General features: G+C 47.3%; 1 protein-coding gene across 1 annotated transcript; it reads left to right on the forward strand.

The window, feature by feature from the left end:
- Nucleotides 1-15,656: 15,656 nt before the first annotated feature.
- LOC138762888 (atrial natriuretic peptide receptor 1-like) lies at nt 15,657-97,381 on the forward strand. Its single transcript, XM_069936406.1, has 22 exons — nt 15,657-16,366; nt 37,734-37,921; nt 41,788-41,901; nt 42,296-42,431; nt 51,999-52,093; nt 53,891-54,026; nt 58,080-58,167; nt 64,466-64,586; nt 66,947-67,021; nt 67,194-67,271; nt 69,523-69,627; nt 70,644-70,715; nt 75,373-75,532; nt 76,531-76,683; nt 85,249-85,411; nt 86,699-86,845; nt 87,371-87,494; nt 89,584-89,652; nt 90,199-90,373; nt 91,328-91,426; nt 92,179-92,270; nt 97,019-97,381. The coding sequence occupies exons 1-22, from the start codon at nt 15,661-15,663 to the stop codon at nt 97,079-97,081; spliced, it is 3,159 nt and encodes a 1,052-aa protein (XP_069792507.1). The 5' UTR covers nt 15,657-15,660; the 3' UTR covers nt 97,082-97,381.
- The last annotated feature ends 24,689 nt before the right edge of the window (nt 97,382-122,070 follow it).

Here is a 122,070-nt window from a genome sequence, read left to right on the forward strand (position 1 = left end):
TTCTGGTTCTGATTCAGAATTTGATTCTGGTTCTGATTCTGGCTCTGGTTCTGGTTCTGATTCAGAGTCAGATTCTGATTCTGATTCTGGTTCTGGTTTTGGTTCTGGTTCCAGGACTGATTCTGGTTCTGTTTCTAATCCTGATTCTGGTTCTTGTTCTGGTTCCAGTTCTGATTCTGATACTGATTCTTGTTCTGATTCTGATTTCAGTTCTGGTTCATGTTCTGATTCTGGTCATGATTCTGGTTCTGATTATGATTCTGTTTCTGGTTCTGCTTCTCGTTCTGCTTCTGGCTCAGATTCCGATTCTGATTCTGATTCTGTTTCTGATTCTGATTCTGGTTCTGGTTCTGATTCTGATTTTGGTCATGAGTCTGGATCTGTTTCTGATTCTGATTCTGGCTCCGATTCTGGTTCTGTTTCTTGTTCTGGTTCTGGTTCTGATCTGATTCTGGTTCTGATTCTGGCTCTGATTCTAGTTCTGGTTCTGATTCTGATTCTGATTCTGGTTCTGATTCTGGTTCTGGTTCTGATTCTGATCCTAATTCTGGTTCTGGTTCTGATTCCAGGCATGATTCTGTTTCTGGTTCTGATCCTGGTCCTGGTTCTGGTTTTTGTTCTGGTTTTGGTTCTGATTCTGATTCTGATTCTTATTCTTGTTTTGAATCTGATTCCGGTTCTGGTTCCTGTTCTGATCTGGTCATGATTCTGGTTCTAATTCTGATTGTGGTTTCTTATTCTGGTTCTGTTTCTTCTTCTGGTTCTGGTTCTGCCTCTGATTTTGATTCTGATTCTGTTTATGATTCTGATTGTTGTTTTGATTCTGATTCTGGTTCTGGTTCTGATTCTTGTGTTGAGTCTGATTCCGGTTCAGGTTCCTGTTCTGATCTGGTCATGATTCTGGTTTTGATTCTGATTGTGGTTTCTTATTTTGGTTATATTTCTGATTCTGATTCCGATTCTGATACTGATTGTGTTTCTGATTTTGATTCTGGTTCTGGTTCAGATTCTGATTCTGATTCTGATTGTTGTTTTGATTCTGATTCTGGTTCTGGTTCCTGTTCTGATTCTGGTCATGATGCTGCTTCTGCTTCTGATTCTGTTCCTGGTTCTGGTTCTGGTTCTGGTTCTGATTTGATTCTGGTTCTGGTTCTGATTCTGCTTCTGGTTCTGATTCTGGTTCTGGTTCTGATTCAGAATTTGATTCTGGTTCTGATTCTGGCTCTGGTTCTGGTTCTGATTCAGATTCAGATTCTGATTCTGATTCTGGTTCTGGTTTTGGTTCTGGTACCAGGACTGATTCTGGTTCTGTTTCTAATCCTGATTCTGGTTCTTGTTCTGGTTCCAGTTCTGATTCTGATACTGATTCTTGTTCTGATTCTGATTCTGGTTCTGGTTCTGATTCTGTTTATGATTCTGATTCTTGTTTTGATTCTGATTCCAGTTCTGGTTCCTGTTCTGATTCTGGTCATGATTCTGGTTCTGATTATGATTCTGTTTCTGGTTCTGCTTCTCGTTCTGGTTCTGGCTCAGATACCGATTCTGATTCTGTTTCTGATTCTGATTCTGGTTCTGATTCTGATTCTGATTTTGGTCATGAGTCTGGATCTGTTTCTGATTCTGATTCTGGCTCCGATTCTGGTTCTGATTCTGATTGTGATTCTGATTTTGATTCTGGTTATGTTTCTTGTTCTGGTTCTGATTCTGGTTCTGGTTCCTGTTCTGATTCTTCACATGATTCTGGTTCTGATTCTGATTCCGTTCCTGATTCTGGTTCTGATGTGATTCTGGTTCTGGTTCTGATCTGATTCTGGTTCTGATTCTGTCTCTGATTCTGGTTCTGATTCTGATTCCATTCCTGATTCTGGTTCTGATGTGATTCTGGTTCTGGTTCCAGTTCTGATTCTGGTCATGTTTCTCATTCTCATTCTGATTGTGGTTTCTTATTCTGTTTATATTTCTGGTTCTGATTCCGATTCTGATACTGATTGTGTTTCTGATTCTGATTCTGGTTCTGGTTCAGATTCTGATTCTGATTCTGATTGTTGTTTTGATTCTGATTCTGGTTCTGGTTCCTGTTCTGATTCTGGTCATGATTCTGCTTCTGCTTCTGATTCTGTTCCTGGTTCTGGTTCTAGTTCTGATTCTGATTCTGGTTCTAGTTCTGATTCAGAATCTGATTCTGGTTCTCATTCTGGCTCTGATTCTGGTTCTGGTTCTGGTTCTGGTTCCAGGTCTGATTCTGGTTCTGTTTCTAATCCTGATTCTGGTTCTTGTTCTGGTTCCAGTTCTGATTCTGATACTGATTCTTGTTCTCATTCTGATTCTGGTTCTGGTTCTGATTCTTTTTCTGATTCTGATTCTTGTTTTGATTCTGATTCCAGTTCTGGATCCTGTTCTGATTCTGGTCATGATTCTGGTTCTGATTCTGATTCTTGTTCTGATTTTGATTTTGATTCTGGTTCTGGTTCTGATTCTGATTCTTGTTCTTATTTTGTTTCCAGTTCTGGTTCCTGTTCTGATTCTGGTCATGAGTCTGGATCTGGTTCTGATTCTGATTCTGGTTCTTGTTCTATTGCTGGTTGTGGTTCTTGTTCTGGTTCTGTTTCTAATTCTGGTTCTGATTCTGGTTGTGGTTCTGATTCTTATTCTGGTTCTCCTTCTCGTTCTGGTTCTTGTTCTGGTTCTGTTTCATGTTCTGATTTTGTTTCTGGTTCTTATTCTGATTCTGGTTCTGGTTCTGATTCTGATTCTGATTCTGGTTCTGGTTCTGGTTCCAGATCTCATTCTGGTTCTGTTTCTAATCCTGATTCTGCTTCTGGTTCTGGTTCCAGTTCTGATTCTGATACTGATTCTTGTTCTGATTCTGATTCTGATTCTGGTTCTGTTTCTGATTCTGTTTATGATTCTGATTCTTGTTTTGATTCAGATTTCAGTTCTGGTTCCTGTTCTGATTCTGGTCATGATTCTGGTTCTGATTATGATTCTGTTTCTGGTTCTGCTTCTCGTTCTGGTTCTGGCTCAGATTCCGATTCTGATTCTGTTTCTGATTCTGATTCTGGTTCTGGTTCTGATTCTGATTTTGGTCATGAGTCTGGATCTGTTTCTGATTCTGATTCTGGCTCCGATTCTGGTTCTGATTCTGATTGTGATTCTGATTTTGATTCTGGTTATGTTTCTTGTTCTGGTTCTGATTCTGGTTCTGGTTCCTGTTCTGATTCTTCACATGATTCTGGTTCTGATTCTGATTCCGTTCCTGATTCTGGTTCTGATGTGATTCTGGTTCTAGTTCTGATCTGATTCTGGTTCTGATTCTGTCTCTGATTCTGGTTCTGATTCTGATTCCATTCCTGATTCTGGTTCTGATGTGATTCTGGTTCTGGTTCCAGTTCTGATTCTGGTCATGTTTCTCATTCTCATTCTGATTGTGCTTTCTTATTCTGGTTATATTTCTGGTTCTGATTCCGATTCTGATTCTGATTGTTGTTTTGATTCTGATTCTGGTTCTGGTTCCTGTTCTGATTCTGGTCATGATTCTGCTTCTCCTTCTGATTCTGTTCCTGGTTCTGGTTCTGGTTCTGGTTCTGATCTGATTCTGGTTCTAGTTCTGATTCTGATTCTGGTTCTAGTTCTGATTCAAAATCTGATTCTGGTTCTCATTCTGGCTCTGATTCTGGTTCTGGTTCTTGTTCTGGTTCTGGTTCTGGTTCTGATCTGATTCTGGTTCTGGTTCTGATTCTGATTCTGCTTCTGGTTCTGGTTCCAGTTCTGATTCTGATACTGATTCTTGTTCTGATTCTGATTCTTGTTCTGGTTCTGATTCTGTTTATGATTCTGATTCTTGTTTTGATTCTGATTCCGGTTCTGGTTCCTGTTCTGATTCTGGTCATGATTCTGGTTCTGATTCTGATTCTTGATCTGAATTTGATTTTGATTCTGATCCTGGTTCTGATTCTGATTCTTGTTCTTATTTTGATTCCAGTTCTGGTTCCTGTTCTGATTCTGGTCATGAGTCTGGATCTGGTTCTGATTCTGATTCTGATTCTGGTTCTTGTTCTGTTGCTGGTTGTGGTTCTTGTTCTGATTCTGATTCTGGTTCTGATTCTAATTCTGGTTCTGATTCTGGTTGTGGTTCTGATTCTTATTCTGGTTCTCCTTCTCGTTCTGGTTCTTGTTCTGGTTCTGTTTCATATTCTGATTTTGTTTCTGGTTCTTATTCTGATTCTGGTTCTGGTTCTGATTCTGATTCTGATTCTGGTTCTGATTCTGGCTCTGATTCTGGTTCTGGTTCTGGTTCCAGGTCTGATTCTGGTTCTGTTTCTAATCCTGATTCTGCTTCTGGTTCTGGTTCCAGTTCTGATTCTGATACTGATTCTTGTTCTGATTCTGATTCTGGTTCTGGTTCTGATTCTGTTTATGATTCTGATTCTTGTTTTGATTCAGATTCCAGTTCTGGTTCCTGTTCTGATTCTGGTCATGATTCTGGTTCTGATTATGATTCTGTTTCTGGTTCTGCTTCTCGTTCTGGTTCTGGCTCAGATTCTGATTCTGATTCTGTTTCTGTTTCTGATTCTGATTCTGGTTCTTGTTCTGATTCTGATTTTGGTCATTAGTCTGGATCTGTTTCTGATTCTGATTCTGGCTCTGATTCTGGTTCTGTTTCTTGTTCTGGTTCTGGTTCTGATCTGATTCTGGTTCTGATTCTGGCTCTGATTCTGGTTCTGGTTCTGATTCTGATTCTGATTCTGGTTCTGATTCTGGTTCTGGTTCTGGTTCTGGTTCTGGTTCTGATCCTGATCCTGGTTCTGGTTTTTGTTCTGGTTTTGTTTCTGATTCAGTTTCTGATTCTTATTCTTGTTTTGAATCTGATTCCGGTTCTGGTTCCTGTTCTGATCTGGTCATGATTCTGGTTTTGATTCTGATTGTGGTTTCTTATTCTGGTTCTGTTTCTTATTCTGGTTCTGGTTCTGCCTCTGATTTTGATTCTGATTCTGTTTATGATTCTGATTGTTGTTTTGATTCTGATTCTGGTTCTGGTTCTGATTCTTGTGTTGAATCTGATTCCGGTTCTGGTTCCTGTTCTGATCTGTTCATGATTCTGGTTCTCATTCTGATTGTGGTTTCTTATTCTGGTTATATTTCTGATTCTGATTCCGATTCTGATACTGATTGTGTTTCTGATTTTGATTCTGGTTCTAGTTCAGATTCTGATTCTGATTCTGATTGTTGTTTTGATTCTGATTCTGGTTCTGGTTCCTGTTCTGATTCTGGTCATGATGCTGCTTCTGCTTCTGATTCTGTTCCTGGTTCTGGTTCTGGTTCTGGTTCTGATTCAAAATTTGATTCTGGTTCTGATTCTGGCTCTGGTTCTGGTTCTGATTCAGATTCAGATTCTGATTCTGATTCTGGTTCTGGTTTTGGTTCTGGTTCCAGGACTGATTCTGGTTCTGTTTCTAATCCTGATTCTGGTTCTTGTTCTGGTTCCAGTTCTGATTCTGATACTGATTCTTGTTCTGATTCTGATTCTGGTTCTGGTTCTGATTCTTTTTCTGATTCTGATTCTTGATTTGATTCTGATTCTGGTTCTGGTTCCTGTTCTGATTCTGGTCATGATTCTGGTTCTGATTCTGATTCTTGATCTGATTTTGATTTTGATTCTGGTTCTGGTTCTGATTCTGATTCTTTTTCTTATTTTGATTGCAGTTCTGGTTCCTGTTCTGATTCTGGTCATGAGTCTGGATCTGATTCTGATTCTTGTTCTGATTTTGATTTTGATTCTGGTTCTGGTTCTGATTCTGATTCTTGTTCTTATTTTGATTCCAGTTCTGGTTCCTGTTCTGATTCTGGTCATGAGTCTGGATCTGGTTCTGATACTGATTCTGGTTCTTGTTCTGTTGCTGGTTGTGGTTCTTGTTCTGAGTCTGATTCTGGTTCTGATTCTAATTCTGGTTCTGATTCTGGTTGTGGTTCTGATTCTTATTCTGGTTCTCCTTCTCGTTCTGGTTCTTGTTCTGGTTCTGTTTCATGTTCTGATTTTGTTTCTGGTTCTTATTCTGATTCTGGTTCTGGTTCTGATTCTGATTCTGATTCTGGTTCTGATTCTTGCTCTGATTCTGGTTCTGGTTCTGGTTCCAGGTCTGATTCTGGTTCTGTTTCTAATCCTGATTCTACTTCTGGTTCTGGTTCCGGTTCTGATTCTGATACTGATTCTAGTTCTGATTCTGATTCAGCTTCTGCTTCTGATTCTGTTCCTGGTTCTGCTTCTCGTTCTGGTTCTGATCTGATTCTGGTTCTGGTTCTGATTCTGATTCTGGTTCTGATTCTTGTTCTGGTTCTGATTCAGAATCTGATTCTGGTTCTGATTCGTCTCTGGTTCTGGTTCTGATTCAGATTCAGATTCTGATTCTGATTCTGGTTCTGGTTTTGGTTCTGGTTCCAGGACTGATTCTGGTTCTGTTTCTAATCCTGATTCTGGTTCTTGTTCTGGTTCCAGTTCTGATTCTGATACTGATTCTTGTTCTGATTCTGATTCTGGTTCTGGTTCTGATTCTTTTTCTGATTCTGATTCTTGATTTGATTCTGATTCCGGTTCTGGTTCCTGTTCTGATTCTGGTCATGATTCTGGTTCTGATTCTGATTCTTGATCTGATTTTGATTTTGATTCTGGTTCTGGTTCTGATTCTGATTCTTTTTCTTATTTTGATTGCAGTTCTGGTTCCTGTTCTGATTCTGGTCATGAGTCTGGATCTGATTCTGATTCTTGTTCTGGTTTTGATTTTGATTCTGGTTCTGGTTCTGATTCTGATTCTTGTTCTTATTTTGATTCCAGTTCTGGTTCCTGTTCTGATTCTGGTCATGATGCTGCTTCTGATTCTGATTCTGGTTCTGATTCTGGTTCTGGTTCTGATTCAGAATTTGATTCTGGTTCTGATTCTGGCTCTGGTTCTGGTTCTGATTCAGAGTCAGATTCTGATTCTGATTCTGGTTCTGGTTTTGGTTCTGGTTCCAGGACTGATTCTGGTTCTGTTTCTAATCCTGATTCTGGTTCTTGTTCTGGTTCCAGTTCTGATTCTGATACTGATTCTTGTTCTGATTCTGATTCTGGTTCTGGTTCTGATTCTTTTCCTCATTCTGATTGTTGTTTTGATTCTGATTCTGGTTCTGGTTCCTTTTCTGATTCTGGTCATGATGCTGCTTCTGCTTCTGATTCTGTTCCTGGATCTGGTTCTGGTTCTGGTTCTGATCTGATTCTGGTTCTGGTTCTGATTCTGCTTCTGGTTCTGATTCTGGTTCTGGTTCAGATTCAGATTCTGATTCTGATTCTGGTTCTGGTTTTGGTTCTGGTTCTAGGACTGATTCTGGTTCTGTTTCTAATCCTGATTCTGTTTCTTGTTCTGGTTCCAGTTCTGATTCTGATACTGATTCTTGTTCTGATTCTTATTCTGGTTCTGTTTCTGATTCTTTTTCTGATTCTGATTCTTGATTTGATTCTGATTCCGGTTCTGGTTCCTGTTCTGATTCTGGTCATGATTCTTGTTCTGATTCTGATTCTTGATCTGATTTTGATTTTGATTCTGGTTCTGGTTCTGATTCTGATTCTTTTTCTTATTTTGATTGCAGTTCTGGTTCCTGTTCTGATTCTGGTCATGAATCTGGATCTGGTTCTGATTCTGATTCTGGTTCTAGTTCTGTTGCTGGTTGTGGTTCTTGTTCTGATTCTGATTCTGGTTCTGATTCTAATTCTGTTTCTGATTCTGGTTGTGGTTCTGATTCTTATTCTGGTTCTCCTTCTCGTTCTGGTTCTTGTTCTGGTTCTGTTTCATGTTCTGATTTTGTTTCTGGTTCTTATTCTGATTCTGGTTCTGGTTCTGATTCTGATTCTGATTCTGGTTCTGATTCTTGCTCTGATTCTGGTTCTGGTTCTGGTTCCAGGTCTGATTCTGGTTCTGTTTCTAATCCTGATTCTGCTTCTGGTTCTGGTTCCAGTTCTGATTCTGATACTGATTCTTGTTCTGATTCTGATTCTGGTTCTGGTTCTGATTCTGTTTATGATTCTGATTCTTGTTTTGATTCTGATTCCAGTTCTGGTTCCTGTTCTGATTCTGGACATGATTCTGCTTCTGCTTCTGATTCTGTTCCTGGTTCTGCTTCTCGTTCTGGTTCTGATCTGATTCTGGTTCTGGTTCTGATTCTGATTCTGGTTCTGATTCTGGTTCTGGTTCTGATTCAGAATGTGATTCTGGTTCTGATTCGTCTCTGGTTCTGGTTCTGATTCAGATTCAGATTCTGATTCTGATTCTGGTTCTGGTTTTGGTTCTGGTTCCAGGACTGATTCTGGTTCTGTTTCTAATCCTGATTCTGGTTCTGGTTCTGGTTCCAGGTCTGATTCTGGTTCTGTTTCTAATCCTGATTCTGCTTCTGGTTCTGGTTCCAGTTCTGATTCTGATACTGATTCTTGTTCTGATTCTGATTTTGGTTCTGGTTCTGATTCTGTTTATGATTCTGATTCTTGTTTTGACTCTGATTCCAGTTCTGGTTCCTGTTCTGATTCTGGTCATGATTCTGGTTCTGATTATGATTCTGTTTCTGGTTCTGCTTCTCGTTCTGGTTCTGGCTCAGATTCCGATTCTGATTCTGTTTCTGATTCTGATTCTGGTTCTGGTTCTGATTCTGATTTTGGTCATGATTCTGGATCTGTTTCTGATTCTGATTCTGGCTCCGATTCTGGTTCTGTTTCTTGTTCTGGTTCTGGTTCTGATCTGATTCTGGTTCTGATTCTGGCTCTGATTCTGGTTCTGGTTCTGATTCTGATTCTGATTCTGGTTCTGATTCTGGTTCTGGTTCTGATTCTGATCCTAATTCTGGTTCTGGTTCTGGTTCCAGGCATGATTCTGTTTCTGGTTCTGATCCTGATCCTGGTTCTGGTTTTTGTTCTGGTTTTGGTTCTGATTCTGTTTCTGATTCTGATTCTTGTTTTGAATCTGACTCCGGTTCTGGTTCCTGTTCTGATCTGGTCATGATTCTGGTTCTAATTCTGATTGTGGTTTCTTATTCTGGTTCTGTTTCTTATTCTGGTTCTGGTTCTTCCTCTGATTTTGATTCTGATTTTGTTTATGATTCTGATTGTTGTTTTGATTCTGATTCTGGTTCTGGTTCTGATTCTTGTGTTGAGTCTAATTCCGGTTCTGGTTCCTGTTCTGATCTGGTCATGATTCTGGTTCTCATTCTGATTGTGGTTTCTTATTCTGGTTATATTTCTGATTCTGATTCCGATTCTGATACTGATTGTGTTTCTGATTTTGATTCTGGTTCTGGTTCAGACTCTGATTCTGATTCTGATTGTTGTTTTGAACTGATTCTGGTTCTGGTTCCTGTTCTGATTCTGGTCATGATGCTGCTTCTGCTTCTGATTCTGTTCCTGGTTCTGGTTCTGGTTCTGGTTCTGATCTGATTCTGGTTCTGGTTCTGATTCTGATTCTGGTTCTGATTCTGGTTCTGGTTCTGATTCAGATTCAGATTCTGATTCTGATTCTGGTTCTGGTTTGGGTTCTGGTTCCAGGACTGATTCTGGTTCTGTTTCTAATCCTGATTCTGGTTCTTGTTCTGGTTCCAGTTCTGATTCTGATACTGATTCTTGTTCTGATTCTGATTCTGGTTCTGGTTCTGGTTCCAGGTCTGATTCTGATTCTTGATTTGATTCTGATTCCGGTTCTGGTTCCTGTTCTGATTCTGGTCATGATTCTGGTTCTGATTCTGATTCTTGATCTGATTTTGATTTTGATTCTTGTTCTGGTTCTGATTCTGATTCTTTTTCTTATTTTGATTCCAGTTCTGGTTCCTGTTCTGATTCTGGTCATGAGTCTGGATCTGGTTCTGATTCTGATTCTGGTTCTTGTTCTGTTTCTGGTTTGGTTCTTGTCCTGATTCTGATTCTGGTTCTGATTCTAATTCTGGTTCTGATTTTGGTTGTGGCTTTGATTCTGATTCTGATTCTCCTTCTCGTTCTGTTCTTGTTCTGGTTCTGTTTCATGTTCTGATTTTGTTTCTGGTTCTTATTCTGGTTCTGGTTCTTATTTTGGTTCTGGTTCTGATTCTGGTTCTGTTTCTCGTCCTGATTCTGATACTAATTCTGGTTCTGATTCTAATTCTGTTTCTGCTTTTGGTTCTGGTTTTGGTTCTGATTCTTATACTGATTGTGGTTCAGATTCTGATTCTGGTTCTGTTTTTTGTTCTGTTTCTGATTCTGGTTCTGGTTCTGGTTCTGTTTCTGAGCTGGTTCTGGTTCTGATTCTGGTTCTGGTTCTGGTTCTGGTTCTGTTTCTGATTCCGATTCTGATTCTGGTTCTGGATCCGATTCTGATTCTGAATTGCACGCAAATGGTGCCCAATCAGTTGATAACTTTACCAGTTTAGATGAGGAGACGTGCTGATGGGGCCAGTTTACCTGCTGTAAATCTTTATGATTCACACCCTGTCTCTCTTGGGCCCTTTGCATGAATTAATTAAATGTTTCCTCTGCTACAACAACAACTGCCCATGCCTGCCAATCTTTTTCTCATGTGTGTGTGTGTGTGTGTGTGTGTGTGTGTGTGTGTGTGTGTGCGCGCGTGTGTTTGTGTGTGTGTGTGTGTGGTTGTGTGTGTGTGCCCGTGTGTTTTTGTGTGTGTGTGCGCGCATGCGCGTGTGAGCATATGTGTACGTGTGCGTGTGTGTGTATGTGTGTATGTGCGTGTGAGCATGTGCGTGTGCCCCTGTAGCTCATAATGGTAGGGAAAGGAAGAGGAGGGCAATAGTGGTAGTGGTCTCCATAGTTAAGAGGACAGATAGGGGATTCTGTGGACGCAGCAAGGAGAACCGGATGGTGGTTTGCCTCCCTGGTGCCAGGGTCCGGGATGTTGCTGCTCGTGTCCCGGATATCCTAAAGTGGGAGGGACAGGAGCCAGAGGTCGTGGTACATGTAGGTACCAATGACATAGGGAGGAATAGAGAAGAGGTCCTAAAAAGTTAGTACAGGCAGTTAGGTAGGGAGTTAAAAAGAAGGACCGCAAAGGGGGTAATCTCTGGATTACTCCCTGTGCCACGTGACAGTGAGAATAGAAATAGAATGAGGTGGAGGATTAACACGTGGCTGAAGGGGTGGAGTAAGGGGCAGGGTTTCACGTTTCTGGATCACTGGGACCTTTATTGGGGGAAGATGTGACCTGTACAGTAAGGATGGGTTACACTTAAATCCCAGGGGGACCAGAATCCTGGCAGGGGTATTAGCTAGGGCTACTCAGGATCCTTTAAACTAGAATGGTTGGGGGGAGGGAGCAAAATAGTACAAAGCAGTAAGGAGAAGGTTAGAATGCAAACAAAGAAAGTTTGTAGTAAGTATTTGAATATGGATGGGCAGGTAATAGAGAAAGGAAATGCTCTGGAAGAAGATGAAGGACAATTGGCAGGAAAAATAAATAATATTGTTATTAAAGATGAGGGAAAACAGGGATTAAGAATTGGGAAATCTCTGAAATTCATATATTTTAATGCCAGGAGTATTGTAAAAAAGGTGGATGAGCTGAAGGTGTGGATTGATACTTGGAAGTATGATGTGGTAGCGATTAGTGAGACATGGTTGCAGGAGGGATGTGATTGGCAGCTGAATATCCCTGGGTTTCGTTGCTTTAGGTGTGATAGAGTCGGAGGGGCAAGAGGAGGTGGGGTTGCATTGCTTGTCAGGGAAAATATTACAGCGGTGCCTAGGAAGGATAGATTAGAGGGCTCATCCACGGAGGCTATTTGGGTGGAACTGAGGAGTGGGAAAGGAGACGTTACACTTGTAGGGGTGTATTATAGACCACCCGGAGGGGACCGAGACCTAGAGGAGCAAATCTGTAGGGAGATAGTGGATATTTGTGATAAGCACAGGGTTGTAATTATGGGAGATTTTAATTTTCCACATATAGATTGGGAAACACATTCTGTGAAAGGGCTGGATGGTTTAGAGTTTATGAAATGTGTGCAAAATAGTTTTTTACAACAATATGTAGAGGTGCCGACCAGTAAGGAGCAGTGTTAGATCTACTGTTGGCAAATGGGATGGGTCAAGTGACGGAGGTTAGTGTTGGCGAGCACTTCGGGTCCAGTGATCATAATGCCATCAGCTTCAATGTCATTATGGAAAGAGATAAGTCAGGGCCAAGGGTTGAGGTTTTTGATTGGGGAAAAGCTAGATTTGAGGAGATGCGAAAGGACTTACAGGGTGTGCATTGGGACAATTTGTTTTATAGGCAGGATGTAGTAGAGAGATGGAAGTCTTTTAAAGATCAGATTTTGAGAGTGCAAAAGCTTTATGTTCCTGTTAGGTTATAGGAGGGGCAAAAGGTTTGAGAGAGCCGTGGTTTTCAAGGAATATTGGAAACTTGGTTCAAAGAAAAAGGGAGGCGTACATTAGGTATAAGAAGCATGGAATTAAGGAGATGTTTGAAAAATACATTGAATGTAAGAGGAATCTTAAGAGAGGAAAGAAGGTACGAGAAGACTATAGCAAGCAGGGTGAAAATTAATCCAAAAGGGTTCTACAAATATGTTAATGGTAAATGGAAAGCAAGAGACAAAATTGGTCCCTTAGAGAATCAGAGCGGAAAACTGTGTGTGAAGCCTAGAGAAATGGGGGAGATATTGAACAGTTTTTTTTCTTCGGTATTCACCAAGGAGAAAGATATTGGGATATGTGAGATAAAAAAAAGCAAATTGGGTAAATATGGAGAATATTGTGATTACGAAAGATGTAGTGTTAGGGCTTTTGAGGAATATAAAGGTGGATAAGTCTCCAGGACCAGACGGAATCTTCCCCAGGACATTGAGAGAAGTAAAGGAGGAAATAGCAGAGGCTCTGACAGCAATTTTCCAAATGTCATTAGAGATGGGGATAGTGCCGGAGGATTGGCGTATTGTGCATGTGGTTCCGTTATTTAAAAAGGGTTCAAGGAGGAAGCCTGGCAACTATCGGCCTGTAAGTTTGATGTCTGTGGTAGGTAAATTAATGGAGAAAGTTCTTAGAGATAGTACTTATAAATATCTGGATAGACAAGGTCTGATCAGAAGCACTCAACACGGATTTGTGGGCGGAAGGTCCTGTTTGACCAATCTGATTGAATTTTTTGAAGAGGTGACTAGGAATGTGGATGAGGGTAGCGCGGTTGATGTTGTCTATATGGACTTCAGTAAGGCCTTCGATAAGGTACCACATGGAAGGTTAGTTAGGAAGGTACAGTCTTTAGGTATAAATTTTGAGATAGTCAAATGGATTGAACATTGGCTGAAAGGGAGAGGCCAGAGAGTGGTAGTGGAAAATTGTCTGTCAGGTTGGAGGCCGGTGACCAGTGGTGTGCCTCAGGGATCTGTATTGGGCCCATTGTTGTTCGTTATATACATTAATGATCTAGATGATGGGGTGGTGAATTGGATTAGTAAATATGCAGACGATACTAAGATAGGTGGAATAGTGGATAATGAAGAAGGTTTTCAAGGATTGCAGAGGGATTTGGGCTGCTTAGAAAAGTGGGCTGAAAAATGGCAGATGGAATTTAATGCTGATAAGTGTGAGGTGCTTCATTTTGGTAAGAAGAATCAGAACAGGACATACGTAGTAAATGGGAGAGCATTGATGAATACAGAAGAGCAGAAGGATTTAGGAGTAACGGTACATTGTTCCCTGAAGGTAGAAACTCATGTGAATAGGGTGGTGAAGAAGGCTTTTAGTATGCTGGCCTTTATCAATCATTGCATGGAATATAGGAGTTGGGAAGTGAGGTTGAGATTGTATAAGGCGTTGGTGCGGCCTAATTTGGAGTTCTGTGTGCAGTTCTGGTCGCCTAATTATAGGAAGGATATAAACAGAGTGGAGAGAGTGCAGAGAAGATTTACCAGAATGTTACCTGGGTTTAAGCATCTAGAGTACAGGGAGAGATTGGGCAAATTAGGTCTTTATTCTTTGGAGCGTAGAAGGTTGAGAGGGGATTTGATAGAGGTATTTAAGATTATGAAAGGGATAGACAGAGTGGATGTGGATAGACTATTTCCATTTAAGAGTAGGAGAGATTGAAACAAAAGGACACGAGTTAAGAGTTAAGGGGCAGAGGTTTAGAGGTAACATGAGGGGGAACTTCTTTACTCAGAGAGTGGTAGCGGTGTGGAATGAGCTTCCGGGAGAAATAGTGGCGGCAGAGTCAATTTTATTATTTAAGAAAAAGCTGGACAGGTATATGGATGAGAAGAAGGTGGAGGGTTATGGTCATTGTGCAGGTAGGTGGGACTAGAGAGGAGTGTTTGGTTCGGTGCAGACTAGAAGGGCCTAATGGCCTGTTTCCGTGCTGTAATTGTTATGTTATGTTATTATTATGTAATGTTATACGTGTGTGTGTGTGTGTGTGTGTGTGGAGAAAATTTCTTTGACCCAGGATTCACCCTCATTAACCAGCCTCCCACTCTGCGGCACGCCGTCAGCCCTCCCTGTATTGTGGATCCCAAGTCAATACGCAGTACCACGGGCTTCATCGCCTCCCACATTAAAAATAGTTTCCTCGTGTCTTTTCGGACTCCGTGATTTAACCACCTCTAACAGATTTCCTTGAACGGCCCAATCCCCAGCCAGGTGTTAGGGGCCTCGAAAGGTGAGGCGCAGCATGTAAAGCGTTAATTTCTGTGAAGGCTGTGTCTTTCAGGCTCTAAGAGGCAACGTTAATCCTCCTGCCACTTGCCTGTGTGTGCGTGGGATGAGGAGGGTCTACGTTCAGCACTGAAAGGGTTACAGAGCCTGGTTCCAAACAAGACTGTCACACAGACCTCCCCTCCTTCTCCGTTAGAGAACCGTCTACTCGTAAATGTCAAGCAATCACAGCCAGGCTATTCCGATCTGAACCTAGCATTCTTCAGGGAGCTTGAACCGGCACAGAGAGTCCTGTGCATTCAAATTCCACAGCCTTTTTCTGCATGAAGCCGTGGAAAGAGTCTTGCATAAGAGCACAGCTTCCTGTGAGCGAATGAAACCAAGGGCTCGACTGCAGAAATAAGCTTCTGGATCTGAAGGGAAAGCAAGCAGCATTACGAAGATAGACTGCTTGTCGACTTCAGCAGATCAGTTGTAGCTTGGAGAGGAGGGGAGGAGTGGGAGGTGGGTGATGGGGGGGGGAGAGAAAGACACAAGAGAGATTGGAGGGAGGGAGCGCGCATGAGAACAGATTGGGGGGTGTGTGAGAGGGGAAGAAGTGAGGGAGGCAGAGAGAGCGCGTGAGGAAAGAGCAGCAAGTGCAGGAGGGGAGAGAGGGAAGGGGGAGAGGGACAAGGAGTGGGGGAGAGAGGGGGGTGTGGGAGCTCAGCATCAGGGGAGCCGGGGAGAGAGGGGGAGCTGGGGAAGTGGGAGAGGAGGGGAATTGGGATAGAGGGGGGATAGGGGAGAGTTGAGAAGTGGGAGCGGAGAGCTAAGGAGTGGGAGAGGGAGGACTGGGGAGTGGGAGTGGAGAGGAACAGGAGTGGGAGGGGGGGAACAGGGGAGTGGAGAAGGGGGGAACTGGGCAGTGGGAGAAGAGGGGAACTGGGGATTGGAAGGGGGGGTGAACTGAGGAGTCAGGGGGGGTGGTGGGGTGATGATCTGACCTGGCCCTAGATTCCCCAGCTGGGATGGGGCAGTGGGCCACCACCGTCTTGCTCGTCTGTGCTGTCTGTGGCCTCTCCCAGCCAGGCAGCTCCCCAGGCCTGCAGACACTGACCATTGCTGTGGTCCTGCCCCAGAACAACACCGTCTACCCATGGACCTGGCAGAGGGTGGGCCCAGCTGTGCGGCTGGCCCGGGATGCCATCAACCGTGATGCCAGCCTGCTGCCAGAGCACCGGCTCCGCTACGTTTTCGGGAACTGTGAGGATAAGCAAGGTATCTGCTCCGAGGCCATTGCCCCACTGGTGGCCGTGGACCTCAAGTTCGCCCACGATCCCGACGTCTTCGTGGGGCCGGGCTGTGTCTATGCAGCGGCCCCTGTGGCGCGCTTCACCGGCCACTGGAAGGTCCCCATGGTGACTGCCGGGGCCCCAGCCTACGGCTTCACCCGGAGGTCGCCCGAGTACCCACTGCTGACCCGGAGTGGGCCGTCTCATGGCAAGCTGGGCGAATATGTGGCCCACCTCCACCAGCGCTTCAACTGGACCAGGCATGCCCTGATCATCTACAGTGACGAGAAGACTGATGACCGGCCCTGCTTCTTCGCTGTGGAGGGTCTGTACCAGGAGGTGGTGGCCTTCAAGAACCTAACCGTGGTCGATGTACCTTTCAAGGAGAGCGGGGCTGTGGACTACCCCTACCTCATCCAGGAGATCGCCCAGAAGGGACGCAGTGAGTACACCTAGGCCGTTTGGCCCATCAACTCTGCGCCAGCTGCTCGCCAATCCTTTACCACGGGCCACGATAATTGTCTTCATCCAATTGCAAGCCTTCTGTTTTCAGCACGCTTATGGCAGGGAGTTTCAGCCTATTCCCTCCCCTTCCCCCAACACCCCCCACCCCCAATAATCTTTGCCTCACCGAGATCCCACGTTTAAGGTCCTTTCCCATCTGCCTTCCTCCATCCCCCACCCCTCCCTCTGTCAGCGTTCATTTCCCATTCATATGGAGCCTCCCTCCATACCCCTTCCTCCACCTGCCTTTATCCCTCTCCACCCCTGCCCCTAACCCTTTATCCCCCTCTCCTCCCCTACCTCTATCCCCTCACCTCCCCTGCCTCTATCCCCTCTCCTTCCCCTTCCTCTATCCCCCCTCTCCTTCCCAGTCTCATCTCCCCTCTCCTCCTCTTCCTCTATCCCCTCTCTTTCCCTTGCCTCCATCCCCCTCTCCTTCCCCTGCCTCTGTCCCCTTCCATCTCCCCTCCCTTACCAGTCCCCCTTTAAACCTCAACCACTCCCCGTTGGACAATTTCACTTCACTCCAGGGAAGAGCGATATCCCCCCACCCCCAACCCGAACTCCCTATCTAATTTAACGGAAACCATTTCATGCTTCCCAGATGTTGCAGTCAATATCCATTTTAACAGGGGCTTGTGGGAGAGAGAGAGTGAGAGGCAGGGGAGAGAGAGGGGGAGGGAGGGAGGGAGAGAGAGAATTAAATCAGGTGAGACATCTCATTTCTTCCCTGTGCTGGGGTCCAGATTAGAGACCCCACACTCCATTTCTCCACCTCTTACCTGAATGTCTTTGATTCACTAAACAATTTCACAAGAAAATCGGGGCAGTAGGCCACTCTGCCCCCTTTAGCTTGCCCTGCTGACCGACATGATCGTGACTGATCTACGCTGGCCTCGGAACCTGTCCTGTCCCAGTTTCCCACAGCTCTCGGTTCCCCAATCTACCAAATGCCCATCTCCATGCCCTCTCTTCACCAGCGATCGGGACTGCGGCTTGAATCCCGCGCTGTGTGTAAGGAGTCTGTACGTTCTCCCCGTACGTGGGTTTTCTCCGGGGGACTCTGGCTTCCTCCAACAGCTTGAAAAGTACTGGGGGCTGTAGGTTAACGGGCTGTAAATTGGACGGTGTGGACACATGGGCCGAAATGGCCTGTTACCACGCTGTATACTTAAATTAAACGCTTCTAACGATCCAGCCTCCACAACCGTGTGGAGAAGAAAATTCCAGAGGTTCACTGCCTTCGGCAAAAAGAAATATCTGGGCACCTCTCGATTTAAATAACCAGCCCTTATCTTGATGGAGCTGCAGAACTAGGTTATTCAGCCCATCGAGTCTGCCCTATCATTCAACCATTTCCCCACTCAGCCCCGCTACCCGGCCTTCCCCCATTACCTTTGATGCCCTGGCCAATGAAAAACCTTTAGAGTAGTGTTCAGCACAGTGCCGTGACTTGGGTTTGAATTCCACACTGTCTGTGAGGAGTTTGCACGCTCTCCCCGTGTCTGCATGGACTTCCCCTGGATGCTCTGGTTTCCTCCCACTGTCCAAAATATACAGGGGTGGTGGGTGGGGTGGTTGTCAGTTGATTGAGATCTTTGGGCGGCAGAACCCCTGTTCTCTGGCACCTAGGGGGGGGATTGGTTGATGACTGATAAGCAAAGTTTTCCGGTTGCTTGAGACTGAATGGAGAAAACTAATGGCGAGACGCGCCAATTTTACACTTCCATATTTTTTTAACCCACTTATTTTCTGCCATTTTTTTTTTGCCAGTTGCTTGAGGTTATTGGTTGCTTGAATTCCAAATAACAGGGATTTTACTATAATTAACCTATGAATCACTGCCTCGAATACACCCTATCCCTCCACAGCTGCCTATGGCAACAAATTCCCTAGATTCACACCCTCTGTCCCTTCGTGTAGTGTTCTCCCTCAAGTGAAATATACGAGACATCTGACGCTGGTCAATTCCCTCACGATCTGTGCCCGTGGAGGCATTCTAGACATTCCAATTTTCCCCGGCTCCTGTTCCTACACGGCGGACACAGCTTCTTCCTCTCTGCCCCTGTGGGTTCCCCTTTCTATCCCACACATTGTAATCAGGTTGGCCCTCTCAGTCAGGAGTCGAGCCGAGTCTGTCCCTTGGTGTTTCGAGTTGCACTTCGGATAAACCTACCCTCTCTTCCCCACGAGCAGAGAGCAAACTGCTGGAGAAGTATATCACAAAGTTCTGTCGACTCCGCGGTTGAAGGGACACCAAAAGACTGCTGGGTCAAGCTGAATCGGAATTTATGGTCACGAAATCTGCTGTCTCGCGGCCGCACCACATTGCTGGAAACCGCATCTCAGAAATAAATAAATAAGAGGAAGTGGCTCAGTGTCCGTTCAGAATTCTGTTGGGGGAGGGGAAGATGCCATCCTTGTGCCACTGGTCGCTCATCTTCAGGCTCCTGCACCTCCTTGCTGATGGGTGGCGAGAGGTCCTCGAGGAGAGGGGCTGCTTTCTTTAGATGCCGCCTCTCGATGAAGTGGAGACTGGTGCCTGCGATGTCAGTGGCTGAGTTAATAACTCTGCGGTATTTTCATGTCCTGCGCATTGGCACCTGCATTCCAGACAGTGACACATCCCGTCAGAAAGCTCCTCATGGCCCACTGGGCGGAAATCTGCAAGAGATTTTGGAGACATCCCAAATTTCCTCAAACTCCGCACGAGCCTCCTTCATGGTCACATCGACATGGACGCTCCAGGGCAGACCCTCGGAGGTGCTGACACCCAGGAATTTGAAGTTCTCGACCCTCCTCACTGTTGACCCCTCGATGAGGGCTGGGTCGTCCTCCCCCCACCCCCTACCACCCCACCTGGCTTCCTCCTGAAGTCCACAACCAGCCCCTTTTGCTGACATTGAGCACAAGGTTGTTTTGTGTTTCACCACTCGACGAGCTGATCGGTCTCCCTCCTGCACCCTTCCTCATGGCCCCACCTGTGATTCTGCAAATTTGTAGGGGGCATTTGAGTCGTGCCTGGCCCCACAGTCGCGGGTGGGGAGGGAGTGGAGCGGTGGGCTAAGCGCACATGTCCATGAGGTGCGCTTGTGTTGATTGTCAGTGAGGAGGAGACATTTCTGATCTCCTCCATCTGTGGGCTTCCGATGAGGAGGTAAAGGATCCAGATGCAGGGGGGGAGGGAATGGGGGGGTGCAGAGGCCCTGGATTTGGAGCTTGTTGACCTGCGCTGAGGGCTGGGCTGTAGTCAGTGAAGAGCAGCAAGATGTGCCTGTTAACCAGGTGATCCAGAGCAGTAGGACAGACGTTGATAATTCCCCCTGCCCCGCTCGCCCTCCACCCAGCAGGGGCTGATCAAACCACTGAGTTCTTCCAGCAGTAAAACACAGGTCTGCAGACGCAGGGATTGAAGTTAGCAGGTCAAACCGTGTACTTCGTGTAGCAAAGATAAAGATACAGGACCAACGTGTCGGGCTTCAGCCCTTCACCAAGGTCTGAGTGGAATGCAGGCAGGCATTCGAACGAAATGGGACGGGGGAGGAGCAGGGACCTGCAGGCAGGAGGTGATAGGTAGATGAGGGAGGGAAGCTTCAGCAGCAAGTGGGGGGAGGGGGGAAGGGAAGGAGGTGGAGAGCTGGAGGAAAGGAGACAGAGGGTGCAGTAAAACCCCCCTGGTATCCGGCATCTATGGGGATTGGTTGATGCCGGATAAGTGTAACTTCTGGTTGCTTGAGACTCACTCCTAGAATCCCTTAATCAATACACCTGCATTAAGAATAAACAATTTAAAAGAAAACAAATACTACACTAAACAAACTTCACTCGCATGAATATATAAACCTTAAAGCTTTTTACTTTATTTTCAGTCACATTCTTTGAAAACATTTAACCGTCGCTGCATCTGCAGGTTCCTCCCCCTCCACAGAGGCGCCCGGAAGACAAACAATAACATTATAGCTAATTAACCCCAACCAACCCAAGTTTACAGATAAAGCCTCTGACCGGAATGACTCTTTCTGAGCAGGGATATAGTCGCCCCACCAGCGAGCGGCATCAACCAGCTCTTCATCATTTTACTCAAACACAATTTTATCCAAACAGCTGCTATGAGCAAAGCGCAACCAGGGCCCTCCCTCCGCTGGCTGAATATTCACTCCCATCTTCACCAAGGGTTTACGTGTTACTTCAGAGAACAGTTACTTTTACAATTTTAAACTTGCGCTTTTTTTTAAAGCAATTATTTTATTCTTAATTATTTTAATTTTAAAATTAACTTTCCTTGATTTTTTTTGCCGGTTGCCTTGTGTTCTGAACTCCTGTATTGAGTCCAGGAGTTGAGATGTTATGGTGAAGTTGTATCAGACATTGGTGAGGCCAAATCTGGAGTATTGTGTACAGTTTTGGTCACCGAACTACAGGAAAGATGTCAGTAAGATTGAAAGAGGGCAGAGTAGATTTACTGGGATGTTGCCCGGACTTCATAGAAAGGTTAAACAGGTTAGGACTTTATTCCCTGGACTGTCGATGAATGAGGGGAGATTTGATAGAGGCATTTAAAATGATGAGGGGGACAGACAGAGTAACTATAGGTCATTTTTTTCCACTGAGGGGAGGTGAGATACAAACCAGAGGACATGGGTTCAGGGTGCGCAACGAGCTGCCAGCTGAAGTTGGGGTCAGTTTAAGGAATATTTAAGAACCATTTGGACAGGTACATGGATGGGAAGAGTTACGGAGGGTGATGGATAGGGTGCAGGGCAGTGGGAAAGGGAAGAATAATAGTTGGGCATGGACTGGAAAGGCCTGTTTCTGAGCTGGAATGTTCTATAGTTCTAGCGCGGCCTCAGATTGCCTCTGTCGAACCCACTCAGGTCCACCTTCCATGGTGAGATAGAACGGACCTGGACGGGGCCCACAAATAGAGTTTCTCCAGCCTTGTGTTCTTTTCTTCCACACTGTTTTGAAAATACTGTTGTAATATGTGGAAGGAAGCATATTCCCATTCTATAAACTCGACCAGACGAATTAATTAATCTGTCCGTTTGGTGGTGTTGCTTCAATTCATCAATCTCTGAAATTCTTCTCAGGGTAACTCAATTTGAAATGTCTCTCTCCATTCTTCAATACCTTGATCTATTTTCCTGTCACCAAGGCTGTGGTGAATTTGGAGAAATGGAAATGAGCCAGTCGCTGAGAATTGCGGGTGGGAGTAAATTGGATCTGAGAAAGATTTTCATTATTGCAGTGCCATCCACAGGCTTCACTATCCAGCGCTTTTAAAATTGGCAGGTTTCCCTGGGTTCGTTTGGCCAGATTTCGACCATCTCATGAAGCCGGGACAGAATCTACTCAGAACTACAGAAACGTTGGCACCCCTAGTTCTGTCTCCGCATGACCTTCACCGCCCCTAGATCTGTCACCGACACAGCCTTCACTGCCCCTAGTTCTGTCATTGGCACGACCTTCACTGCCCCTAGTTCTGTCACCAGCTCGACCTTCACCGCTCCTAGTTCTGTCTCCGGCATGACCTTCACCGCCCCTAGTTCTGTCATCAGCTTGACCTTCACCACCCCTAGTTCTGTCATTAGCTTGACCTTCACCGCCCCTAGTTCTGTCACCAGATCGACCTTCACTGCCCCTAGTTCTGTCTCTGGGACGACCTTCACCACCCCTAGTTCTGTCTATGGCACGACCTTCACCACCCCTAGTTCTGTCACCGCCACAACCTTCACTGCCCCTAGTTCTGTCTGTGGCACGATCTTCACCGCCCTTAGTTCTGTCACCAGCTCGACCTTCACCGCCCCTAGTTCTGTCACCAGATCGACCTTCACCACCCCTAGTTCTGTCTCTGGGACGACCTTCACCACCCCTAGTTCTGTCTCTGCCACGACCTTCACTGCCCCTAGTTCTGTCTGTGGCACGACCTTCACCGCCCCTAGTTCTGTCACCGCCACGACCTTCACCGCCCCTAGTTCTGTCTGTGGCACGATCTTCACCGCCCCTAGTTCTGTCTCTGGGACGACCTTCACCACCCCTAGTTCTGTCTCTGCTATGACCTTCACCGCCCCTAGTTCTGTCTATGGCACAACCTTCACTGCCCCTAGTTCTGTCATCGCCAAGACCTTCACCGCCCCTAGTTCTGTCTGTGGCACGATCTTCACCGCCCCTAGTTCTGTCTCTGGTATGACCTTCCCTGCCCCTGGTTCTGTCTGTGGCCCAACCCCGCCATCGAGCAAACAGCAAGGCTAGGGATGGAGGGAAGGGGGAGGTGCGCAGGCCAACAGATGAAAGGACACCCTTGGACATGGATTAGAGGACAAATCGCATCCCTCATCTGATACCCGCTACCCTCTTCGGCCAGTCTCGAGCCTGGCGTGAGCTCCTCGACCACAGTCACCAGCAGCCTGCATGGGGTCCCCACCTCAAGTTTCCGCCTGCATGTTCACCAGCCGCAGAGCCCCTTGCAGGTCCGCCGCCGCAGTCTCCATTCCGTAGGGGATCGTCTCCTCTCCTTCTCAAATGAGGGGGTGGGAGGGGGGTCGGTCTCAAGTTTTCTAGTGCCCTATGCCAGTACTCCGCTTCCCCAGAGTCTGCAACCCCTCGAGGCCACTGCCATCTTGGGCCTAGCGGGATTTTAAAATAAAACCAGCATAATTTTTTTTAAATAACAGTTTAACTCTTGCATGGAACTGTCAGTAATTGGGTGGTAGGACCTTGTAGAGCAGCGCTCTGTCTCCCCAGATCCGCACCAGCAGAAGAGCTGCCATGTCAGCAGCGCCACCATTTTAAAAATATTCTACCTATACCTGGCGCCACCTGCAGCGATACTCTGTAGGGCCGATCAGTTATTTACTCATGATTGTTGCTCAACCTGCTGTGTGTTGACTTTACTGGATATCATGCAAAACAGAGCCTTTTACTGTGACAAGAACCAAGCCAGTTCAATTCCCTCACAACTAGGACTGGTGTTAATAAGAAGCAACACTCCAATCCAGGCTTTTACTCACTGACGCACAGTAAATAACTGAGATTGAGACTACAGGCTTTTAGTCACAACATCCGTGACCTGGGCTTTCTGGGGTAGGGTCAGGGTGAGGGAGGCTTTATACAGGGTCACGAGGGAGGGGCCTCAGGTACAGTCGCAGGTCAGGGGCCGAGTCATGTCATCAGGAATGCCACGCAGTTCGGCAGTTCGCCGCACCCACACTGAGTCAAAAAAGACCCTGTGATTGGATTGCAATCCACAAACGTGCCGAAGAAACTCAGCAGGTCATGGGGCATCTGTGGGAGGCAACGTTTCGGGCTGAGCCCTTCATCAAGGTAGGGGCCGGATTAAGGCTGACTGATGTCCCTAAACACAGCCCAATAATGGCTCCCCCCAACCCTTCCATGGTCAAACTGACGAGACTTTAAGACCCAGTGAGTGCTGAATGTGAAACAATAGATTTAAAATGATGTTTTCTTCCAGGCCGGACCCCACAACAATATTAAAAAACCTGTATTTATGTTTTTTTAAATTTATTGTGAGGATCCCCTTTTTGTGGGGCCCGAGTTCAGCTGCACCTTCGTAAATCCGGCACTGGACCAAACTCTGTGGGGCCCCCTTCTCTCGGAGCCTGAAGCCCATGATTATTTTGCTTTGTAGTTAATCCAGGCCTGCGTCAAGGTGTAAGCAAAGATTAGGCGGGTGCCTAAATGGAAAAGGATGTGGGGGGATGGGGGGGAACGAGAAAGGGGCAGAGGGAGGAGCAAAGGTGAAGAGGTGAGTGGGAGGGTGGAAGCGATTAAAAGTTGAGAAGCATTAGGGGCAAGAGAGTAGCCCTGAATGGAGAGGGAAGGGAAAGGGAAAGGGAGCTGAAGGAAGGAGGATAGGGGGTGGGGGGATGCGGGCTGCACTGGGTGGCAACATTAGAGGGGGTGACACCAAAATGATCATCTATAACGTGCTTGTGCAGGGTTTCAGCAGAAATTTATTATTTTTTATAAAAATATCCCTGTCGTTAGTTAGAACAACAAAAGCATTTTTCGTAAGCCCAGCTTTCATGTAGCTACGAGGCTAAAACTCGATGTTCATTTACTTTTTGACCCTCCTACTGTGCTCTGGTCAGACCCGTCATTATTACCCAATGACAACGATGCTTCGAGTCATGTAGTTCCATCTGCATCAGCAAGCGCTGTTGCTTTTGTTGCTGCCGTGTGTATGATGTTGTAATTTAAAGGTGTGACTTTAATTTTGCCCGTTGTTTATCTCACTGCCATCGTCATTACATTCAGGGATCTGGGGATTTACGTTTACAAGTAACTTTAGCACCAAAAAACATGACTCAGGATTCTGTCTGGTCTGGTATGGAAGGAGGTCCATGGATGGGGGGGAGGGGGGGAATGACAACATGAGTTACTGCACCAGAGTGACACTGACCCTTGTGATGCCACTGAGTGGAAGAATGGGGGGAGAGACTTGGGGAGAGTGGTTTAACCGAAACTGGGGAAGTCGACGTTAATGGTGGCTGGTTGAAGAGGGCTGTACAGAATATTACACTTTCTTTGCGGACGGTCTGGCAGTGCACAAGGCCTCGGAGAGGAACGTCAGTGTGGGAACAGCGTGTGGAATTAAAATGGTTGGCCACCAGGAGGCCCCCACTATGGCAGCGGGATAGAGTGAAGCTGCGCAAAGTACAATCTCCTGGTCTGTGTCCACACTCTGATGTAGAGGTGCACCAGATGCAGTAGACGACCCCTACAGATTCATTGCTTCATGTCGAAAGACTGTTTGGGGCCCGGAATATGGTGGTGAGGGAGGAGGTATGGGTGCACCTGCATAAATTCCTGCAGTCATGGGGGAGCGATTATTGTCACCCTGCCTCCTTGTTCTACCCATCTATCCTCTTTGGAAAGCAGGCAGGTCTGGGGTGGCTGGGACTTCTGCCCTCTTGAAAAACTTCAGGAGTGCTGAGGGGAAGGGATAGGACAGTGAGGGGCCCTTCTGGACCACCAGACCTGCCCCCTGCTCCCATTTACACCCTGCAGTCAGCTCACGCTGACTGGCATCCGACTCAGGTCCACTTATGTTCCTGGCCAGCCGGGATGTGAAATAAAAACTTGGGGAAAAATGTGGGCTATGTGGGGCGATAACTAGATTTCCAGCTGCCAAAATGATCCCTGTGGCCCCTGGGTTTGGGACTGGGAATCTAAGCTTCAGGACTAAAATTTGGAAACATTTCCTCATGCAGAGGGATTTGGCAATTTGGAACTTTGTTTTGCAATCAGAAGCTTACTCCAGGGCAGCTGTGGATTTTAAATCTGGGACTTAGAAATTCTTACTGCTTCAGGGAAGAGGAATTGAAATCTGTCCCCACTCACCTGGACAGATAGAAAGTGTCCCCACTCAGACAAGTAGAGCATGTTCCCACTCACCAAGACAGGTAGAGAGTGTCCCCACTCACCTAGACTGATAGAAAGTGTCTCACTCACTTGGACAAGTAGAGCATGTTCCCACTCAGACAAGTAGAGCGTGTTCCCACTCACTGAGACAGGTAGAGAGTGTCCTCACTCACCTAGACAGATAGAAGGTGTACCCACGCAGACAAGTAGAGCGTGTTCCCACTCACCTAGACAGGCAGAGAGTGTCCCCACCCTTCAACAAGGGTCGATGCCGCAGGGCCTTCAGCAAGGGTCCACGACCTGTTCTCGAGCATCATCAGAAGAGAGTGAAATTGATGACCCCGTCCCTTTACCATCCTCACTGTCCAGCAACTAATTTGAGTTGAATCCTCCAGGCCCAAGTGGGCTTTCGGCTGTGGATGTTGATGGGTTTTGCAGTGTGGGAGAAAGGTATTTAAAATGTAATTATAAATCATGGTAGGTGCGGTGTTCTCTTTCGGTTTTCTGGAACGTAACCCCATCATAAGTTGAGGAGCGCCTGTAAGACACAACATCCCTATCTTTACATCCCCTCTCATAAATAAGAACGTTCTGTTGCATCATTCCTAATGACTTACAGCAACCGCACGAGAGCGTTTGGTACAATCCAGCTCCCGCTGAACCTCCGAACACTGTAGTCTCTCTCCGTGTGATTAAAAAGCGTTTGCATTTTTCTCGGGGTGAGTGGACAGGTTCACATGTTCCGTATCATGTGCCTGGCCTTCGTCCTCATGGTCTTCATACATTACCAGCAAATTTTCCTCCTCCATATCCAGTGGCTTCACCCAAGTCATCTTGATGGAAACAGTAAATGGTTGAGGCTCCAACAGTGTTTGCTATGGGACACTACTCATTGTCTCTTGCCAACAAGAGAAAGCCCCGTTAAAGCTGTTCAAGTTTATTTAAATTTAGACATATAGCACGATGACAGGCCATTTTGGCCCACGAGTCCGTGCCACGAAATTTACACCTCATTAACGTACACCTCCGGTACGTTTTGAACGGTGGGAGGAAACCAGGGCCCCTGGGGAAAACCCACACAGACACGGGGAGAACATGCAAACTCCTTACAGACAGCGCAGGATTTGTACCCTGGCCGCAATCACTGACATTGTAAAGGTGTTGCGCTAACCACTATGCCCACCTTGCTGCCCTCGTCATCCGAATGTACAAGAACAACCTGATGAAACAGTGTTCTCTGGTCCTTGGTGTAAAACATGTAGACATAACTCACATATAGACACAATACACAGGCAGGACAAGTATTCGGAGATATTAATAAATAAATACTGTTTCATGAATATGAGGGTCTCGGAGGGTCAGTGCGAGCAGTTCCTCTAGTCTTTCAGCGTTCTCACTGCCTGTGGGAAGAAGCTGTTCCTCAGCCTGGTGGGCTGGCTCTGATCCTCCTGGATTTCTTCCCTGACGGGAGCAGATGCTGTGTGCGGGGTGGAAGGGGTCCTCGATGAATTTACATGCCCTCTCCAGACAATGATTCCAGTAGATCAGGTCGATGGGTGGGGGGTGGGGGGGTTTGCAGGGAAGGAGACTCCAGCAATCCGCTCTGCCGCTCTTCTGGTCCTGTCCTCCAATCCATTTCTCTGCAGAGACCGTCCCACTCTGTGATGCAGCCAGCCAGGACAGAGCTCCTGGAGAAGGTTGACGTGATACACTAGTGGTAGCAAAAAGTCCAACTCCCCTCTACTTATAGCAGAAATGAACAGCTGTGGGGGGAAAACATCACATATAACAAAGAATAAATGCGACACTATTGTAAAGGTCTGGCCGCCACACCTGGACCACATAGAGGCCCAGGGTAATAAAGTAACTATTATATATAAAAATATAGTTTCCTAACTATACTCGATACACTTCAAATATACGTAGGCTCTGATGGTGAACGGATCTGTATGTATGGAAGGGGTAAGAGGGTATACTTTGTTTTTGTTTGAATTCTTTGAGGAAGTGATGAAAGGAATTGATGAGGGTGGTGTGGTAGATGTGGTCTATGTGGATTGGAGTAAGGTGTTTGATAAGGTCCCCCATGAGAGACACATCCGGAAGGTCAAGAGGCAGGGGATCAGGGGGACCTTGGCTGTCTGGATAAAAAAAGACAGTTTGCAGAAAGAAGACAGAGTAGTGGTGGAAGGGAGGTTCTCTGCATGGAGGGGCAGTAACTCGTGGAGGGCCCTCGCTCTTTGAGATTTTTATAAATGATCTGGATGACGACACAGAAGGTTGGGCAAGTACGTTTGCAGGGTGACATAAAGATTGGAGTGATTGTAGGTTGAGCCGAAGGTGGTCAGAGATCGCAAGCGAACGTAGACAGGATGCAGAGTTGGGCAGAAAAGTGGCAAATGCAGTTTGATCCAGACAAGTGTGAGGTGATGCATTTTGGCCGGGACAAATCGAAAAGCTGGGTACAGGTTTAACAGTCGGTTAATTAAGACCACGGATGATTGGAGGGATCTTGGGGTTCATGTCCATACATCCCTCAAGGGAGTTGTTCAGGTTGATGGCATAAAGCCAATGGGATTCCGGACTTCAGTAATAGGGGGATTGTGTATAAGAGGAGAGAAGTCATGTTGCAGCTTTATGTCTATGGTGAGACCACATTTGGAGTATTGTGTCCAGTTCTAGTCACCTCATTATAGAAAGTTGTGGAGAGGGTGCAGAGGAGATTCACCAGAACATTGCCTGGATTGGAGAGCATGTCTTATGAGGCAAGGTTGGTGAAGCTGGTACTTTTTTCTTTGGAGCGTTGAAGGATGAGAGGGGACTTGATCGAGGTCTGCAAGATTCTGAGAGGCATAGATAGGTTGGACAGCCAGTACCTGTATCCTAGGGTGGGAATAACAGCCACTAGAGGACATGTGTACAAGATTAAGGGAGGGGAGTGTAGGGGAGACTTGGGGGGGGGTTTCACACAGAGAGTTGTTGAGGCCTGGAACGTCTGGCCAGGAGTGGTGGTGGAGGCTAAAACATTAGGGGCCTTTAAAAGACAATTAGACAGCCACATGGATGAAAGGAAAGTAGAGGGTTATAGGGTAGGGAGGGTTTAACACTTTAATACAGTTCAGCACAACATGGAGGGCCGATGGGCCTGTACAGAGCTGTCATATAACCATAAAACAATTCCAGTATGGAAACAGGCCATCTGGGCCCTTCTAGTCTGCACCAGTTTAAGTGAACTCCTCTAGTCCCACCTTCCAACTCCCTGGCCAGAACCCTCCAATCCCCTCACATCCATGAACTCATCCAACCTTCTCTTAAATGACAAAATTCACCCTGCCACAACTACTTCTTCCGGAAGGTCATTCCACTCAGCCACCCCTCTCTGAGTGATGAAGCCCCCTCTTATGTTACTTCTAAACCTTTGCCCCCTCGCCCTTAGCTCATGACCCCTCGTTCCAATCTCCCCTACCCTCAAGGGGAAGAACCTATTCACTCTATCTATGCCCCTCATAATTTTAAATACCTCTGTAAAATCCCCCCTCAACCTTCTACGCTCCGATGAATAAAGACCCAGTTTACTCAGTCTTTCTCTGTATTCTAATGTTTGTAAGAAAAAGTTTAATGCATGGTCTATTTAAGAAAAAAAATTGAAAATAAAATATTCAAAAAAAAGGTGGTCATGGCGGAGGCCAGTAATTGCACCCATCTCCGCCATCTCAGAAAGTGCAGTAGCTGTGGTCCCTTCCTGACTAGTGAGGAGACGCGGTGTGTCCAGGATACTCGTTGGCCAACCAATCTTCTCTCCACACCTGGAGAGGTTCAGGGCCTGAAACGTTGATTATATCGAGATCTCGAGATTCCTTTGTTGTCATGTAATAGTACAGAACATGTAATATTACACAAAATCACTTTCTGCCTGCCGTGAGACAGACATAAAGTCGCCATCTGTGTCGCCCGGTGGCCCCCTTCCAGTTAAGGGGAAAGAGGGACCAGAGAGAGGCCCATGGATTCGCATTTGCAGCCACTCCTGTTCGGGTCCATCGGCCGCTCAAGCCCCGGGTCCAAACCTCCGAGGCGATTGGTGCCTGACACCCCCTTCCCCCCTCAGCACCCTCCCGAATCCCAGCTCTGACGCCTGGTTCCAGCAGCCCGTGCAGGACCCCCTGACCACGAGTCACCCACAACCCGCGTGGGTACCCCCCCTGCCGCTGCTGAGCCCCTCTCTGGTCTGCTATTGGGGTCACCCTCCTGTTGGTATATTTGCTTCCCTTGAATGCTGTGTGACTGCTTAGTTTCTCCAGCACTTATGTGCATGAAGTGTCTCTCCATTCTCATATGCTACCCCGCACCGTGAATTTTCAGCCCAACATGTCTGTTTCATCCAACCCAATTGCATTTGCCAGCACCCCACCCATATCACTCCAAACCCTTCCCCATGCATGTCTCAATGACAATTGCCATTTCTGCCACCTCCTCCAGGATCCCACCATGAGACTCATACTCCCCTTTCCGCAGGAGACTCCCTTGGTCCCTCCTCCCTCCCCACCCATTGTCCCCCTGGGACATAGCCACATGACCGCAGGAGATGCTCCACCTGCGCCCTCACCTCCATTCAGGGCCCCAAACTGTCTTTCCAAGTGAAGTGACACTTCACTCGTGAATCCGCCGGGGTCGTCCACTGCATCCGGGAACTCCCGCTGTTACAAAAGAGAGACTGGATGCAGACCGGGAGGTCGCTCCGCTGAGCACCGCAACAGTGGGGATCTCCCAGTTTCCGCCTATTTTCCTGTCCCATTCCCTTGCCGACATGTCCATCCATGGTCTCAAGCACTGCTGGACTGAGACCACCCGCAAATTGGAGGAACCACACCTCATCTTCTGACTGGGTTCCCTCCAACCGGGTGTCAGTAACATCGACATTTCCGGCAGCTTCGATTAAACCCACCCCCCACCCCTTTCTTCCCCCGCCCTCTCTCCTTTCCCTGTCTCCTTTCATGCAGACACGATAAATTCTACCTCATCCCTGATTCCATTGACATCTTTTGTTGGTCTGGATTCCTCCCCCATTGTTAGAATTTGGAGACTTTCTGATATATCCTGCTTCTGCCTTTTCTGATCTCACCTTGAAGACGGGCTCAGGCCCGAAACGTCAGTCTTGTATCTTTGTCTCCTATAGATTTTGAAAATACCAGCTGAGTTCCTCCAGCATTTGGGCGTGTTTACCACAATCAACAGCATCTGCAGCCTGTCGTGATTCACCAAATGATAATTGCTGCCATTGATACCACTTCCTCTGGCAACTTGTTACACAGACCCATCCCCATCCCTCCACCCCCCCCCACCCCCTGTTGGCAGGGAAAGAGAGAAACTAACTGCATTCTGTACTTCTGCTTACAATTCAACAAGGCTAGGACTGACAGGGAACTCCTTACTTGGCAAAGGTCGTGAAAGACGATTTACAACTGGCCAAGGGATTAATGAATCCCGAGAGAATTCTGTGAAACATGTACTTGTATGGAGTGGTTGCAAGTTCCAGAACACTGGAAGTTCTGATGGTGTAAATATGTGACTTGTCAACCATGAGGCAGACTCTCTTGGGCTGAGACTAGCTGCTCGTGGCAGAGCTTCTTGCTGTAACAGAGTTCTCACGCTTTGCAAAGTGATCAAAATTTGCTTTTTCAGCTGTATAAGTGTTTGACACCCCCTCTGTCCCCTTTCCCTCTCACCTTAACAACACGACGTTTTAGATTCCCCTGATCTGGGAAAAAGGACAATTAACCTGATCTCGTGATTTTATAAACCTCCATGAGGTCACCAAAACCCAAAGTGCTGGTTGTTGTCTTCAGCATGGGTGGGGGGGGGGGGGGGAACCAGATCCAGTGATCACTGGGAGTCACTATCCTGGAGCATCTTTCCTGGGCCCAACACACTAATGAAGAAAGCATGTCACCGCTTCGACTTCCTCAGGAGTTGGCAGAGGTTTGGTACGACATCGGAAACCCTGGCAAATTTCTACAGAGGTGTGGGTGGGAAAGTGTGCCGACCGGCTGCAGCACTGTCTGGTATGGGGGAGACACCAACACCCCTTGAGCGTAAATCCCTGCCAAAGGTAGTGGACTTGGCCCAGGGCGTCACAGGCAAAATCCTCCCCACTGTCGGGAACATCTGCAGGAACCCGGCCCCATCGGAGGGCAGCAGTGACCGTCAAGGATTCACACACTGCTGTCTCGGTGCCACATGAGTCACACCAACCAGGTTTGGGACCAGCTGCCGCCCCTCCACCATCAGACTCCTCAACGACAAACTCAATCAAGAGACTCATTTAAAGACTCTTACAGTTCCACTTTTTGAGTTTTTTTCTCTCTATATTGCACAGTCAGTTTGTTTACATCTTTTTAATGGTTTACGTGTGTATGTTAAGTCTGTTTTTTTTTGCATAAGTGCCTGGCCCAAAAGGAAAGAAGAATCTCTGGGTTGTATGTGGTGTATGTACCCTGACAATAAATGTTCCAGGGGGAAAAGTCTCGATCCACCCAATAAGATCTTCACTCTCCGTAACATTCTTGTGAATTTCTTCTGCACCCTCTCCACCTTTAATGGCATCGCTCACAGAACATATTCACTGCTATAAAGAATAGTAGGCTCGTCGGACCCGATATTCCACCCCCCCCCCCACCAATTACCTTGATCAAAGGGCTTTCATAATAGCTTCTGACAACATACGTGTTTCAAGCACCTTTCGAGCTGAAGAACTGAACGTTCTGTGTGGGCTGCAGAGACGAAAATTTAATACTTGGCTGGTCGTTCAATTTTCAGTCACTAACAGCACATCAGAATCAAGATTTATTGTCACAAACACATCATGAAATTTGTTCTTTTGCAGCAGTACCACAGGCGCCAATATCACCGTGCGGGTATATCTGAAGGTAGGGCATTCCTGAGAAACCGTTTGTAAACCGAAAACTCACAAAGTGAAGACCCGTTGGAGGCACTGCAGATAAATAAGAGTGAAACCCACTATAATTTATTCGTAAAAGCGAACACGGGTTTCTTCGTACAAGCGAAGTTTTGTAATTCGGGTATTTGTAGAGTGGGGCTTACCCGTGCAAAGAGGAAGTGAGGTAGTTCCTCCAGTTCATGGCCCGTTCAGATGTCTGATGGCGGAGGGGAAGAAGGTGTCCTCAAGCTTGTCTTCCGGCTCCTTCCAGATGGTAGCAGAGTGGTATGGGTGGTGGTGGGGTCCTCGAGGATAGAGGCTGCTTTCTCGAGACACCGCCTCTCTCAGATGTCCTCGAAGGAGTGGTGCCCCTGATTGCACTGGCCGAGTTCCCAACTTACTGAAGCATTTTCATTGGGATCTCCGTTCCAGTCAGAATGCTCTCCACGGTAGAAATTTACAAGTGTCTTCATACCAAATCTCCTCAAACTCCTCACAAAGCCGCTAGCGAACCTCCTTCGTGGTTGCGTCAACACCAGGGCCAATCCCCAGAGATGTTGACACCCAGGAATTTGACCCTCTCCACTAAGGACCCCTCGGTGAGGATTGGGTCATGTTCCCCTGACTCCCTCCTGAAGTCCACAGTCATCTCCTTGGTTTTGCTGACATTGAGCACAAGGTGGCTGTCGTTACACTGTTCAAAGAGCTGATCGGCCTACCTCCTGTTCACTTCCTCGTTGGTGCCATCACTACCTCGTTGGTGCCATCACCAAATGTGTATACGGCATTTGAATCATTCCTGGCCATGAATGGGGAGGGAGTGGAGCAGTGGGCTGAGCACACATCTGTGAGGTGTGCCTGTGTTGATAGTCAGTGAGGAGGAGACGTTGCTTCTGATGTATGCGGACTTCGGTCTTCCAATAAAGTCAAGGATCCAGTTGCAGAGGGAGGTGCAGAGGCCGGGGTTTGACCGGCAGTGAGGGCTCGATAACATTGAAGGCCCACCTGTAATCGCTGAAGGGCAGCCTGATGTCGCATTGCTGTGGCCCCGGGTGATCCAGGGCTGAGCAGAGAACCAACAAGATTGCACCTGCCTCGGAGCCCTTGTGACAGTCGCCAAAACCACGCCCAGAATTTCAGAATGGCAAGCACTGAGAAATTAATCTCAGTGCCGCTTCACCAGCACGGATGGCACAGCGGTTAGCGCAACGTTGTTACAGCGGCAGTGGCTGGCGTTCAAACCCCACGCTGCCTGGAAGGAGTTGGTACGATCTCCCCAGGGGCTCCAATTTCATCCCACTGTTCCCAATGTACTGGGAGGAATGTAGGGCAATTGAGTGTCATTGGGCAACAGGGGCTCACGGGCCAAAAAGGCCTGTTACCGTACTGTGTGTCTAATTCAAAAATTTAAAGGACCCGGGCAAAATCTCACAGCCAATGTCCAAACTGCAGGTGCCAGTATTTGGGGATAAAAACAGGGAGTGTTGAGGATACCCGTGAGGTCAGGGTGCCTCTTCAGATAGAGAAACAGTTACCTTTTCATGTTTTGTAGAATGAGTTCACCTGCTTTCTCTCTCTTCAAGTCAAGTCCAGTTTATTGTCATCTGATTGTACGAGGTCAACCCAACGAAACATCGTTCTCCGATCCTCAGTGCAAATCATGCAGACACACAACAAGACATAACACACCTACAGACAAACAATACATACGCAGGACAAGTGTTTCATCTCTACAAATAAATAAATATAGTTTCATGAATATGAGGGTCTCGGAGGGTCAGTGCGAGCAGTTCCTCTGGTCGTTCACGATTCTCACTGCCTGTGGGAAGAAGCTGTTCCCCAGCCTGGTGGTGCTGGCTCTGATCCTCCTGGATCTCTTCCCTGACGGGAGCATCTGAAAGATGCTGTGTGCAGGGTGGAAGGGGTCCTCGATGAATTTTCCCACCCTCTTCAGACAATGATCCAGGTCAATCATGTCAATTTTGGATGGTGGGGGGAGACTCCCTGCCGCTCTTTTGGTCCTGTGGACTGAATCCTCCGATCCGTTTCTCTGCAGTGACCGTCCCACATTGTGATGCAGCCGGCCGGGACGCTCTGGATAGAGCTCCTGGAGAAGGTTGACATGATGATGATCAGTAATCTTGCCCGTTTCAGTCTTCTCAGTAAGTGCAGTCGTTGTTGTGCCTTCCTGACAAGTGAGGAGATGTTGTGACAGGTCACTAGTTCAGTAAACTCCAAGGAACTTGGTTCTCTCCACTCTCTCCACTACAGAGGTGTCGATGTGTAGTGGAGGGTGGTCGTTCCTGGTCCTCCTGAAGCCCACGATCATCTCCTTCGACCTGTCCATGTTGAGACTCAGGTTGTTACTCTCGCGCCACATCACGAGATTCTCCGCTTCCTCTCTGTAGAGCGACTCATCGTTGTTACTGATGAGGTCGACGACCGTCGTGTCGTCTGAAAACTTGACAACCCTGTTGGAGCGGGATCTGGCGATGTAGTTGTGGGTCGGTCATGTGAACAGGAGCATTGGGCCCACATCCCCAAGGGGTCCAGTGCTCAGTGCAACGGTGCTCAATGTTCTGCTACCGACCATGGCAGACTTTCTGTAAGGAAGTCCAGGATCCAGTTGCAGAGAGGGGTGTTGAGTCCCAGCAAGGCCAGCGTCTCCACCAGCCTCTGGGGAATAATCGTGTTAAGTGCCGCGCTGAAGTTAATGAACGATGCCTGGCGGGTGAGGCATCATTCTTCAGATTCTGAAGAAAGGATTTCACCTGCATCTCTCTCTCTCTCTCTGCGCACAGACTGATCTAAGCATTTTAAGCGACCCTGTTGTAATCCTGCACAGAAACACGGCCTCTGGATGTTCCTAAATGAAAAGGTCTGCTGTGAGTGTAGTTTAATGCCCAGATGTTCTGGAAGAACCAAGCAGGTCCCGCAGTGCTCTATAATGCAGATAAGTAACTAACGTTTCAGTCCTGAGCCCTTCGTTTTGTTTTCATTCAGCTCCAAAACACTGGTTACTTATCTTTGTTATGAAGCAGCCATTCTCAGCAGGAGCCTGACGGGAGCCCCCTTCTCCTGGGGGCCACAGCAGCGCAGCCGTTACAGTGCCAGTAACCCGGGTTCGAATCCCTGTGCTGTCTGTAAGGAGCGTCTACGTTCTCCCTGGGCCTATGTTGGTTTCCCCTGGATGTTCTGGTTTCCATCCACCCTTCAAAATATACAGGGCCCAAAAATTAATTTGGGTGTATTCGGGTGGCACGGGTTTAAATGGCGAGAATGGACTTCTACTGAATAGGAAACCAGCTCATGGGTTACCTGCGTCATGTTGGTCGATGGTAAAATGTTGGCCCCATGTCGAGTAAATCTGGTGAGATATGGGCAACGGGATCTTTAATATCCACTGGAGATGTCACTAGAGCCCTGGCTCCATATTTGTCTGAAGGATGAATACTGCACAACGATAATCCCCCCCCCCACCAACAGTGTGGGGCTCCCTCAGTACTGCCCCTCCCACAGTGTGGGGCTCCGTCAGTACTGCCCCTCCCACAGTGTGGGGCTCCCTCAGTACTGCCCCACCCACAATGCAGAGCTCCCTCAGTACCACCCCTCCCACAGTGTGCAGCTCCCTCAGTACTGCCCCTCCCACAGTGCGGAACTCCCTCAGTACTGCCCCTCCCACAGTGTGGGGCTCCCTCAGTACTGCCCCTCCCACAGTGTGGGGCTCCCTCAGTACTGCCCCTCCCACAGTGCAGAGCTCCCTCAGTACCACCCCTCCCACAGTGTGGGGCTCCCTCAGTACTGCCCCTCCCACAGTGTGGGGCTCCCTCAGTACTGCCCCACCCACAGTGTGCAGCTCCCTCACTACTGCCCCTTCCACAGTGCGGAACTCCCTCAGTACTGCCCCTTCCACAGTGTGGAACTCCCTCAGTACCGCACCTCGCACAGTGTGGAACTCCCTCAGTACCGCACCTCCCACAGTGCAGAGCTCCCTCAGTACCACCCCTCCCACAGTGTGGGGCTCCCTCAGTACTGCCCCTCCCACAGTGCGGAGCTCCCTCAGTACCGCACCTCCCACAGTGCAGAGCTCCCTCAGTACTGCCCCACCCACAGTGTGCAGCTCCCTCAGTACCACCCCTCCCACAGTGGGGAGCTCCCTCAGTACTGCCCCTCCCACAATGTGGAGCTCCCTCACTACCACCCCTTCCACAGACAGGTTGTTGTAAGAGCCGTTGAAACTATAAAGCCCCAGTAAGACCAAATCTGGGTACAGTTTTGGGTGCTGTCTTTGAGAAAAGTCGTGTTGGCATTGGAGAGGGTTCAGAGATTTACCAGAACGATACCAGGAATGCAAGGGTTAGCAGGTGGGGAATGTTTGTCAGCTCTTGGACCGTGCTCATTGGAGTACAGAGGGATGAGCAGGGGGGTGGGAGGGTGACCTCATGGAGGCATTTTGAAAGCTGAACAGAGTAGATGTGGGCAGGATGTTTCCCATGGTCGGAGAGTCTAGGACCAGAGGGCATAACTTCAGGATAAAAGATAGTCAATTTAAAACAGACATGTGGAAAAATTCTTTAGTCCGATTAGTCAGGGCATCAAGGATTACGTGGAGAAAGCCAAGCAGTGGGGCTGGGTGGGAGGATGTATCAGCTCCTGATTTGAATGGCAGGTCAGACTCAATGGGCCGAATGGGCTGACTTCTGCTCCAATGTCTTGTGACATATAGGGTGGGCAATGCAGTAGTGAGATGGGAAGAAAGTTGCATGGCAGAGAGTGGTAAATCTTCTCTCCCTCTGAGCTCTGTGGAAGCTCAATAAAATGAGTTCTTCCAGAGACCTCCAGATGTCTGGTTATTAAGGGAATTGAGGGGTAGGTGGGAGAGCTGCCATGATGAATGGTGGAACAGATTGGAGGGGGAGAATGGCCACCACCCCCACCTCGTTCTGCTGATGGGCTGACGTGTGCCTTTGTTCCTCTTGCTCCCGGGCAGTTGTCTACATTTGCTGCTCTCCCGACACGTTCCGCCTGCTACTCCTTCACGCCAAACGGGCAGGCATGACGGGCGGGGACTATGCCTTCTTCCACGTGGACGTGTTTGGGGAGAGCCTCCAGAAGCCATCACTGGTGCCATGGAGACGGGGGGATGAGGACGATGCCGAGATCAAGGAGGCCTACGGGGTAAGTCGCGCATCTGCCATCCAGTACTGAGAGGGTTGCGGTGGTGGGAGGGAGCGGGGTTGGGGAATGGGAGTGGGGAAGTGAGGATCAGCGGTGGGTGGTTCTGGTCAGATGTCGGGCAGCAGGTGAAACTCAGGAGGTCAGGCAGCCTCCGTGGTGGGAGAGACATGGTCGATGTTTAGGATGAAATGAGGGGCGTAGTAGGGGAGCAATTAGTGAGAAGGGATGAGTGGATATTACAGAGGGAGTGGCATAGAAGGGACGACATGTCTGGTGTGGGGGTCACACTGTGGGTGAGGGAAATGTAGGAGGGTAACATGTTGGAGGTGGAAGCTTGTGGGGTGGTAGGTGAGGGCAAGGGGAATCCTGTTGTCCTGTCTCGGGAAAGTGGGGGCCAGGACAGATGCATGGGAAAATGGAGGAAATCTGGGGAAATGGAGGAGATGAGGGGGGAAAACAGAGAAGACAAGGGGAAATGGAGAAGATGAGGGGAAATGGAGGAGATGTGGGGAAACGGAGGAGATGTGGAGAAATGGAGGAGATGAGGAGAAACAGAGGAGATGAGGGGAAATGGAGGAGACAAGGGGAGATGGAAGAGACGTGTGGAAATGGAGGAGATGAGGGGAAATGGAGGAGATGAGGGGAAATGGAGGAGACGTGGGGATGCAGGGCTGAATTGATGGTGGAAGCCACATTTGTTTTGAAGAATGGGGACATCTCTCGGATGCTCTCGACTGGAAAACCTCCTCATTTCTGAAGGCCTTTGGTAAGGTCCCACATAAGAGATTGGTGGGCAAAATTTGAGCATGTGGTATTGGGGGTAGGGTACTGACGTGGATAGGAAATTGGTCGGCAGACAGGAAACAGAGAGTGGCGATTAACGGGTCCCTTTCAGAATGCCCTTCTAGTGGGGAACCACTGGGACCGCAGCTATTTACTAAGAATGGATTGAAAATAACTTTAGCAAATTTGCGATGGGATGAAGCTGGGCGGCTGTGTGAAATGTGAGGGGGCTGTGGTGAGAATGCAGGGGGACTTGGACAGATTGAGTGAGTGAGCAGATGCAGTTTAATGTGGATCAACATGATCCACTTTGGTGGCAGGAACGGGAAGGCAGACTACTGTCAGAATGGTGTCACATTAAGAAGAGGGGAAGTGCGACGAGACCTCGGCATACTTGTTCATCAGTCACTGGCAGTAACCGTGTGAGTACAGCAGGCAGTGAAGGAAGGTAATGGATGCTGGCCTTTGTGACAAGGGGGAGACGTGTGTAGGAGCAGAGAGGTCCTTCTGCAGTTATACAGGGCCCTGGTGAGTCCACACCTGGAGTATTGTGTCCAGATTTGGCCTCCAAGTTTTAGGAAGGACGTTCTTGCTATTGAGGGCAGGACTGCCGTATGTTGAAAGATTGGAAGGACTGGGCTTGTACCCACTGGGATTTAGAAGGAGGAGAGGGAATCTGATTGAAACATTATTAAGGGATTGGACACGCTAGAGGCAGGAAACCTATTCCCAATGTTGGGGGAATCTAGAACCAGAGGCTACAGTTTAAGAATAAGGGATTGGCCATTTAGAATGGAGTTGAGGAAGAATGTCTTCACCCAGAGAGTTGTGGGTGTGTGAAACGCCCTGCCCCTGAAGGCAGCGGAGGTCTGTTCTCTGGGGGCTTTCAAGACGAGTTAGATAACGAAATTGAGGGAGAAGACAGGAACGGGGCACCGATTGTGATAATCGGCCATGTTCGCAGTGGATGGTGGGCTGGCTCGAAGGGCCGAATGGCCTGCTCCTGCCCCTATTGTCTATCTAGGGAGCAAATATGATGCAGACAGAGGAACTGAGAGAAGGGAATAGAATCCTTACAGGATACTGGGTTTGTAGTCGAGGTAGTTGTGGGAGTTGATAGGTTGGTAAAAAAATGTCTGCAGGAAGTTTGCCACCCGAGATCGAGACAGATCGAGAAAGGGAACAGGGTCACTGGAGATGGACTGAGTGAATGTGAGGCCGGGGTGAAAGGGGAGAGAGTCGCCAGAGGTGGACCGAGTGAGGCCAGGGTGAAGGGGAGAGGGTCGCCGGAGATGGACTGAGTGAACATGAGGCCGGGGTGAAAGGGGAGAGGGTCGCCGGAGATGGACCGAGTGAATGTGAGGCCAGGGTGAAAGGGGAAAGGGTCACCGGAGATGGACCAAGTGAACGTGAGGCCGGGGTGAAAGGGGACAGGGTCGCCGGAGATGGACCGAGTGAACGTGAGGCCGGGGTTAAAGGGTACAGGGTCGCTGGAGATGGACCGAGTGAACGTGAGGCCAGGGTGAAAGGGGACAGGGTGGCCGGAGATGGACCGAGTGAATGTGAGGCCGGGGTGAAAGAGGACAGGGTCGCCAGATATGGACCGAGTGAACATGAAGCCAGGGTGAAAGTTGGCAGCAAAGTGGATGAAGTTGACGAGCTCATCACGGGAGCTTGATGCCGCACCGATGAGGCGGGGAAAGAGTTGAGAGGCCTTGCCTGTGTGAGCTGGCAGCATGGATTCCTCCTTGTAGCCAACGCAGCTGGGACCCTTGGATACCCATCTGACTTGGAGAAAGTGGGTCGAGTCAAGGGAGAAGTTATTGAGCGCAAGTTCTGCCCGACAGAGGAGAGTGGTGGTGGGGTGGGGGGGGGTACTGGTTCAGTCGGCTGCTGAGAAAGAAACTAAGGGCTTTGAGATCTTCTGAGGGAGGGGTTGGGGGAGTGAGACTGATGGGTTAGCTTTGGAAGTGATGGGCCAAATGGCCTCATCCTGGATTGTAAGATTTTGGCTTTGACTGTTTGACTGTTTTGCTCTTGTGAGGTCGGTATTCCATGACCGTGGTCAGTGTTAGGGTATGTGAGGGGTCAGGGTAACAGTTTTATAGAAGACATAGGAGCAGAAATAGGCCATTCAGCCCATCAAGTCTGCACCACTTTAATCATGAGCTGATCTTTTCCCCACTCAGCCCCATGGCCCGAGCCTCTTCCCATAAGCGTTGATGCCCTGGTTAATCTAAAACCTATCAATCTCTGCCTTCAATACCCCCAGTGGCCCGGCCTCAACACCCGCCTGTGGCAACAAATTCCACTGATTCACTTCTGGCTGAAGAAATTCCTCCGCATCTCCATTCTGAGTAGAAACCCTTCAATCCTGAAGTTGTTCCCTCTTGTCCCAGACTCTCCCACCATGGGGGATCAACCTTTCTACACCTACTCTGTCCATGCCTTTCAACATTCGAAATGTTTCAATGAGATTCCCCACCTCACCCCCCCCCCCCCACCCCCATTCTCCTAAATTATGAGTACAGGCCAAAAACCCTTTCATTCCCGGAATCATCCTTGTGAACCTCCTCTGAACCCTCTCCAACGTCAGCACATCCTTTCTTCAACAAGGAGTCCAAAACTGCCCACAATGGTCCAAGGTCGGTCTCACCAGGGCCTTATGAAGCCTCAACATCACATCCCTGTTCTTGTATTCTATTCCCGTTGAAATGAATGCCAGCCTTCTTCACCACCGACTCAACCTGCAAGTTTACCTTCAGGCCGTCCCGCACGGGGACTCCCAGGTCCCTTTTATCCGGGTCGTTTCAATTCTCCCCCCATTTGAAAAACAGTCTGCCCATTTATTTATTTTCTACCGCGACCTCACACTTTCCGACATTCTAGTTCTCTGCCCATTCCTCCTAATCCATCTGAATCTTGTGGTTGAGCACCTCGAGGAAGGGCGCTGGCACAAAATGTTGGTTACACACTGTATTCTTACCTCCGGTGGACTCAGCGAGACTGGTCAAGTCGCTCCAGCACTTTGGCCACGGCACCTGCAAACGCCCGTGCTTCACCCTTGCGCTCTTTGGCTGCAGGCTGTGATGATCATCACCTACAGGGAGCCCGAGAATCCCGGGTACAGCCAATTCGTGCAGGATCTGAAACATTACGCTGCCCGGTACTTCAACTTCACCGTGGAGGATACGCTGGTGAGTAATGGAGACGCCGGGACTAGATCCCGACACGGAACCACTCGCACGCGCACAGGCTTCCCGGGGTGAGCCACCCAGATAAACCGTGGTCCAGTGCCGCCCGGTTGGGAGGGAGGGTTTCAGTGTCCACACAGGATCGAGGCTGGACTACAGTCATGATGAGGGAAGAGAAGCAATGAGGGAGCTCCCCGCTGTGGGAGGGGGAGGACTGAAGGAGCTCAGCTCTGTGGGAGGGAGATTTCCCAGGTGTCTACTACCAACATACCATAGAGTGTCAATTGTCACCCCTGCACTTCCCTCACCTGAGAGATCCCATGAGCCACAACTAATCGCCCCCACGGCTGGAGTTGGAACGTCCCTGCGAGCCTCCACATTTCCCCTCTCTTCACAGATGAACTACATCGCAGGCTCCTTCCACGATGGGATCATGCTGTATGCACACGCTCTAAATGAGACACTGGCAGGCGGGGGCACCACCAGAGATACCGTGGCCATCACCAAGCAGATGTGGAATCGAACCTTCCAAGGTGAGACTGGCTGGAGCCAGGATTCAGGCAACATATGGGCTGAGAGATGCTGAAATCTCAGAGAGAGAGATGGAGAGACCCCGGTCAGTGTACAGATATCCCCCTGAGAGAGAAGGACAGAGACACCGGTCAGTGTACAGATATCACCTGAGAGAGAAGGACGGAGACACTGGTCAGTGTACAGATATCCCCCTGAGAGAGAGGGATGGAGAGACACTGGTCAGTGTACAGATATCCCCGTATGAGAGAGGGATGGAGAGACCCCAATCAGTGTATAGATATCCCCCTGTGAGAGAGGGACGGAGAGACCCCGGTCAGTTTACAGATATCCCCCTGAGAGAGAGGGATGGAGAGACACTTGTCAGTGTACAGATATCCCCCTGAGAGAGAGGGATGGAGAGACACTGGTCAATGTACAGATATCCCCCTGAGAGAGAGGGATGGAGAGACACTGGTCAGTGTACAGATATCCCCCTGTGAGAGAGGGACAGAGAGAAACTGGTCAGTGTACAGATATTCCTCTGTGAGTGAGGGACGGAGCGACCCCGGTCAGTGTACACATATCCCCTGAGAGAGAATAATTCCATTAAATGTTTCAACACTGGTAAATTATAACTCTGTAAAAGCTGAGAATTCCATCTATAAATAAAATGATCCATTGACTTCTCATTAATCTGAGATAATTAAATCTTAGCCGAAACCAGAAGTTCGTCCACTTCGAACATTCTATTAATAAATTTCAATTGTGCCGATTCACAATTGTGTTGAAAATGTGCAAGTTGCACTCTTCCCAAAGCATATTTCCAAGTCCATATCTTTTCATAAAAAAAGTCCTCACCAAAGCATTCAAATCTTTAAAGAATTTTTGGGGGATTCTACATGGAATAAAGGTATTGTATATGGGAAAAGATACTCATTTTCACACAATTTACCCGTTATTGGTAAATCTTTCCACCAATTTGAATCATGTTTAATCTTAGACAAAGGTAAATAATTCATTTCATACAAATGATTATAATCATCATCTATTATAATTCCTAAGTACTTAATTTGATCAGACCACTTCAATTTACGCTTGCAAGATTAATGATCCACATTAGCCAAAGGCATTATCTCGCTCTTATCCCAATTATAACCTGATAATTTACCGTATTCTTCCAGTCTCGCATGCGGATTCCCCAATGACTGCATAGGCTGCGTTAAATATATCAGGACATCATCTGCAAATAAATTTATTTCATACTCATCTGCATTCACCTTTAATACCCTTAATACAGGAACACAATCCTTTATCTGGACATGTAAAATCCGGAAAGCTCCAAAAACTGGCATTTTTTACCTGGTGCTGGTACAGTGAGGGAGAGAGAGAGATACAGCAGCACGACTAGGTTGGGCAGGGGGTTGAGAGAGACGGCAGTGTGACTCCAGTGGGCGGGGGGGGAGAGACACCAGTGCGACCTGGGAAGACTGGGGGGTGAGAGACAGCAGCACGATTTGTGTGGGCGGGGAGGGGAGAGAGAGAGGCAACAGCATGACTGGAAAGGGATGGATATGGCAGCACAATTTGGGTGGGCTTAAATCTGAGGCAGCTGGATTTTGTTCTGAAATCCAGAAAAATTGTCCCCCAAGGTTTCCGGATAAACGATTGTGTATCTGATTTACCATCTTGTCTAATCAACTGAGCCAAAGGTTCAATAACCAATGCAAATAGAGCTGGTGACAAAGGACAGCCCTGTCTAGTCGATCTGGATAATACAAAGGAAAAAGATACCTGTCCATTTGTCACAACCCTAGCCAATGGTTTTTTATATAAAGCCTTAACCCAGCCAATAAAAAGAGGCCCAAATTAAACTTTTCTGACAGTTTAAACAAAAAATTCCATTCTAGTCTATCAAAGACCTTCTCAGCACCTACAGCAATTACCATAGGTTGGCCGGATTGCCCGGAGAAATATTAATTAAAGAAATCAACTTCACAATATTATCTGCTGAATACTGATTTTTAATAAAGCTGGTTTTATTTAGCTAGTCTATTAGCCAGAACCTTGGCAACAATCTTATAATCCACATTTAGTGAAGAAATATGCCTAAAAGATTCCACTTTTAATGGATCCCTATCCTTCTTAGGAATAACCATAATAAGCGCTCTGGAAAAAGAATCTGGGAAAGGACCAGTCTCCGTCATTTGTTTCAAAACATCCTTCAATAAAGGAATTAACAAAGCCTGAAATTCTTTATAAAACTCAGAGGTAAAACCATTCTCTCCTGGAGATTTCCCACCAGGCATTGACTGTAATGCTTCCTTCACCTCCACAACAGTAAAAGAAGCTTCTAAGTCTTCAAGATGGTAAAGCCAATTCTGACAAAAAGATATTGATTTTAGCATTATCTGATACTTCAGAAGTATACAATTTCTCATAAAATAAATGAAATTTAACATTTATTTCCTGAGGTTTATAAGTAATCAACAAATCAAGTCCAATAGCATTTATTTTCCTAGAGGCCTGTTCAGTCTTTAATTGCCACACTAACACTTTATGGGCTCTTTCACCCAACTCATAATTTTTTTGTTAAACTTTATTTATTCGTTCAAAAAACAAATAATATATAACATATGCAGCAATTAAACATAAACATGATTTTTTTATATATAGAAAAAAAAGAATAAAAAAGAAAAGAACCCCCCCCCCCTTCAGCCAACTCTCCTAAGGAGAGCCATAAAGAAAGAAAAAAGAAAGAATATTAAAGAAAAAATTAAATATACATATTAAAATCTAATCAATATAAATTGAAATGTAAATATTCTATAACAGCCATTTATTAATAAAAAAAATTATAATTATCATGTGAAACATATGTAATTATTTCCATTATTAAACAATATTTCATCTCATTATGCCATCTATTAATATCAATCATATTTGTATCTTTCCACATACTAACAATACATTTTTTCGCTACAGATAAAGCTAAATATACAAAAGCAAGCTGAAACTTATCTAATCCCAAACCTTTCAGAGGTTGCAAACTACCCAATAAAAATACTGTTGGATCTAAAACTATTTTAATTTTATACAGGTATTCTAAGAAAGATTGAATTTTCTTCCAAAAAGATTGTATATGTATACATCACCAAACAGCATGAAAAAAAGTTCCAATCGTATCACCACATCTAAAACACAAACCTGATTCATTAAAACCATATTTTCTTAATTTTTCAGGTGCAAATATAATTGATGTAAAAAAGTGTAATTAATCATTGCATAACGTGCATTTATCAATCTAGTTACACTATCATAACAGATATCTAACCAATCATCTACAGAAAAAATAAAACCAATATCCACTTCCCATTTACTTTTGGATCTATCCCAACCCTTTTTATCCATACCATCCTGTAATATTTGATACATAGATGAAATATAACCCTTCTCTGGTACCTTCATAAGAAAAGTCTCAAGTTTAGTCATTTTAGGTAAAATCATATCTCTACCAAACATACATTTTACCAAAGATCTGATAATAAAGAAATAAAGAATTCTTATCAATACCAAAATCTTCCCTCATCTGATTAAAAGATAAAAACACCCTCTTTAAAACAATCTCCCAAATTTTTCACACCTTTAAATCTCCGATGCAGTAAACTTTGATTATGTATTGAAAAAGAAATAAGTTGATTATTATACAACAGAGTCAAAGCCGATAATTTACCCCTAGAGCCTGTCATTTAATTTTTCTTTATCCATAACTTCATTAAATGATTTAGTATAGGCACATTATATTGTTGTAACAAATTTATATTCCATCTAAACAAAAACTGATGTATTTCAAATTCAGAAATACTTTCCATCTCAATTTTAGCCCAACTAGGAGGGCGTACCAAATCTATCAATGAACTAATAAATTTAAGTTGGGCTGCTTCATAATAATTTTGAAAATGTGGTAAACGTAGTCCCCCAACTCATATTTCCAAGTTAATTTATTCAAAGCTACTCTCGAAAATTTACCCCTCCATAAAAACTCCCTAACCATTTTATTCAAATCTTGAAAAAAAAATTTATCAAGTAAATACGGAATAGATTGAAACAAATATTGTATATGCAGAAAGATATTCATCTTAATTGTATTTATCCTACCCATTAAATTAATAGGTATATTTTTCCATTTAATCAAATCAGTTTTAATTTTTTTCATTAACGGAGCATAATTTAATTTATATAAAGATTGATAATTAACATTCAAAATTATACCCAGATATTTAATTCGATCTGTCCACTTCAAATTAATAATATTATTATAAACTGAATAATCTTCTTCACTTACCGGTAATATTTCACTTTTTTCCCAATTAACTTTATATCCAGAAAGACATCCATATTGTATTAAACACTCCTTCAAGTGCAAGAGTGACTGAGCTGGGTTTGTTAAATACACCAATACGTCATCAGCAAATAAATTAATTTTATATTCCTCATCTAAAACTTTCATACCTTGTATCTGTGTATTTTGTCTTATCAGCTGTGCTAAAGGTTCAATCACTAACGCAAACAAAGCTGGTGATAAAGGACAACCTTGACGAGTTGATCGAGTTAACTTAAAGGATTCCGAAATCAAACCATTCGTCAATACTCTAGCTACCGGTTTACTATATAGAGCCCTAATCCAACCAATAAAAAAAAGGACCAAACTTAAATTTCTCCAAAACTTTAAACAAAAAATTCCATTCAATTCTATCAAATGCTTTTTCTGCATCTAAGGATATCACCATCGGGTGATCTGAAGATTGTCAAAATCTATTAATCAAACTAATCACACACAAAATGTTATCTGAAGCATATCTATTCTTTATAAAACCTGTTTGATCAATATGAATCAACTTGGGTAAAAATTTAGCCAATCTATTTGCTAATATTTTAATATTATTTTATAATCTACATTTAAGAATGAAATTGGTCTATATGAAGATACTTTCAAAGGATCTCTATCTTTTTTAGGAATACCCAACTCATAATAACATTGTTTAGTCCTCTGCAACAACGTCTCAAACTTATGTTTGTAATGAATTATACCGCAATTTCAAATTAGTTAAACAAACCTTTTTAGTTTTTGTAGCATCCTACTGTAATTCTTTCTCCAAAGTCTCTATCTCTTTCTCTAAATGATTCACCTCAGCCAAATGTTGTTTTTTAATTTTCGCTGTATAACTAATAAGCTTTCAATGCATCCCCTCAAATAAGCTTTCAATGCATCCCACAAAACAAATTTACTGTCAGCCGAACAAACATTTATTTTCAAAATTAACTGTATGTCCCTCATAAACATAATAAAGTCAGAATTTTTCAATAACATGGAATTAAATCTCCATCTATACCCATTCTCCACTATCTCAGAACCAGTACAAGTCATTAACAACAAAGAATGATCAGACAAAATCCAAATCTTTAAAAATTCTTCCTTGTAATTGCGCTGATACTAAAAATAAATCCATTCAAGAGTAACAATTATGTCTGGATGAATAAAAAGAAAAATCCTTCTCAGTCGGGTTCAACTTCCTCCAAATCTCTACCAAATTCATATCCTTCACCACTTTTATTAATTGTTCTAACTACTGTTTTTTGGGATTTATCCAACAACAGATCCAGGCAACAATTAAAATCACCTCCAATCAATATTTTATCATACATTTAATTTAAATTAAAAAAGAAATCCACCATGAATTATTCATCATCTATATTTGGAGCATAAAAATTCATTAAAGTCCAAGATTCTGAAAATACTTTTGCAATTAACAATCAACAGCCTGCCAACAGCTTCGAAAACTGATTCCAATGTAAAAGATAACTTCTTATGGATTAAAATAGCAACACCACTTGCTTTGGAATTAAAAGAAGATGCTGTAACTTGTCTAAGCCAATCTCTTTTGATGTTGCTTTTCAGTCAAATGAGTCTCTTGCAAAAGTGCAATATCAACTTTCAACTTTTTAATATAAGCAATACCTTCTTTCTCTTAATTGGATTATTAATCCCATTAATATTAAAAGTAGCAAAATTTAAGTTAGCCATAATAAGCTATATTTACCTCCCAGAGTGATGAAGCACCCCACCACATGGCTCCAGTACAAACATAAACAAAGAAAGAAAAGATAGAAAATCCCCCCATAGAAAAAACCCACCAAACAAAAAAAAACCCACAACAATATAAGTAGTACTACCCCCTCAATTATGCAGGAATGACAAATGCCACAAAGTGGCCAACAACTTTGGAAGAATTGGCAGTTGAACCACCACCCTCCCCCCCCCCCCCCACCAAACAGAACAAACAAGCAAAAATAAACATAATCAATTCAGGTATGCTTCCAAATCACAGTCGACTTGGTCGTCATTAATACCAATGTCAATTAACTGTTGAGTCTCCATCTCTCGCTTCCCATTCTTCCCTTTTGGAACCAAAACCGATCTTGCCCCTGCCTATTAACAGGCAGAGAATTAGCAAAGGAAAGAGCTTCTGCATCATTATCAAAAAAAACTGAGCTTGATAATCGCCATAAAAAAATTTTAACACAGCAGGGTAATGAAAAGCACATTTATAACCCTTCTTCCACAAAACAGCTTTAGCCAAATTAAACTCTTTACAACGTTTAATAACAGCTTGGCTCAAATCAACATAAAAGAAAACTCTACTATTCTTAACAGTCAAAGGACCCTGGTTACGTCTAGCGTTCTGCACTGCGTGTCTTAGAATCAATTCTCGATCCTGATAATGCAGACACTGAATCAGAACGGATCATGGCGCTGGACCCGGAAGTGGTTTCCTCCTTATTGCTCGATGAGCTCTGTCCAGTTCCGAGCCACTCGGAAAAGAAGCTGTTCCCAAAACCTCAGGAATCCACCTTTGAAATATTTAAACTGGATCCGAGCCTTCAAATCTTCTTGAAGTCCAACAATTTTAACATTATTTCTCCGACTCTGATTCTCCAAAACATTAATCTTCTCCACAAATCACTTTTCTGAATCTCCCAACCAGTGAACAAATCCTCCATCTGCCCAATCTTTTCTTTTCACTGCTCCTTATCATCTTTACAGTCAAGAAATGAATCTTCAATCTTCTTAAATTTATCCTGAACCTTGTCCACTGCTCTCAGGCACTTAGTAACATCCATTTTAATAGAAGACATTTCACCTTTCATTTCAGTCAATTGCTCCTTAACTACTGAAAATCCTTGGCTTGCCTGCATGGCCAAGTTCTCCATTTGCTGAGATAAATCAGACAAGGCAACATTAGAGTGTGAAGGGTTAAACTTAAAAGTCTGCCTAAGCACAGGCCTACCCTCAGTCGGGTCTTCTTCCTCCTCCACAAGTTGTTCCTCTTCCTCTTCTGTTCCAACGACGCCCTCCTCTTCCTCCATGGAAATGGGGGTTGGAACAGTCCGACTATGGGTATGAACCCTCCCCCCCCACCAGCCCAGAGTTGTTAGACTGTGGGACGTCAGGTCTCCCCACAGCCTGGACCGATTCAAATGTAGCAAGCATGCGTGATTGGTCTTCCTGTTCCGGAGGGGATTGATGCCAATCGCCGGCGCCATCACGCACAACGGAACACGAGGTTGGCGCCAGCATGGTGCAGACCCTACCCATTGATGATCGCTGCGGTCGGGGCTGTGTCAAAATCGACGTTGGAGGCTCCATATGCCCGGTAGGCCGAGTTTCTTTGACAATTCCGGGCTGTTTAGAAACCATTTATTTTTAACCATTTGAGCCTTAATCTTCCTCATAACTTCAGTAAAGTACTTCAACAGAATAATTATTTAAAAATTCCTTTAAAAACTTTTAAATGGGTTTTGAGTATTTCTACCAGGGGGAGGTGTTTTCCCACGTCTTCTCCCAACACCATCACACCACACCCCCAATATAAAACTTTAAACAGTATAAACGCGACCCCCTCCACTGCACTGGGTGTAAATGAAAAAAAAATCAAAAGTATTGTACAAAACCCCCCACCTAACCTACTGTAATAAAAATCCACAATCAGAAAACAGCCGAGCAGCTTTTGTCGTCTTTTTGTTTTGTTTCTACCATAAATAAAAATGTAAGATCAGACGATATCTCATCTGGAAGAGTGAATACATCTAATCACGTTGGAAACATTTACACCAAATGAAAATAAGACATAAATGGTCACCATGTATCTTCAAATTTCACTGATGAATCAAATACCAATGTCCAATGATTTAATGTTTTCTAAACTTAAGGCATAATATGAGAAAACCATTGAATCGTGTTGAACGTCCAGAGACTTTTCATTTGAATAAGCTGGCTCTTCCAACCAACAATGTAGAGAAGGCCATAACCCGTTGAACAGGTTCCTGGGTCTGGATCAATAACCCTGAAAAGAACAGTTATTGGATTGTGTCGTAGCTCTACCTGGAGTATAGTTGAAAGGATATTAAAAATTTCTTTCCAGGATGGTCAAAACATACATGTCAATGTTGCAATATCAGATTTGCATCTATCACAAGGAGGGTTAATATTAGAAAAGATACAAGCCAGCTTATCTTTGGATGTGTGAACATGATGCACCACCTTGAATTGGATTAATGAATGTCGAGCACATATTGAAGATGTATTTACAAGTTTAAGAATCTTGTCCCATAGATCCTCCGATAAGGGTCTTGCAAGTACCAGTTCCCAAGCCTTTTTAACCTTATCATGAAATACTGGACATAATTTCAATAATCTATCATATATAATTCCAATTAAACCCTTTCTGAGAAGGATTCAATTAAAAAATATTATCAACTAGACTTGATGGGTAATCAAATGGTGAGTCCGGTAAAATGGTATTTAAGAAATTTCTAATCTGTAAATATCTAAAAAAATGAATATTTGATAAGTTATATTTACCTGCCAGCTGATCAAAAGCTGTTCAGCCTTCTTTAAATAAATTTACAAAAGAAATAACACTTTTGATTTTCTATATAGAGAAAGATTGATGGTCAAAAAAAAATTATGGAAGATTCAACTAGATCAGTCAAAGTTTTTTAAATTTAAAAAATCCCTAAATTCGAACCAGATTCACAATCTATGAGTATTAGATATATTCTGATTGACCTTGAAAAAACTAAATGGGAGAGATGTTCCCCATAAAGGGGCCACTGAATACTTCTGTTTCAATCTCAATTCAAAATCCATCCATAATGGATAATCCAATTTATCAAAATAAAAAATCCAAAACATTAAATAATGAATATTTGCAGCCCAGCTTCGTGGGGACTGCGGTCTTCATGGAGACTGCTGTCTTCGTGGGGACTGCCATCTTCGTGGAGACTGCCATGCTCATGGGGACTGCTGTGTTTGTGAGGACTGCCATGTTCGTGGGGAGTCCCGTCTTCATGGGGACTGCCATCTTCCTGGAGACTGCTGTGTTTATGGGGAGTGCTGTGTTCGTGAGGACTGCCGTCTTTGTGGAGACTGCCGTCTTCATGATGAATCTTTTCCTGCAGATCTGGGATGTCATTTTGGGGGTTATTCCCAGATTGGTGAAGGCACATTTTCTGTCTTTTATCTGCAGGAGTGACGGGCTTCCTGAAGATGGATGGAAATGGAGATCGGGAGAACGACTATTCACTGTGGGACATGACTGATGCAGAGTCTGGAATGTTCCAGGTGAGGAAAACACTGTCCCTTTTCTTCAATGTCCTTAATCTCGCTGGGACCCTCATGACACGGGGAGCTCTTTGCACTTGGATCTCGCACTCAGAACAGTCAGACATAGGGACATCAGAATGCAGTTGTGTTCAAGGAGTCTTCAGCGAAGGTCCTGCTCAGGTGGAGAAAAAGGATCTTCCACCTGCTGCTTCAAACAGTGTTCCCCTCCCTACTGCCCCTCCCACACTGTGGGGCTCCCTCAGTGCTGCCCCTCCAACAATGTGGAGCTCCATCAGTACCACCCCTCCCACAATGGGGAGCTCCCTCAGTACTGGCCCTGCCACCATGTGGGGCTCCCTCACTACTGCCCCTGCCACCATGTGGGGCTCCTTCACTACCACCCCTCCCACAGTGGGGAGTTCCCTCAGTACCACCCCTTATTATTATTTGGACCATTTGGTTGTAAACCAATATTTCCCCTTTATTACTCTTAAATCCATAAATTATAAATACAACATTAGTTTATAATTCAGGCTATTCACGCAAAACATACGTTACATGGTGAAAATCCTGGTCCCATCGCTCCCCACACTCACTGTAATGACCGGGGTCCCATCATTCCCCACCATTACATGAGTGCATTCTCCCACCGTGAGAACTGGGGACAAGTATCATGACCATGTTCTCGTCTTCCAGTGATGCAAAAGGATTTGTGGTCATAGTGATGGGTGAGGTCGCTGACCCACCATGACTCCCGTATGGTCCAGATCTTTCGGAAGACGGGTCCTGGCAGATTAACCGTATAAAACAATGGTCCACAACAGAAGGGGGCAGGTCTCACACTGACTGAAGTCCTGCTGACTCAGTCCTCCTCAGAGCAGCCCACCCCGTATTCTCCACTTTGAAATGGGAGTCCAAGAGGTGAGTCCTTTACCCGGACGATGAGACGGCAGAGCGATGAACAAAGATCCCCGGACGCTTCCATGGCAATCCGTCAAAGCCTCCTGAACCCCTCGAAGGCAAGGCCGAGGCTCCCAGGCCTTTGTGACATCTCCGAAACGTCACCAACATCCAACGGCCGAGCTGATCAGTGAGAAACTGGCGGCAGAGTCACCAACGTTAAACGTTTAACGAGCAGATCGGGCGAAGGATCATCGTCCTGCAGTGGAGTGAATCCACCCTGGAAAACTGCCAGCTAATTGGAGGCAGCAGGACTTCACTCGCAAGCAGCAGATTCTTCTGAACAGGACATCTGCCCGAGGTCTCCCCCACCACACCCATCACCCCCCCACCCCCCAGTTCCACTGACCATTATGTGGTACAGATTGATAGAAAAGTCCAACATGAGAAGCAGTAGACTCAGCAAGCCAGGCAGTGTCCATGAAGAGTTATGGGGAGCCAGCGTTTCAGACTGAATCCCCACCACCCAGCCTCAACTTGTTTGTTCAAATTCCCTTCATTGAGACATCCCAGTAAGTTTTGAAAGGGTGGGAGGTAACCAGAGCATCAGATTCAAACATGGGTCACTGATTCTGGAATTGTGTTGCGCTAACCGCTACACTATCCATGTCCCCCCCCCGACACTAACTATATCCCCCTAAACTCGGGTCCCCCTACGCTAACCGTGTCTCCCCCTACACTAACTGTGTCCCCCTAAACTCTGGGTCCCCCCTACACTAACCGTGCCCCCCTAACTCTGGGTCTCCTCATACACTAACTATGCCCCCAACATGACTATGTCGGCCCCTACGTTGACCATGCCTCCCCGATGCTTACCATATCTTTGTGTAGAAACCTTGCCATCTCTCCCTGCAGGTGGTGGAGCACTACAACGGGACGTTGAAGAGGATCCTGCCCGTCGCTGGCATGGAGATCCAGTGGCCCGGCAACGCCGTGCCCAGGGACGTTCCCCACTGTGGCTTCAACAATGAGAATCCCATTTGCCAGAAAGGTCAGAGTCAGCCTCTTTCAGAGCTATCATCTGGAGACCGTGTCACCAACCTGACCCCCTTCTACCTTGGCTGCCCATCCAAGCCCGTGTTCGAATGGGCCTAGATCCCCTTCGGAACCCACACAGTCACAAATTACAGACATACAGCACGGGTGGTGGGACTGATGCTGCTTTGCTACCGTGCGTAAAGGAGCAGCCCCACCTACTACATCACTTGGCCTCCAAATTTAAATTCAAATCTCGATTAAATGTAGACATTCAGCAGGGTAACAGCCCCTCACAGCCCACAAGCCTGTGCCGCCCAATTACACCACAGTAAATTTTTTTGAGGGGTGGGAAGAAACCAGAGGAAACCCACATGAACTCAGGGAGAAGGTACAATCTCCTTACGATACCGCCAGGTTCAAACCCCGTTTGCTGGCCCTGGAACTGCTGCACCACAACCCCTGGAAACCCATTCCAGGCCCCCACAGCTCTCTATGTCCAAAAAACATACCCCACTGACATCTCCCCTAAACTTCCCTCCCTTCACTTTGTGCAGATGTCCCCTAGCGTTGGCTTCACTCGCCCTGGGGAAATGATGCTGGCCGATTAATCTATGCCTCCTGTAACACCAGAGAATGGATTCTTTTTCACAAGGTTTTGCTTCCTGAAAACAAACTGGGGATCATGATAGACAATGTCAAGCTGAACACAAAGCTAATTTCAGATTTGCTGCATCACATAGAAAGTTTGAGAAACATTAAATTAACTTTTAGTGAATTCAGCATTTTTTATTTCATTAGTTCAACTGGCCTAAAAGTGTTTCGCCGCTGATTTTCATTTGTACTCAACATCTGATGCCTCTCATGTCCGTGTCCGACAATATTCGGCTGGCATTGATGAATTCCAGTTGCCCTGATACAGTTTTTCCACGGTCACAATGCCCTAGTGAAACTTTTCACCATGTCCATCAAGATCGGCCGGGAAGGAGTCCACGTGCGAATGTGGGAAATGAATTTTCAATGACGTGTCACACCTCATGGTTTTGGATGCTTGAAGCCAACTTAAAATATAACAGGAAATCGCAAATAAATAGGTTATATCTAAAAAAAACAGGTACGTGGTAGGAAAATTTTACACTGATTTTCACGATCAAACCCCTCCCCCCCCCCCACCCCCAGATCCATAAAAAACACCCAAAATGTGTCAGGAAGCAAAATCTTCATTGTCCAGTGTAATCTTGTCAACCTCTATCCTTCTTCGCTCCAAAGAGAAAAGTTCCAGCTCTGCCTCATAAGACATATTTTCCAATCCTGGCAAATCTCCTCTGTACCCTCTCCACAGCTTCCACATCCTTCCTGTAATGACGTGACCAGAACAGAAGCATTTGACGGTAGCATCATTCATCTGAGTGAAATATTGTATTTTTATGAACACCAAATCATAAGCTGGCTTCAAGGCAGGAACATTTTCAGTCTCATCCTGTGCATTTTAGGAGAATCTGTGATGTTACGACTGCCTCCGAGCAGGAGCCAGAGTGTGCCAACACCAATCCCTCCAAATCAACCCGGTATTCTGTCAGCACTGACAGTTCCCAGTGTAGTGAACTTGGAATGCACTACGGGTGTGACGTTCTAAGCACTGGCTCCCACTACCACCCCTCGACTCCACCCCCAATCAACCCTCTGTCCCCGGAGGTTCCAGAAGAGTTTTTGCACAGGCTGGAGTGCTTCCAAATGTACCTGTCGGCCACGCAAGCAGTCTGCTCCGCAGATGAGCTCAGGAGGCCGGCGCTCCTCTCCCGCATCGGGCCTAGAGAATTCCCCATCATCAGGGGCTGTACAACTGATGTGGCGGCAGTCAAGAAACCGAAGGCCTGCTACATGAGGCCCCAGGATGTCATCCCAGCGAGGCATCAGCTTTCGCCACGGAAGCAGGGACCTGGTGAATCCATTGAGGATTTTGTCCATTGTGAGGAATTGCAGGTATGAGGACAGCACGGGCCAAGAATGGGAGGACCAGCAGATCCGAGACGCTCTGGTCGCTGGCGTAAGTACAAGTACAAGTAACTATGATCCAAGTACATAAGGCAGCGGCTGCTGGAGCAAGGCGGCACAGCGCTGTCTGACAATGTACGGCCCTGGCCCGACTGGGAGCTGATAACTTGGAAGGCGGTGGCAGTAACCTCCAGGAGGATCTGGTCCCCAGACCGGCTCCACACTCTGCATCAACCCTGATGGCAGTGGCCTCCAGAGCTAAGGGATGCTTCTTCTGTGGTCGGCAGCAGCACCCAAGAACTCGATGTCCTGCTAAAGACTCCATCTGCTCCGGTTGTGGTAACAAGGGGCACTGGGGGAGGGGGAACGGTGAGAGGTCCAACAAGTGCGCGACCCCCGACGGGCTGACTGAGGCGAGCCCAAAACCCAGACACCCCCACTGGCCTCCCAGTCCCAGTGTTGTATTCCATGGCCCTCCCGTGGGAATGGGCGGCAAAAGCCATGGTGCAGGAAAACCTGGTGGCCATCCTGCTGTGTTTCATCCGATGAGGAGAGAGGGCAGCCATCTTGCTGCACCGCATGGTCTCCACCACCTTGCCGGTTTTCAAAATTGGCACCATCTACGCCAGAGGAAGGAGGAGGAGGGTGGCCACCTTGCCGCACCTCGTGGCCCCCGCCATCTTACCTGCATGAGGATCCGAAAAGGGGGAGTGACTCCAGCGAGGTGAATGACAGTGATTCCGGAGTCCTGGCTGCGATGGTGTTGGGCCAGGAGACACCAATTGAACAATTCCACGGGATTAACAGGCACAAACTGAGATGTTTAATCGACTCTGGCTCGACTGAGAGCTTCATAGATGCAGAGACAATCCAGAAACTCATTCTCCAAGTGCATCCCACTAATTATCGTATTTATTTAGTGTCTCACACGCAGTCTGTAAATATTCAAGAACATTGTATGGTTCATTTGTTTTTACAGGGGGGGGGAGTTCGGTAAGTTCAGGATGTATGTACTTGAAAATTTGTGTGCGCCGGTTCTGTTGGCTCTTGACTTCTTGCATCACTTTAAAAACGTGACCCTGGAGTATTCTGGTCCCCTCCCTCCCATTATGGTTCAGAATGCAAGGTCCCAAAACTCTGATGCCATTTGCTATCTCTCCCCACCTCCTCCATTCCCCAATCTCAGCGCTGAGACCAGGCACTCATCAAGGCTTCGTTCTGAACGAAGGGGCGAATGTAGTGAACTGGGAATTCACTCCGGGTGTGATGTTCTAAGGACTGGCTCCTCTCCCAACTCCGCCCCCACATATCCCAATATAAACCCTGGATCCCCGCCAAAACCCCAGTTCAGTCCACAGACCATGTGTGCCATTCTTACTAAATAAAAAGTGTGTTGTTCTCTCTCTCTGGTCTTGAGCGCTCTCGGTCGCGTTTCAAACAGTGCCCAGACTGGAACAGTTCAGGAAAGTGGCTCTCCAACCAGTTTGCGGCCAGGCTGAGTTGCCTACTTGGGCGGCTCTGGTTTGGTTTGGCTCTTGTCTTCGTCCTGGCCGGTTAGAGCTTTTTGAAAAACAAATATTCAGCCCACGTGGCTTGAATGAGAAAGGAGACCCTTTCCAGGACCCCCAGTCGCAGGTTGGTCACTGTTTCGCTGGGTTTAAGGGCCTGATCGGTGACACAGAGGGATATGGGTGACAAAGGCAGGAAACGGTCTGTCCGCAGGTCACTTATAGCCCACAAAAGTTTTCTTTGTTTTGTTCTGAAAACTAAAGTAAAATATTACATTCAAATATTTTTAAAAAAACGCTTCCGTGAGGTGAAAAGAAAACAAGGCTTTTACTTAACAGTGGCTCCCAGAAGGTGGGAGGGTTGGGCCCCCGTTGAGAAGGGAAAATGTCGATATTTCCTCCCCCCACCAACCCCCCTCCCTCTGTTCCAATTTTCACACACACGTGTCATCAGAGGAAAGCAGTCAATGTTGTGGGCCCAGGGCCTTTCAAAGGTCCCTTTTCAGTTGAACCATTCCCTGATCTTTGGAATACTCTTTGCTGAGCTTGGTTTCCCTTCTCTTTAGGAAGAGCATTCTCGATGCTCGAAGTCCTGTCCATCATCGTCATTCTGATCCTTTTGATCATTACCAGCACCTCAATCCTGATCTACAGGTAACCAAGTGTGATGTTCCTTTTATTGTGCAAAAGAAGCTTGGGTTCTTTCATAACAGCTGTATTACTCACGACCTCGTGGAGGCATCCATTTTGAATCTGCTTTGCTCTGACTCCCTCTAATGGTCAGGATTATCACTAGCACTCTATGTAGCGTGTCGAATGACTCAAAGACTTGTTGATTCAAACCAAGGCTTTTATTAGCAAAAGACTGGAGCCTATTACATCGAGGTCAACCAGTCCAGACTGACCTGGATCTGGTTAGGAGCAGCCCTTTATGACTTGCCAGTAGGTGTGGCTACACCTCTCAGCCAATCACTACTACTATATGTAAATATATACAAATATATACATTAGTGATAGTATTCTGTACTATCACACTCTATCATTACATCCCCTTTCCTTCAGATGCTTTACAACATGACACACTAAAACAATATTCATTTCAATTTAAAGTTCAGAAACGTAAACACAAACTCTTTTTCTTTAAGAGATTCAGTCTGTCGGGTGCTTTGATAACGCATATGGATCTTCTTAACACAGATGCATGTGTCGGCTCTGCTGGTCCACGATTGTCTACCACTGGTAGCATTTCCTCTATTGCTGTGATGCTGGATCCTCCACATTTTGTCTGTTCCTGCAGTGTCTGTTGTGTTTTCAGCAGGCTCTTTCAATTCTTCCTCAGTATTTGGCCCTCCTCTGTTCTGACAGTGTAGGATCTTGGATTTAGCATTGTGAACAAGTGCAAGGGATTCTCATGAACCCTAGGGATCGGTGGAAGGAGAATGCCCCATCAGCCCATTTGCCCTGTCATGTAGAGGTTAGCCCAAGCCTCCATAGAGCTGTCAGTGGATTTAATCCAGACAAATATGAGGTGGTGCATTTCGGGAGTGCTTGTGAATGTGCCCATAAATAGTGGGGGCCATTGAAGAACAGAGGGTCCTTGGAGCAGAAGCAGAATTTATCATCATGAACATGCCACAAAATTTGTTGTCCCGCGACAGCGCCACAGGTGCAAATATTACATTTAAAAATAAATAAATTTGTGCAAAAATAAGAGAAAGTGAGGCAGTGTCTGTGGTTCATTGTCTGTTCAGGAATCAGATGGCGGAGGGGAAGAAACAGTCCGTGTGCCGATGAGTGCTCGTCTTCAGGCTCCTGTGCCATTTCCCCGACGGTAGCAGAATGAATAGAGGCTGCTTTTTTTAAGACACCCCCTCATGTCGATGTCCTCGATGGAGTGAAGTCTGGTGCCTGTGATGCCACAGGTTGAGTTCAGAACACTCTAGAGTTTATTCTTGTCTTGATATGTTTTCACAATCTAATCAAATGACATAATGGGCTTGGCAGACATGCCACCCCCCCCCCCCCTCCAACCCTGCTTATTGGTTTAACCTCAGGATAGCCAAATTCCTACCTCTTTTTCTGATTTCAAGATCTTGAATGGACTCTTCACTCACCAGGCAGTGATGCAACCGGCCAGGATGCACTCCACCTGTAGAGGTTTACCAGAGTTTTTGGTGACAGACTAAACCTCCTCAAACTCTTCATGAAGTATAGCCGCTGGCGAGCCTTCCTTGTGATTGTATCGACCTGGAGCCTCCAGGACAGATCCTTGGAGATGTGACTTTTTTAATATTTTATTTAAAATTTTACCTACATTTTTATACCTTTACCAATTTTCATTCACAAATCCTTTATTGACACAGATTTGCTCATATCTTCCTACATATTGGCAGGGAAAACACCCCCCCACCCCCACCCCAGTTTAAATAAAGCTCAACTTCAAATTGCTACAAGGAATGGTGGATTGGCGTTTCCCAATTATAGATTTTATTACTGGGCGGTCAATGGACGTAATTTGCTTCTTTTGTTACTGGTTCATTTATGCATTGCATTTAACACAATGCACGTTGATCCAAAGTGCTGAACACGCAGTTAGGAATAAATTGGTCACTGTCTAAACGACGACAGGCAGCCGAGATACATCGACGCTGTCGTCTTGTCACAGGGACCATCCTGCTCAGGACATTAATTATTTAATCCCATTCCTCCTGATCGCAGTAATGAACAACTTCCCAATTTCAAATGAGCAACGTTGCCACAAATCCCAGACTTTAACGGCCCGGTCGAAGTTCCATATCGATGTTACATAAAGTCCAACCGCAGATATATTGGGGCTGGCTCACCGGCGTCGGCAGGACATAGATGTTACCGTCTGCCAGCTTCAAAGGGGAAACCACCAACCAAGTTACAGTTTCTCAAGGCAGCAGAGCAACAGCCCACCTCAAAGCCTCCCTCCCCCCACCCCCGATCTCAGACAGTCCGAACGTGAGGCGTCAGAACCAACATTTACTGTCATGAAACTCAATGGTCTGTGGCAGCGTCACAGTGCGAACATTCATATTATAACCATCTTACAACAATACTATAAAAAATAAAAATAATCGTGCATGAAAAGTGAGGCCATGTCTGTGATTATTCAGGAATCTGATGGCGGAAGGGAAGAAGCTGTCCTTGTGCCACTGAGTGCTCGTCTTTAGGGTCCTGTACCTTTTTTATAGATGGTTGCAGAAAAGGGCATACCACATGGCCTGGGTGGTGGGGGGGTCCTTGAGGATAAAGGCTGCTTTCTTAATACACCGCCTCATGTTGATGTCCATGGTGTAGTGAGGTCTGGTGCCTGTGATGTCGAGTTCACAACCCTCTGGAGTTTATTCTTGTCCTGAGAGTTGGCGCCTCTGTACCAGGCAGTAATGCAATCGGCTAGAATGCTCTCCATTTGTAGAAGTTTCCGAGAGTCTTCGATGACAAACCGAATCTCCTCAAACACCTCACAAAGTACAGCCACTGGCAAACCTTCTCTGTGATTGCATCGACGTGGAGGCTCCAGGACAGGTCCTCAGAGAAGTTGGTACCCAGGAATTTGAAGCTCTTGACTCTCTCCACTACTGAGCCCTTGATGAGGACTGGGTCGTGTTCCCCTGACTTTCTCCTGAAGTCCACAATCATCTCCTTGGTTTTGCTGACGTTGAGCGCAAGGTTGTTGTCGTTACACCATTCAGTGAGGTGATCAACCTCACTTCCTCGCTGCCGTTTATGATTCTGCCAATGACCGTGGTGTCATCGGCAAACTTGTAGACGGCACTGGAATTGTTCCTGGCCACATGCTTGTGGGTGTAGAACAAGTAGAGCAGTGGGCTAAACACGCGTCCTTGGGGTGCGCCTGTGTTGATGATCAGTGAGAAGGAGACATTGCTTCCAATTCATACGGACTGTGGTCTTCTGATAAGAAAGTCAAGGATCCAGTTGCAGACGGGAGGTACAGAGGCCTCAGGTCGACATCAGCCAAGTCCAACACACCCTTTGGGATTTCTCAGGGCTAACACTGCTCTACCGCACTGATTGTATTGGGACACCACCTCCGCCACGTTGCACCATTTCCACAACCGTCGAAGCAGGCACCACTGGAAGGCCGAGTCCACATCGCCACGCTACCCTGCAGCTCGATCTCTTCGGTCGGCCTCACTCCATGACTGTCAAGCTGCAAACCTCGTGGCTTCGTCTCAGCAACCTGCTCGTTGTTTGCCAACCCAGGTTGCAGTTCCAGACTCGCTGCGTTTCACCGAAAACTTCTGCTGAATCCAGGTTTTGCGCACGGCACATCTACTTGTGTATTACTGTAGTCCTGGGGTCTAGAGCAGAGCACAGTCACGCCGCCATCTTATCTTGCACCAGTAATCTATTTGGCTGCTGTTCATGGGGAGAAATGGAACTGGATTTTACTAAAAGTTCTTCTATGTTGGCAATTCTAGGGTATTCTTTACATAAACTGACTGATAATCTGATAATTAATCACAGTTTGAGAACCTGGGCACAATTTAGGTTTTTTTTTTATTTCAGAGTTTTTCTCTTGCCAGTCCCTATGACACTTTTTTCAAGATACTCTCTTTAATGAGTGGCACAGATTGGGTATTAAATGTTTAAAATACCTTTTTAATTCAAAACAATTCCACTTCCTTTGAACAATTGGTGGTAAAAATTTAACTTACCAAGGGCTCGTTTTTTTAGATATTTACAAGTTAAACATTTTGTCCAATCTCAGGTTCCGCAAATTCCCGAGGCAAACGCCCTCGATTTACAACATCCTCATAAAGTGTCAATATCTCTTATTTATAGCAATTTGCTTGATTTAAGGATGGCCTCATTAGTTAAAATCAAGAACGATTGGGAACAGGGTTTGAATCTATCTCATTCTCAGATGAGCTGTGGGCCTCTCTATGTCTTCTGATTAATACGACCTCCTTTTGTGCTCAACACTGCTTGTTGCAATTTGACGTGTGCATAGAGCACATAGTCGAAAGTTAAATTGTCTTGTTTTTATTCTCACCTCTCCCCTTATCATAGTCATAGAATACTACAGCACAGAAACAGGCCATTTGGTCCATTTATTCTGTGCCAAAATATCATACCGCTAATCCCACTGACCTGCACCCATTCCTTAACCCTCCAGACCGCTCCCATCCATGTATCTATCCAATTTATTCTTTAGAGTGACCTGCACTTACCACATTCCACACTCCCCCTAATGTTTCCCCTTTCACCCTAAAGCCATGTCCTCTTGTATTTATCTTCCCTAATCTAAGTGGAAAGAGCCAACTCTCATCTACTCTGTCTATACCCCTCATAATCTTGTAAACATCTACCAAATCTCTCCTCATTCTTTTTCAGTCCAAGGAGTATAGTCCTAACCTGTTTAACCTTTCCCTGTAACTCAACTCCTTAAGACCTGGCAATATCCTGGTAAATCTTCTCTGCCCTCTTTCCATCTTACTGATATCCTTCTTGTAGTTTGGTGACCAGAACTGCACACAATATTCCAAATTTGGCCTCACCAATGTCTTATACAACCTCACCATAACATCCCGACTCTTGTGCTCAGTACAAAACCTGGATTTGGCAGGAGTTTTCGGTGAAACGCAGTGAGTCTGGAACTGCAACCTGGGTCACCAAACAACAAGAGGGTCGCTGAGATGAAGCCACGAGGTTTCCAGCTTGACAGTTGTGGAGTGAAGCTGTCCAAAGAGACCGAGCTGCAGGGTAGTGTGGCAATGTGGACTCGGTCTTCCAGTGGTGCCTGCTTCGATGGTTGTGGAAATGGTGCAACGTGGCAGAGGCGGGGGCAGTGTCCTGAAACAACCGGAGCGGTGGAGTGGAGTTAGCTGCGACAATCTCGAAGGACATGTTGGTCGTGGTCGATGTCGAAGCGCGAGTCCTCAAGGCGTTCGGACCGTCTGAGATCGGGGGTGGGGGGAGGGAGGCTTTGAGGTGGGCTGTTGCTCTGCTGCCTTGAGAAACTGTAACTTGGTTGGTGGTTTCCCCTTTGAAGCTGGCAGACGGTAACATCTATGTCCTGCCGACGCCAGTGAGCCAGCCCCAAGATATCTGCGGTTGGACTTTATGTAACATCGATATGGAACTTCGACCAGGCCGTTAAAGTCTGGGATTTGTGGCAACGTTGCTCATATGAAATTGGGAAGTTGTTCATTACTGCGATCAGGAGGAATGGGATTAAATAATTAATGTCCTGAGTGGGATAGTCTCTGCCACGTCGATGTATCTCGGCTGTCTGTCGTCGTTTAGGCAGTAACCAATTTATTCCTAACTGTATGTTCAGTGCTTTGGATCAACATGCACTGTGGTAAATGCACTACACAAATGAACCACCTACTACCAGTACTTTGGTTTCTGAGGCCAATATGCCCAAAGCTCTCTTTACAACTCTATCCACCAATGACACCACTTTCAGGAAATTATGTATTTGTATTCCCAGATCTCTCTGTTCCACCGCACTCCTCAGTGCTCAGCCATCTATTGTGTACATCCTTTCTTGGTTTGTCCTTCCCAAATGCAACACCTCACCCTTGACTGCATTAAATTCCATGTGCCATTTTCTGGCCCATTTTTCCTGCTGGTCCGGGTCCTTCTGCCAGCTCAGAAAACCTTCCTCTCTATCCACAACATCTCCAAACTTGCTGATCCAATTCGCCACATTATCATCTGTTGGGCTGGACTCCTTCCCTAACCCACACTGTCTCTATTCTAAGATTTCCTGTTTCCTGCCTTTTTTTTTTAGCTTTGTTATATATCTTTACACTCCCACCCCCTCCCCCCGGATGCTGTGAGACGGGCCGAGTTCCTCCATTGCTTTGGTGTGTTTTTACAGCAGTCACAGCGTCCGCAGAGTTCCGTGCTTCACCCACGGTGCCAGCCCTAACTCTCACGTTCTGCCCAACAGAAAGTTCAGGCTGGAGAAGGAGCTGGCCAGCGAGCTGTGGCGCATCCGCTGGGAGGACATTCAGCTCAATAACCCAGAGAAGAACCTCCGCAATGCAGGCAGCAAACTGACCCTCTCCCTGGTAAGTAGTTCAGGACATCCTGACGTGCAGGTGGGGGAATCTTGAGCGTGGTACCAGGTGCCACAGAATAAATAGTCCACCACTCCTGGAACCGGAATTTATCGTCATGAACGTGCCACAAAATTCATTGTTTGCATTAGCATCGCAGGGGCGAACATTTAGAGAAACTGCATAACAAAATAAATAAATAAAAATAGTGTTAGAAAAAGAAAAAGACAAAATGAGGCCATGTCTGTGGTTCATTGATCATTCAGGAATCTGATGGCCATGGGGAAGAAGCTGTCCTCATGGTTGTCTTCAGGATCTTGTACCTTTTCCTCAATGGTGGCAGAGTGAAGATGGTCTGGCCTGGGGGTTGGGGTCTTTGAGGATAGAGGCTGCTTTCTTAAGACACCCCCATGTCGATGGCCTCGATGGAGTGAGGTCTGGTGCCTGTGATGCCGCAGGCCGAGTTCACAACACTCTGGAATTTATTCTTGTCCTGAGAGTTGGCGTCTCTGCACCAGGCAGTGATGTAACCAACCAGAATGCTCTCTATCTGTAGGTTTACCAGAGTCTTCGGTGACGTACTGAACCTTCTCAAACTCCTCATGAAGTATAGCCGCTGGCGAGCCTTCCTCATGATCGTCTCGACCTGGAGGTTCCAGGACAGATCCTCGGAGATGTGGCTTTTTTAAATATTTTATTTAAAATTTTAAATCACCTTGAAAACTACATATATCTAAATATATTGATATCAAATTTCCAGCCCTCCAAACTTCCGTCCCTGACTCTCCCCCTTTCTAATCTAAGAATAATTATAATAATTATGAATGTAAATAATAGGAGAAGGTCAACCTAAAAATATAAATCTGAATATAAGTTGATCTGAATTGTGGAGCACAGTTTCACCCACAAGATCAGACATTGAGAGATAATAAATTTTGAAACCAACACTTTTTGTACACGGGCTCCATATTTTCTAAATGATACTTATTACGTAAATTTATAAGTAATTTTTTTCCAGTGGAAAACATGACCGCCATCTCTCTCACCCTAAATCCACGTTAGATTTCCATGCAATACAACAAAAGCAATTTGTAAGAATCCTATTTGACGCATGGTTAATCCCAATTTAAAACAAGTATTTTTAATATCTCCTAGCAAAAATATCATAGGATCCATCGGGAGTGTAACTCCTAATACTTTATACAAATTTTTTTAGATTTCAGACCAAAATATATATTGTGACAGAGTATATAGAAATTTTTTTGGGAGATAAATTGGGAAAGGTTTGTTAGAGTAGGTCACATGCAAACACTTTAAAACAGATCTTATTTGAAATACTGGAGACATAGTGGCTTTTCACACCTTTTTGCAAGAGCTTTGAAGAGTCCTCAAGAGACTTCACTAATGGATTCTTGTTTACCCAAAAGCAACAGATGGAAGAGAATGCTGGCTCCGCTATTGTCTGCAGGAGATTTGCTGTTGTAAGAGGGTCATGTGGTTTTGTAAGCAGAGAGAGTCAAACAGGCTTTCTCTCTGTGAGAGCGAGAGATCACTTGACAGTGTTACAACCAGCAAGATGTTGCTGGGACTGGAACAGGACAAGCTGGCAAGCTTTTGGAAGACAGACTGGTTGAAGCCCTTGTGGTTCATGCAAGAGGAGAGGACTGGCTGCCTAATGTTTCACTTGGAATAAGGGAAACAGAAAGGAACTCTGTGGTGACCTGAAAGAGAGAGGTTATCTTCTGGAGAACCCTGATGGGGCAAGTTTCTGAGGTGTCTGAGGGAAGTACATCAGTTGTGGATGTCCTGGAACAACACATCTCTCTCTGAAAACCAACAAGAACCTTCCTGAGCGGTAAAGCCTGGTGAACTTTATAAATGCTAAATTCTGTGCACAGTATAAGAATTGCCTGCAACCAGTGAACTTGGAGGAATGAGAAGTGAGATTGGACTGTGAACCAAAGAACTTTTCTGAACTTACACACACATTACACACACGTGTGCTTACAATTAGAATGGGGTTAAGTTAGGTTAAGTTAAGTTAATAATAGATAAGTTAAAGTTTGATTCTGTTTTCATGTTTAAAGATAATTAAAAGCAACTTTTGTTTAAGTAACCATTCGTCTTGGTGAATATCTATTGCTGCTGGATTTTGGGGTCCTTTGGGCTTGTAACAATATCCTCGGACAAAACCAAGTAGAAAATATAAAAGAACCTACTCCTTTGTTACGTCTAAAACATGTTGTTGAGAGAGGTTTATTTCAACCCTTCCATCCCACCCCCGTGGACTCTCAGCCGAATTAAACTGAATCGGACGGGTCAGGTTCTTGCGAGAAATTCCAATGACTAATGATTTTTTCTTCCTCTGCCAGCGCGGTTCAAACTTTGGTTCATTCCTGTCGAATGAAGGTCCATACCAGGTTTATGCCAAGACGGGATATTACAAGGTAGGCATGGCAGAAAAATCCACAGAACTCTTTGGTAAATAAATACAACTGCAGATGCAGAACAAGTAGTTCTGACCAAAAGCGTTCCATCGTCTGGCAAACATAGATATGGGAGCAGGATCCATATCTTAATGTGTTCTCTGGATTCTTCCCACCCCCCTCCCCCCTGCAGGGAAATATCGTGGCCATAAAACACATCAACCGGAGGAAGGTGGAGCTGACTCGGAATGTCCTCTTTGAGCTCAAGCACGTATGTTCAGCCACAGTCTTACATTCTCACTCTCTCTCTCTCTCTCTCTCTCTCTCTCTCTCTCTCTCTCTCTCTCTCTCTCTCTCTCCCTCTCTCTCTCTTTCTCTCTCTCTCCCTCTCTCTCTCTCCCTCTCCCTCTCCCTCTCCCTCTCTCTCTCTCTCTCTCTCTCTCTCTCTCTCCCCCCTCTCTCTCTCTCTCTCTCTCTCTCTCTCCCTCTCCCTCTCCCTCTCTCTCTCTCTCTCTCCCTCTCCCTCTCCCTCTCTCTCTCTCCCTCTCCCTCTCTCTCTCTCTCTCTCTTCTCTCTCTCTCTCTCTCCCTCTGTCTCACCGCACTACTGTCCCCCATCGCGGTCTTTGGGTGTGCAAGTGGAGATCAGGTTGGGGCAATGAGCCGAGTTTGGCACAGGCTTGGGATTTTTACATGGTTAGGGAATTAAGGGACATGGGAAAAAGGCAGGTCAGTGGGGATGAGCCCATGATCAGATCAGCCATGATCACAGGGCAGGCTTGAGGGACTGAATGCTGACCCCTCCTCCTATTTCTTACATTCTTGTGTTCAGTCAGAATTCACCCGTGCAGCAGGACTTGGGAGTGTTTGTGCATGAATTGGAGAAGGTTGGTTTGCAGGTGCAGCAGGTTATCAAGAAGGCAGATGGAATATGGACCTTCATTGCTGAAGGGATTGAATTTAGGAGCAGGGAGGTGATGCTGCAACTGTACAAGGTCCTGGTGAGGCAGCGTCTGGAGAACTGCATGCAGTTCTGGCCTCCTTACTGGAGGAAGGATGGACTGGCTTTGGAGGCAGAGCAGAGGAGGTTCAACAGGCTAATTCCAGAGATGAAGGGGTTGGCCTATGAGGAGAGATTGAGTCATCTGGGACTGCACTCACTAGAATTTAGAAGAAATACAGGGGATCTTATAGAAACATATAAAATTATAAAAGGCATAGATAAGATCAAGGTAGATAAGTTGTTTTGATCAGTAGGGGAGACCAGAATGAGGGGACGTCGCCTTTAGATTCAGGGTAGTAGATTTAGGAGGAACTGAGGGTGGGGAATCTGTGGCATTCACTGCCCATTGAAGCAGTGAAGGCGACCTCAGTAAATATATTTAAGACAAGGTTGGATAGATTTTTACATAGTTGGGGAATTAAGGATATGGGGAAAAGGCAGGTCAGTGGAGATGATCGTCAGATCAGCTGTGATCACATTGAATGGGAGAGCAGGATCGACGGGATGAATGGCCGACTCCTGTTTCTCATGTTCTTGAGTTCGGGTTCATTGTAAGGGCAGGGGTTGGTGGAGGTTGATGCAGAACCACCACAAGCAAATGCCGGGTGAATAAAACAAACTCATGAGAAAGAATGTAAGCCAAACATTGAGTTGCTCCAGCATTGTGCATTTACTTCAGTCACAGTGTCTGCAGACCATTGTGTTTTTTACTCAATTGAAAGGGTTTAGTTCAATGAGACTGTGTACAAGTGGGATGAATGGAAAAGGATGCAGTTAACGGACAGAGAGAGGGAGGGGGCAAGAATGGGTTGTGACCATTGGAATTGGGCTTAATGGGAAAGAATTTGATTTACTAGGATTGTGGACAGTGGGAGTGGATGGGAAGGGGCTGGGTGGTCTATTGGGAGTGAGACAGTGGGAGTGGATGGGAAGGGGATGGGTCCATTGGGATTGGGATGGGAGTGAATGGGAAGGGGATGGGTCCATTAGAATTGGGACATGTGAGTGGATAGGAAGGGGATGGTTCCAGTAGGATTGGGACATGGGAATGGATGGGAAGGGGACGGGGATCCATTAGGATTGGGATATGAGAGTGGATGGGAAGGGGATGAGTCCATTAGGATTGGGACATGGGAATGGATGGGAAGGGGATGGTTCCAGTAGGATTGGGACATGGGAGTGGATGGGAAGGGGATGGGTCTATTAGGATTGGGACATAGGAGTGGATGGGAAGGGGATGGATCCATTGGGATTAGGGCAGTGGGAGTGGATGGGAAGGGGATGGATCCATTGGGATTCAGACATGGGAGTGAATGGGAACAGGAGTGGCCCATTGGGATTGTGGATGGTAGGAGTGAACAGGAATGGTCCATTGGGATGGAGAATGGAGCCTCGTGACCCCTCCATTTCCTGCGGGCCGTTACTCTGGCCTGAGCTCACAGCCGAGGAGCGCTAGCAATCGTGGCGTGGTCCTTCCTCCCCAAGCCTTCCTCTCGTCCTGTCTTTCTCTCACTCTGCAGATGAGGGACGTGCAAAATCAGCATCTGACTCGATTCATTGGAGTCTGCATTGACCTCCCCAACATCTGCATCATCACGGAGTACTGTCCCCGTGGGAGTTTACAGGTAGTGAGCCTGGTCCCAGATTTATTGTCATGAACATGTTTTGCATCAAGATTATAGTTGGAAAATTACTATAAATTGCATTTCCATAAATACACTATTTTTTTAAAAAAACAATTAGTGCAGAAAAATATTAGTGTCTGGTTTATGGTCTGTTCAGGAATCTAATGGCGGAGGGGACGGATGTGTCCTTGTGCCACTGGGTGCTCGTCTGGTGGAGGCAGATCCTCCCACGGATCGTGAGAAGCACTGAGTTGAAGGGATGTTGCAGGGTCAGGTTGCTCCTGTATCCCCTTCCTGATGGTAGCAGTGTGAAGAGGGCACGGCCCAGGTGGTGGGGGGTCTTTGAGGATAGAGGCTACGTTCTTAAGACACCGCCTCTTGTAGATGTCCTTTAATGTAGTGGAGACTGGTGCCCATGAGGGTGCCAGCCGAGTTCATAATCTTCTGGAGCCTTTATGTGTCCTGTGCACTGGCCCCTCTGAACCAGGCGGTGATGCAAGAATACTCTCCACGGGGCACCTGCAGAAATTTGCAAGTCTTTGGTGACAAAGCGAATCTCCTCGGGGCACCCCACGAAGTGTAGCCGCTGGTGGGCCGTCTTTGTGATCGATTGGCGTGGAGGCTCCCCCCAAGACAGATCCTTAGAGATATTGGCCCCCAAGAATTTGAAGCTCTTGACCCGTTCCATTGCCAACCCCCTTGATGAGGGCTGGGTCGTGTTACCATGATTTCCTCCTGGACATCCACAATCACTTCCTTCATTTTGCCAACGCTGAGTGCAAGGTGGTTGCTGTAACACCACTCTACCAGCTGATCTATCTCCCTCCTGTACCCTTCCTCTGTGAGTCTGACAATGACTGTGGTGTCAATGGCAAATTTGTGGATGAATTGTCCCTTGACATGGTTTGTAACCCTGCAGGTGATCACCCAGATGAAGATACAAGAGGCAACTGCCCCTCACTCATCTCTCCCATCTTGAGAACCTGTATGGTTAACTTTTCACTCCTTCATTCCAGGACATTTTGGAAAATGAGAGCATTACCTTGGACTGGATGTTCCGATACTCCCTGATCAACGACATTGTCAAGGTAAGGCACAAAAGGTAGATTTTCCCTCATGGAAATGAACAATGGAGGCTGTTCTGCCCCACTATGACTGTACTAGCTCTGGGAAATAGCCGACTGAAAGTTAAAAACCTGCAGATGCTGGGAATCCAAAATTAAAAGCCTTTACGGCGCCAGCAGTCGGGGCTGGGGTTTGAATCCCGTGCTGTCTGTAAGGAGTTTGTATGTTCTCCAGGTGTCTGTGTGGGTTTTCCCCCGGGGGGCTCTGGTTTCCTCCCACCGTTTGAAACGTACCGGGGTGTCGGTAAATTGGATGTAAACTGGGCGGCATAGACTCGTGGATCAAAATGGTCTGTTACCGTGCTGTATGTCTAAATGTAATTTAAAATTTTAATTTACATTTATTTTTATTTTTTTAATGCCATGTTAACCTGTAGGACAGACAGCATCCATGGAGAGAGAAGGAGAATTAACATTTCAGGTGCAAGACGATTCCAGTCATTTAAACCCATGCTGCTCAATTACACCTAAATTAACCTGCAACCCCCCCCCCCCACATTTGTTTTTGGAGGGGGGAAACAGGAGCCCCTGGAGGAAACCCATGCAGACATGGGGAGATCGTCCAAACTCCTCACAGACAGCGCAGGATTTGAACCCGGGTCACTGGCGCTGTAATGGCATTGTTTGCCCCCCTTCCCACAGCTCTGGACTTATTTCTCCTTCCAGGGTTCGGCTGGGAGGCTTGGAAACTGGGACATGCCTCCCAAGGAGCTGGGTGGTGGAGGCAGGTCCTCCCACGGGTCGTGAGAAGCGCTGAGTCCCCAAGGGGAGTTGGAGGGATGTTGCGGGGTCAAGTTGAGTTTGGTCTCCGCTTTTTGGGTCAGGGCTCTTCGTCAAGATGGAGGTGGGGAGGGGGGGACAGAATCATGCGGAGTCGCGCAGCATGGAGACCACGCTGACTGAGTTGGCGTCGGGTGCTGATCCTATCAGCCTGCATCCCAACCCGTTCCTGTCCACGTGTCAGTCCAAACATCTGTGAGCTTTGCAATTGTCACTGCTTCCACCGTTTCCTCCAGCAGCTCATTCCAGATACAGACCACCCTGGGAGTTGCCCCTCAGACCCATCTTAAATCCTTCATCTCTCCTCTTGAACCTGCGCCCTCTGGTCCTGGAATCATCTTCTCCAGGAGCATTCACTAGGATTCAAGACTCCTTTATTGTTATGTAAAAAACAAAATGTAAAAGGACACTAACTAGTTTGCCTTAAACTACCACAAGGCAAATGGATTCGCCATTGGTACACATCACCCGGTGCTCCTCACTCAGAGAAAGAGAGTCCCTTCAGAATCATTGAGTGTCCGTGGATTCGCCTCCAGCCCTCCTACGGCCTCACAACCTTCAGTTCGGGGTCAGCGCCAGATGTATGTTAGAGGGGGGCATGTTAGAGGGTGGGGGAGGGTGCTAGCCACAACCTACCTAGACTGGGGTGGGGGCAGAGCTAGCCAGGACCTACCTGGATGGGATGGATCTGTGGGCCAGCACTGGGGTGGGGTGGATCTGTGGGCCAGCACTGGGATGGGATGGGTTTGTGGCCCAGCACTAGGATGGGAGAGATCTGTGTGCCAGCACTGGGCTGAGATGGATCTATGGGCCAGCACTGGGGTGGGATGGATCTGCAAGCTAGCACTAGGATGGGATGAATCTGTGGGTCAGCTCTGGGCTGGGATAGATCTACAGGCCAGCACTAGGCTGGGATGGATCTGTGTGCCAGCACTGGGATGGGATGGATTTGTGGGCCAGCACTGGGATTGGGTGGATCTGTGGGCCAGTACTGGGCCGGGGTGGATTTACGGGCCAGCACTGGGCTGGGATGTATCTGTGGGCCAGCACTGGGATGGGGTGGATCTGTGGGCCAGCACTGGGATGGGATGGATCTGTGGGCCAGTACTGGGCTGTGATGGATCTACGGACCAGCACAAGGCTGGGATGTATCTGTGGGCCATTACTGGGATTGGGTGGATCTGTGGGCCAGCACTGGGATGGGGTGGATCTGTGGGCCAGCACAGGTGCAGAGGATCAGCTGCAAACACAAGTGGGCAAAAGGAAATGACTAAACCTGAGTCGAGCCTGTGATTTATTGCTCTTGAAGTTTTTTTTGTTTTAATGAAAGTGTTTCTATGCAATAACTTTAATTTACACAGCAGGATCAACATCATAAATCGTCACGGGTTGTCTCACAGGGGCATAATCAAACAAAGTCTGGCTGTGAGCCACCTCGTGAGACTGGAGGACACGGAGAGGACAGCTTCAAGGAGTATCGCAGAGAGAGGGAGGGGTGTGGAGAGAGACAGAATAGAGAGAGAGAGGGATATAGAGAGGGAGACGGGTTCAGAGAGAGGAAAAGATGTTCAGAGAGGGAGACGTGTAAAGAGAGAGGGAGATATTTGCACAGAGAGAGAGGTTCTCAGAGAGTAAGAGAGAGAGGTGCTGCGAGAGAGAGGTTCTAAGAGAGAGATAGAGGTTCTGAGAGAGAGAGAAAGAGAAAGAGGTTCTGAGAGAGAGAGAGAGAGAAGTTCTGAGAGAGTGGTTCTGAGAAAGAGAGAGATTCTGAGTGAAAGATAGAGAAGTTCTGAGAGAGAGAGTTTCTGAGAGAGACAGAGAAAAGTTCTAAGAGAGAGGTTCTGAGAGAGTGAGAGAGAAGTTCTGAGAGAAAGAGAAGTTCTGAGAGAGGTGGTACTGAGAGATTGAGGTTCTGAGAGGGAGAAAGAGAGAGGTTCTGAGAGAGAGAGAGAGAGATGGAAACAGAAAGGTGCAGAGAAAGAGAAGGAGACAGGTACAGAGAGAGAGAAAAAACAGACAACAAAGAGAAAACAGGTGCAGAGAGTGAGGAGGAGAATCAGAGGGGTAGAAAAATGGAGAGAGAAAAATCAGAGGAGCAGAGAGAGAGAGAATGATTCAGAGAGAGGGTGGAAGAGACAGAGTGGTGCAGAGAGGGAGTTAGAGGCAGAGCGAGAGAGTTGGGGGGGGGGGTTTGGAAGAGATGTCCAGAGTTGGGGCCCAGGAACAGCTGTTGTTGAAGCAATGGAAATGAGGGCTGGATTTGGAGGCCCCCAGATACCTCGGAGGGTCCCCTTGGAGAGATCCACCACCCACCAAGGAATCTGAGCACTGGGCAGTGAATATAAATCAGAGACACGACACAAACCATTGTTAAATTGGGTTGGTTTTTTTTAACTTTATTTAAAAGATTTTTGAACAGTATACAATCAAATAACCAAAAAAAATCCAATTTTTATATATATATATATATATAAAAACAACAGAAACAAAAACCCCTCCCCACCCTCCCACCTCTTCAGCCAGCCCCCTTAAGGGGAGCCAAATATAAAAATAAAACAGAATATATATAGTATTTCAAAGTATTTCCAAATTCATATATTCCAAATAGGAAGACCACATTTTAACAAAAAAGGAATAATTATCATGCAAATTACATGTAATTTTTTCCAGAGTGAATATAAGCTCTCAATTCATTCTGCCAATGTGCTATATTAATCTCTAATTGGGTTGTTTATTGTCACATACACGGCCACCCAGTGAAAGCATTGCTTTGCGTGCTTTCCAGGCACGTCAACCCACACACAAGTGCAACAGACCCTGCAAAATGAAACAGAAGGATGAATACATCATGAGGGAGAATAGAGCTCAGTTAAGATCATGCACGAAATGAAAGAAATCGGGCCAATGCTGCAGTGTCAGACCAGGAGGTAGGCTGAGCTGGTGAGATGAGTTGGGGGAGTGTGTCGGACAGAGAGAGAAAGGCCATATCAATGTGCATTTCCTAGATGCTGGGAAGAACGGAGGGGTTCAGATAGTTTCCCTGCTTTTTGGAAAGTGTCCTTGCCATTGGCACGGACTCCCTGCTGTCGGGACGGTCTCCCTACCGTCGGGACAATCTCCTTCCTGTCAGGACAATCTGTCTCCCGTCAAGACAGTCTCCCTCCAGTCAAGACAGTCCCCCTCCTGTCGGGACAGTCTCCCTCCTGTCAGGACGGTCTCCTTCCTGTCGGGACAGTCTCTCCCGTCAGGACAGCCTCTCCCGTCAGGACAGTCTCCCTCCCATCAGGATGGTCTCCCTGCTGTTGGGACAGTCTCCCTCCTGTCAGGGCAGTCTGTCTCCCATCAAGACAGTCTCCCTCCCGTCAAGACGGTCCCCCTCCCGACGGGACAGTCTTCCTCCTGTCAGGACAGTCTCCCTCTCGTCAGGAGAGTCTCACTCCCGTCAAGACAGTCCCCCTCCTGTCGGGATAGTCTCCCTCCTGTCAGGACAGTCTATCTCCCATCAGGACAGTCCCCCTCCCATCGGGACAGCCTCCCTGCTGTCGAGACAGTCTCCCTCCCGTCGGGACAGTCTCCCTACCATCAAGACTATCTCCCTCCCATCGGGACAGTCCCCCTGCCATCGGGACAGTCCCCCTCCCATTGGGACAATCTTCCTGCCATCGAGACAGTGTCCCTGCCATCAGGATTCTGGTTTCAAGATTCTGTCTTGCCTACTCCTGTTTTTGACTAAAGCAGGATCAGAGTTTGACCCTCATAAATCAGTGGGTAATGTTAATATAGACACAGAAGGAGGTTGTTCCCGTGAAGTGTAACAATGACTCTTCCCCTCCCTCCCCAGGGAATGGCCTTCCTCCACAACAGCGTCATCAGCTGCCATGGGAACCTCAAGTCTTCCAACTGCGTGGTGGACAGTAGGTTCGTGCTGAAGATCGCTGACTATGGCCTGGCCTCCCTGCGATCCACGCTCAGCGCTGAGGACCAGCATTCCCTCTATGCAAGTGCGTGGCTCTGATGGCCGTTCCTGCTCCTCTTGGCGAAGGTGGGGTGGGGGGCTCTCGGTGAGGGTCGTGGGCGAGGGTGGGATGAAGGGGGGCTTGGTGAGTGTCGTTCATGATGGTTGCAGTAGGGTGAACAGCTCAGGTCCGGAGTGGGGAGGAGGGGGGCTCTCGTCTTGGGTCCTGGGTGGAGCCGCAGTGAGGGAAATCGCCTGCCAAGGCCTCTGTCTATGCAAACTGCCGGGAACTATCCGATGGTGAAAACCCAAGAGAGCGAGTGAGTTCGGAGCCATAGGAAGGAGCATCGGGAATAAATCCCAGAGCCTGGCATTCAGCCAGCAGCCCCCCCCCCCCCCCCCCCGTGGGTCAGACCCCACTGAGCATTTGCTTGGGCCCAGTTGGGAGAACTCGTAAGGGAGGAGATTGGAGGCCCAGAACATCAGGGATCGGCCATCCAGCCTGTCGAGCATGGTCCACCATTCAATAAGATCGTGGCTGATGGGCTTGGCTCCACTAGAAAACATACGGGAACTCAGCAGTGAAACCTCTGCTATCCGGCACCCATGGGGAGTGGTCGGTGCCAGATAAGTGAATTTTCCAGTTGTCTGAGATGGCGGGCTGCACGATTGGCGAGGAACTAACAGCGAGGCACACAAATTTGAAACCCATATTTTTTTGCCTATTTATTTTCTGCAATTTTTTTTTGCCGTTTGTTTGAATTCCGGATAAAAGTGGTTTTACTGTATTTCTCACCCTTCCTTGTTCCAGGAGAAATAAGCTGAGCCTAGCCAACCGCTCCTCACAGCTGCAGTCCTCCAGTGCCCACTGAGGGAGGCAAGAAAGCCTTGCCTTTATCTGTCTGGGCCATGTACAAATGAACATAAAAACGTGTTTTCCTGGAGAACTAAAAGATGAGTGAGGCCCAGGTTGGGGCGGGGGGTGGAGGAGGAGAGGGGCGGAGGTTCTTTTGCTGACTGCCTGCTCCGCGTTTCCTCCGACAGAGAAGCTTTGGATGGCGCCAGAGATCCTGCGGATGGAGAGCCCCTCCACGGGGACACAAAAGGGGGACGTGTACAGTTTCGGTATCATCCTGCAGGAGATTGGCCTGCGGAGGGGACCCTTCTACATAGAGGGCATGGAGCTCAGCCCCAAAGGTAGGCCTCTGTTCACCAGGCTTCAGCGCATCATTCCCCGCCCTGCCTATTTCCGTTTTGATGTCTCTTCAAGCCAGTGACTCCGCACTGATCAATAGGATGATTAAGAGTGCCGATGGATTGAGTTCAGGAGTCATGAGGTGATGTTGCAGCTCTATAAGGAACTGCTCCCACTAACAGGCCAAGACTCTCATATTTATTTATTTGTCTAGATGAGATACCTGTCCTGCATATGTATTTCTTATCTGTCTGTGTGTTATGTCCGGTTGTGCATCTGCGTGTTTTTGCATCACCGCTTCGTCGGGTCGGGACTCTGGTGAGACCACACTTGGAATATTGTGTTCGGTTCCGGTCACCTCATTGCAGGATGGATGTGGAAGCTGTGGAGAAGGCACAGAGGAGATTGACCAGGATGTTCACCTGGATTGGAAAATATGTCAAGGTTAGGGGTTCTTTGGAATGAAGAAAGATGAGAGGTGACTTAATAAAGGTCTATAAAATTATGGGACAGCCCATGCCTTTTTCCCCATATGGGGATAGTAAACACCAGGGGACATCTGTACAAAGTGAGGGGAGGCAAGTTTAGAGGAGACGTCAAGGGTAAGCTTTTTTTACACACAGAGTTGTGGGGACCTGGAATGCATGGCCAGGAGATGGTGGTGGAGACTGGAACATTAGGGGCATTTAAGAGACTCTCAGACAGGTGCACAGATGAAAGAAAAATAGAGGGTTGCAAGATAGGAAGGATTTAGGGTTTTTTTGGCAGTTATATCTGGGTCAGCACAATATCATGGGCCGAAGGGCCTGTTCAGTTGTGGCTATCTGGCGACGTCAAGGATGATGGTCTTCATTCCAATGGGCTCTCGCATGGCTTATGAGTCCAGTCTTGGACAGTGGCCCACTGAGCGAAGATGCCTGCACGTGGATTTGTTGACCATGTATGTGACAATAAGCCCACGATACTTCACAGATCGCCCAACTGGCCCCAGTGGCGTGGAGCTGGTGGATTTGCAGCAGCCGTTGGGTTCAGAGTGATTCAGTCCATTGTCCCACCGCTGAGGGCTTGGTTGGATTGTTCTTTGTCAGGGACCTCCCTTCCCCTCCACCCTCGACCTCATCGCCATGGGCGATCCAACCAGGAGCAGAGCTCTCGGGATCTCAGGACGACACTAGCTTCTCCACCTTGACAAGTTGGCGATCCACGGAGAGGTCTGTCCTGCAGAAACCAGAACATAAACACAACAGCACAGCACAGGCCCTTCGGCCCTTGATGTTGTGCTGACCCATATATCCCTTTTAGAAAACCATTCCTACCCTGTAGCCCTCTAATTTTCTTCCATCCATGTACCCGCCTGAGAGTCTCCACCACCACCCCCAGCAAGGAATTCCAGGCACCCACAGCTCTCTGTGTAAAAAACTTAACCCCGATGTCGCCTGTGATGGGTTATAATTATATATAAATATGTTTTAAAGGAGATAGATTGTGGGGGTGTTTAGAGTGTAGGTCACAAACAAACAAACACTTCACAAAACAGATCTTAGTTAAAATCCAAGAGCCTTGCTGAAAGTGAGAGTATTTTGGAAATGCTTTGGTAAGGAACTTCAAAAGCAGGTGTAAATGAATTATTGTTTTGAAAGCAACAGATGAACAGGCTCAGAAGTTTGGGTCTGGTGCCACAATCTGTCTGGTTGCAGTATGCTGTTCTAAGAAGGTCATGTGGTTTTGCAAGCAGAGAGAGAGAAAAGACCAAACAGGCTTTCACTCAGAGAGAGAGAGAGAGAGAGAGAGAGAGAACTGACATCTGCAGTGGCTTTTGGCAGCTTGTTTAAACCCCATTTTGAAGATGAGTTCTGAGTTCTGAGTTCAGCCTGTTGAAAACCCTTGTTGTCCTTACAAGATGAAATGACTGGATAGAGTGTTTTACCTGAAATAAGGGAAACAAGAGGAACTCTGTGGCGACCTGGAAGAAGAGGTTATAAATTGGAAAACCCATGAAGGGGCAAGTTTCTTCGGCAAGACAATGACGTAGCTGATCGGAGGGAATCAGTTTGTGTCCAACAAGCAACAAATCTCTCTCTGAGAACCAACAAGAACCTTCCTGAGCGGTAACCATTTAACCGTTTCCACCAGAGTCTGGTGAAAATGCATAAATGTTAAATTATGTTCATAGTATAAGAATTGCCTGACATCGGTGAACAGGGAGGAGTGAGAAATGAGATTGGACTATGAATCAAAGAACATTCCTGAACGTATACACGTGCGCTTGGAATTAGAAGCAAGTTAAGTTAATGGGAATAAGTTAAAGTTTGATCCTGTTTTTATGTTTAAAGAAAATTAAAATTGACTTTTGTTTACATAACCATTTATCTTGGTGAATTTCTATTGCTGCTGGGTTTTGGGGTCCTCTGGACCGGTAACACTCCCCTAAACTTCCCTCCCTTCACCTTGTACAGATGTCCTCTAGTGTTTGCTATTCTTGCCCTGGCTGTTCACCTCATCTATGCCTCTCACAATCTGTAGACTATGTCCCACTACCTCCCCTGGCAGTAGATTCCAACCCTTCTAAACCGTCGGACTTCTAAACAATAAGCTTAATCAGAGACTCATTTAAGGGCACATTATTTTCTGTACTACACAGTTAGTTTGCTTATATTTCTTTCTTTGTTTACAATTCTCTCTTTTATATACGTATATTTTCTTGTTTTTACACTACCGATAAATGGCCATTCTGCCCTGCCCACAGGATTGTATGCATATGTCCTCTGACAATAAATCTGAACTTTGAATTTTTCTCTGCAAAAAAAATGTTTCCGCTCAAATTTCCTTTAACACTCCTCCTTCTCATCGTAAACCTCTTGTTTTTGATACCCCTATCATGGGAAAAAGATTTTTTCTCTGTCCCTGACAAGTTCTTATATCTCTCGCCCTCCTTTATTCCAGAAGAAACAAGTTCAGCCTCTCCAATCTCTCCCCATAAGTGAAGCCCTCTGATCCAGGCCCCATCTCGGTGAAGCTTCTCTGCCTGCTCTCCAGAACCTCCAGCACATCCTCCCTCTCGTTCGGAGGCCAGAACTGTGCACAACCATCCAGTTGCCGCCTCAGCAGCGTTTTCTAAAGACTCAGCTTTGATATTTTATTTTAAAATGTAGACGTGCAGCGTGGTAACAGGGCCCTTCCAGCCCACCCCTCTATGTGGGCCATTAACTTGCTGACCCCGTACATCTTTGGAGCACCCGGAGGAAGCCCGCGCAGACACAGGGAAAGCATGCAAACTCCTTATGGATTCGTACCCGGGGCGCTGGCAAGGTAATAGTGTTGTGCTAACCACCACACTTTGGCTGGCAGCTCGTTCCACACTCCCACCACTCTCTCCACGAAGAAGTTCCCCTTCATGTTCCCCCTAAAATTTTCCCCTTTCACCCTTAATCCATCCCCTCTGGTTTGTATCCCATCTACCCTTAGGGGAAAAAACCAACCTGCATTTACTCTGTCTATCCCCCTCATCATTTTAAACATCTCTATCAAATCTCCTCTCATTCTTCTCCACTCCAGGGAATAAAGTCCTAACCTGTTTAACCTTTCCCTGTAACTCAGTCCCTGAAATCCCAGCAACATTCCAGTAAATCTTCTCTGCCCTCTTTCAGTCTTATTGATATCTTTCCTGTAGTTCGGTGACCAAAACTGTACACAGTGCTCCAGATTTGGCCTCACCAATGTCTGATACAACTTTACCATAACATCCCAAATCCTGTACTGAATACTTTGATTTATGAGGGCCAATGTGCCCCTATCTACTGCAGTAACAATATATAGTTTAAAAAAAAGAGCAGAAAAACATTGGTTGGTTTGAGACGAACATCACTGTTGGAGCTAGTGATTGAAGTGAAATGGACTGTGCTGACCAGCTACAACCACGACCCTAGCCAGAAGAATCTGCAGGCATTCTCATCAAGGCCTGCCAAACAGTGCGTCGCTGGGCCAACGACTGCGGGCTGCAGCTGTGCGCAATGATTCCGAGTGCCTCCAACTCCGGAAACACCAGAAGGCATCAAGAAAGCCACTGGAGTACCAACGAAGAAGTCAGACCTGCTGAAGACCAAGACGAGGGAAGTCATCGCTGATCAAAAAAAGCAGATGGGGAGGTGGGTTGGCTCTACTCCAGAGAAAACTCTGCTTCTCAGGAAGCCCTGGTCGCCATTGAAGACTTGCCAGTCTTGGTGGAACTAGATGCAGAACTGAGCAAAGCAATCAATGCCAGGTGAAGATTCCATACTCCCAGGATTTATCAAGTGCTGGAAGCCATGAGCTTCTCCGTCTGTGCTGGAGAGAGGCTGAGGTACCTCAGGATATGCGTGACGACAAGATCGTTACCCTGTACATAAACAAGGGCGATCGTAATGACTACTGGGGCATCTCACTGTTGAGCACCATGGGAAAGGTCTTTGCCCGAGTGGTCCTAACCTGACTGCAGATCTCATCTACCCTGAATCTCAGTGCGACTTCAGGGTGAAGAGATCAACAGTTGACATGCTCTTCGCAATCCGCCAACTTCAGGAGAAATGCCAGGAAGAGCAGATGCCCCTGGACATCAGCTGTCTCAAGGCTTTTGACCTCGTGAGCAGCCGGGGACTGTTCCTGCTGCCCTCCAAAGCCGCTCAGCAGTGTCACTTCCTACCACAGCAACATGAAAGGGACAGTCAGCTTCAATGGAGTCACCTCTGAACCATTTATGATTCTAAGTAGAGTGAAGCTAGTGCCAAGACTATTTGGCATCTTCTTCTCCCTGCTGCTGTCGCGTGCATTTCAGGATCCCGACGATGGGAGTACATCTGCATACAGGAAGCGATGGAAAGCCCTTTAACCTGGCCTGCCTGAAAGGGAAGAACAAGACCCAGCGGGTTCTTCGACGGAGAGCTACCATTTGCTGATGACGCAGCACTGACCTCCCACACAGAAGGGCAGCAACAGCGGCTGATGGGCAACTTCGCCAAGGCCTGCCAGGAGCTCTGGCCGACGACCAGCATCGAAACAACCAATGTAACGGGGCAAGATGTCGCGCCGACAGTCTGTTGATGTCACTGATAAGTTCACATGCCTGGGCTCACCAGCAAACTCTCACTTGATGCAGAAATCGACAAACGCATCACTGAGGACGCCAAAGGAGAGTGGAGTTACAAGCACCTCACTAAGCTCAAGGTGTATCAGGCATTTTCCCCCAGCTCCCTGCTTTATGGCAGTGAACCGTGACAGCATAGGCCAGGTAGGAGAACTGGCTTCTATTCCCGATGCCTTCGACACATCCTGGACATATCCTGGCAGGGCAGACTCACCAACACCCAGGTTCTGGATAAAGTCTGTTCCCTCCTGTTGTGTCAGAGACGGCATCGGTGGCTTGGCAGATGGAGGACGGTCGCGTCGCAAAAGACCTGCCGCATGGCTGAAGCATCCCGAGCCACCGGCCGGCCACATCTGCGGTTTAGAGATGTCTGTGAGCGTGACCTGAAATTCGCTCACATCCATATGCTCAACTGGGGGCCCCTTGCTGATGAGAAGCCCTGTCAGAAAGGGCGAGAAGGGCGGTGAGAAAAAGCGGGCATGCCAGCTGGAGGGCAAGAGGACACGGAGGAAGCAGAGGTGATGGAGCCAGTCGACCACAACCCATCGTTCCAACTTCATCTGCAGGGACTGTCATGCCAGAGTGGGCCTTCCAGACACTGCTCTAAAACCAACTGACTGTCCACGATGCCACCATTGTCTTGTGAGACAAAAGGATGTCTACCTTCCTGTGATGCCAGTTTCAAGGAATTATATATCTGTATTCCTAGATCCCTCTGATCTACCGCACTCCTCAGGGCCCAACTATTTACCATGTATGTTAAAGCACAACACTGGAGAAACTCCACTGGTTAAACAGTGGACTTTATGTAGCAAAGATAAAGGTACCTAACCAACTTTTCAGGCTTGAGTCCTTCATCAAGATGTGAGCAGAATGCAGAATGCAGGGAGAAGCATGGTTCCACAGGTGGATAAGGGAGGGAGGGCACAAACAGGGAGAGGGGGAATGGCTCTTTGAATGGAGAGGGAAGGGGGGTGGAGAGGAAAGGAGGAAAGGAGACAGAGGGAGGGCGAAGGGAGGGAGAACGGGGAGTGGGCTAGCAGAAACGGAAGAAGTCAATGTTAATGCTGTCCAGTTGGAGAGGGCCCAGACAAAAACTCAAGTGTTGTTCCTCCAATTTACAGGTGGGATGGTCCACGAGGCCATGGACAGACATGAGCATGGGACAAGGAATTGAAGTGTTTGGCTGTCACTGATGCACGTTTACCGTATACATCCTACCTTGGCTTGTCTTTTCAAAATGGAACACCTCACACGTGTCTGCATTGAAATTCCATCTGCCATGTTGCAGCCCACTTTTCCAATTGGTCCTGATCCCTCTGCAAGCTTTGAAAACCTTCCTCCCCATTCACAACATCTCTAATCATAGACTCATCTACACACCTGCTGATCCATTTTACCACATTGTCATGTAGATGACTGATATTGTCGACAACAACAATGGTCCTGATGCCCCATCAATCACTCAAGAGACTATTGTGGAGAACTCATAGGCTTTAATTCACTTGAGAACATAGCATATCCCTACTGTTTGACTGTCCTGCACTGAGTTGCAGGGGATTGTGGAACAGCCACCTTTATACAGGAGCCTGTGGGGAGGCGCCACAGGTATAACCGGCCAATAGGCTTCCCCAACCAGATAATTATACATGACAGTGATTCACCACAGGTCCCAGCACCAATCTTTGAACTACACCACTAGTCACAGGCCTTCAATCGTCCACGACCACGCTCTGGCTTCTCCCATAAAGTTGACTACCTCAACATGAACCTGAACCTTCCTGGCTAACCTCCCATGGTCAACGTAGACAACATCCACAGCCTTTTTTGGTGACCTCCTTGAAAAACTCAAAATAAACAGGACCTACCACGCACAAAAAGCCATATTAACCATCCCTAATCGATCACTGGCTCTCTCAAAACTTGCAAGCCCGATCCCTTCAATGTTAGGCTCACCGCCCTGTAGTTCCCTGGGTTGTCCACAGCCATTGATATATATCACAACCAACACCTGTGTGACCACTGATGCCTGACGTGCACCAGCAGACTAACAGAAGCCAGGATGAGGAATTAGAGTGACAACTCTTTCCCTCTCAGAGAGACACAACAGCTATGCGTGGGAGTTAAAGCTTTTAATTCTGTTACAAATAGACTCCGAGGTTATTGAATAAAAGCTGCCATTATTTAGACTCTGTGCTGTTAGAATGAGTTGGCCATATTAATGTATTAAAACACATTTCAAAATTGTTAGTATTGACCATGGAAGGAAATATTGATCCACAGGTACCAGGGCCAGGTCATTATGTAAAATGGGATAAGATTTACTGAGCGATTTCTTTACCAACATCATTGTTCCAACACCCTTGGTGTTAGCTACACAATGATACAAACCCTCACTGACCCTCACTGGGGGACGGATTCCACACACACTGACCTGCACAGGGGGGACAGGTCCTGCACACACTGAACCTCACTGGGCAGGGGTGGGGGGGGGGGGGGTGAGTGGGGGGGACCTACACACTGACTCTCACTGGGGGATGGGTTCCACACACACTGGTCCTCACTGGGGGATGGGACCCACACTGACCTTCACTGGGGGACAGGTCCCACATACACTGACCATCACTGGGGCATCTCACTGACACTCACTGGGGGGACGGGTCCCACACACAATGACTCTCACTGGGGTACAGATCCCACACACACTCATCCTCACTGGGGGACGGGTCTCATACACTCTGACTCTCACTGGGGGATGGGTCCTACACACATTGACCCTCACTGGGGGATGAGTCCCCCACACACTGATCCTCAATGGGATGACGCATCCCACACTCTGACCCTCACTGGAGGATGGGACCTATATTCACTGGGGGACAGGTCCTACACACACTGACCTTCACTAGGGGATGGGTCCCACACACACCAACCCTCACTGGGGTGACGGGTCCAACACACACTGACCCTCACTGGGGTGACGGGTCCAACACACTGACCCTCACTGGGGGATGGGTCCCACACACACTGACCCTCATTGGGGTGATGGGTCCAACACACTGGCCCTCACTGGGGGATGGGTCCCACATACACTGACCCTCTCTGGGGGATGGGACCCACACTGACTCTCACTGGGGTACAGGTCCCACGCACACTGATCCTCACTGGAGGATGGGTCCCACACAGACTGACCCTCACTGGGGATGGGTCCCACACACACTGACCCTCACTGGGGTGACAGGTCCAACACACTGGCCCTCACTGGGGGATGAGTAGCATACACTGGCCCTCACTGGGGGACGGGACCTACACACACTAACCCTCATTGGGGGATGGGTCCCACACACACTGACCCTTGCTGGGGGACTGAACTGAACCTCTGCACAGGTGGGTATCAGAGCCAGCTAATGGTGTTATGCCTTATTTCCCATCTGGTTCCTCCCCCTGCTAGAAATCATCGAGAAGGTGAAAGATCACCAGCGGCCACCCTTCCGTCCCAACACGGACATGAGTGTAGAGGAGATGAGTCTGTTGATGCAGCGATGCTGGGCAGAAGATGTCCTTGAGAGGCCCGATTTCAACCAGATTAAAGTTCTCCTGCATAAGCTCAACAGGTGGGTCTGTGCTGTCCAGGGATCTGCGACCATCCCCACTCCCCTCGTTCCCTCACTTGTACCCAGGCCGACCTAAACCATGATTCATCCTTTCGGCGATGCACGTGTAGAAGTTGTTGAGGGAGAGTTGTTCATGGTTAAATTGTTGGGGGAATTCGTGAACCAGGTCTATTTGTAACCCCGAAGGTTAACTTAGAGGTTAGTGCAATGCTATAACATTGCCAGTGACCCCGGGTTTGATCCGGCGCTGTCTGTAAGGAGTATATACTTTCTCCCTGTGTCTGCATGGGTTTCCGCTGGGTGCTCCAGTTTCCTCCCTCCCTTCAAAAATGTTAACTGGGTGTAATTGGGCGGCTCGGGCTTGTGAGCCAGAAGAGCCTGTTACCGATATATATATTTAAATTCTTCGTTCAAGTGCCTTGCTGTTCGGTGTAGGCGATCATGTCTCCCCATCCGACATGATCTCTGACCCCCCACCCCCGAATTGTAGTTGTTGCCCTTCCTCCCCCGTTCTCCTTGAGCTGAGACCGTAGTCGATGTTGAATTCATGGCTCTACATGGGGGTAAAATACTGAAGGGGTTTCCTGTTGCTGCCTTCAGTTGCAGTGGACGGGTAAACCCTGCCCATTGATCAGCAGATTCACCTGCCCAGTTACCACCATAAATTCCAATTTGTAGAATCTGCTTGTAAAAAACCATCCACCATCTGCAACCCTTGGCTTCACGTAACCCTGAGTGGGAGGCTAAACAGTTACCACACATTGCCCAGGGGTGACCTGTAGGTTATCGGACAGAAGGAGTGCCTTATACCTTCCTTTTGCTGGGCAATTGCGCAGCACCGATACTGGGATGTTTAAATTAAAAAATTAATATAGGTCTGGAACTGCAGATGCTGCGATCGTGGGCAAAGGGCAGTAGGAAAGACATGACGATTCAGGCTGTGCCTGTGGAGGGAAATGGACAGTCAACATTTCAGTTCAGGACCCTTCCTCCAATAATATGGGAACCCCCCCAATTCAATGGGCCCCCTCCTCTCATTCAATGGGTCCCCCCCCTTCTCAGTTCAATGGGTCCTTTCAGTTCAATAGTCCCCTCCTCTCATTCGATGGGTCCCCCCCTTCTCAAGTTTGATGGCCCCTCCCTTCTCAGTTTGATGGGTTCCCCCTCCCCCTCAGTTCGATGGGGTGTTGAGGATGGGCAATAAATGGTGGCCAGACACCATGAATGAATGTTGTGGCGTGTAGATGATTCTGAGCCATACCGACTGCAACTGGCCTGTTCCCACAGGGAGCACAGCTCCAACATTCTGAACAACCTTCTGTCAAGGATGGAGCAGTATGCCAACAACCTGGAGGAGCTGGTGGAGGAGCGGACGCAGGCCTACCTGGAGGAGAAGAGGAAGGCGGAGGCTCTGCTCTACCAGATCCTTCCGCAGTGCGTAACCCTGGCCCCTACCCTCGCACCCACACCTCCGCACTCACCTCCCTTCGAGGCCTCAAACAGTCCTTTCAAGTGAACCACGCTCCATCCTCTCTCAACCACCTTCCTCATGAAGGGGGTTACAGGGCCGGTGGGGGGGGGGGGTGTAGGGGACCAGTGGGGTGTTACAGAGACAGGGAGGGGTGTAGGGGACCAGAGGGGGATATAGAGACAGAGGGGAGGGGGTGCAGGAGACTGGAGAGGGTTGCAGAGTCAGGGAGGCGCCTGACACATGGGGAGAAGGGCTCTGCCCCACGGGAAGGAGGGATCCACCAATGGGGAGGAGGGATCTGCTAACATGGGAGGATCTGCCCCACGGGGAAGAGGGCCCAGGTGAAGATACTGCCATGACATTCTGCCCCAAGCCTCGCCCATGCCCTGTAACTGATGTGACGAGGTTGGGAGAGTGGGCCAAGGGGGTCTCATATGGGGAAGGGCCAGCTTCCTAACACTCCCTCTTCCACCCCTGACCCACTCCAGCTCTGTGGCCGAGCAGCTGAAGAGGGGAGAGACAGTGCAGGCCGAGGCCTTTGACAGCGTCACCATCTACTTCAGCGACATCGTGGGCTTCACGGCCCTCTCCGCCGAGAGCACCCCAATGCAGGTAATGGGGAGCTGCAGCCAGGACCAGGCGGGAGAGTCAGGCCAGCTTCCCTCAGGAGGCCTGAACCCAACCCAGGCTCAGAGCCCCCCACTCTGGACTGCAGCCAGGAGGGGTGGGAGTATCAGATTACCCTCCCTCAGGAGGTCTTAGACCAGCAGACCCATGACCAAACACAGACCAATTCTCCTGCAATGGTCGAGATTTTAGGACCAATTTTTCAGGTCGAATCTGGGGGCGGTGGGTGGGGGGGGAAATCGATGATTATATGGGTCATACTTTTGGGCAGCAGGGCAAGGATCTGTGGTCGGGGTGTCGGGAGTTTGGATGGATGGGTGGTCGGGGTGTCGGGGGGGGTCGGATGGGTGAGGATCGGTCTTGGCGAGGATCTGTGGTCGAGGTGTCAGGAGTTTGGATCGGTGGGTGGTCGGGGCGAGGATCTGCAGTTGGGGCACTGGGATCCAAAAAAGGGAGGTGGTCTACCTTTACATGGGATGGACTATTACACGAGTATATATGGTAAATCTACAGCACACTAAAGGCTCTTCAGCCCACAGGGCTGCCAGCCTAATAACAACTGCCACGAATTTCCCTACTGCATAACCCTCAGTTTTTCTCAGCTCATGCAACCAATCTCCATGTAATGTCCTAAAATCCCGACTTCCTGGGGATTGGGTCGGGATAGAGGTTCAGATTTTCCGAATTCTCGGGCAGTATTTTTTAAAATTCAAGTCTTAAGGAGAATGAAGGAGAGATGAACAGATACATTTCGATAATTTAATAATGAAACATTTTTTCATATAAAACATAAAATAAAAAAAACCCAAAATATTGCTATAAAATTACATTTAAAAATAAATTAAGGCAAAAATAAAAGAGAGTAAGGAGATGTCTGTGGTTCATTGTCTGTTCAGGAATCAGAAAACTGTCCTTGTGCCGCTGGGTGCTCGTCTTCAGGCTCCTGGACCTCCTTCCCGATGGTGGCAGAGTGAAGAGAGCACGACCTGGGTGGTGAGGGTCCATGAGGATAGAGGCTGCTTTCTTGAGACACCGTCTCTTGTAGATGTCCTCGATGGGGTGAAGGCTGGTGCCCATGATGTCGCAGCCTTTTCCTGTCCTGTGTATTGGCACCTCCGTATCAGACGGTGATGCAACTGGCCAGAATGCTCACACTGGTGGGCCTTCTTCATGACTGCATCGGTAGGGAGGCCTCCAGACAGATCCTCAGAGATGTTAACTCCCAGGAATTTGAAGTTCGTGACCCTCTCTGCTGCTGCTGACCCCTCGATGAGGACTGGTTCAAGTTCCCTGATTTTCCCCCTCCTGAAGTCCACAATCAGCTCTTTGGTTTTTCTAACGTTGAGTGCAAGTTTGTTGTGGCCTCCTCTCAACGAGCTGATCTATCTCCCTCCTGCTACATGTAAAAACATCCCTCCTGCACTTCATCCCTTGCACCTTAAATCTCTGCCCCCTCATGTTAGACATTTCATGAAGACATCAGAAATAGGAGCAGAAGTCGGCCATTTGGCCCATTGGGCCTGCTCCACCATTTAATGTGATCATGGCTGATCTGATGATCGACTCATCTCCAACGACCTGCCTTTTCTACATATCCCTCAATTCCCCAAGTATGTCAAAATCTACCTAACCTTGTCTTAAATATATTTACTGAGGTCACCTTCAATGGGCAGTGAATTCCACAGATTCCTCTCCCCCCCCCCCCACCCCCAGGAAAAGCAGTTCCTCCTCATCTCCAGCCTTAATCTACTCCCCTGGATCCTGAGGCTGTGTCCCCTGGTTCTGGTCTCCCCCACCAATGGGAACAACTTACCTGCCTCTATCTTATCCATGCCTTTCATAATTTTATATGTTTCTATAAGATCCCCTGTCATTCTTCTAAATTCCAGTGATTGCGGTCCCAGGCGACTCGTTCCCCGACGCAGACATGGGGAGAAACTCCTCACAGACAGAATAACTGTGGACAGTACAACGGTGGGCTCACTCATAGTTGGATTTACAGCCAGTGTCGGTGCCGCCGATGCTCTGGCCTGGTGGTCCTTCCCCTGACCAGTTCCTTTCCAATTGTCTGCAGGTAGTGACATTGCTCAACGATCTTTACACCTGCTTCGATGCCATTATCGACAACTTTGATGTTTACAAGGTAAGGGCACCTCTCAACGTCTCCTTTTGTAACTTAATACTGTCCCTCCCCAATTTTCTCCTCTCTCTCCCTTTCCCCTCTTCTTCTCACTTGCTCTCCACCCGGCACCCCTTCTCTCCCTGCTACCCCCTCTTTCTTCTTCTCTCCCAAAATTTCCCTTTTCGACTTTCCATCCACTGGAAGAGTCTCTCTCTCTCTCTCTCTCTCTTTCAAAAACTGGAAGTAATGGTCTTCTTCCCCCTCTCTCCCCTCTCCTCCCTCTCCCCTCCACTCCCCCATTTACCCCATCTCCCCCTCCTTTTGTCTCTCCCCTCTCTATCTCCCTCTCTCCTTCCTCTCCCCCTTTCTCTCCCCCTTTCCCCTTCCCACTCTATCCCTCTCTCTTCCCCTCTTTCCCCTTCTCTCCCTTTCGCCCTTTTCTCCCACTCCTTCCCCACTTTCCCCCTCTCCCTTTCCCACCTCTCTCCCCTTTTCCCCTCTCACCCCCTCTTTCCCCCTTCTCTCCCTCCCCCTCTCTCTCCCTCCCCTGCTCTGTGGGGTTCCCAGGTGGAGACGATTGGCGATGCCTACATGGTGGTATCAGGCCTGCCAGAGCGAAACGGGAAGCTGCACGCCCGGGAAGTGGCCCGCATGTCCTTGGCCCTACTGGAGGCGGTGAAAACATTTAAAACTCGCCATCGCCCTGACCAGCAACTGAGGCTTAGAATTGGAATCCACACAGGTGAGGAGGGATGGAACCAGCACAGGCCTGGAGCAGAGTGACTAGGACTGTGCAGACCGGGAGGATCCAGAGTTATTGTCACGTGCACAGAGAAACAGCGAGAAAATTTGTTTTGGCAAGCAGTCCAGTGAGTCAAACCATACATAGCACAGTCGTTAAATACCAGCACAGAGTTATAGAGAGCGATCAGAGCAAAGGCCTCACATGCTCGTGGTGTGAGGTTTGTTCCGAAGGCCGATGACAGCTGAAAAGAAACCGTCCCGGAACCTGCCAGGGTGTGGCCTTCGTCCCAGAGGGCGAAGATGGTGCGACCACGGTGGGACACATCCCCTAAATCACTGGCTGCTTTCCCAAGGCAGCAGGAGGTGTTGGTGGAAGAGTTGGGGTCTGTGGGGTGATGGAGGGGAGGGGAAAGTGATAGAGTGGAGGGTGTGTGGGGTCGTCTGTGATGCAGGGGAGATGGGTGTGCGACGGAGGGGAGGGGGTAGGCGATAGAGGGGAGGGGGTGGGCGATAGAGGGGAGGGGGTGTGTGACAGAGGGGAGGGTGGGTGTGTGACAGAGGGCAGGGTTGTGTAACGGAAGGAAGGGGGGGTGTGATGGAGGGGAAAGTGTGGACGACGGGGGGGCTGTGCGGACGGGAGGTGGTCATATGACAGAGGGGAGGGGTTGTGTGACAGGGGGTGTGTGAAGGAGGGGAGGGGAGTATGAGACAGAGGGGAGTGTGTGACAGAGGGGAGGGGGATGTGATGAAGGGGAGGGGAGTATGTGAAGGAGGGGAGGACAGAGGGGAGGGGTCTGTGAGAGATGGGGTCTGTGTGGTGGTCTGTGCACGTACAGTAGAGGGGGAAACGGGGTATTGATCTGCACAGGGTAAAGCTGCCTCTGCCCCATGTATCCTGTGTGACGCACAAATCCAGGGCCAGTGTCTCCATGTTTCTCTGCTCTGTTCCCAGGGCCAGTGTGTGCAGGGGTGGTGGGGCTGAAGATGCCCCGCTACTGCCTATTCGGGGACACGGTGAACACGGCCTCGCGCATGGAGTCCAATGGTGAAGGTACGGCTCTGACTCGCCATACACCACTGCCCTTCCCATCACGCACCATTCCCTCAGTGGGGAGCTCCCTCAGTACCACCCCTCCCAGAGTGTGGAGCTCCCTCACTACTGCCCCTCCCACAGTGTAGAGCTCCCTCATTACCACCCCTCCCACAGTGTGGAGCTCCTTCACTACCACCCCTCTCAGTGTGGAGCTCCCTCAGTACCACCCCTCCCACAGTGTGGAGCTCCCTCACTACTGCCCCTCCCACAGTGTAGAGCTCCATCATTACCACCGCTCCCACAGTGTGGAGCTCCCTCAGTACTGCCCCTCCCACAGTGTGGAGCTCCTTCACTACCCACACTCTCACAGTGTGGAGCTCCCTCAGTATTGCCCCTTCCTCAGTGTGGAGCTCCCTCACTACTGCCCCTCCCAGTGTAGAGCTCCCTCACTACCACCCCTCCCACAGTGTGGAGCTCCTTCACTAACAACCCTCCAACAGTGTAGAGCTCCCTTACTACCATCCCCCCACAGTGTAGAGCTCCCTCACTACCACCCCTCCCACAATGTGGAGCTCTCTCAGTACCACCCCTCTCACAGTGTGGAGCTTCCTCCTCACCACACCTGAACCACAAAGATACCCCTCATTCCCACACTACATGTACGTTCTTTCCTCTGGCAGCAGGTCTTGAACCCCTCGAGCTTCCACTCAGGACAAGGTTTTTGGAGGGCAGGCCATTCCTTTAACCTGGTCTGGTCTGTTCCTCCACAGCCCTGAAAATCCACATGTCCTCCGCCACGAAGACAGTACTGGAGGAGTTCAGCTGCTTTCTGCTTGATTTACGAGGCGATATTGAAATGAAGGTAAATCATAATCGGCACAGGAGAAGGATTCAGGGTTGTCCCCTGGAAATCACGGCAACAACACCTTTCCATTTCGTGACCTCTAACCCAGTTCCTGAATTTTCATCCGCACCCTCCCGTCACACAGATGATGTGGGCACAGGTTGGGTTGGACACAGAATGAAGCACCCTCCACACCGTCCCGTCACACAGATGTTGTGGGCACAGGTTGGGTTGGACACAGAATAAAGCACCCTCCGCACCGTCCCGTCACACACAGCAGGGCAGGGGCACCTCAGGTTAGACACGGAACAAAGGCCCTTCCACACCGTCCAATCACACACGGCAGGGCAGCGGCCCATTGGCTTAAACTCAAAACAAAGGCCCTTCCACACTGTCCCGTCACACATGGCAGGGGAGGGGCCCATTAGATTAGACACAGAACAAAGGCCCTTCACATCGTCCCATCTCACAGGGAAGGGCAGGGCCGATTGGCTTAGACTCAGAACAAAGGTCCTTTTACACCACCCCACCACACACGGCAGGGCAGGGGCCCATTGGATTAGATACAGAACAAAGCTCCCTCCAAACCGTCCCGTCACATACCCCTTGGGTTAGACACAAATCAAAGCTCACTCCGCACCATCCCATCATACACCACAGGACAGGGACCCTTCACGTTAGACATCAGGCAAGAGACTGAATTTCAAGAAACAAGGATCCCTTGCCCCTGCCCCCCCACCCTGCCCTGCCGATAATGTAAGAGACCCTTCCACTTCCACAGACTCTGGAGAAGAATTTGGAAGTGATTGGGTTCTCAGCCGACCAGCCTGCCCCTCCTGGCTTGGACTACCAGCCCTGACTGCGTGAGTGGGTAGGGTCTGAGACCAGTGAGGGCTGAAACCAAGTCCTCTTGCAAACAGTAGTGATCGCAGCCCAGAACAACATAGGCAAAACTCTCCCCGCAATCGAGAACATCTATGTGAGGAATGCTGCTGTTAGAAATTAAAGTACCTTTAAAGAAATTGCTCGAGACAAAAATTGAGAACAAAGAACATTTATTACTACAACAATGCAAAGTTGGGTGCTTCCCCTTACCCTGGGAATACACACACATACTGGGGCTCACCCAACTTTTATACAGTCAATTTCAGTATCAGAATGCCCTCCCCCTTACATTCTTCTGCCCCCTGGATGGGTTTGGCATAGGTAATCCTTCCTGCCTACGTGCAGTTTCAGTACACTTGGAGGACCAGGGGGTATCCTGTGGGTGCCCCATCATGTCATTGTCCTTATTCACACCTTCCTGATTCTCTGGGCTACAGTCTCTTGATATGCAGAGTTGACTCATTCTATCTAGGGTTGGCTAATTTCATATGTATAAATCTGTGTATGGTTAGCTAATTAGAAATGTATGACTTGGTACTTCTGTCCAGGGCTAGGAGACCCTTATCTGATCCAGACTACCTCAACTTCCTACATTCTATTGTACCTTACCATTCCTTATCTTAGTCTTATGGTCTTGTCACAAAGACTAGAAGATTCTTATGTTAATCGTGCTGACTCTGCTTTCCTGCATCCTAAGCCCCAAGCTTATCCTGTTTGAACTGGTTACAGCCATTTACTGATGAACTTTAGTTTCTTCCATGTTCATAATTTTAGATCAATTTTCCCATCTCTCACACTGCTGTCGGCGGACAGTAGCCATCATCAAGGATCCACACAGGAGCAGAAGGAGGCCAATCAGCCCATCGAGTCTGGACCACCATTCTAATCATGAGCTGATCTATCCTCCCATTCAGCCCCATTCCTCAGCTTTCCCCCATTACCCTTGATCCCCTGACTAATCAAAGATCTGTCGATCTCTGACTTAAACACACCCAATGACCTCGTTTCCACAGCCACCTGTGGCAACAAGTTCCACAGACTCACAGCTCTCTGACTAAAGAAATGTTTCCACATCTTTATTTTAAATTGATGGCCTTTTATCCTGAAGTTGTGCCCTCTGGTCCTAAACTCCCCTCTAATGGGAAATATCCTGTCAATGTCGCCTCTGTCCAGGCCTATCAGCTTTCAAAATGCCTCAAGAATCTCCCACCCCTCCCCCCCCCCCCCACCCCTCCATCCTTCTGTACTCTAATTTGTACAGTCTAGAGTTGACAATTGTTCCTCATATACTAACTCTTTCATTCCTGGTGTCGTTCTAGTAAATCCCTGAAACCTCTCCAATGCCAGCAGGTCTTGTCTGCAATACAGATGGTCCCTGACATACGATGGTCCAGCTTACGATTTTTCATAATTACATTGGTTCAAGTCCGTACAGTACTTCAAATTTTGGCTAGGCTATGATGTTCATTGTCTCCCCACAGCACTGTATCAGTCGCCACACGGATCCCACTGCCCCGCTCTCTCCCCACAGCCCCGTGTCGGTCCCCACACTGATCCCACAGCCCTGTATCAGTCCCCACACGGATCCCACTGCCCCGCTCTCTCCCCACAGCCCCGTGTCGGTCCCCACACTGATCCCACAGCCCTGTATCAGTCCCCACACGGATCCCACTGCCCCGCTCTCTCCCCACAGCCCCGTGTCGGTCCCACTGATCCCACTACCCCACTCTCTCCCCACAGCCTTGTATCAGTCCCCACACGGATCCCACTGCCCCGCTCTCTCCCCACAGCCCCGTGTCGGTCCCACTGATCCCACTGCCCCACTCTCTCCCCACAGCCCTGTATCAGTCCCCACACTGATCCCACTGCCCCGCTCTCTCCCCACTGCCCCGTGTCGGTCCCATTGATCCCACTACCCCACTCTCTCCCCACAGTCCCGTGTCGGTCCCACTGATCCCACTGCCCCACTCTCTCCCCACAGCCCTGTATCAGTCCCCACACGGATCCCACTGCCCCGCTCTCTCCCCACAGCCCCGTGTCGGTCCCACTGATCCCACTGCCCCATTCTCTCCCCACAGCCCCGTGTCGGTCCCACTGATCCCACTGCCCCACTCTCTCCCCACAGCCCTGTATCAGTCCCCACACGGATCCCACTGCCCCGCTCTCTCCCCACAGCCCCGTGTCAGTCCCCACACTGATCCCACTGCCCCTTATCGTCACAATTCTTTCAACTTGCGATGGGAGTGCCAGAACGCAATCCCCATCGTAAGTTGAGGACTACCTGTAAGGCACCCAAAACTGTGCACAGTCTCCAAGTGAGGTCTCGCCAGTGCCCTAAAGAGTCTCTACATCACACTCCTGCACTTGTCTGCTATCCCTCTAGAAATAAACACCAGCACCTTCTTCCAGATTCAAGATTCAATTTATTGTCACAGTAATAAACAGTGTCATATTTCATGAAATTCCTTTTTGCCTGCTGCAAGGCAGACACCGGCAGGAATTACTTAAGCGCGTCTTACAGTCAGATTTACAGTCAGAGAGAGAGGGAAGCAAAAGAGATTCCCCCAGAGCCACCGAATGTCCGTAGATTCCTCCCTAGTGCTTCCGCAGCTACTGCAGCCACACAAAGTCCATTCCAAATCACTGACAACCCGAGCTCCAGATCTGAACCTCTGACACGATCAGGGAGCCTCCAGTGCACTCGGCACCTCCTTGCAATGGTTCTGATACCTGGTACCTCTCCAGCCAGTATCCAGCAGCCCACAGCCCGGCGCGAGTCTTCTGGCCGCAGTATCCAGCAGCCCACAGCTTCCACGAGTTCCTCGCCTTGAGTCACCAACAGCTCACCACGTGCACTGGTCCCTCAGCCACCAGAGCCCCCTCATTGATTCACCGCCATGGTCAATGTAACCACAGGCTGTCTCCTCCGCTTCTCCTTCTCAGATCTTCCCATCCTCTGGTGCCTTGTTCCAGTCCTCTGCTTCCCCGGTGTCTGCAGCCCCTCGTGGCCGCTGCTGATCAAGAGGTGCCACCATCTTGGGTGCAGACCTGAGGTCACAGAATTTCAACCAGAACCACTGTCAGTCCCTTCGATAGGCCGTTCGAAGCCTGTGCAGAGCCGATGGCAGTCGACTGGGCAGCTGGACCCCGCGGGAGGGCTGCACCTCCGCTCCCTGCAGGTCTGCACCAGCACTACAGCGGCTCCGTCAGCGCCGCCATCGTCACCACCTGGAGGTCAACCCTTCAGGGATCCTGCACGATGACTCCCAGCTCCCTTTGCATCTCGAAATTTTGAATTCTCTCCCCACCTAAATAATAGCCCATCTCTTCTACCAAGGTACATGACCGCACACGTTCCAACCTGTCACTTCGATCTCCTCCCCTATCCAAGCCTCTCTGCAGCCTTTTGGAACCCTCCGCACCCCCTCCCCTTCCACCTACTTTGGCATTATCTGCAAGTTTAGCCGCAAACCCATCTGAGTCATTTATACACAATGTAAAAAGGAAGTGACCCCAAAATCACACCACCCAGCGCACGGTCTATTCTTGCTGCTGCTATCAGGAAAGAGGTGTTTGTGCCATAAAACTCGCACCCACCAGGTTCAGGAACAGCTGCTGCCCCTCCACCGTCAGACTCCTCAACGACAAACTCAATCAGGGGGTCATTTAAAGGCTCTTTATTGATTTTCTTTTTTATTCTCCCTGTATTGCAGTCAGTTTGTTTACATTTCATTAACTATTTACATGCGTACATTGAGTACAGTTTTTCTGCACTACCCATACGTGGTCATTCTGCCTGGTCCACAGGAAGAGGAATCTCAGGGTTGCATGTGATGTCACGTCTGTGATCTGACAATCAACCTGAACCTTTTGTTTTTTAGGGGAAAGGGAAGATGAGAACTTACTGGCTGCTGGGGGAGAGACCTGCCGGCATCCATGGCTGACAGCCCCGGATCCTCCCCTCCCCATCTCGCACGGCATGCTCCCCTCGTGCTCCTGTATGCAGGGGTCTTCTCTCACCCACACCTCCCCACCTCCCCCCACACCTCCGCCTCTCTGTACCCTGGTGCTGTGGCACAGGGCTGTCTCCCAGGCCCAGGAGGAACGGGACCCCCCCCCCCCCCACCCCACCCCACCCCACCCCAGCTCTCTTCTGTCTCGCTCAGACACGATTGTGCTCATGGTTCTTTGTGTGTCAGTCGGACCTGTTTGCTTTTATCTACATTAAAACCAACATAATGAACCTGGCAACTATGATTATCACAGTCTCAGTCTTTGTCAGGGCCCACCACTCCTTCCTTATCTCACACTCCTCCGCTGGCACCCCCCCCCCCCTCTCTCCCCACCACCCCCCCCCCCTCCATCTCTCTCTCATTCCTCCCCTTTTTGGGCCTGATATTGAATCTTCCTACATCTCTCTCTATCTAGATTATCTGTGTCATTCTGTCCCTGTCTTTCTCTCTCCTCCCTGTCTTTCTCTCTCTCTCTCCTCCCTCTCTCTATTCTCCCTTCATCGATGTCCCTCCTTCAACTTACTTTCCTATATCCCTCCCTCTCTCGTTCTCCCCATCGCCCTATCTCTTTCTCTCAATCTCCTACTTCTTCTGCTCCTCCCTCCCCTGATCTACCTCTTCTCATCTCTCTCCCCCCGATTTACCTCTCTCCCTGATCTACCTTGCCCCATTAACCTCTCCCTCCTGTCTACCTCTCGACCCCCCAATCTACCTCTCCCCATCTACCTCTCATCCCCCGTTCTACCTCTCCCTGTCCACCTCTCTACCCCAATCTAACTCTCCCCATTCTACCTCTCCTCCCCATCTACCTCTCCCCGTCTATCTCTCTCCCCAATCTACCTCTCTTCCCTGTTCTACCTCTCTCCCCTTGATCTACCTCTACCCCCCAATCTACCTCCCCCTCCATTCTACCCCTCCCCCCGTCTACCTCTCTCTCACCCCCCCCCCACCACCCCCACCCCCGTCTAGCTCTCCCCACTTTCTGAGAAGAAGCAGAGGAGACAATCCTCGGGACGGTGACCATGGCGGCGGCGAACCAGCGGGGAGCCCCGAGCTGAGGAAACACACGGGCGGCTGTTGGTGTCTCAGGCTGCGTGATGCTGGGGCACCAGGTATCAGAACCGGGATGAGAGAGGGAGCCAAGGGCGCTGAGGGCTTCCCGTCCATGTTGGAGGTTCAGATCTGGAGCTCGGGCAGCCGATGGTTTGGACTGGACTCACTGCAGCTGCGGAGGCAGCAGGTGCGCTGGAGGCGAATCCATGGACCCTCGGTCAACCCTGGGCTCTCTTTTGCTTCTCTTTCTCTGGCCGTAATGGGTGTTGGGCAATTTCTGCTGGTGGTGAATCATTGTCTGCCTTTTACAAGGCCTCGGCCTAACATCTAGGGCCTAGACCCCGATGTCCCAAGTTTTTATTAAACATCGTTGGCTCCTTTAACCAGCTGCATCAAGCCTGCTCAGGGCCGTCAGATTAACTGGGCGGTCGGACCCTGCGGAGGAGCGCTGTGTCTCCTCTCTCCGCCCTCCTAGGGTCGACACCGGCGTCGGTGGCGCAGGCGTAACCGCGGCTCCGGCAGCACCGCCGTGTTTTGCAAACAGTGTGGCGTCGCTTGACCTTTAACCTTCCAAACTCCCTTTTAATGACCCTTCTACATGCTCCACCGAGGAATCTGGCAAATGGAGCGGGAGCTGTTGCTAACGTTTGCCATGCGCCGACCTAGATGTAGAGGGGGCCACAGCGGGCGCGCGGGATGTGGGAGGTGACTCCCGTGGATACACGCGTGAAGTGTTGCTTCACCCGGAAGGACGGGTTTGGTGTAAGGCTGTAAAGACTTTCCCCCCTTGCAGTCAGCGCAACGCTACAACACTCTGCACACAATCCCCGGCTCTGAGCGACTCATGATGTAGTGAGGTGAACATTCAGGATCTCTGCCTTCATCTATCGTCCTCTCTCTCTCTCAATCACTCTCATCCTTTGTTCCTCTTTCTGTCTTTCCCATCTCTTTTTCTCTCTCCCTCTTTCACACGCCCCACCCCCTCCATTGTTACTGAGTCCTTGAGGAAGGACTCAGGCCCAAAACGTAGGTATGGATGCTGCGAAACTGGCTGAGTTCCTCCCGCATTTCTGTGCAGCCACTGGAAGTGCCTCACCTCTCCCCTCACCGCCGTTCTGGGGCCTCAAACCCGTCCTTCCGAGTGAAGCAACACTTCACGTGTGTTTCCACGGGAGTCACCTACCACATCCGGTGCTCCCGCTGTGGCCCCCTCTACATCGAAGAGATTGGACACAAATGGGAAGATCACTTCGCTGAGCGCCCTTCCCTCCGTCCGCACCAGAGACGGGGATCGCCCAGTGGCCGACCACTTAAAATTCCGTGCCCCGAACCCACTCCCGCGGTGCCGTGTCTGTCCGTGGCCCCGTGCACGGCCAAACCAAGGACACCTGTAAACTGAAGGAACGGCACCTAATTTTCCATCTGGGCTCTCTCCAACCGGGCGGCATTGACACTAATACCTCCTGTTCCTGCTGGACCCCTCCCCAAGCTCCCTCTCATTCCCAACCCTCTGTCTCCTTCCCTCCCCACCCCCCTGTTTGCTGCTGGGCCCTCCCTCCCTTCTCCACCTATTACCTCCTGCCTGGATCCCATGCCCCTCCACCATTTTCTTTGGGCACCTGCCTACACTTTGCCTGCACCTTAATGAAGGGTTCAGGCCCGAAACGTTGGTTATGTTCCTTTATCTTTGTTACATAAACTATACTGTGCAGCGCCGAATTAACGTACTAACGGAAGCAGAAAATGGCTATGGGCCGTGGATTTTCAAGAGCCCCGGCGGTTATGTCCTGTGAATGATGAGAGACACTTTCATTTTTATCTTTGTGCAGTGGCTATGAGATACAACACTGGTGCTCATGTTAGAAACCCCGATTAAAGGTGATAATTGTCTAAAATCACTAACCTTACACGGGGGGAGGGGGGGGGGGACCACAGACCTTACCTCGCCCGACCACCTTGCACTTAGCCCCAGCCCATCCCATCTAACGCCTGTCGCGGCAGCGGGGGGACGGACGGTGCTGCCGTTCTGTCTCTGGAGTTACTTGGGAGGTAGACAGGAGGGAGAGGTTAATGGGGCAAGGTAGATCAGGGAGAGAGGTAAATCGGGGGGAGAGAGATGAGAAGAGGTAGATCAGGGGAGGGAGGAGCAGAAGAAGTAGGAGATTGAGAGAAAGAGATAGGGCGATGGGGAGAACGAGAGAGGGAGGGATATAGGAAAGTAAGTTGAAGGAGGGACATCGATGAAGGGAGAATAGAGAGAGGGAGGAGAGAGAGAGAGAAAGACAGGGAGGAGAGAGAAAGACAGGGACAGAATGACACAGATAATCTAGATAGAGAGAGATGTAGGAAGATTCAATATCAGGCCCAAAAAGGGGAGGAATGAGAGAGAGATGGAGGGGGGGGGGTGGTGGGGAGAGAGGGGGGGGGTGGCAGCGGAGGAGTGTGAGATAAGGAAGGAGTGGTGGGCCCTGACAAAGACTGAGACTGTGATAATCATAGTTGCCAGGTTCATTATGTTGGTTTTAATGTAGATAAAAGCAAGATTCAAATAAAGCAGAAGAGACTTTACTTACTGATGCCTTCCACAATCCCAGGAAACTGTTCACACACACTCACATATACATATGTCCCACAGTAACTACAGTGAGAACGCTGTATTCTTACGTGGTTACAAAATAATTCACCATATCCTGTCGAAATAACAGGCTCCATGCAGGAGCAATGGCCGTCCTTTTTACCCATAATCCCCCACACAGCTGGAATCGTTCTGCCAGCGGCAGGGAAACGCAGAGCAGTTCCAGCTGCGTGGGGGATGATGGGGTCATAGGTAACAGAGACGGCCATTGATCCCGCATTGGGAGCCACAATAAGTAAGCTTTGTTTTAAAAAAGTGTGTAAGCTGGTTTTAACGGGAACCCGCTCCGGTCCCCTACACCCCTCCCTGTCTCTGTAACCCCCTCCTGGTCCCCTACACCCCTCCCTGTCTCTGTAACCCCCTCCTGGTCCCCGACACCCCCTGTCTCTGTAACCCCCTCCTGGTCCCCGACACCCCTCCCTGTCTCTGTAACCCCCCTCCTGGTCCCCTACACCCCTCCCTGTCTCTGTAACCCCCTCCTGGTCCCCTACACCCCTCCCTGTCTCTGTAACCCCCTCCTGGTCCCCTACACCACTCCCTGTCTCTGTAACCCCCTCCTGGTCCCCTACACCACTCCCTGTCTCTGTAACCCCCTCCTGGTCCCCTACACCCCTCCCTGTCTCTGTAACCCCGTCTGGTCCCCTACACCCCTCCCTGTCTCTGTAACCCTCTCCTGGTCCCCTACACCCCTCCCTGTCTCTGTAACCCCCTCCTGGTCCCCGACACCCCTCCCTGTCTCTGTAACCCCCTCCTGGTCCCCGACACCCCTCCCTGTCTCTGTAACCCCCCTCCTGGTCCCCGACACCCCTCCCTGTCTCTGTAACCCCCCTCCTGGTCCCCTACACCCCTCCCTGTCTCTGTAACCCCCTCCTGGTCCCCTACACCCCTCCCTGTCTCTGTAACCCCCTCCTGGTCCCCTACACCCCTCCCTGTCTCTGTAACCCCCTCCTGGTCCCCTACACCACTCCCTGTCTCTGTAACCCCCCTCCTGGTCCCCTACACCCCTCCCTGTCTCTGTAACCCCGTCTGGTCCCCTACACCCCTCCCTGTCTCTGTAACCCCGTCTGGTCCCCTACACCCCTCCCTGTCTCTGTAACCCCCTCCTGGTCCCCTACACCCCTCCCTGTCTCTGTAACCCCCCTCCTGGTCCCCTACACCGCTCCCTGTCTCTGTAACCCCGACTGGTCCCCTACACCCCTCCCTGACTCTGCATCCACCCCCCCCCCCAACACACCTCCATGCCCTACACCTCTCCGTGGCCTATGGCCACGTTATAAAATCCTTCCTCTGACCCCTCTTCCCCCCCACCCCCCTTACTCCAAGGTGGTCCTTGTGTGGTGCATGGCAGTGCGAATAAACAAGCACAATCCACGAGAAGACTGTACTCCACGCTTTACTCAACTGCAACTTGCACACCAGACCCGGCTCCACGTGCCCGACTGCTTCCAAAGGGGCCGGCTCAAATCTCTATGATTGACAGCGGGCAGGTGGGGCCAGCCTCCCAGGTTGCCTACCTGCAGGCACAGTGGTTGCCCCCTGCAGTGGGCAGGTAGGGGTGCGGCCAGTGGAGTGGATGTATCACCACACCTTCAATCTTCCCTCTCCCATGCAACAGATTGTGGCCACCAGCTTAATGCCAGATCTGATCAGGTGACACTCCTGTGTAGTGGCACTCCTCGAAATCGTGGGGTTAGCAGTGCCCCGTGAGTGGGGGTGGTGGGGAGAATGGAAGCTGCTTCTGCCTGACGACCTCAGCCTCGGCTGATCTGAGGCAACGCTGCGTACCTGCAAGTGCTGGTCGCCTGTCTGTGTTGTCTGGTGTGTGGGCACTTAATTGGCACCTCAGTTTTGGCTTCACGTCATCGGGTAAGGTAGCATCTGGATGAATGGTGTTCATTGGAAAAATTCATTCGCACACCCTCTCCCTCGCTGCAAAGTTTCTGGCAGGTGATTTGTGCAGAGCGGCTGGAATGACAAGTCGATGGAGGAGGGGAGGGGTGCCTGTGATTCATCCAGACGAGGTGGGGGAGGGAACAATCAGGAATAATCCCCTCCAGAGCAGAATAGAGGGAGAGAGAAGGAATCTACAACCAGCCCATTTAATAGCTGCTCGTAAGCCTTTGCTGCCTGCCCTTCTCATTCAACCCCTTCTATCTTCCTCACTACCACCCCCCTCACAGTGGGGAGCTCCCTCATTACCGACCCCCACACATTGGGGAGCTCCTTCACTACCGCTCATCCCACAGTGCAGATCTCCCTCAGAACCTCCCCTCACACAGTGCAGAGCTCCTTCAGTTCTGCCCCCCCTCACATTGTGGAGCTCTCTCAGTACCGCCCCTCCCACAGACCGGAGCTCCCTCAGTACCACTTTTCCCACAGTGGGGAGCTCCCTCAGTACCACACCTCCCACAGTGTGGCGCTTCCTCAGTACCGCCCCTCTCACAATCTGGAGATCCCTCAGTCCTGCCCCTCCCACAGTGTGGCTTCCTCGGTACCACCCCTCCCATAGTGGGGAGCTCCCTCAGTACCACCCCTCCCACAGTGGGGAGCTCTCTCAGTACTGCCCCACCTCTGACGACAGTGTGGAGTACGATGTGATCTCAAGATCCAGACTGAGAGGGACCAGGCGCAGAGACAGATCCTGCCCCTCGGTGCTCAGCTGGATGATGGTGGGGGATCAGCTGCTAATGTGACGTTGCTGAGGGGAACATTCCCTCCCCTATGAGCCGGTTCTTGGCTGATTGCTCCTTTCTCCACCGTTGTGACCATCTCATTTGGTTTGTGTTTTTGACAGCAGCTTTTATTCAGGAGTAACGTGCTTCTCAAAGCCCTGCTTGGAGACAGATTCTTTGTCAGTGACGCTTTGAAATGGTTTCAAAGGGACTGGGAATAGAGCAGCTCCCCTGAGGGCTGCTGAATCACCACCAAGAACCCTTGTGATTCCACCCTAGCGTTGCAGCTGGAAGCTGTTGCCAACGTCCCTGGCTCTCTGGGTCATAGTCTGACACAGTGTGTCCTTGCAATCTGTGGGAGTCCTCATGGTTGAAAGAGGAATGCAAACCTGCCCACCACTCTCTCCCAAACACGTCTGCATACATGTACATGAGCACAGGCAACACACACAAAACCCCACACACACACCCCACACACACCAACACATGCACACAGACACACACACACCCCACACATGCACATAGACGCGCGCACACAGACACACACACTCCCCATACACACACACACCTACATACACACACCACCCATACATGTACATAAACACACACATGCACCCTCACACATACACACACACCCCCACTCTCACACACACTCACACACACACCCACCAACACCCCACATACACCCATACACACACACACCTACATACACACACCACCCATACATGTACATAAACACACACATGCACCCTCACACATACACACACACCCCCACTCTCACACACACTCACACACACACCCACCAACACCCCACATACACCCATACACACACACACACACATACACCCCTGCATACACACATCCACCCACACCCCACACACACGCACAATCTTGTGCAGATATAAATTTGGGTCCACAGTGGGGAGCTCCCTCAGTACCACACCTCCCACAGTGTGGTGCTTCCTCAGTACCACCCCTCCCACAATCTGGAGATCCCTCAGTCCTGCCCCTCCCACAGTGTGGAGCTCCCTCAGTACTGCCCCTCCCACAGTGGGGAGCACCCTCAGTACCACCCCTCCCACAGTGGGGAGCTCTCTCAGTACTGCCCCACCTCTGAGAGAAAATTGTCAGAATGCAGAACTTTACAGCACAGTACAGGATTTTCCTCTTGACAATGTTGTGCCATCTTATAAAATCCTACTCAATAATCTAAACCCTCCCGTCCTCACACCCACAACCTTCTATTTTTCTTCCATCCACATGTCTGTCTTAGAGTCTTTTAAATACCCTTCTTGTTCCAGCCTCCACCATCAACCCTTGCAATTTATTCCAGGCCCCCACAACTCCCTGGGCAAAAAGATGCCTCCTTTTATCTTCCCTCCCTTCACTTTGTACCCACATCCTCTCGTGTTTGCTACTCTTGCCCTGGGACAAAAGTGCTGGCTGGTGACCTTATCTTTGCCTCTCAGAATCTTGCAGACCTCTATTAAGCCCCTTCTCATACTTCTTTGCTCCAAAGAGAAAAGTCCCAGCTCTGCTAACCTTACCTTGTATTTTCCAATCCAGGCAGCATCATGGTAAATCTCCTCTGCACCCTCTCCACAGCTTCCACGTCCTTCCTGTAATGAGGTGACCAGAACTGTACACAATATTCGATGTGTAGTCTCACCAGAGATTTGTAGGGCTTCAACATTACCTCACGACTCCTGAACTCATTTCCACGAGTAATGAAGCCCAGCGTCCCACAGGCCTTCTTATATACCCTATCAACCTGCACGGCGACCTTGAGAGGTTTTTTTAGAGTTGCAACCTCATCTCACTGCTTGGTCATGATGCGACCTTTCCCTTCCACAAGCCAATTCTGAGAATGACTGAGGGTTTGCCAATTGCACCAACTCATGTCAGGAACAGGGATTCTGTTGGAATCCAACAGCAAGGTGTAGAGTTCTACTCAGATGCAAGGAGATCTGACAGATCTCCCTGCACCAGCGACAGATCAGCTGGGGCAAAATCGCAGAGGGCAGGAAGGACAGGCAGCATCTGTGAAAGGAAAAGGATGGCCGACAGCCTGCATCAATCAGAGAGCGTAGAGGGGAGGGAACCAGGAGCAGCCAAGTGATGGGCGGACCCAATCAGGAAAGGTTGATGGAGATCGAGGGGTGGGGGAGAAGGGAGAGGGGTGGAGAAAGCCACAGAGGCTGGGAGCTGACAAATGGAGTCAAGTCAAGTTTATTGTCATCCGATTGTACGTCCAACCCGACGAAACTGCGTTCTCCAGTCCTCGGTGCAAAACACGCAAACACACAACCAGACATAACACACACAAAGACACAGTACACATGTAGGACAAGTGTTCATCATTCATTCAGGTGCCTTGCCGTTCGGCGTGGGTGATCATCCATCATGATCTCTGACTCTCCCCGAATTGTAGTTGTTGCCCCCCCACCTCCCTGTTCTCTTTCAGAGAAGGTTCCATCTTTGAGCTGAATCCATAGTCGATGTTGAGTTCATGATTACACATGGGGGAAAAATACTGAAGGGATTTCCCGTAGCCACCTTCAGTTGCAGTGTCCGTACTGGACGGGTAAACCCTGCCCATTGATCAGCAGATTCACCTGCCCAGTTGCCACCATAAATTCCAATTTGTAGAATCTGCTTGTAAAAACCATCCACCATCTGCAACCCATGGCTTCACGTGACCCAGAACTGGGAGGCTAAACAGGTACCACACCTTGCCCAGGGGTAACCTGTAGGTTACCAGACAGAAGGAGCGCCTTATATCTCCTTCTGCTGGGCAATTGCACATCATCAACACCAAGGCAAGTATTCGTGTACACTAATAAATATTGTTTACTGAATATGAGAGTCTCGGAGGGTCAGTGTGAGCAGTTCCTTTGGTCGATCAGCCCGTGGGAAGAAGCTGTGTCCCCAGCCTGGTGATGCTGGCTCTGATCCTCCTGGATCTCTTCCCCGACAGGAGCAACTGGAAGATGCTGTGAGCGGGGTGGAAGGGGTCCTCGATGACTTTGCACAACCTATTCAGGCATCGATCCCGGTAGATCACATCGATGGGGGGGGAGGAAGGCCCCAGTGATCCTCTCTGCCGCTCTTATCGTCCAGGGGATTGGCCTCTGATCAAAGAGCTGGGTGATGAGTGGGATGAGATGAGGGACAGATGGTAGGAAGGGGGACAATGATGGGCAGGTGCAATCAAGTGGGACGATGATGGGCAGGTGCAATCAAGGGGGAGGGCAGAGGAAAAGAGTCTGATTAACAAAGGGCTGGGGAGAAGGCTTGGAAAGAAGGGGTGTGAAAAGTCCGGAGGATCAATGTCAGAGAAAAGGAACTGAAAAGCACTTCCTGAGAAGACTGCACCAGGCAGGACTTCTGGCCACGTTCCATTAACCTTTTACAGGAGCTCTATCCAGAGCGTCCTGGCTGGCTGCATCACAGTGCAGGGACAGTCGCTGCAGAGAAATAGATCGGAGGTCCATCCACAGGACCATAAGAGCGGCAGAGAGGATCACTGGATCCTACCCACCATCGATGTGATCTACTGGGATCTTTGTCTGAAGAGGGCGCACAAAATCATCGAGGACCCCCTTCCCCTCCCCGCACACAGCATCTTCCAGCTGCTCTGGTCAGGGAAGAGATCCAGGAGGATCAGAGCCAGCACCACCAGGCTGAAGAACAGCTTCTTCCCAAGGGCAGCGAGAACGCTGAACGACCAAAGGAACTGCTCACACTCACCCTCCGAGACTCTCATATTCATGAAACAATATTTATTTATTTGTGTCTACTTGTCCTGTATGTGTATGGCTTGTCTGTGTGTGTGTTATGTCTGGTTGTGTGTCTGTGTGTTTCGCACCGAGGACCGGAGAATGTTGTTTCGTCGGGGTTCTTCTTGGATAATCGGATGACAATAAACTTGACTTGAAGCAAGAGGATGCAGTTCCCCTGAAAATGGGGGAATTCAACAGATTAGTTCAAATGAGTGGGGGGCAGGTAGAGAACCCGTTAGATTATCTCGTACCCACTTGAGCTTCGAAGAATTTTAATGTTCTCAACAGCAACATCAATAGTGTTACTGGACTAATTGTGACCTCTTGGCTGAGCACCGTGAACTGCGACATGACAAGTTACCCAGCACTTGGATCACCAAAACCTCATGGAAATTGGAGGGGTGGCTGAAATGGTTCTTTCCGAGCAGCACCAGCACATTTCACCAAGAACCAGCACTCTGTCCTGTGCACTAGCTACAACTCTCATTGCTAGCCACTTTGCTGCCAACTTCCACCCCGACCTCAGATTCACACAGTCCACCTCCAGCAATGCTCTCCCCTTTCCTCAATCTGTCTCCGTCTCGGGAAGCAAACTCTCGACAGACATCTACAGAATCAGAATCAGAATCAGGATTTATTGTCATGAACAAGTCATGAAATTCGATGTTTTGTGGCAGGGTCATAGTGCAAACATTCATATTATAGCCATCTTAAGACATTAAAAAATAAAAAATAATAATACACGAAAAGTGAGGCAATGACTTTGGTTCATTGATCATCCACAAATCTGGTGGCGGAGGGGAATAAATTGTCCTTGTGCTCGTCTTCAGGCTCCTGTACTTCCTTCCAGATGGTAGCAGTGAAGAGGGCCTAGCCTGGGGGGAGTGGGGGTCCTTAAGGATAGAGGCTGCTTTTTTTAAGACACCCCCTTGTGTCGATGTCCTCGATGGAGTGAAGTCTGATGCCTGTGATGCCACAGGCCGACTTCCCAACCCTCTGGAGTTTATTCTTGTCCCGAGAGTTGGCGCTTCCGTACCAGGCAGCAATGCAACCAGCCAGAAAGCTCTCGACAGTACACCTGTAGAAGTTTACGAGAGTCTTCGGTGACATACCGAATCTCCTCAAATTTCTCCCAGAGTATAGCTGCTGGCAAGCCTTCTTTGTGTTTGCATAAATGTGGAGGCTCTAGGACAGATACTCACAGATGTTGACACCCAGGAATTTAAAGTTCTTGACCTCTCCACCACTGAGCCCTCGACAAGGACTGGGTCATATTTCCCTGACTCTCTCCTGAAGTCCACAATCATCTCCTTGGTTTTGCTGATGTTGAACACAAGGCTGTTGTCGTTTCACCGTTCTTTTTTTTTCACCATAAATCACATTAACCATGTTACACACTTTTTCCTTTTCACACATATACAGTGCCATTTTCTCCCCCCCATCCCTCCTCCCATCCAACCCTCCCTACCTCCCCCCTCCCGTCCATTTAAAGTATACAATCTAGGATACATTAAACCAGTCAGACAATGTTGTCATTCAATAAAAATACACCAGAAATTCTACTGAGTCCATTCTTTTCATTTCCTTTTCCTTCCGTTAACTTAGGTAATGATTGTCCCTGGTAGATTTTCGCTATTGTATTTAATGTAAGGCTCCCATATTTGTTCGAATATTTCAATATTATTTCTTAAACTATATGTTATTTTTTCTAATGGAATACATTTATTCATTTCTATATACCATTGTTGTATTTTCAAATTATCTTCCAATTTCCAGGTTGACATAATACATTTTTTTGCTACGGCTAGAGCTATCTTAACAAATCTTTTTTGTGCATCCTCCAAATCAATTCCAAATTCTTTGTTTTTTATGTTATTTAGGAGGAAGATCTCTGGATTCTTTGGTATATTGTTTTCTGTTATTTTATTTAATATCTGATTTAGATCTTCCCAAAATTTTTTTACTTTCTCACATGTCCAGATTGCATGAATTGTTGTTCCCATTTCTTTTTTACATCGAAAACATCTATCAGATACTGTTGGGTCCCATTTATTTAACTTTTGAGGTGTAATGTATAGCCTGTGTATCCAGTTATATTGTATCATACGTAACCTCGTATTTATTGTATTTCTCATCGTTCCGGAGCATAACTTCTCCCATGTTTCCTTTTTTATCTTTATATTTAAATCTTGTTCCCATTTTTGTTTAGTTTTACCATTTGTTTCCTCATTCTCCTTTTCTTGCAGTTTAATATACATATTTGTTATAAATCTTTTGATTATCATTGTATCTGTAATCACATATTCAAGGTTACTTCCCTCTGGCAAACTCAAATTGCTTCCTAATTTATCCTTCAAGTAGGATCTCAATTGGTAATATGCCAGCACTGTATCTTGAGTTATATTGTATTTATCTTTCATTTGTTCAAAGGATAAGAATCTATTTCCTGAAAAACAATTTACTATTCTTTTAATCCCTTTTTTTTCCCATTCTCTAAAGGAAAGGTTCTCTATTGTAAAAGGGAGTAACTTGTTTTGCGTCAATATTAGTTTTGGTAATTGATAATTTGTTTTATTTCTTTCTACATGAATCTTCTTCCAAATATTGAGTAGATGTTGTAATACTGGAGAACTTCTATGTTGTACCAATTTTTCGTCCCATTTATATAATATGTGTTCAGGTATCTTTTCCCCTATTTTATCTAATTCTAATCTCGTCCAATCTGGCTTTTCCCTTGTTTGATAAAAATCTGATAAGTATCTTAATTGTGCGGCTCTATAATAATTTTTAAAGTTTGGCAGTTGTAAGCCTCCTTGTTTATACCATTCTAGAGGTCTAGTGCTATCCTCGGTTTCCCCCCTCTCCATAAAAATTTCCTTATTATTTTCTTTAACTCCTTGAAGAATTTCTCTGTCAGTTGTATTGGCAATGCCTGAAATAAGTATAATATCCTTGGAAAAATGTTCATTTTAATACAGTTTATCCTTCCTATTAGTGTTAGTGGTAAATCTTTCCAGTGCTCTAAATCGTACTGTAATTTTTTCATTAGTGGATAATAATTGAGTTTATATAGTTGGCCGAGATTTTTGTTTATTTGTACACCTAGGTATCTTATTGCTTGCATTTGCCATCTAAATGGTGATTCCTTCTTAAATTTTGAGAAATCCGCATTATTCATAGGCATTGCTTCACTTTTATTTACGTTTATCTTGTAACCCAACACTTCTCCATATTCCTTCAATTTCTTATATAATTCTTTTATTGATAGTTCTGGTTCTGTTAAGTACACTATAACATCATCCGCAAATAAACTGATTTTATATTCCTTGTCTTTTATTTTTATTCCTTTTATATTATTATCTGTTCTTATCAATTCTGCTAGTGGTTCTATAGCTAACGCAAACAATAAAGGTGATAGTGGGCATCCCTGCCGTGTTGACCTGCTTAACTTAAATTGCTTTGATACATGTCCATTTACTGTCACTTTCGCTAACGGTCCCTTATATAATGCTTTAATCCAATTAATATACTTCTCCGGTAAACTGAATTTTTGCAATACTTTGAACAAATAATTCCATTCTACTCTGTCAAAGGCCTTCTCTGCATCTAAAGCAACTGCTACTGTAGGTGTTTTATTCCCTTCTACTGCATGAATTAAGTTAATAAATTTACAAATATTGTCTGTTGTGCGTCTTTTTTTGATAAATCCAGTTTGGTCTAAATTTACCATTTTCGGTACATACTCTGCTAATCTGTTTGCTAATAGTTTAGCTATTATTTTATAATCTGTGTTAAGTAAAGATATTGGTCTATATGACGCTGGTGAGAGTGGATCTTTCCCTTGCTTTAGTATTACTGTAATTATTGCTGTTTTACATGAATCTGGTAAGCTTTGTGTTTTATCAATCTGGTTGATTACTTCCAGGAGGGGCGGAATTAATAAGTCTTTAAATGTTTTGTTAAATGTTAAAAGACCCCAACAATGAAGACGCTGTTTACATCCGGTACCGCACGGATGGCAGTCTCTTCAATCTGAGGCGCCTGCAAGCTCACACCAAGACACAAGAGAAACTTGTCCGTGAACTACTCTTTGCAGATGATGCCGCTTTAGTTGCCCATTCAGAGCCAGCTCTTCAGCGCTTGACGTCCTGCTTTGCGGAAACTGCCAAAATGTTTGGCCTGGAAGTCAGCCTGAAGAAAACTGAGGTCCTCCATCAGCCAGCTCCCCACCATGACTACCAGCCCCCCCACATCTCCATCGGGCACACAAAACTCAAAACGGTCAACCAGTTTACCTATCTCGGCTGCACCATTTCATCAGATGCAAGGATCGACAATGAGATAGACAACAGACTCGCCAAGGCAAATAGCGCCTTTGGAAGACTACACAAAAGAGTCTGGAAAAACAACCAACTGAAAAACCTCACAAAGATAAGCGTATACAGAGCCGTTGTCATACCCACACTCCTGTTCGGCTCCGAATCATGGGTCCTCTACCGGCACCACCTACGGCTCCTAGAACGCTTCCACCAGCGTTGTCTCCGCTCCATCCTCAACATCCATTGGAGCGCTTACATCCCTAACGTCGAAGTACTCGAGATGGCAGAGGTCGACAGCATCGAGTCCACGCTGCTGAAGATCCAGCTGCGCTGGATGGGTCACGTCTCCAGAATGGAGGACCATCGCCTTCCCAAGATCGTGTTATATGGCGAGCTCTCCACTGGCCACCGTGACAGAGGTGCACCAAAGAAAAGGTACAAGGACTGCCTAAAGAAATCTCTTGGTGCCTGCCACATTGACCACCGCCAGTGGGCTGATATCGCCTCAAACCGTGCATCTTGGCGCCTCACAGTTTGGCGGGCAGCAACCTCCTTTGAAGAAGACCGCAGAGCCTACCTCACTGACAAAAGGCAGAGGAGGAAAAACCCAACACCCAACCCCAACCCACCAATTTTCCCCTGCAACCGCTGCAATTGTGTCTGCCTGTCCCGCATCGGACTTGTCAGCCACAAACGAGCCTGCAGCTGACGTGGACTTTTTACCCCCTCCATAAATCTTCGTCCGCGAAGCCAAGCCAAAGAAATGTTTTGTAGAATTCTATTGGGAATCCATCCTCTCCTGGTGTCTTATTATTTGGTAATTTTTTTATTATCTCTTGTATTTCTACTATTCCAAATGGCTCTGTTAATTTATTTTGTTCCTCTATTTGTAGTTTTGGTTGTTCAATTTTAGTCAGAAATTCATCTATTTTCCCTTCTTTCCCTTCGTTTTCAGTTCGGTATAATTGTTCATAGAATTCTCTAAAGTTTTCCTTAATTTCTTTTGGATTATATATAATTTGTTTGTCTTTTTTCCTTGATGCCAATACCATTTTCTTAGCTTGTTCTGTCTTAAGCTGCCATGCTAGGATTTTGTGCGTTTTTTCACCTAGTTCATAATATTTCTGTTTTGTCTTCATTTTGTTCTTCTCCACCTTATATGTTTGTAGTGTTTCATATTTTATTTTTTTATCCGCCAATTCTCTTCTTTTAGTTGTATCTTCCTTCATTGCTAATTCTTTTTCTATATTTACTATTTCCCCTTCCAACTGCTCTGTTTCCTGATTATAGTCCTTCTTCATCTTGGTTACATAACTTATTATTTGCCCTCTAATGAATGCTTTCATTGCATCCCATAGTATAAACTTATCTTCCACTGATTCCGTATTTATTTCAAAATACATTTTTATTTGTTTTTCAATAAATTATCTAAAATCCTGCCTTTTAAGTAACATGGGGTTTAATCTCCATCTATACATTCTTGGAGGGATGTTTTCTAACTTTACTGTCAATATTAAGGGTGAATGGTCCGATAGTATTCTAGCTTTATATTCTGTTTTTCTTACTCTATCTTGCATACGAGCTGATAACAAAAATAGGTCTATTCTTGAGTATGTTTTATGTCTAGCTGAGTAATATGAATATTCCTTTTCCTTTGGGTGTTGTTTCCTCCATATATCCAAAAGTTGCATTTCTTCCATCGATTTAATTATAAATTTGGTTACTTTGTTCTTTCTGTTAATTTTTTTCCCAGTTTTGTCCATATTTGAATCCAAATTCAGGTTGAAATCCCCTCCTATTAATATGTTCCCTTGCGTATCTGCTACCTTCAAAAAGATATCTTGCATAAACTTTTGATCTTCTTCGTTAGGTGAATATACATTGAGTAGATTCCAAAACTCCAAATATATCTGACATTTTATCATTACATATCTCCCTGCTGGATCTATTATTTCCTCTTCTATTTTAAATGGCACATTTTTACTAATTAATATAGCTACTCCTCTTGCTTTTGAATTATACGATGCTGCTGTTACGTGTCCTACCCAATCTCTCTTTAATTTCTTGTGCTCCAATTCAGTTAAATGTGTTTCTTGCACAAATGCTATATCAATTTTTTTCTTTTTTCAGTAAATTTAGCAGTTTCTTCCTTTTAATTTGGTTATGTATTCCATTAATATTTAAAGTCATACAGTTCAACGTAGCCATTTTATACTTTGTTTATCTTCCCTTTCCGTTTCTCCATCATTACCTTTCCTTCTTATCCATTTCTGTTTTCTTGTTTTGAACCCTTTATAAGACAACATTCCTAAAACATCAAACATTTTCCTTATTCTCCTATTTAAAACTTCTTTAGCCCCAATCTCCCCTTCCCCTCCTGAGTTGTCCTTTATCCCTTGTCGGACAACCGCATCTCCCCTCTCCATTTGGATTTGCGAATTCACTCGCAAGCGTCAGCTGATTTTGCAGTGACCGTAACACCCCCCCACCCAGCCCCCCCCAGAAAAGATTTCACTTTTCATATGTAACAAAGGTCACTCTTTTAGTTCCCTCCTTATTCCCTCTATTCCATTTCCTTCCCTTATTAATTCTTGTCTATACTCTCTATATTTTCCTCTAAATACGGATACATTCATGTATGCTCATTATACATATACACACATATACCTCTTTACCCACATACATATAAATCGTGGTCATTTTTACTCTTATTACATATCTTCATCTCTCTGGTTGTTTTGTAGTTGTTCTGCAAATTTCCTTGCTTCCTCTGGATCCGAGAATAGTTTTTTTTTCCATAAGATCGTTTTCGATGTATTGAACTCCTTTCTCTTCTTCAGGAGTTCAAAACTTATGTGTCTTTTTAGTTCTCAGTCTTTTGTACTCTCGTTACACGTCTTCATCCCTCAGTCTATTTTGTAATTGTTCTGCAAATTTTCGTGCTTCCTCTGGATCCGAGAATAGTCTGTTTTGTTGTCCTGGAATAAATATTTTCAATACCGCTGGATGCTTTAGTATAAATTTATACCCTTTCTTCCATAAAATCGCCTTTGCTGTATTGAACTCCTTTCTCTTCTTCAGGAGTTCAAAACTTATATCTGGATAAATGAAGATTTTTTGCCCTTTGTACTCCAGTGGTTTGTTGCCCTCTCTTACTTTTTCCATTGTCTTCTCCAGTACCTTTTCTCTTGTAGTATATCTTAGGAATTTTACTAAAATAGATCTTGGCTTTTGTTGTGGTTGTGGTTTAAAGGCTAATGCTCTATGTGCCCTTTCTATTTCCATTTCTTGCTGTAGTTCTGGACATCCTAGGATCCTGGGGATCCAATCTTTTATAAACTCTCTCATATTCTTGCCTTCTTCATCTTCCTTAAGGCCCACTATCTTTATGTTATTTCTTCTGTTATAATTTTCCATTATATCTATTTTCTGAGCTAACAGTTCTTGTGTCTCTATAACTTTTTTATTAGATTCCTCTAATTTCTTTTTTAATTCCTCTACCTCCATTTCTACTGCTGCTTCCCGCTCTTCCATCTTGTCCATTCTCTTTCCCATTTCTGTTAAGGTCATATCTATTTTATTCATTTTCTCTTCTGTATTGTTTATTCTTCTTAAATCATTAAATTCTTGCGCTTGCCATTCTTTAAATGACTCCATGTATTCTTTAATAAGAGAAAGTATATCCTTTATCTTGCCTTTCCCTTCTTCTTCTATTTCACTGTACTCTTCCTCTTCCTCTTCTTCTTCCTCTGGGTTGGCCATCTGTTGTTTCTTTTTTGCCCTTTTCTTCTCTTCTTTCTTGTTTTCGTTGTCTTCTATGTTCTCCTCTTGCTGCAGGTGTTCTGCAGCTGTCATTGCCAGCTGTGGAGATCGACTCCCCAGCTGGTCACCCCTCCCGTCGGTGTGTTTTTTTGCATGCGCGGTTGCGCACTTTTACTCGGCTCAGCGAGCCATTTTTGTAGTCCACTTTCTACCGACCTGAGGGAGCGGGTTTCTCTCTCCACCGCGGGCCTCTTCGAACAGGTAAGGCCTTCTCCTTCTTCTTCCGTTGTCTTCTCTTCCTCTCTTCTTACCGTTGATTTCGATTTTTCTTTTTTCGTCGCCATCTTCTTTCCACCTTTATACTCACTTTCCTTTAATTTTTATTTTTGTGCCTTTGTGTTTTCCTTTGTTTTTTCTGACTTTTCTGGAGAGGGCTGGAGTTCACCATCCAGCCACTACTCCATCACGTGACTCCTCCCCCGTTACTCCGTTCAATGAGCTGATCAACCTCCCTCCTGTTCACTTCCTTTTTGCCGTTTGTGATTCCACTGGCGACTTTGGGTTCATCGGCAAACTTGTAGATAGCATTAGCATTGTGCCTGGCCACACAGTGGTGGGTGTAGAACGAGTAGAGCAGTAGGCTGAGCACGCGTCCTTGTGCCAACTCCCACAGCTGCCTTGACAAGAGCCTCTGCCCTCAAGGACCCTCACCACCTAGGCTGTGTCCTCTTCACTCTGCTACCATCAGGAAGGAGGTGCAGGAGTCTGAAGACGAGCACCCAGCATCACAAGGACAGCTTCATCCTCTCCGCCATCAGATTCCTGGGTGATCAATGAACCACAAACACTGCCTTACTTGCATTTTTTTTTATTATTTTGTAAGGTGGCTTATATAAATGTTGGCACTGAGATGCTGCCACACAACAAATTTCATGTCATAAATTCTGATTCTGATGCAAGGATCCGTCGTATCTGCTCCCAGGATGAAGTATTCGATGCCAGATCATGGGATGATGGGGAGGGTTCTGCCTGTGATGTCCTGGGCTGTGTCCACTACCTTTTGCAGGGTTCTATGCTCGGGGGTATCGGTGTCCCCCGTACCAGACCATGATGCAGCCCACACACACCTCTAGGAATTTGCCAGGGTTTCCAATATCGTACCAGACCTCCGCAGAAGTGGAGGCACTTGCACGCTTTCTTTACGATGGGATAGTCTCATTATTTTCCCATCGTCAGCTGATTTATACTGCCCTCCGAGTCCCCATTCTTTCCCTTTCTCTCCCAGTCTTTATTCAGTCTGCGTTTTGCTCAAACCTTGAGGAAGGGCTCAGGCCTGAAACATCGGTGATATATCTTTACCTACTATGGACGCTGCGAGACCTGCTGAGTTCCTCCAGCATCTCGGTGCCTATACTGGTCCGTCCTCTGTCACCAGGTGGAGGCCAGACGTAAATCTGAAATGCGGAATAGTCAACTCCAAACTGGAAGCTGAGGAATTCTTTGGAATATCAGCCCTTCCTCAAGGTAGAAGCAAAGAACAGGAAGGCATCAGAATAAAGACTGAAGATTGTCCAGGGGAGGAGTCCAGACAATCAATAGGTGTGAATGGGCTAAGAGAAAAGATGGGAACTTATTTTAGCTCTGTGAAAGGATACAGAATGAAAAAAAAAGGGAGGGAGAGAGAGTAGGAGCGGGGGGAAAGGCGAAAGGGGGAAGGGGGTGGGGGATTAACAAAAACCAGAGAAGACAATTTCATGCCATCCGGTTGGAGGGAGCCCAGACGGAAGGTGAGGTGCTATTCCTGCGGGTGGTCTCAGACTAGCAGTGGTTAAGACCATGGGCAGACATGCCAGCAAGCGAACAGGGCGGGGAATTGAAATAGGTGGCTGCTGGGAGATTTGCGCCATTGAGGCGGGGGAAGCTGAGGAGCTCAGCGAAGGGATCTCCCAGCCTGCGGTCAGTCTCTCCATGGTTTTTTTTTTATTTTTTATTTTTCACACTATAAACCACATTGATCAAGATACATACATTTTCCTTTTCAAATATATACAGTGTCGTTTCCTCCCCCCCCACTCTTCCCATCCCACCCTCCCTACCTCCCCTCCCATTCATTTAAAGTTCAGAATCTAAGATACATTAAACCCATCAAACAATGTTGTCACTCAATAAAAATAAACAAGAAATTCCACTGAGTCAATTCTTTTCATTTCCTTCTCCTTCTGTCATTTTAGGTGGTAGATGTCCCCGGTAGGTTTTCTCTATTGTGTTTCATGTATGGCTCCCATATTTGTTCACATATTGTAATATTATTTCTTAAATTATATGTTATTTTTTCTAATGGAATACATTTATTCATTTCTATATACCATTGTTGTATTCTCAAGTTATCTTCTAATTTCCAGGCTAACATAATACATTTTTTTGCTACAGCTAGGGCTATCCTAACAAATCTTTTTTGTGCTCCATCCAAATCAAGTCCAAATTCTTTGTTTTTTATGTTACTTAGGAGGAAGATCTCTGGGTTTTTTGGTATATTGCTTTTCGTGATTTTATTTAATATCTGGTTTAGATCTTCCCAAAATTTTTACACTTTCTCACATGTCCAGATTGCATGAATTGTTGTTCCCATTTCCTTTTTACAGCGAAAACATCTGTCGGATACTGTTGGGTCCCATTTATTTAACTTTTGAGATGTAATATATAGCCTGTGTATCCAGTTATATTGTATCATACGTAACCTCGTATTTATTGTATTTCTCATAGTTCCTGAGCATAACTTCTCCCATGTTTCATTCTTTATCTTTATGTTTAGATCTTGTTCCCATTTTTGTTTAGTTTTACCATTTGTTTCCTCATTCTCCTTTTCTTGTAGTTTAATATACATGTTTGTTAGAAATTTTTTGATTATCTTTGTGTCTGTAATCACATATTCAAAATTACTTCCCTCTGGTAACCTCAGACTGCTTCCCAATTTGTCCTTCAAGTAGGATTTCAGTTGGTAGTATGCCAACACTGTATTTTGAGTTATATTATATTTATCCTTCATTTGTTCAAAGGATAATAATTTATTTCCTGAAAAGCAATTTTCTATTCTTTTGATCCCTTTTTTCTCCCATTCTCTAAAGGAAAGGTTATCTATTGTAAAAGGGATTAGCTGATTTTGCGTCAGTATTAGTTTTGGTAATTGATAATTTGTTTTATTCCTTTCTACATGAATCTTCTTCCAAATATTGAGCAGATGATGTAATACTGGAGAATTCCTACGTTGTACCAATTTTTCATCCCATTTATATAATATATGTCCAGGTATCTTCTCCCCTATTTTATCTAGTTCTAATCTAGTCCAATCTGGCTTTTCCCTTGTTTGATAAAAATCTGATAGGTATCTTAATTGTGCGGCTCTCTAATAATTTTTAAACTTTGGCAGTTGTAAGCCTCCTTGTTTATACCATTCTGTTAATTTATCTAGTGCTATCCTCGGTTTCCCCCCTTTCCATAAAAATTTCCTTATTATTTTCTTTAACTCCTTGAAGAATTTCTCCGTCAAGTGTATTGGCAATGCCTGAAATAGGTATTTTAATACAGTTTATCCTTCCTATTAGTGTTAGTGGTAAGTCTTTCCAATGCTCTAAGTCAGGGGTGTCAAACTCAAATTCACGGAGGGCCAAAATTAAAAACTTGGACTAAGTCGAGGGCCGAACTAAATATTTATTGAAAATTTTCAACAACATCTGCATGTATTCTCTTCTTTCAACATATGTAATGTTAAACTTTTTCTTATTAAAATAAATATTTAATAATAGTTTTGGATAAACTCTTTCCAGAAGCATTAACAAATGAGAAATAAAATATTCAATAAATAATATTTCTCTATAGAGGATTTGTCAAATGTTGCTAGTGTGTTGTCGAATAGTAAAATCTGAGGGCTATTGAGAATGTGGGAGAATAACATAATTCCTGAAACAATCAAATGGGTGACTGATTGTGGGCATGAACTCTAGCAGGGTTATTTGCCATGCCCTTTTTCCATTGGTACAGATATCCTTTGATTTACACACTTTTCAAATTTTATGCCGAATGAGCTTGTATCCAGGTGCAGGACCATTTTTAACCAGGAATATTTATCACTGTGACATGAAACTATTGGAAGATCGTTTTATCCTGAGATTAAAGTTCATAATACTTACTCAGGCCTGTGTGCGGGAGGGCGGGGTTTGCGGGCGATCGGATTGGACAACGACAGTGCGGGGGCATCGGCTCGCGCTGCAGGGCGGCATCTCGGCGGACCAGTGTCCCCGTCACCGTGAGTCGCGGGTCGGCCTGCGGCAGGGAGGGGGAGTGGGCAACGGTCCTGGCGAGGTCAGGCCCGAGGCCTCCGGTTCCGGGAGCTGGGAAGTGGCCTTGGCTTCCCCTGACACCGGCCAGGCCCCAAAACCAGAGTCCACGGTGAGATCCTGCAACGTAAACAGAGGAGGTGGGGGCGATTAGCGGGCTGACGCCAATGCATTCTGGGATTTGTTGTATTGTGCATGCTCTATACTGGCGCGGCGGCCAGCGGGCCACCTCTAATACATTTTTGAAATGATCTTGCGGGCCAAATATAATTATATCCGCGGGCCAGAGTTTGACATGTGTGCTCTAAGTCGTCCTGTAATTTTTTCATTAGTGGATAATAATTGAGTTTATATAGATGGCCGAGGTTTTTATTTATTTGTATACCTAGGTATCGTATTGCTTGCATTTGCCATCTGAATGGTGATTCTTTCTTAAATTTTGAGAAATCCGCATTATTCATTGGCATTGCTTCACTTCTATTTGCGTTAATCTTGAGTCTCTCCATGGTTGAGGAGACCACAACGTGAGCACCGGATGCCGTAGACAGCCCCTGCAGATTCACAAGGGAAATAAAGCACGAAAGTCTGCAGACATGGTGGTTGAAGTAAAAACTTGATGCTGGGCGAACTCTGCAGGTCAAACATTGTCCTTTACATAGCAAAGATAAAGATACATAACCAATGTTTCAGGCTTGAGCCCTTGATGAAGGGCTGAGGCCTGAAACATTGGTTCTGTATGTTTTCCTTTGCTGTGTAAAGGACACTGTTTGACCTGCGGAGCGTGCCCAGCTTTGTGTTTTCACAAGGTAAGTATTGCTTCACTTGGAAGGAATGTTTGAGCCCCCAAATCATGGTGAAAGAGGACAATAAACATGACTTGACCATCCCGTCATCCTCCTTTACAGAAGATCTCAGAGGATCTTTTCTGGCCCCAGCACACTAATGGTATCGTGAAGAAAGCACATCACTCCCTCTACTTCCTCAGGAGTTTTCGGAGGTTTGGTGTGACACCAGAAAGTGTCTGACCGGCTGCATCATGGTCTGGGATGGGGATGCCAATGTCCCTAAGTGAAAAGCCCTTCAAAAGGTAGTGGGCATCACGGGTAAAACCCTCCCCACTATTCAAAACATCTACGGGGGAGTGCTGCTGTCGGAGAGCAGCAGCGATCATCAAAGATCCACACCGCCCAGCACATGCTCTGTTCTCGCTGCTGCCATCAGGAAAGGGGTATCGGTGCCGCAAGATTCGCACCCACCAGGTTCAGGATCAGCTGCTCCCCCTCCACCATCAGACTCCTCAACGACAAACTCAATCAGAGACTCGTTTAAGGACTCTTGTGCACTTTATTGATTTTTTTTTCCACAGTCAGTTTGTTTACATTTATTTGTTTACATATATACATTTTTACAGATTTTTTTTGCACTACCAATAAATGGTAATTCTGCCTGGCTCACAGGAAAAAAAAATATCTCAATGTTGTATGTGATGTCATTTATGTACTCTGACAATAAATCTGAAATCTGTATCTGACCTGAATCTACATTTCCTCTCACAATGTTTCTCAATGACATCCAAGTCCATTGCTCCCTCCAACCCTTTCTCCCAGACTACCATTGCAAGATCCATTCCCTAGATCAGGAGTGGCCAAACCATGGCTCACGAGCCACATCAGCTCTTTGAAATGAATGTGCTGTGTGTGGAAATATGTTGGCCATGCAGTTAATGGGTGTCGCTTGTGATCCTGTGATTGTGGCACATGTTGTTGTGTTGTGGGCAGTGAAATTAGTGGAGTGTTTATGTGATCCAGGCTTCCCAGCCATCTGACCTCTCGAATCCCTGACCGTGGACTCTCCCCTAAGCCCCAACCACCCGCCCATCTGAGCTACTGATGAAGTCCACAGATTCTCGCCTGGCCTCTGCGCCCATCTGAGCTTCTAACAACCTCAATGTGGACTTACTACCAGGTTGCCCGCCCACCCATCAGAGCTCCTGATGCCCCAAATGAAGAAGGTACACACCACAATCAAAAGTACTATGCATGTAATAGTCAACCCCTAAATTTTACCCTCAATATTGGTCCACAAAAATCAACTATTACACGCGTATTCATTGTATACACGTGTGTTCATTTTGATTATTGAAACTAATACAAATTCACAATTTAAAAACTATTTACATGAATAAATATTATTACGCACATGTATTTCTTAATATACTTTTGTAACAAAATGTACATGTCGGATTAATAATGTGTATGTAATTTTTTTATGTCTTGCGGCTCTTGAACATCCAAACTTTATAATAAGTGGGTCTTAAGTTAAGCAAATTTGGCCACCCCTTGCCATCCATCCATCCCTCCCAA

Source organism: Narcine bancroftii, chromosome 5 (genome assembly GCF_036971445.1).
Source record: "Narcine bancroftii isolate sNarBan1 chromosome 5, sNarBan1.hap1, whole genome shotgun sequence".
NCBI lineage: Eukaryota > Metazoa > Chordata > Chondrichthyes > Torpediniformes > Narcinidae > Narcine > Narcine bancroftii.

What these genes read in the sequence shown, in the direction of transcription:
- LOC138762888 (XM_069936406.1), top strand. Translation starts at nt 15,661, where the DNA reads ATGGGGCAGTGGGCCACCACCGTCTTGCTCGTCTGTGCTGTCTGTGGC. An exon ending in CCAGCATTCCCTCTATGCAA is followed by an intron (nt 75,533 to 76,530) that starts GTGCGTGGCTCT and finishes TTCCTCCGACAG; the next exon opens with AGAAGCTTTGGATGGCGCCA. An exon ending in ACAACTTTGATGTTTACAAG is followed by an intron (nt 89,653 to 90,198) that starts GTAAGGGCACCT and finishes TGGGGTTCCCAG; the next exon opens with GTGGAGACGATTGGCGATGC.